We start from the raw sequence: 132,277 nt of genomic DNA, 5'->3' as shown, positions 1-132,277 counted from the left end.
TTAATTTTCCCTTTAAGTCGTGTCGTGATGTGTTAAGGGAGGAGGGGAGCAAAAAATACTTTTTTTTTTCAAATTAGATATAATAATCTTATTTGTCTTAAAAGTATATTTCCTAAAAAAAAAAACTATTTCTTAAATTACAATCTTGTGATTAAATCATGGACTTTACGGAATATTTTAAAAGCAGTTGTGACAGCAACAACAACAACAACAAATTTGATTAAAATCCCAAAATTCCAAATAAAAGTCCAGTCGCACCTTGAACGTGATGTTCCTCCAGCTTTCACTGTCTAGTTTGATGACTTTCGCATTCAGATGACTCGCTGCAGGTGAGAGCCACCCCCCCCCCCCCACCCCCCGGCGTGCGATGCTTAATTCATACCAGCATCTTCCATGGATCTACAGCTTGTGGATAATTGTTCCAGAAGAATACTTTTACTCCCCAGTTTCATCACAAGCACTCAAGTGGACCCCAAGTTTGACTTCTTTTCTCTCTCTCTCTCTCTCTCTCTCTCTTTTAAATAGTTTAGGTGCGTCTTTGAATTTGAGAAACTATGCAGCGCCATCTACAGAAGCAGAGCGGAATTGCAGCATGTAGAGCAGCGTCACCTCTAACCTTCACCGCCACCGCTGGTCCCAGTTTGGACCACTGCAATTATCGCATGGGGGGGGGGGGGGGGGGGGGGGATGGAATAAAAAAAGAAAAGCAAAGGTCATTAATCCGTAGGTGCATATATACATCAGGGAATTAAAGGGAGAATTATAAATGATGACGCCTGCTTAGGTTCAAGTGATGACATAAAGACAGATTAGGAAATACAAAAAAACGTTTTTAAAAAAAATCAAATTAGAATGAAGTTAAAGCGGATTTGTGCAGAAACGTGTGCACATGTATTTATTCTCGGATTCAAACAGTTGTAAAAAAAAAATAATAATAATTTAGAGAGAAAAAAAACAACAACCAACATTTATTGTAAACTTCAAGTTAGTAACTATCATTCACACATGTCCGATGGACTCATATTTGTAAATCCCTTCCTTATTTAGGTTGTCTCCCTCCCCTTCCTGTCAGTGTGTCAGACCCAGAGACCTCCTCATCTGGACCCCCGGTTTCTGCGCTGGCGAATCACAAAGTGTTGGCATCTATTGCCTTTGTCTGACAAGTCATCCATATAAGCAAAAAGGGGGGGTCTGCAGAGGGGAAGGAGGGGAGGAAGACGAGGGGAGGGTTGCAGCTTTTAGATCTACAGACACACACAGAGGCTTCATTCTCAGCCCAAAGATCCAGCCTAACGCATCCGACGCGAGAGAGAGAAAAAAAAAAGAGAACCCCGATGTGTGTGCATGTGTCTCCGCGGCTTTGACGCGTGAATCCCGGCCACCAGGATTGAGGAGATACCGGGGGCCCCCCTCCCTTCCCAACTGCACGCTGGACCTTCATTGCGTTAAAAAGAAAACGCGGTGTGCTCGTTGACATGCTGTGAGAATTACCTCTGGTCACTCCAGGCTTTAAAACAAAATACCGATAAACACAGGTCGTATTACTGAAAGAAAGCTCCGGTCATGCTGCGCACCTGCCAGACCTCCGCTGCCGGACTGGACTGTTAAAAGACAAGAAAGGCAACTTTTGGGGAAGAAGTTGCCGTCAGATCTGGTGTTGAAGCGGAGGTGGAGGGGGGCACACCGAGTCCCTCCATCTAGTAGAGCCGGCTTGTTGTGTTTTTTTTTTCTTCACATTTTTTATCCTCGATAGGAAGGCGAAACGGCGACTTCGGTTGATTATCTCTCTTTCCTTTGCTATCCAATGGATATTCACTGCAAAGCAGACCCCTTTACAGCGATGCACCGTAAGTAGCACAACCCGAGTTCTACTGCCACTGCAGCTTTTCCACGAATGCGGATGAAAAATCTATGTAGTTCTGCACATTACAAAGGCCCGAAGGTGTGATTTGTTGCACGTTAATAGCGTTTTAGCACAGCTACAACACAAAAGAGAAGAATTCGAAGTAAATATAGACTCAAAATATGGAAGGACAGAGGAGAATAAACCTCTTCGGGTTTACACTTCAGCATATTTGTGCACATTTCAGACATAAATAATCTTTAGACTATCATAAATGACCAGCGTGCTCCGGTGCAGCGCAGTGATGTGCGGAAAATAAACTTCATCATAGTAAACAAAGAACATGCGTTGGCAGGTAATTTACGCGCAGCTTCCCGCGCAGTGTGTGTACGTGAGTGTGTGAGTGTGTGTGTGTGTGTGTGTTTATGTGTGCTTGTGTTCAGGCCCAATAAGTCAGGATACATTAAGTTACATCTATAATTCAAATTGTACAAATAACAATAAACATTGTAAATCAAGCCTCAGCCCTCATACGTGGAGGCGTATTTGTAATTTGGTGGATGTTTTTTTCAATAATTGATGACCTCTTCGTTTACCAAATAATGTGTAATATGAGTTATCAACGCTTGTTCAATTATTTAAAATTACCGTGCGGCTAAAATGAAGCTGGAGCTTGCAACTTAATAGCCGACACGAGCTGTGGAAAATTTCAGCTTTGTTAGAACTTTTAATAAATTGAACCTCAAATGAATTAATATTTTTTTTAATTATATTCTGGAATTAAATAGCAGTTATGGCACAGGCCCTCGATGTAGGTTTAATTAAATTAGTAAATTGCTGTGCAAGCTGCATATAGTAACAGTGAAGCAGACCATTTCACAGCATAATTAATAGTTCAAGATGAGAATGGCGCCTGATATTTGATGTTATACAGATGGAATACCATTACAATAATTCATATTTGGAAATGGAAAGGTATATTTCCAAAACACAAATTAAGAAATTGGAGAAAATACATTAAAAGAATACAAAAAAAACCCAAACTTGAATGGACGTGACGTTATTAGAGATAACGGTTGTTTAGTTTTATTGAAAACTGTCATTATATAAAATAATAATCATCAGAGGAGCTGGGTTGCAGTGTTGTGATCATCTCCACTGTTTCTTCCCTCTATGTGCAAAAACTTGAACATCCTTTTTATCCCCAGCATATCTGGATCAGTATGCTTCAGAAAATATTATCTATATCTATTGTTGGTGATTATGTGTTATTAAAACATTTCAAAAGGGAACATCAATCAGATTATATTCATCATATAAATTCAACCGCTTTATTCAAATCTATATTTTTCCAAAATGCTTGACTCCACAATCAAGGGGGGTGGAACTCTCACCTGTGCGACCTTATGTAATGTTACGGTTGTGTGTGTGCTGCTGTTGTATCCCACGTAGGGCACGGAGGTGTGAACCAGCTCGGCGGGGTGTTTGTGAACGGCAGACCCCTCCCGGACGTGGTCAGGCAGCGGATAGTGGAGTTGGCCCATCAAGGTGTCCGACCCTGCGACATCTCCAGGCAACTGCGGGTCAGTCACGGCTGCGTCAGCAAGATCCTGGGCAGGTAAGCGCCGCGCCCCGCCCTGCAGCCAGGTGCACCTGCTGGATGGAGTCCGGTGGTGGAGGGGAGAGAGAGAGGAACCTCCAATAATCATCTCCTTAAAATAGCAATAATAATTATAATAACGATAATCGAGAATGACAGCATGCTAAAGCTGGGGGGGGGGGGGCTTTACATGTGGTTTTTGAGTGGTGACGTTGGAGGAAAATACAAAATTGCTTCTCGATTTGAGATATGGCGACGTCAGTTGTGCTTTCAAAAAAGACAAATATATGATTTCATCCTCTCTTAGTTCTCATAAGACACCATTTTATTGCTCTTGATTTAGTAATTTAAAAAAATTATTTACATACAACAAGCCTTCATTTTATTCTATTTATTTCAGATACTACGAAACTGGAAGTATCAAACCAGGCGTAATCGGTGGCTCTAAACCTAAAGTGGCCACTCCAAAGGTGGTGGAAAAAATAGCGGACTACAAGAGGCAGAACCCCACCATGTTCGCCTGGGAGATCAGAGACAGGCTGCTGGCAGAGGGCATCTGCGACAACGACACCGTCCCCAGCGTCTCCTCCATTAACAGGTAGGACATATTTCATTATAATACTGCAAATTAGCATGAAGGGAAAAAATACAGGTATTTGTCAGTCGGGTTAAGCAGGTTTGCGGGGTGTAAACAATGCACTATGAAAAAAAAAATGGTGCGCAAATTGGAAAATCATGCATTTGAGTGAAGCGCACCGTCACCACTGCACAAATAGTGTTTGACCAACTTTGTGCTGCACCACCAACGCCGAGCTTCCTGCCTTCCTGACTGCACGCCTGGTCTCAGAGGTGCAATTCAATCTTTCAGACCGAACTCCCTCAACAATCAGCAGTACATCCAGGACTGAGTGAATCTGTCGAGATGAAAACCGATCAATATTCGGCGACCAGATCCCGTGGCGCTATAAAGCAGGCCAATTTTCTTTAGCACATCTAATGTGTGGAGCTGAACAGGCTGCAGGGGAGACAGAGCAACACTGGCGTCTGAGCTTCACCTTATTTCTTTTGAGAAAAAAAATGTTTTAATGGCAAATTAAAGGGAATTAAATTGTCAGTAATTTTTTTTTTGTAAGAACTGCTGAAATAAAGCCATCATAAAACACCAAAACTAGGATCTTTTTCTTATTAAATGAGGGGTCTATTAATTATTAAATCCGTTTTTTAAGCTCATATTTAATGTTTACTGCTGATGCATAAAATGTCAATATTCAAATTCTTATTTATTTATCTTTTTAAATGGCAAAATATCTTAATATTTGTCAAAATTTTTTTCCCCCGCTACATGTCTTGATTTTTCCATTGAGAAATTAGCTTGAGAATAGTCGCTATTCACAGACAGGCCCAGGGACACCCCCCACCCTCGCCACCACCACCACTACCAGCACCACCAGAGATCCCTGGTGATGAACTTTGTTTAAGAGGCACTGTTCCATAGAGGCAGCATCAGCATTACATTTTAATGAGCTGATGGGAGAGCATGGACAGCTCCACACAAGACATCTTTTAAATAGAGAAAAGGCTGAAGAAAATTCATTTCATGCTTCGTGGTTGCTTAAAAAGCCCCATTTAAGGAGGCTCAGACACATGTATGTGATAAATTCAAAATGTACATTAATGTCATGAAAAGAGCCCTATGAAGTTTTTCTCAATTCCAATTAAAGCTTTGTATTTTGTACCGGCGAGAGCTCTCTTTGCGTCTTTGTTTATGTGGGAAATTGAATTGAGAATACAAAGAGCTGTAATTCTATCAGCCAAATATGAGAGCTACTTTGAATTTCTATTATGGTTGGATATTTCCCTTTTTAGCAAAAGAAACGGAAAATTTCATTGTGGGGTTTTTTGCTCCACACGGGCATGCACATACACACACACACATACACACACACACACACACACACACACAGCAACGTTTATTATGATATGGCTCCGTCTAAATATTTCAATACTGGGAATTCCTAAAGGAGCAGCACGCAGAAATCAATCGTTCAGTCACAATCAAGTAGTTTGAAGAAATACTTGAAAAAGTGAGTTCTTTGTAAGAGAAAGTTCTAATCCAAAGACCCCCCCCCCCCCCCCCCAGGTGCTTAAATGGGGTTTTCCCCAGTTAAGACAATTGAGGGAGAAAAACATTAAGACTGGAGCCACAGTTTTTTCCAGATGAATGCTCCTGACTGGGGCCAGTTGTGGGTTTCTGTTGCAGACAGTCTGACCTCAGGACTGTTGACAAAAGAGGATGCTCTATTTAAACACCTTTCTACCCCCCCCCCAACACACACACACACACACACACACACACACACACACCCTCCTGCATGCATTATTAAATACTACAGAGATAGTGTTGTTCTACTACGAGTCTGGGCCACCACTGCCACAACCAACTGCTGCTGGTAGACATTTCAACAAAAAAAAAAGAAGAAGAAGAAAAAAAAAAAACACTCCTCAATGGGCATTCAATATTATTGATTCAGAAGTAAAGCAATTTTAATATTTCTTCAGGGGATTTTCAGCAACAGCCAGGTCATTAATTCATTCTCCTAAATTGCTTATTCAATAGCAGGAACATGGATACCGAATAAAGTCTGTGAATTTATGTAGCACACACAAGTCAAGGGGTCGAATAACTGTTATGGGGAGAAGTGAAAAAAATTAAAACATCAATATTCACTCTCTGGAAAGTCTTGTTGTTAGGTAGCTTTGCCTCAAGGGGAGGTTTTGTTTTTTTTTTGACATTGTTGGATTTATTCCTCTAAAGCCTTCTGGTAACATCAATATCTAAATCATTGAGATAATGTGAAGGACAAAGGAGTATCAAAATGTGTTTGCGTGACTGATATAGTTTTATTATCTTAAAATAGAAGAAAGAAATACAGCTGAAATAATCTATCCGTGGTCCTCAATTGACCTCGTTTTGCTTGGGTTCTAAAATAGCCCTGGTGGCATACATGATGAATAGTTTTAAAGTTTACAAACGGTTGTGACAGCTCCCTTTCTCCCCGAGTGCCATTCAGATTAAATGAATCTAATGCTGGCGTAAGCTTGTGCAAGGCAATAAGGAACTATTGCTTTCCTGTCACATATAATTTATAGCTTTCTATTTGCATCTCTTTGCCCATGTGACTAATCCCCAACTTTTTCTCCCCAAGCCCCGATCAATACAACCTCATCCGCATTGGCACATGGGGGCTGGTTCTACAGAGATGTTTGATCGAGGTGGAAGCAAAGGGCTACTCGGGCTGTGCGATGGGCCTGTGAAAGCGCCTCCACAGTGGGGGAGAGAGAGCTGATTAGTGAGGGCCAGGTAGAGGCAGTGAAGCTGATCATTGAGGTGAATTGATGTGATTTCATGCTTTGTTTGCAAGATCACTCAGACCAAAAGTGTAACGAAGACTTTTCTGCACCTTTACGGTAGAAGCACTGACCAGATCCCTGCTTGCGTACGAGTCGTATTTGATATCTTAATCACACAGTGTCTCTATAATAAGCGCACGGAGAGGTGGAGGTAGTCGCCATTCCTGTGCAAAAAAAATGAAGAGCTTTTCCTTTGTTCCTCAGGATCATCCGAACAAAAGTGCAGCAGCCGTTCCATCCATCTCCTGATGGGACATCCCTGTCGACGCCGGGCCATACAATAGGTAATACTTAGCATCGGCGGGCGCGTATACAGCTATTTAGCTTACAAGCTGGCTAAGTTTTTCCCAAATCTTTCTTAGTACCAAGCACAGCCTCTCCACCTGTAACCAGCGCCTCCAATGACCCTGCAGGATCCTACTCCATCAATGGGATTCTGGGTATTCCACGATCCAACGGTGAAAAGAGGAAAAGAGATGAAGGTAAGAGAGTTTTTCTTTTCTAGAGTTCTATTTGTTGTTGTTGTTGTTGTTGTTGTTTTTAAAACAAAAACAAAACAACAACCTGCGTGCGAGGAGTGTCCACCCCTTTTAAAAAAAAAAAAAGCTAAAAAGTGAGTGATTCTTTGCAGCTGTGAAATGCATTTTGCTGAACTTGCAATTACAGCATTAGAACCTGCTTCTGTTCCAGTAGATGACCCTTATAAAACACCTAAGTCTGAACTCTGTTACACCGCTGTGTCAATCTGCCAAGGAGTCTTTTGATTTGAAGACACGACCTCCACTGTTGTCTCCTGCAATTAATCTTTATGGAAGTGATTAAAGGGCTTTAGATAATTACATGTCAAGATGATGTAGCCGACCACCCAGGTCAGTGAAGAAAGCTGCTGTAGCTCTATGCTCTTTTTTTTTTTTCCTTTTTTTTTTTTTTGAACAAAAGTGCCTCTACTTGTGCTGCTGAAATAGTAGGTTAGTGGATATGAGGGGGGCCTGAGGCGATATAGATTATTGGTTCTGTAAGCAATAGGCTGCCTTAATGTCACTACATAAGTAGCTGATGAGAATAGCTAAACAGATGCACTGTTACGAGGTGTGTGTGGGTATGCAGGGATGATGTGGCTGCTGGAAAAGAAAAAAGGGGGGGGGCAGTTATCTCAAACAGGGTGGGCAATGAGAGCCTTATTTCTGCAGTGCTCCGGAATGAGAGCTAATCAGAGCGCGGCAGCCGTTTACATACCGTCTTCTTTGTTCTGGCGTTTGTTGAGAAGCACGGGGGTTTGCGGGATATTGAGTGGAATTGATGTTTTATGTGCTTGCGGGGAAGGAGGGATGACTAATGACCTGTCAGAGGTAGATTTCCTGGCAAAGATATAAAAACCAGCATGACGTGGACATGGCAAATGACATAATCAAGTCTTCCCCTGTAAGAGATGCAATCGTGAAGGCATAATGCAAACGTCTGGTATTTTCCAAGGGTTCATTTTCAGTCATTCGAGGACCTCTCATATTAGCTGGGGTGTAATGTCTAGTCACTGAATGATGGAATGCACACATTTTTATGCAGATTGCTACTGAAGGGCAAAGAGATATTAAAGGGCATGGAGAGGAATAATAAGGTGTGTGTGTGTGTGTGTGTGTGTGTGTGTGTGTGTCTCTGAGAGAGAGAGAGAGAGAGAGTGTGAGAGAGAGCGAGAGAGAGGAGACCTGGCCTGTTTTGTGGAGGGCTTCCAGGTGACAGCACCATGTTTCTATGGCTATTCAGTCTCAAATGATTCCCATGATGTGCTGCCATTTCTGTGATTTAGGTGCCTGGCCAACATTACGAGGAAAGAGAAGGAAGCTCACGGTGTGTGTGTGTGTGTGTGTGTGTGTGTGTGTGTGTGTGTGTGTGTGTGTGTGTGTGTGTGTGTGTGTGTGTGTGTGTGTGTGTGTGTTAGATGTATGCATTCACGTGTGTTTGTGGAGGGGTAGAAGAAAGACTGACGAGTGGGAGATGTGGTTCTTCTCTGAACCTTCTCCACAGGGGTCAGTGTGGGGGGTTCTTTAGCTGTTCAAAACATCAACTCGAAAAAAGAACAACTGATGTTTTTTTTAATGTTCTCTGATTTTTTGAGGTGTGTATGAAATTTGCGACCACACTTCCCACCTGGGTAGAAATTTAACAATGACAAATATGGTGTGTACTTTTATTTTGAAATTTCAACCAACCCACGGTGCATTTTGATCTTTATTATAGTTTATTGGTTTTTGTTTTTGTGGTGTATTATTAATAGAAAAGCATCCCAAATTTTGGATTTGACAAAAAAAAAGTTTAAAACCATCCTCTGTTTGAAGGGGCCTTCTTTTCATATAATATTTGAATTAAAAATAATAAATCTTTCAGTATTTTTGAAGAATCGTGTCTGACAATTATTGGATATCACTTCATGATCATTGTTTTAATCCATTTAGAGCTAAAAACTACTTGAAAATGCCTTTATCCTCCTAAAATTGTTCACTAAAACCTTTCATTCTCAGCCTCTATAGCCGATAGAAACGAGAATGCTTAGAATTTTTGGCTTCTTTTTAAAATCATTGTCTCTTTGCCTCGATATTCATTCTTTTTTTTTAACATCAAAAAAAAAAAAGGGAGCTGAAAAGATGTGGATGTTGCATCATCAATTCTAAATGGGTTAAACCCGGTAAACAAAATGTTCTTGTGCAACAACCCCTCCCAAATCAAACCTTTTCAAAGTAAGGCACACGCTTGTGCTGCTCATGTTTGTCTCAAATTGTTTTAGCTGAAGTTGCTTCTCTCAGTCGGCAATAGTCAGTTAATGCCTGGATTAAATTTCCTCACAGCACAGGCCCCCCACCCCCCACCCCCCTTCCCCCCCATTTAACTTGGTAAGCCTCATGATGATTATGGCAACAGCAGTCATTACCAAAGGGTTGAAAACAGGAACAAAAATGAGCGAACGAAAGGAGGGGAAAGAGGTTAGTGAGAGGAGGAGGAGGAGGAGTGCAGCACGAGTCCTGGTGAAATGGATTGGCTGTGTAGTTTCGGCAGCAATGGTGGCTCCCTGCCAAGCTAGCAGACAAGCTCCTAAGTTTCCAAGTCAGCAGTGCCCTTAAAAAAAGGTCCCCATTACAGGAGGGATGTAGAGATAATGTAGTGTGACACACGTTATGTACACTGGGTCTCGGCAAGAGGAGCTTCAGGGACACAGGTGTCATAAGACCCATTAATCTGCTATTGTCACGTGTTATTGCAAATTAAAAGTAGCATGTTACACTTGGCAGCCATTGTTGCGGACGGACTGAGCTGCTGGGAGATTGGGGTTGGGGTTGGGGGGTGGGGGTGGGGTGGGCTGTAGATGGTGTCTTCAATGACCACGGCTGCTGTCCACTCATTCTACAAAGTGACATATATTAGAATTTGCAATTCTGCAGAGAAAAGCTATTACCTAACAGATTAACATCAAGCGCCCGTCTCACTCCCCCTCCGTAACCACCACCACCATGCTGCTGCTGCTGCTGCTGCTGAACCTGCAGGCCTCAGAATAGACAAAGAAGAAGCTGCTGCTACTACAGTATCTAAGGATTCTGGTTATTAGAGCTTTGACCCGAGCTGGACAGCGCAGTTCTTCTGTGTCCCATCTTTCACAAGTCCAAATTGCATCCTTAACACCAGCATCCTTTCCTGCTTTGAGTCTTGATTTATGAGCAAAATAGCAGAGCGAATTTTCATGTTTAGGTGATCATCATATTTCAAAAGTCAACAACAATGGCCGACGGCAGTCAAAATGGAAGTGATTCTGTGCTTCGGTAGCTGTTGAATGAATTATTTCTCATCTCTGAGCGTCATCAGGAGTGTAGTGTGTGCTTGTGCTAGTGTGTGTGTGTGTGTGTGTGTGTGTGTGTGTGTGTGTGTGTGTGTGTGTGTGTGTGTGTGTGTGTGTGTGTGTGTGTGTGGAGATGAGTGATGGAGAGAGCAGGCGTCACATCCTGCCATGAGTCCTAGCATCTGTTTTCAAAACCTCATGTAACCTTGAATATTAGATCAATAAAGCTTGAGAATTTGTGCAAAAATGATAGTTTTCTTCAAATTGCTCATCATTAACCCAAGTTTATACAATTACGCAAAATAAAAAGAATATCTAGAGGAAAAAGCAAATTATCAAGTGAGACAATCAGCAATTTTTGAGAAGTGACAAAAATTTTAATTTCCTAACTTCTCATTTCATCGATTTCTTCTCTAATGAATTCTACAGAAATCACACGCATTTGTTGATGCAGAACCAACATTATATCACAAAGACAATATTTCATTTATGTTTGCATAATCAAAACATTCAATTAGAAAAACAAAAACCAGCTGAGTTCATCCAATTTGATGCAAAACGAATTTTAATTTGATTTAATTTAGCCGGGGATTGAATCAGACGCGGGGAATTATGGAGGTGTATTATAGTGAAATACATAACAACGTGTGATGGGAACAAGAGCATATATGTGTTGACATGTGGTTTAAACAAGGAGCAGACTGTTGGGGATAAGCTCATTCATCTGAGGGGGGCATTCATGACCCCGAGGTGCCAGATCACCTCTGTGTGCCTCTAACAAGAACTTCATATTTCCCCCTGCAATGAAGATTTTAAACTTTTATTCTGAAATCGCTCTTTTTTTTACACTGTTGAACCTTCAGCAAAGTATTTGTTTACTCTCATTTCACACACGGCAACTGTTTTAGTTGTGTTTGGCGGCCTGTCTATCAAACTCACTTTCAGTCTCAGGCTTGTGTTGTTTAAAACCTCCTGCTGGGGGTCGTGACCTTTGGGTGCCAAACCCGCAGAGAGGAGTCTGCTTTCTAGAGCTGGTTATCTGATCTGATCGAGGCGATTCCCTCGTTACCGGAGAGTTAATACAGACTGATGTCAAGATGAATACACTCAACTCCTGCGATGATCAATAAAGCCCCACAGAGGAGACAAGCATGTAACACACCCACAAAGCCACTGTGGTCATAGATTAGTATCAGTAATGATCGCATGGGGATGTTTATTCATGGATTCCTACAAAACATTTCCAAATCTTGAGAGTTTCTCCAACATTAAATACGTATTATTTGAGAAAAAAATTGGAAGAAAAGCTACAAGTTATAAATTGATAAGAGCAGTCTGGGACTACCAAGGCTTGAAAAACCCTCGAAAACCAAATGTGTTGCAGCATAATGTGTCTTGGTCTCATGTTTAAAACCAAGACTGTTAATTCACTCGTCCGACTATTTATTCATAAGAATAAAAACAGCAACCCCAAAAAGGGACACTTCACGTCAAGGGCATTCATTTTTGCAGAAATCTGAAATCCGCCATGATTCTACACTGTCTAATAATTCAGCAGTGGTTGGAAGTCTCTATTATAAAGTCCCCTGGATCCTGAAAAATATCTTAATTAATTTCCTTGAAATAATTGAGATCATTTTTGAATTATTCATTTTTCTTTGCCATTTTAAAATTGATATGTATTTGTAAAGATATGACGCAAGATCCAGATTTGGGGCTCAGTATTTAATGGGTTCCTTAAGCTAAAATGCATCCAGAAAGAAAGAAAGAAAGAAAGAGAAACTTCCCCTTCACTTCTATATGATGCTGCCAACAACAAACTACCATATAACATGAGTTCAGAACTTTGCATGTGAAATCACCTGGCAAACATGAAATATATCTCCCTTTTTGTTGTTGTTGTTGACTTTAAGGATAAACCAAACCTTGTTAAACATCCCACTCTCTCTCATATTCTAACTCTGTCAGTGCTTTCATGTAGGACCCCCACCACTGGGTGAGGGTGCATAAAATGGATTTATGCGCCCTGATGATGTAAGATTACACGGCTATATAAAGTGTCAGTGACATCATCTTCATCACCAAACTGTGGTTGTTATGGACTTGTCAGATGGGACTCGGTGTAAACACGGTGGGCAGATGGGCCGGTGTGAATAGAAGAGGAGTGTTTAGATGGACCCAGGACGGTTCGCCTTGTGCGTGGGAAGTGTGTTCCACAGTGGTGAAACACAAATATGGGGGTGGGGGTGGGGGGTGGGAGGATGGGGGGGGGGGGGGGGGTATTGATCAGGTGTTGTGGCTCAGGCCAGCTGATGGAAAGTAATTAATAACTCTATTTGCTTTGGAACAAAAGAGAACAACTGAATGTGATAAAGTGACAAGCGGCAGCTGTAGGTGAGGGCCGTCAGTGTGGCTGTGCGGAAAACGCTAAATATTAACCACCGAGCTCTACACACGAGCAAGAAAATACTATTTCTGGGTTTTTTTCCTTGTGTTGCCGTTGCAAACATCTGAAATGCACTTTGCTTCCTTCCCGCAGTGTTAAACCAGTCATATTTGTTCCTTAAATATAAATCTAGAGCCAGTATACTGTTGGTTTGATGTAATGAGTACATCAGTATTTCGACATATTGTCATGACACATTTTTATTTCTTCTAAAACGGTACGTGCAATTGTTTTGTTCATAATCCTGCAGATGTCCAGCAACACGGGTGGTCTTTGGCAGAACCCTGCAGCTGGAACCTCGTGCAAAAAAAACAAACAAAAAACAAGCAGATGTTCCTTTTATTCTGCGTGTTAAATGCATCAGTAGAAGACTGCACTGTGGTTACGGTCTTGCTAGCTTTAGGCACAAAAAAACATCTGGTAAGAACGATTAGGCCTCGAAATAAATACGGCTCGAGCAACCTTTACCAAGTCTGCTGTCAAATGGACCAACAGACAAACACCAGCGAACACTCGGACTCCTCGGTGGAGGTCAGAAAAATGGCTGCAGATATCGCATAAATCACCCAGTTTTTGTCGTTAGAAAAACAGCTGATGCCTCACTCTTGGATCAAGATCACATACTTCTATGAAAATAATCAAACCTGACTTCTTGTAGGTATAACTACAAACGTTGAATGACAACTGCTAGCTGCTTTATGCTAAGCTAAGACTCATATTCACCTCCTGCCATCTTAAGTTTGACATTCTTCCACCTGCTACTGCGTAGTTTTTGATTAAGTGATTGTTTAAATGCACAAAAATAGTTCCAAATCTAGAGAATCCAAATGTTTTACCAAGTCTCTCGGCAACAATGCGGTTTCCATTACGGTTTGAGGGTAAAGCTGTAAAAGTGTGAGAGGAGGTACAGACATTTTCTCAAGCATATAACGCTTATCTTTAATAATAGAAAAAAAACAAAGTCCCAGAAATCTAAAGGCTAACATTGGTTAAATGCACATCTATTTCAGTAAAAAGGAATAAATACTTAAGATATTGTTAGCAAACCCACACGTTATTTATTACCTGACATTTCAGTGACTGTCAGCACAATTTGAGGTTACACACTAGCACATGGACACCCACACACGCGCTCACACTCTTTTATAGCTCCTTCAGCACGTCAGGCAGGAGTCGGGTTCATCCTCCGGCCTCAGTCTGTGAAAAAAGGTCAAGCAGCAGAATAGAAGGGCAATAACCCTCCCAAATGGTACTATCACACAGACATGATTGATCAATTGAATTCTATGGCAGAGAAAAATGTGGGATTAAGTAGAGTATTATACGCACAATGAGTTGAGGCATGATGTTCATTTCAAGTTCATTTCAGCTCCCTCTTGCCACCAGATCAGGCAATCGATAGGGGCCTTGCATATCATATATCACCACTCTCTCACTGAGGGGAGAACATAATCTGCTGCAAATGTAGAATGACAGATTTGTAAGGGAGCTGAAGCTTTCTGGGATCTGGGGAGGAGGCCGGCATACATGGCAACTGCAGCCACGCAGGAGGAGAGAGGAGAGGAGGAGGGAGGTGTTTAAATTGCACAAGTAACAGCAGGTTAAAAACTAAAGCATCCTTCTCCCCCAAAGGATCGGGTCAGGAGGAAAATTCCTGTGTTTGGAGAGAAGGGGGCTTGAACTGCACTGTAGGATTTTACTCAGCTTCTTGTCCTCCGCTATGAAACTAGCAGATAATGAAAGCAGTATTGAAAAAGGAGGAGAGAGAGAGAGAGAGAGAGAAGAAAATTGGGCCCAACTGACATAACTGGCTGATATTATCTCAAACATATCCGTATCAGGTAGAGCCTGACAGCTATCAATTTTTTATTTAGTGCAGGCCCTGTGCACAGTTGGACAATAAAAGCTGTTAAAAAGTAAAATGTCCTGCCTCCATGACAAATCATCGCCACCGGTTTTTGATCCATATTTGAGGATTCGCTGGAAAAAAAGTCTATTTAGGCATTTCACATATTTTCTCTCTGTCTGTCTGTCTCTCTAAACGATATCAGCCGATAAGTCGGTTTCGTGGATTTTTTTTTAAACTCCCCGTAATCGGCATCGGCCTTAAAAATTCCATGTTGGTCATATAGAAGAAATGCACAATAATGTGTTTATTCTTCTTCTATGCATTCTTGCCATAACATGGATACAGTGTATTTGGAAGTGATCCATTAATCACCAGAGCTTTCAGTTCATATCATGGTGGGTGTGTCAGAAAAAAAACAGCAACACTGTGAGTTGTGCAGGAAAAACCTGCACTTCACCCCTAACTGCTCTCAGAGGTGATCCAGGACACACATGAGGAGAATGTAAAGTGCATATAGGCCACCTTGCCGGGGTCAGTGTCTCGATTGTTGCTCTTTCTTCTTGTAGATGGCTCAGATGGTTCTGGCCCAAACAGTGATTCTCAGGGTAGTGTGGAGAGTTTACGGAAACATCTGAGGGCAGATGCCTTCACCCAGCAGCAGCTGGAAGCATTGGACCGGGTCTTTGAACGCCCCTCGTACCCTGACGTCTTCCCTACATCGGAGCATATCAAACCGGAACAGGTTAGTAGTGCTCGCCACGTGTTTTCTTTTTCAGCATACATCCATGTTTCTTATGTCACAAATATTCCCCAAACAATATCCAGAGCTAATTAAGGAGAGACGGCCAAAACACTGGATTACAACCTAGCACGCATAATGCTGGAGGGATCACCAGGAAAACTCCCACACGTTATTGATTTTGTGAATGAGAAACACATTCCTTGTATCCCTTATAATTGAGATTCGCAATACAGTGATGTGAAATTCATCAATGATTAGATTTTCCTCCTTTTTTTCTTAACTCATACAGATTCAGCTTCTTGTTTTTGTCGTTGAGTCTAGTAGAAGCGACACTGGAAGCTTGCACAAAGATATGTGAAAGGTTGCTGCCACATATCGTCTCCCCCCCCCCCCCCACACACACACACACACATCTTTGTGATATTAAAGCCACACTCCCCATCCATCCTCATTTCAAAAATTAAGAGGCATTTGAGAACCCACCTCCCCCTACCCCCACCTCCACCTCCACCTCCCTCCAAGCCAAAATGACAGCCAGAAACCATTGCTTATTAAAAGCTCTGGGTTTATTACAATGGATAACCTTTATTTACTTTCATTATACTATTAAACAACAAGAGACTATTAATTTCTCCCACGAAACTACAAGTCAGACACATAAAGCAAAAGCAGTCGCCTAATTGAGTTCATTTTAATTTCTCTCCAATCGGGGCGAATTACGCAGGTGATAAATCAGTGGGACAGGCCTCACCTCCAGAAGAGGGCCTAATTTGCAGCTAATTACAAAACTGATTTCTACTGGAAGATCAATACCAAAACGAATTGGAAATGACTTGCAATCACAAAGAGCGTCAGAGAGAGTATTCAGAGGCAGAGGGAAAAGGGTTAGACTAAAACAAAAAAAAAGAAAAAACAGAGGGGGGGGGGGGGTAGGAACAGTCCAGAAAAATCAGCTTTAATTCAATGCAATATTAATCAAAGCACTTTCCCTTTCATGGGCGCTTCACTTTTTTTTCTTTTTTTCCTGTGGAAAATGTTGCCCTATTAGCCAGTGTCTGGGTTCTGTAGTGAGGCATTAAAAACCCATTCTGGAGATGCAAAACTCAATGGATTCACCCCTCCCACACTTCTGCTAGCCATTTGGTCATCCTTTTCAAACCTATCTTTTCACCACCACCCCCCTCCCTCCCTCCTGCCCTTTATCTGCATGATAAAACGTCTGTTTGGCGTCTGAAGCCTCTGAGAATAGAGGAAAACATCCGACATTGTGCCAGTGAACAGTTGTAGCAGACAATTAGAGTTTATCGGTGATAGTGGCAGACAAGAGCAGGGTCACAGGCGTCCCCCCCCCTGTGGGAGTGAGGCCCACTGAGCCGCTCCTGCTCACACTCGGTGATATGCAGACAAACATTGTCAACACTCGGACTCCGGAAGTCTCATCTCATTAACAAAAATTTTAAAAAGCTGCTAACATCTGTTATGAGTGTCGGATTGACAAAAGGCCACATGACAATGATTTGAGGCAAAATCTGAGGCCAAACAAATCAAATAAATCCAAATTCTTAACAAAAACAACAACAACAGAACAACTGTATATTTCTAAAATTAAACACCCACCTGAATTCCAAAGAAGAAATAGAGAGCCATGTTTGCCATTAATGAAGGCTTTTTTTTTTAACAGTCAATTCTCATTTTCCAATTTGTATCTTGATTTAAAAAAAAAGAGTTACAGATAATGAAGTTAAGAGAGCCTTATCTATATTAATTTTGCACGTGTCAGAAAAAAAAGTTCTATAGAATATGAAAGCGACTCAAATTCACCGACTGTCAATATCAGTCAAAGTGAGGATGAGATGTAAGATTTTAGACATCGTGTGAATTCAAGTTGTATGAATTGCTTCATGAAACTGTAAAAATGTGCGTGTGTGTGTGTGTGTGTGTGTGTGTGTGTGTGTGTGTGTGTGTGTGTGTGGGGAGGGGGGGGGTTGATTTGAGTTAACTAGCCCTTTAATCCTGAACGCATACAATACTTAAACTTCAGACAATTACTCCGACACTGAACGTTGTACTGTAGTAAAATGTGTACAAGTGTTCCATTCAGATGTTAAGAAGCAATGAAATTTAAAGGTGATCTAAACTCCAAATTAAAGGCAGAAAAGGTGAATGGCGTCTCACTAAACAGGGCCACATGGCGTGTTGCTAACAAAGCCGAACTGCTTTCTCCCTTGGCTGGTCAGGGCTAAGACTGCAGTCAAGCACAAAGGGCCAGCTGACGCCTTGGCTTTTCATTCATCTCAAAATCCCACTTCCTCTCAGACAATACCGAAAATACATTCATGATATGCTTGAACTACCATCCTGCAGCTTGAACACACACATGCACGCACACATACGTACGCACAATGCTCTCATACAAATTTATAACTGGCACAGGCCCTGTGTGGAGCACTTAATGGAGTAGGAGAAGGGAGGACTTCCATCTAGGTATTGTGTGGTTGTGTAATGATTCAACTGTCCTTTTCCCAGGCTAATGAGTACGCGCTCCCTGCCCTGAATTCCAGCCTGGACGAAGTCAAACCCAGTTTATCCTCTAGCGCCAACCCAGACCTGGGCCCCAGCGTGTCGCAAAGCTACCCTGTAGGTAAGATCAAGTGCCATACAGTACGCCTTTATGCTGCCAAGCCACAGCTTCAGCTGAGGGGGTTTAGCACAATGTAAAACAAGAATCGTGCATTTGAAAAAAAAAAATGAATGTGTGAAAATAAAAGCAAACCAAACATTAAAGTGTGAAGGCTTTTTTAATACCATTTCACTCTGAGCTGAAAAGGTGGTACAATAATGCGATAAAAGCTTTAGCAGCTGTCCTCCGTCTGGTGTTTTGCTGAGCAAGCAGACTGTAAGAGGGGTGACTGTTAAGTCATTGCTGGACAAGGTCCTTTGGGTGTCAGTAGATCAGATTCATCAGAGCAAGGTCTCACAAAAGCGGCCACCATGCAGGACTGACTGCTTGTTGGCTGCCTGCTGCTGCTGCTGCTGCTGCTGCTGTGTTGCTTCTGTGATTTGTTCGCCGAGAGACAGTTTGTGTGTCTCAAAGCACGAGTAATGTGCCTCGGTAAATACGCTCTGGCATTTCTGCCGCCTAACTCTAACACCATGATCATTTATTTCACCCTCCTATCTCTCTCTGTCTCTCTTTCTCTCACTCACTCTCTCTCTCTCTCTCTCTCTCTCTCTCTCTCTCTCTCTCTCTCTCTCCCCCCTCGTTGTCTCCTCTCCTTGTCACAGTTAATGACTGCCTGGCTAATTGAAATATTGTTTCGTTGTTGCCGTGTTATTACCGAGAAGAAGGTTAAGTTTACTGAAAGTTTACGATGACTGTCGGCAGCCAGAGATTAATATACAGATCTTTTATTAAAATTCATATAATTATGCAGCAGCCATCAAAGGTTCTACGTGGGGGAGGACAGGGTGATTGAAAATTGCAGCAGCCCCACCACCACCACCACCACAACACACACACACACACACACACACACACACACACACACACACACACACACACACACACACACACACACACACACACACACTTCTCAAATGATGGCCAAGCACTCTTATGAGGGGGGAAAAAAAGAAAAAGAAAGGGCCCTTTTCTCATTAATATGTGGGAGGTAGATTTCCCCTGTAAGGCAGACCTCCTGAGAGGAAAGGTGTGTGTTCGTCCTTTGTGCACTGATGGCCTCATGAAAGCAAGCCTGTGGTTCTGCAGGTGGCTTTGTTTGCACGCGGGATATTTTAGATGGTCTCAACAGTGAGTGTCTCCTTACTGCGTTACATTTACAAAGAAGAAGAAAGATGGGATTGTATGTATGGCTGTGTCTTGTAGTGCGTGCGTGTGTGAGCGTTTGCATATAAAAAGGCACATTATTTGTTTTGTAACTCAATTTCTTGCCCTTTTCTTTTGGAGGCAGAGATATAAAGCCCTCAGAGGTCAAACTAATGAACAAACTTCACTCTTTTCCACTTGCTAATTAGTATTTATTAGTGGATCCTCTCCTTCCTGCAAAACAGGTGATATTCAGGTGTGTGTGGTCTCCTTATTACATATTACTTGGCAGCGATAAGCCCACCAGAGGAATTTTAAGTCATGCAAAAAGTAGTAAATTATGTGCAGTATTTAGGCAGAGATCCAATTTCAAATTAATTGTGCCTTTACGGGTGGTGGGTGGGGTGGGGTGGGGTGGGGGGCTGGAGATTATCCTTAAAATGTTTTCGAACACCAATTAAAATGCCTGCAGTTATTGATCTTGTTGATTTTATAGCCAGGAATTTGCATAATCTATTAAAAATGAATGATTCATGATGCGCTCATTGGCAGAGATCGGGATCCTCGGTGAACTGAGAGACTAAAGAGATAGAAATCTTTTGTGTCCTCTGCTTATCCTATTAAGGCTCAAAAGTACCTGCAAAGCAGACTCAAATAAGAAAGGGATTTAAGGGCATTGTGCACATCATCGAAATTCAGAGGCAAGAAGCCACTTCCATTAAAACATTTTTTTTCTCTCCCTCTCCCTCTCCTCCACATTAACGCTGTATTACCTGCTAAATAGTCCCCCCTTACCCCATAAAAACACCAAAGGGTTCCATGAATGTGTGGATAGGACAATTGCATATTGTGAGGTAATTTCTATTGTTGATATGGGAAGTAATTTCTTTGATGAATTCCCTTCGAGAGATGGATTTCATCTGAAGTGCTTCTTTTTCTTCTTCATTCAAACTGCTTAAAATTCAAATAGTGTGAGCCTTGGGCGGATTTATGAATAGCACAAGGAGGGGCTTCAAACTTTTTGTGTATTTTGAGAAATAAATGAAGAGATGGCCTCGATATGGCCGATTGTCCACTATTTCTATAGAGGCTCTGTATTTCCTGAAATTAGCCCGAACCCACCTGTTTTCTTGATGATGCCTCAGAGTTAAGAGGCATCTCCAGCGCTGAGCCCATTCCCTTGAGCATTCAGTGGGAGTTTTACACATCTCCACTCAGTGCATGCTGAGGACTCTAACCATATTCCCTGCTGAGCCTGTTAATGGAGGCCTCCAGAGGCTTAAAGCCCCTGTGTCAATGACACTTTTCTTCCTCAAGCAGCTGCTTGTGTGCACTCTTCAAATCCTTCCTGTTATTCTGCTAAACAAACATTTGGCCAGAAAATACAACTATCCTCACTTATGGTGTTCAGCTAGAGGGATGGAGTGTGAGTGCTCTCAGGGTATTCAAGGGCTGCTGTTGTCCAGTGAGCAGCGAGCAAAGATCAGACAGCGAACCTGCCGTCAGTGACGAGAGGCCTCATGACGAACCGCTCGCCTGCCCCTCCACAGGGGCGAAGCTCGAAAATGAATGCTTATTTCATCTTCACAAAAGCAAACTAACCTTTGAGCACACATTTGATAATGAATGACTTTCAGCCGGTGTTTAGGGAATTAAAGCAATTTGGCTCTCCAAACATTCTTTACTTAGTTGTAATTAATTAGCGTGCTGAGATTTTTTGGCTTGTGATAAATTGCCCCATTCTGCATATAGCCTAGAAAATGGAGGTCAAAGATTTTTTGGTTGTTGTTGTAGCAAACATGAAGGTGTCCCTGTCATGCTAAGTTTAATACTCTCGCAAGCAAAACAGCCACAAATGACATTGGTTTTGTGCCAAATAAAGAGAAGGTCACCCGGTTTTGTTGTGTGTTTGAAGAAGCTGATATTCACGCAAAAGCCGTGCGTTGTTTTAGCCGTCAAACTGTGGTCGATGGAGATAAAATGCAGTGTTTCAGTCTTTGAAATCCAACAAGGATAAGTCCTGTTTGTGGGGGGAAACCCATTCAAAATACATGATATTTCATTTAGTTCTCGCTCACCTTTTTTGTAAAATAACTGCAAAAGAACAAGTCAAGTATTTCTACTGCCCTAAAATTAAAAAAAGGAGGAAATACTACTTTCCCAGCTCAGCAGCAGCTGCTACCACCCACTTCTTAAACTGAGGCAGAAATCAACAGGCTTTTGTAACAGCAAACCAAAAAATCTTTGAATTGATTTTTGCAGGGAAAGCAAAAAGGAGGGCAGAGGAAAATAAATAGCTTGATTTGCTGGCATTCAATCTAAGGGGACTGTCAGAGGAAGAAGACAATATAAAGAAGCCCATCCTTTAATGAGAATCTGGACACACATCTCTGTTGTAAAAACAACAAAGGCTAGGAAGCAGCTAATGAGGCTATCATTGCTGTACAGAGAGTTCTCCCAACCGGCGCCTCTCTGAAAGAAAGCTTTAAAGGGGACATAAAGCAACAGTCACAGAGCTGCTGGCGGTAACTGCCAACTGCATCCTGGAATACACATAAACAGGATCCAATAGACGCTGCGATTATTATCATCCGAGTCAACATGCGATGAGAAAAAACAAAACAAAACAGGAGTTAATGGCTAAAAACTCTGATTGCTGTTGCTTGCGTCTTAATATAAACCTTTAGAAAAGCATATTCTCCAGGCCTCCGGTGCTCCACAGTCATATATTTGCATACTGAAATGAGCACTTTAGCTATTTACGAAAATATCACTCCTTTAAATTCAGAGATCAAAATGACCAAATAGGGGATTTATTGCAGCTATTTAAGGTTAAAATGGTGACTGAAGTCTCCAATCAGTGTTAAAGCTCCAATCTAATACACTGGATCAGTATCACGGCTCATATTGATTATTGGTGACCGGCCAAAAGACTGTTTTATTGTCACGGTGTTCTTAAAAAAAAAAAAATGCAATTTTATGAACAAAAATGCATCTACAGCAGGAATCTGAATCAGAAACAGTTAGGGTTTGAGGTGTAATTGCAATATTTATAATAAAGAAGTACACTTTTTTTTTTTAATAAAAACTGGGTAGTCGCAACTTTATCCTGCCATCGAAATTAAAACTGATGGGTCAAAGGTCAGCATGTGTTGCAACAGCAGTGTTTTTCTAACACATATTTGTTGACACGTTATCACCTTTACACTTTTTTTTATTTGAAATTGTACACAAATGCTCCGTCCACATCCATGATTTTTTATGCACAAATTTTCTGTTCTTATTCAAAATTGTACCACGAAGTAAATCATGTGCAGAGATAGCCAGTTTACCATGTCTTTGTTCAATTTTACAATTGCAGCAACGCTAGCACTTCCAAAAAATACTTTGTATTTAATATATGATTCGCTAAAATGAACAATCGTTTCTCCCTTGTTCTGCTGGAACTACATTTAACAACCATTATTTTTTTATGGATAGATTCATACAAGGAAGTTGCATGGAAGCCAGGGATATTACATGTCGGTGTTGGGGAATTATACACTCTTAAGAATAGGAAGTATTGACGCCTGGCAAAAAAAGAAGTCCTGAAATAATTGGAGAGATATGATGACTGGCTTCATGTGCCTTTGCACAATCCAAACAAGTGATAATCACAATATTAGAGAATATTATTCAGCAGGATCACCAACCCATGAGAACTTGGGAGTCATTTACACAGGAGATGATCGTCACGGGTCAGACAACGAGCAAACACAGCCTTCATTTGGATTGAAACATACTTGTAAAGTTTCAGATCTTAAAATCAGTGTGTGCCAGGGCAGACACACACCCTCAACTCCCAGCGCCCTGGCTTAGACCACGCCCATCTCCAACCTCTGCCTTCGTTTTGGGTCTCAACTACACACCAGTTCTGCATCTTCTATGACAAAATCTTTCCATGGCAGAAACAAGAGACAAATTCTCCCTCAAAGTTGTGTCCAGGACCGCATTTTGCCATGATCTCACACACACACACACACACACACACACACACACACACACACACACACACACACACACACACACACACACACACACACACAGGCCACCCTCCCCACTCCCCCCCTCGCTGGACCCCCCACCTACAGTACTCCCAGGGCTCCCTTTGACTTATGTGCACTGGCTTGTGGCTAACTAATTCTTGTTGTAAATGAAAGGTCCGGCATGACCTCACTCCTCTCTGTAAAGCTCCTTCAGTCTGAGCGCTTTAAGCACACGCACGGTGCACAGACTCTCACAGAATACAGCGATTAGTGCTGAGGTTTGCAAATAAGAGAAAGCAGTTATTCAGTGGAACATGAGACTGAAACATTTCTTATTGTACAGTTCATGATCACAAATGGGATCATTCATGATTAAGCAGAGATTTAATCCAAGGACAGATTCCATCCTACCTTTTTTTTTTCCAATATATTTCAGTTTCAGAGTTGAAGTTGTGACTTTGAACCATTATCTTTGATGTGCACATTGTCTGACAGAAGCTGTTTAGCTATAAATCAAGTCATTTTTGTAGTAAATTGCAGAAGTATCACCTGAAGACGGATTTTTTGGTTAAAAGTCAGTTCCTCCAATCTTTTAATCCGTAAACTGTATTTTGATGGTGAAGCAAGGAAAGGAAGACTTTTTTTTTTTTAGCTCAGTTTTGAAGTACACATCATGTATTTTGTATTTGAAATTTTAATTTGCAAAGTAACCCTACTTTTAAAATTGATTGTGTAAAAAAAAAAAAAAGTATTTAAACGCAGTGGTAAATTTGTAATAAAAAAAAAAATACACCGGCACTGTATACTGTGCTTGATTAAATATAGTTTGTAACACTAAAACAAAAAAGCCCATAAACCCTGTTACTCGTTAAATGCACCAACTCCTACCGTGAATGAAAACGAGTTTTGCTACTTTAATTTCAGTCTATTAGCATGATTATAGCTGATTTTACAGCAGAAGGTGAATTCGTTCAACGGGATACTGATACGACTGGAGAGACTGTAAAAAGACACACAAGCTCACTTGTGTCTTCTCGCTTCTTCATGCATCTTTCTGAAAAAGCGACTCAAGCGTCCCCTTCCACTTCCTCCTTGCAGATCATCCCGCTCCTTCACCAGTTGGACCAGTTGTTTCACTCCCCAGTCCCAGTCATGCCAGTATGAGAGCTCCTTTTTTCACCCTCAATTAAACATATAACTTGTGTAATATATACATTGGATTTTGAAGTCAATATTTAAACTTGCCTGTGGTCCCGCTCTCATTAGCAAAGCTAATCGACAGCTCGGTGCAGTTTTAAAGGTGCTGGGTTTTTTTTTTTAATTCTCGAGATGAAGCGTTTGTATCCTGTTACAGATGTCATTAAATGCTTAGCGTGGTTCTAGCTGACAGATCAAGGAATTGTGAAGGAAAAATCGTACAATTTCTCTCTGAAGCTTGAGCTAAAGCAGATTTAAAACTGACTTATACACAGGTCTGAATTAACATCCGTTGAGCAAAAACCTGGACAATGCTCGTTTGTGGCCTTATGCTGCATTTTGTCCACTATTCCTCATTAAAGTTCCAATGGGAGATGGTTTTCCCTTTGAGCCCAAATGACCCTCACGACTACAATATAGCAGGGGATTCTTCTACAATGGCCCATGTGCAGATTGAGGTTACGTGCCGCAGTCCAAACATCCCAGCGGCCAGTGAGGACAACCCAACCGTCACTCTCAATTACAGAACTGAATATCTGCAACCGCGCTAGCGGCGGTCTGCGGAGGCGCCAATGTGCTCGGTCATAAAAGACACAGCAGAGAAGAGAGGAGTGTTGTCGCAGCCGAGGAGAAGAGAAGTTGTGACAGTTTAACGACGAGGCGTTTTTGTGCGACTAGTTTCCTCAAAGCAGCAGCTGTTAGCTCATTTGTTTGTTATTAGAGGCTTACTGATGCATTCTGGGTTTAAGTAACAGGCTTTAATGACACAGCATTTTTCAAAGCAGCAGGTCGAGTTGCTGTAAAGTGACAGTGGAATCTTGCTCACTGACTTGAGGTGGTGGTGGTGATGAGTTATGATGTCAACACTGAGCAGCATGAGAGTTTACAGGAGCTTTTTGGTGTATTTTGAAATCGAATCCTAGAGTGGATTTGGAGCACAAAAAGTGTTAAAAAGTCCATTTTTTTTTACTCCACTTGTGCTTCATTTCAACTGCACTCTTCGTACTCCAATCATTTATTTGACAGGTTTTCTTACTTCTTTTCCAGATTTTAATGATCAAATATTTGATCAGATCGTAACATCAAAAATAAAGAATGAGACATTTTTGAAAAATAATGTATAACATCACAGTATGCTGTAACTGTACACTTCTAAAAGAAATTTTCATTCACATCCCTTAAGATACTGTTCTCTTTCATATACTTGCACGAGGAAAAGACATACTTGTGAAGTTGTATTGTTTCTTTTACATAACTGAATGTTGTGCGAAATTTTACTTTATTCAGTTCCAAACTAGGAAAAAAAAAAACTTGAATCATGATATTAATAATAGCCATTTTGTTCTGCAGCTCCAAGTTTTAAGTTTGGTCACAATCCAGCTCCTGAATTAAAACTAACAGTGGTAATCTTGTATGTTTTTGTTGTACTGTTTTGTCTCCTCAGGTCGGGACATGGCCAACACAACCTTACCTGGGTATCCCCCACACGTCCCCCCTACAGGCCAGGGCAGTTACCCAACCTCCACGCTCGCTGGAATGGTTCCTGGTAAGTGAGACCACGCCACTGCTTCACATTAACAGGTGGTGTTGCCCTCACATCCAACAGCTGTACAAGCAGAGGGAAGAGACTTTAACGCCAATTTACACAAAGAAGCGATGAATATTGACCCGAGGAGTACAAGGCTCCCCCATCCTTATATTATCCGAGTGTGTATGATTGGATTAGACAGGCTGAATAAGTGATCAGAGAGTGTGGAGAGGACAGTCATTCTGCCTTCCTTCCTACGTTCCTGTCAGCCTTATTGGCTCATTATCTCCCCACGTCGCCATTTTCACTGGCCGTCAATAAATAGCACTAGCAGCCCCCCCTCCCCGCCCCTCCTCGTCACTCCAGAGCATATCCTCTTCCCTTCCTCTGCTTAACCTGCAGTTCCGGTTCACAGCGAGCAGTTTAGGGTCAAAAGGCACAAAAATGGGTGCCTGGTAAATATTCAAATCCCTGTTTCTCTGAGGAGGTCAGGCTCTGATTTCACATTAAGGAACAGGGCAGGGATGCAGCTTAAGCATTACACATTTTCACCTAAACACAACCAGAATTTTGCCTTGATGTCATTGAACTACATGCATCATAAACCAGCTTTGTCCCGTGTTAAAATATAATTCACCTATAGTCAACCTGTCACAGGCTTTCGGCCGTTCCTCCCTTCTTCACTGAGAGACATGTTCTGTTATCAACTCAGCCGATGGGATCATATTTACTTCCACATTTGTTCTGTGTGTTGGAGAGCTGATAATCTGAAGATTGCACCATTATTTGTCTGGATTTTTTCCTCCCTCGTCTCATCGAAACTTTGTCCATCACCAGAATTGAAGGACTAAGCTACATTTAAAGATGAACCTCCATCATACGTGAATAACTTTTTAAAATAATTACTCTTTTTTTCACTGTCGATGTTTGTCCAGAAAGCATGTATATTTTTCATTTCCGTCTAGGAGCATACAGTGCAGGAGTATGTACTTTCTAGGTTTTTCATTCTGCTTTTGAGTTTGAAAATCATCTTTAAAAGCATCTCTAGAGGCATCACATTTGCTTGACTTTGGTCAATTTAATAGTTCCCCGTAAAAACAACAAAAATGTGGTAGAACCGTGGTAGCAGGTTTACTTTAGGATTTTGGAGATTGACTAATAAAAGCATTAAGTAATGTGCTGGAAAACCTCAAGTCAAACATATTTTTACTTTCCATTTGTTCTTCTGGCAAAAAGGAAAAGATGAGTGCCTTAATCCCATGGCTTGTGGTTTTGTCTTACAACCCATTCATCCTATCCACAACCACTAAGATTTAGTGACAGGCGCAAAACACTGTTAAAGCAAAGCCATTTCTCACCAGCTTCATATAAAATCTGGCCTTTATTGTCTCATAAAGGACAGAGCCATGTTGAACCAACAGCAGCGCTCACTGACAACCCCAAGTTACTTCCCTTCCAATGAAATTCTGTTGCAGCATACAGCAGCGCTCAGACCAGCGAGGTTGAGATTGGAGATGTTAAAATACCTCCGAGAAAGGCAACAGGATTTATTGCATCATATCTAAAATGCACGCATGAAACAGTTTATTACCACTTGGTATGTATTAGACTGGTTTGGAATATACTGGAGGAAGAAGAATGGGTAGATATCCATAAATGGGACAGGGAAAGCCGCCGTCAGTGTCACATCCTGTATTGTTCAGTGTTGCATAACTTAAGTGAAATGAAAAAGAAATAAATTACTTGCTTGACTGGTCGCACATCGATGACTATCATTTTCCCCCTCAAATTGCATCCTGTTTTGAATGATGAGAAATGACTGCATGTGAAGGGGTAATGGTTTGATGCATTGAAATGCTAATTGGTTTGTTGTTTTGTTTCGCAGGGAGTGAGTTTTCGGGGAACCCCTACAGTCATCCACAGTACACAACCTACAACGAAGCTTGGCGATTCAGCAACCCAGCATTACTAAGTGAGTAGAGGCTGACTACTGTCTGATTCATTTACCCCTCCCCCTTGAACAAAGCTTGTCCAATCATTGCTGGCCAGGCTTTGTTTCAATATACCAAAGTAGTACATGTATTGCTGAAATAACACTTAATATTTCTAAAGTTTGGAGGATGTTAACACATTTTGCGTTTTAGAATTATAATCACGCCCATCAGCATGTTAGTTAGCCTGTCCCTCATAAGAGCACATCTTTAGACACCTTCATCCGGTTAAAACAAATTGAACCTTGCAAAAATCCGGCACAGGTAATTCTAGGTACTAGAGTAAAATCACAGTAAACAGTATTGAAGTTGCTAAAATCAGTTTGTCTAAATCTTATCGGAATCTTGTTTTGTAGTGCTCCGAGTGAAAACACACAGTTTGAAAATAAATATAAGCTAAGCATTCAGTAAAATAATAATTGCTTCCATTTTTTTGGATAATATTTCAGTGACTTAGCTCTGCATTGTTGTTCAAAAATGTCTTCATATTTCACATCAACATTGAATCTGGGGTGAGATCGCGCTCATCTTAACAACGCAGGTTATGCATGTGGGCCGAGGACAGAACCTTGAGTAACACCAGAGTTGAAATGGGCCATACATAGACATTTGCTGGGACAGAGCGCATTCTAGGGAGTTCCCTCGGAAAGGTTTCAACACAATAGTTGCACAGCAGTTCTTTTAAGACCAACCCAGGATTAAAGACAGTGTAGGAAAATTGAAAGATCAAGGGCAACCTTAACTAAGGTGGACAAGGCTTAGCGACCAGTCAATTAACCATGAAATATGTGGTTGTTTGTTCTGTCACAGAGGTTTGTTGCATTTAACAAATAAAATTGAATAAAAGTAGGCCTCGTCATTCGCCTTATCTCATCTTCATAACTTGGCTAAGCAATAACAAGATCCATGACAACAAGGATTACATCTAATAACCATCTATTCTATTTGAAAAGACAGACACAAGTAACTGATTTACGTCTATTTGGTGTGAGACACAGACACTGTGTAACATGGATGATGTCATAATAGCTGAAGTATTTGACATTTTATTGTAATAAGTCATTTGTCAGGCCTAATTACTAATTGATTTTTGTTTCTTTGCAAAGCAGTTGAGGTCGCTTCAGTTTCAAATAAATTGCAGATTTGTTTTGAAATAAAAATATTATTTTTAGTAACTAATGATGATAAATTCAGTAAATGTCAGTTAAAAAAATTGTATTTGTTGTTTCAAATGGTTCATTCTTCTGTTAACTTTCAGGTTCCCCTTATTATTATAGTGCCGCATCGAGAGGCTCCGCCCCTCCCACTGCTGCCACTGCCTATGACCGTCACTAGTTACCATGGAAACCAAATCAACCTGCAGGACCATGGCCTCAGCCTCCATATTGCCCCGGTGTGAGCGGCATGGTCCACTGGACACTGAGCAACTGCGCATAAAATGTTCCCAGCTGGCACAATGAGAAACTTAACGGTTTTTTAGGATTCCAGATGACTTCTTGACTCTCTGCTTTTTTTTTTTTTTTTTTTTTGTCTCCCCCCCCCCCCCTTTTTTCTTTGGACATTAAAAGCCAAAAACAAATCTCCAAGACATCGTCACTGAAAGACACAAGATGAAAACTGTGGGGAATTGCAGTGGTTGCAAAAAAAAAACAAAAAAACAAAAAAAAAAGAATGAAAAAAAAAGAAAAAGACTGATAACAAAGGTATCCAGATTTTTATTTTCGCTGTGTAGCAGTGTCACTGTTTCATCCCATCATGGATCAATACTGTACATTCCTTTTCTTGACAGCCCTCAACAGGGACTGTCCAGAGCAAAAATGTAGCAAAAGCAGCTTTTTTTCTTTTTTTTTTCCCCCCTTTTCCCATTCGTCTCCCTCTCGATTTAAATGGCAACGCAGTGAGATCAGAGGAGATTAGCAGCAGCACATCCAAGGCTGTGGCAGGCCAACGTTTTCATCCATCACCAACCCAAGCATTCATCACGAGTAAATCGATTGCTTTGATGCCATGAGAAGATTAGGACATATTCTCTGTGATACACAATCAAGATGTAAAAATGAAAATGAGATAAATAAAGAAACATCAGTTTGAAAATAGAGGAGGCCATGACAGTATATCACCATGGCCCGCTATTTGGAAGATTTCAAGAAACTAGTCAATATATTCTTAAAATTATTGATTTGATTTTTCTAATTTGTATCTGCTTGGCTAGCGTTTTACTCTTTGTCAGGATTTTTTTTTCTTTTTTCCTTTACATTAATTTTGCACTATTTTTGGAGGTTTGCAACACTGGAGCGGTTATATGCAGAAAATGATTATGCATATTTGCATTACAGCATTTCCTGAAACTGCTGTAAGTCTAATTTGTTTCATACTTAAAATGCACTTACAGTTTCACATGCTGTTATATCAAGGCCCATCATTTCACTGCCTTGACATGCACTACTACCGTATGTTCTCACAGCTTACGTTTCCTTTTATTTAAGTTGATTAAGTCTTTGGCATTCAACAACAACAACAACAACAAAAAAACAGCCGTTTAAAACTTCATTTGCTTAGTTTGATGCCAGAAGCGTCCAAATTCGCTCTTATAGGGTGATTCCAACGACTCCAGTAACATTAAAACAAAATAAAAAGCAGGACGACGATTTCAGCTAAATGCCTTAAACATGTCCCCCTCTCAGCTTCAGCATCCTCACGAGTTCCTTCATCTGTCAAGTGAATGTATTTGCATTTGCCAAAGACTTAGTTCTTATCAGTGTTTATTTACAGGCCGCCTATATGCATCATGAGAGCAGTATTATTATTATTATTATTATTATCATTATTATTATTATTATTATTATTAGGATAAACCCACGGTGTTCATGAGGAAAAGTATATGTATAAATTCTATGCAGTGCAGAGATGGTCATCATATGCATATTCAGCTGTAAACCTAAAGGTAGGTGGAGTTTATTTAATGGTTATGTTATTTACAAATTGTTCATTTGTAGAAGGTTTTTTTTTTGTGTGTGTGTGTGATGTGAAGACACTTCTCTGTAAATACAGTAAGAAAAAATGTCTTTCATGTTCATGGGTATTATCACTTTCATTATGCTGGTCACAGTTGTACAATAATAAAAGTGTCTGAAATCTTTTATGCAAAAGGGTTGCATGGCGTTTGTGATTGTGTAGAGTGTAGCGGACTGGATTCATTACGGCCATTTTGTTTTAGTTTGAAATGGCACGTTTTCAAGTCTGCTCAAATGTGAGCATTTGCTGCTTTACTCTGCTGGTTTTATTGCTTTCTAAAACTACCAAGTTTGAGTTTTGAACCTCTAACCTGAAGGTTTTGGCACTGGAAAAATGTCATGTCGTCTCATATTCTTAGCAATTGACAGTTTCATCAAAATATTTTATCGAAACTGGACGATAATCCCGAGTCGTTGCTCCAATCTGAAGAGACAAAACGGACTCTTACCGTTTCAGGTGGGCCTCAGAAGCTGTCGCTCACATTTTAACCCCGTGTGGTCACGATCGTCTGTTGAAGACAAAAAAAAATTAAGAAGTTAGATTTCGTTTAGAATTGTGTCTTTATTTCAACTCCCTCATTGCAGAAACACACTGTGATGTTCTAAAAAAGTTAAAAAAAGCGCTTATCATTGCTCGATAACATCTATAACGTTACTGTATATTATGATTCCAAAATGTAAAAAAAAAATACATTTTAACATGTTACACATTTAAATCTTAGTTTTACTCTTTTTTTTTAACTTTACACAGCTGCAAACACAAAAACATGGAAAACCAATTAGATCTATACTAACGATTTAAACAACTTTTCAGATATTTCTATATCCTGATATTTATCTAACTTTTATTTCCAATTTATTTCATTGTTTGTCAATATCAAGTAAATTAGGTTAAACCAATACAACATTGTCGTGCACTGAAATCTATGTTATTGTGAGTTATCATGACAGCCATTTTGTTAGCTAAGTAAGCTTTGAATTACTGTTAGCGGTGGACGATACATTAACAAATACCTGAAATGTCTGCTAACAACTAGACTATAGCGTGACATCACATATTGTAAACAAATTATAGTGAGCAGAGGGGTTAAAATAAAGAATGCAAACTGTGCTTAACATTAAATTAAATGCATTTTCTGTGTGTTGGTGGGTAGAGAGAGAAAAACAGTTGAAATGACATCCCACACTTCAATGAATTCAGGCACTTAATGAGACTGTTTGGAGATAAATGTATTTACTTCTCAGGTATCGAGATCACATGGTTCATGTGGGCTGCGGTGAGAATGCCTCTGAATGTTTTCCCCTGATTTGGATCACTGAGCAGCACATAAAGTGTTTAACCTCTCCTCGCTTTGTAAAGCTGAATTAATTTTTCTAGCAGTGTGCCTGAATTCAATTTGTGCTAAGTTGCAGTGAGAGATTTATGCATGAAATCCTTCTTAGAGCTTATTTTCACTCTTTCTTTGGCTTCGTAATCCCTCCGCCACTGCTGCCTTGTATGACTTAGTTATATCATTATTGATTTACAACAAGGGGACACTGGACTGATTAGCACTGTGCAATTTGCAAAGGATTTGGGCAGCGCGCACAGTAAAGTAGCGTGAACGTTTGAAATGTTGTTAGACGGAATGGGGATGTTTAGCTGAGCTTGTACATTCAGACAGATACCTAGGTGTTGCAATTGCATTGATATGGAATTTAATGAAAATATTATGAGGGTTTATGAGTCTAAATGCTCAACTTCATTATTTACGTGTAAAAAAAGAAGCTAAAAACATTTACAAGGATTAACCGTTTTTTTTTTGGGTTGTTGTTTGTAGCAGGAAGCCCCTTGCTTGCTTCGTAATTCAATTTTCTCCGCTGTTATTTATTTCGTGGCTCCCCTTTGACGCATCCCGAGATGATGTTCTGTCAGCTCCTATATGTTTGTCATTCACAGCCCTTGTTAAAGGTGGAAGGCTTCACTCTTCACTCTCTCCACAGCTGAGAATTCCCAAAAGCAGAATTAATTCTATTTAGACAGAAACTTTCCTTTTTTTTTGTCACTTTCCCCTTTTAATTGGCATATCTGGCTCTCTCCTCTGAAAGCACTAAACTGTGAACCTCTATGTATCTGTCAATCATGATGGCAGTATGCCAGATGACATCCTGTGGAATTATTTATATATATATATATATATATATATATATATATAATAGTATATTTGGCTCTAATCAGCACCTGTCACTGTCTTTACTTCGTTTAACATTCATTTAATTCTAACGTTACAAAAAAATAGCTTACTCTAAAGGAAATTAATTTTCTTTTTTTAACTCAGCTGACAAACTAATTGATGCGTGAGTGTTGAATTGTAACTATATGATCAGAGAAACCTTATTTGACCCGCATAGGGCAGCTCAATAAAGATGTACATGTATAGGGAAAAAATAAATAAAACCCAGAGGAAACACTTTAAGACGATATAAACCTTCCACTTTTACACATATATGGATAAAGTTGTACATGATATTGCACCGAAGAAAGAAGACTGTGCATTTTATCTTATAAAACACTACAATCTGTCATTATTTATGAGAAAAATGATCCTTTTTTTAACTTTTGCTTCATGTCTATTTTGGCACTAACCCTGTTATAACAGAAGGGTGAAAAACATAGATTTGGGACACTTTAACATGATTGGATGTGTGCTAAAATTTAGTTGTGACAGTAATGAGAGTGTTCTCTTACAGGTATTGTAACCTCATGAAGCATAACTTCAGACCAGTGTCAGATCTAGCAGATGACCTTTGGAGCTGCTCCTCACTATCACATCCTGACTGAACACACACATTCTCTCTCTGTCTCTCTCTCTCCGTCTCTCTCTCTCTCTCTCTGTGCACAGTGCTTCAATGAATATGCTGCAGCGACGACTGACTTATAATTTGGTTACTGGTGTGTCAAATGTACAATAAATCCTCAGGATGTTATCATTTGCAGCGACACCGCTGAGACAAGTGGGCGCGCGGCTGTGAAAATATGAAAATGCATTTCACGTCTTTATATCTGGTTTAGATGTTATGAAAAGAGGGGAATGGATCTGCTGCTTTATGTGCTGTATCTAATTGGATATGGCAATATATAATACGATTCTCCCGTATCCATCAATTCCTGTGTTAGACCTGTTTGTACGGACATGTCAGTGGGGCAGCCTAGCTTGTTATGATGCCTGAGCAGCAATTATGAGGTAATTCTTGACTCTTGCTGTGCGAGGCCATCTACGGGATACTTGAGGGGAGGTTCCTAATGAGTGAGCATTGATTGATTGGACGCGCTAAGTGCCCTGTTTGACTGGAGAAAAAGTACAAATAAAAAGGTTGGTGGTGGAACATTTGGATGTGTCAGAATGTAAGCATATTTCCAAATGAAGCAAATGATTAGATCTTTTAGGCGAGAGACACTCCTCTGCCAAAGTGTTGTCGCTAGCTGGCTGGCTAAGCCCTCATCCAGACCTCATTTACCCTTCACCAGTAAATAATTACCCTAATGGCTATTGTGTGATACATGATGCAATTAAAGTCTAATGCAATGCACCTCACTTAGTGAATGTGTCAGGTCCCACATAGCAGGCGCTAGTGGTCCTAGGCTAACGGGGCTTGCTACCTGACTGGCCAGTAATGGGGATATCCTCCAAAGCAGACAGAAGGGCTCCCTAATCAGCTGGATCTGTCAGCCGGGCGTGTTTGTTTGCAACTGGGGGAGCTGGGAAATATTCAGAGAAGAGAAATCGGGGAGGTAGGGGGTGGGCAGAATTTGATGCAGGCTATTCCTGTAACTAGAAAGAGGGGATAATAGAAACAGGAAGAAAAAGAGGGCAGAATCATCAACCCCCATTCTTTCAGCCCCCCTGTAACCCCAGCTTCTTTCCTACAGCTCCCTCCCCTTCACCCTCGCCTTCCCTTCACCACCACACTCCCAACACCCCAGTCACTGTCAGGCCAAACACATGATGAATTGCCCTGTCAACAGAATTCATTCAGGGACCAATTAATTCAGCAGAAATGAACTAGAGCCATCAGTCGCTGAAAAACTGAGAGCAAAGAGAGCAAAGTAGCTCTCTTTGGAAGAAAGAGAGACCGTGTGTGTGTGTGTGTCTGTGTGTCTGTGTGAGAGAGACAGAGGGTGGGAGAGAGGGAGAAAGAGAAAGAGGGTGCCAAGGGAGTGCAGTGGAAGTTAGCCTGACAGGAATTGGTCATTTAATGCTTTAGCGCACTGGAGACAGCCCCTGTCATAGAGGAAGCCATGACAGGACTCCCCTGGTACTTTATTTATTAATTATCCAGAGCAGCAAGGGGCATTTAACTGTCTCACTCCAGGCCTGTCAACTCGACTTCTTGTCATTCTGTTTCCTTAAAGGTCCTTTTTAGGGAACAAACCCTGAAGAAAAGCAGAAGATGATGTAATTATTCACAGAGAAAACAAATATTTTTGAGCAATGGCTATTCTGCAAAAAAGTGAGGAAAACAATATCTGGTGTTATATCAGCCGATCAGCAGTGGAAAGACTTCCAAGCACGTCTTTTTCATAGCACAAACTCCTATTTTGAGCACCTAAAGCTACACCCGATAATCAAAAACTCTGAATGCTAAATAATCGATAAAAAAGTTACCTGTTTTTGTATTGTGAGATCATGTAATAACTATAAATCCAAAATGTAGCAGATGCTCAATGAATGTATTGTAAAATTGACTAAAATGAGGCCTGGGTAATATCTGAATATGTTGCTGAGTTCACACTACACAGTCCACCATAGTAACCTCAACTAAAAGAATTCTCTGAACTTTATTGTCCATTTCAGCATCTTTCTTTTCTCATGTCCTCCATTCTTTTTACATAATCTCTTTTACCTTCATGCATACCATTAATTCCTTTGCTATAAGCTGACCCTTTGCAGATTGTAGCACTGTTGCATGAAATGTAAGTCAAGTCCAAATAAAAGATTGTCAGTGAATGACTGACTGAGCGACTGCAGAGCAGCAGTTTCTTCACGTCGGGTTAATTGAATGATATTCTGAATTTTTTTTTTCTTAAAGAATAAGGGAGAAAAAAAAATACAGCATAACTTTTGTCTTCCTACAGCTGATCCGGTGCTGGAAACTGAACGAGTCTTTGGTTGACCTACTAAGTCAAAGGTTTGATCTTTCTCTGTTGTGTCTTGTTGATCAGGTGGTAAATATTTAATGAAACCTTTTCTTAAGCACATTATTCAGCCCTGTGTAACAGGAGCATGAAGCAGCAGCAGCAGCAGCAGCAGCTGGGAGGCTGCTGAAACCATCAGGTGTTCCTTAGCGAGATCACACGCAGCTAAACAGCAACTTCCCCGACAGAATTATGAAATTTCACGAGGGAATATTAAACGATGTGTCGTCCTCATGTGATCCCTCCATCATTAGAAGAGTAACACACACACACACACACACACAAACACACACACACACACACACACACACACACACCTTTTAGCAGTGAGTAGATCAGTCTTAAATCCGCGCCATTCTAAGAGTTGGAAACAAAGGTGAAGAAATCCAAAAGAAGCCAGAAATAAGACGATATGCTGCAGTATTTAATTAATTAAATTTGACTAATTAGGAACATGAGAGCAGGTGCCAGGCTATGAGCTGACAGAACAGACAGCCAGACAACAGGAAAGGAGAAAAAAAAAAACTATGGGTAAGGGGTGTAACGTGACAAGGGGAAGGACAAAGCAACTTTCTGTGTTTTGTCACATGAAACCTCCAAGGAATATATGTGACAGAAACCGTAGACCCAGACGCCATGGGGGTCTCTCCCCTTTGTTTAAGACAGATTTTCATTTTGCCAATTTGATGCAAGCAAGAGATTTTACTCCTCATTATTTCTGTGCATGGGATTTTTTTTTTTTTTTTTTTTTAAAGAGAGCATCCGCATAGAGATGTATAAACAAATTCTAGATAATTTAATTCTGGCCAATAACTGTGATGGGCCATTATGTTACCGAAATATTGTAATATCAGTGAAATACAGGAGGTATAACTCGTATTTTCCCCTCTCTCACCCTCTTTCCCTTTCACACTGATGAGGTTCCAAACGTTATGGAAAGTCCAGCAGCCAGAGATGCTCAGAAGGGGCATCAGCCTATTTTATCACAATTTGCTCACTAACCAGTTACAAATGTGGCATGTGATGATAATAATGAGGCTTGATGTCACTTAGCCTTTGGGCCGTGTGTGTGGAATAGCAAAGCAGGATGTCAGGGTGCCGCAGGTCCTCCACTCTGGCACTGAGAGGCCTCCTGCACGCGAGGTGACAGACACCTCGGTTAGAGAGAGAGCCGCCTCTCTAACAGCATTATAAATTACTGTAGATCCTATTTGTGTCAGTGGAGGCAAGTGAGGGGAAAATTCAACATCAGCCTATTTATTCATTTACTTATTCCCTGGCTCAGTCAGGCTCAGTGCTGCTGGAGACGAGCCCCGCGCTGCTCTGCACCGACTCAGAACAAATGCTGTGTGTTTACAGGGACACATGGCCATTTGATTTTAGAGGCTCTGGTGATATCAGAGTCAATCAGGCCAGAAAAGGGGAAAAGCTTTACAGTGAAGCAGGTCGTTCTTTTTTTTGTTTGTTTTTTTCTCCAGTACTGAATGTAGTCTGATAAACATAAAGTGCAATAAAGCGTAGGCAGTTGTTTAAGTAGTTGTGTTCCATTCATGCTGGGCTCATACTACAATTCGCACAGATTTTGACACATTTCTGACTGACAAACAAGCTTCTTTATCAACGGAAGAGCAATAAAGCATCTGGGATTTCTCAATAAACCACAATGGAGGGTTTAGCATACCAGTAGTTTGGGCTTTTGGTCTTATTGTTTGTCAGTTCTTGAGACACGCAGGTGACTTGTTGCTTGACCAATAAGACGACAGCTCTCTGGTGCACAGTTCAAAACATCATGTGCCTCTTGCTACCGTACTGACACGTCCTCCATGATGGAGTCTAGTAGCAGAGAAGCATCAACCGCTGGTTAGCTGGGCTACGCTAAGCCATCATTCCCATGTAACATTAGCATTCAGCTGCAGTAGCATAGCATTACTGACCTCAATCAGGTCCATGACCTGCATCACAATAACTTCACCCTCCTCAACGATGACCAGAACTTTTTTATAATTGCAATGGGTGTTCTAAAAGTATCCACTGATCTTCCACAGACTGCAAAATTCTGTCTTGTCTTTTCTTTTTGTTTGTATAGTAGCTTGTATGTCAAGTGAACCAGGGACTCCGAATCGGTTCCAGTTATTGGTCAGACTGGAAACACAGAACACATATCTCGTGTCCTTTTTTTTTTTTTTTTAACACTACACTGAAAAATTCAGTGTTTTTTTTTCTTTTTTTTTTCCAATAGCGTCCATGTCAAATGACATAGAGACTCCAAGCAAGGCATCTGACATGCTTAAATCATGGTTTGACTGTGAAAGACAAGTGTTGTGTGGTCTGCCATCATTCTGTTCAGGCTACTTGTTTTACATTTTACCGATTAGCAAAATATAAGAGGGATAATGTGAAGATGAAGAGAAAATGTTGGGTTGCTTTCAGCGTTTCCACAATTGGCTGATTTCTGGTAATGTCTTTTTATTTTAGCTTATATTATTAAAAAGAAGAATGTCTAAAATAAACAGCTGTCCCTTTTGAGATATTGAAAACCATAAAAGGTGTTAAACTATTTTTAAGCAGGTGCGGCACTCGCGGGGTTGAACGTTCCGTACGAGAGCGCCAACGGTTCTTATTTTACGTAATCAATAATAAGTGACAGAGACTGGATTCTGGGGGAAAAAAGTCATTTCCCAGTTAACAATGCCACAAGTGATTTAAATGAACAAAGTGACTGCGGCTCGATATATTTTTGTGTGCACCTGTTAATTCGCAAAAAAAAAAACAAAAAAAAAACACTAATACAAGGGAGAAGATGGAGCTTTCATTTAATTATCGAGGGACGGCTTGGACTGTGCATCATCATTAGTTTGACTAAATAGTGTCGGTCAGTGACTCAAGTGGTGGTAAATGGCACAATTAGCAGGCTGAGCAGGGAGAGGTATATTCAATTTGAAAGCCTTCTTTCTTAATCCATCTCCTGTGATCACCAGAAATGCTGAGCTATGGGCTTTTTACGCTCAGTGACATTAATCAGGTTAATTCCAAGGAAAATGTCAACATTGTAATCAAGAACTAGCACACTGCAGCAAAATATAAATGTCTATGGACTCCAAATTTAAATGCCCCACAGCTTTTATCTTCCTCATCTCCATCTTAATGCCTAGATTCCTCTGTTAGCGCCATTCTTCTTCTTTATCTGGGTATATTTGAATATAGACGAAATTTACACGGCAACAGACAACAATGAATATCTTAAGTACAGACACCAAGGGAGTTGTTGACATGCTTCCTTAACATGAGTCTGTTGTTCCTTGTTCTACGTTCTCCCTGTGCCCCTCTGTCCCGGCGTTTAATCCCTCGGTGCACTTGCTCCGTAACCCCAGCAGGTGCAGTGGGAATCTATAAACACAGCTGGTGCGTCTCAGCGCTGCAGTTCTCTGATCTACCCTCACCCTCATACCTCACCCCACCAAACACTACCCCCTCCTCCCTCCCGGTTTACCCAGAATACCATGCATAACCCAGATTCATGATGCTGGTGGGATTCTTTTATCAGGGCTGCAGGCATAAGGGGGGGGGGGGGGGGTTCATGTAAACCAATTACGTGTACTCACTGGTTTTGTCAGTGTTCCAGAAATAAAAATAAAAATCCAGGGTTAAAAGGCCATGAAAGTTTATAGATGGGACACTAGCAACAAGACTGAAAGCAATCAGAGCAACAAATAGTTTTACAACTCTATCGTCGCTGTATTCCATACATTAAAGTTTTGTTTGGTATCTCTAAGTGACTTGCAGCAAGAGAAAAGATTGAAAAAACAACCAGTTAACAGTAAAAGAGCAGCGTTCAGATGAAAAGATAATAGAGATTAATAAATGTATAAAAGAGTATGAAACCTATTGTACAGTGGATCAGCCTCCAAAGTGTTTTTCAGCAATTGGTGTGTGTATGTGTGTGTGTAAATGTAGAAATAATGCTTTTGCATATCCTGCAAAACCATTTAAACTAAGATGAGTTTCATTTTGCACCACTAATTCCTCCTACTCTTCCCGGAATTCCATGAATTGAATCTGACAACAGCTGCTGCCCCGCCAACATTCTTCAGATTCAAATTTTTCCAAAACTTCACTTTTATTCAAACCTAGTCAACCTTAAGGAAAGACGGCGGTCATTAAAACTCCTAGACATTCTCCCTTAAGCGCCTCGCGACACGATAACGCCGTCAGACTACCTCAGTCTCTTCTTCCGAGCGGGGGGAGCCACCCGCCACACGACCGTGAGTGGATGCTTGTCAGGAATACAGGGAGGGAAGAAAAAGTTATTTTTAAGAATAAATAGCTGATGCTGTTTAATTTTTTTTTTTCAGGTGAGAGCAGTCTCTTCAAAAGACACAAAATGAAATGTAGTTCCATTTGTAAGTGCTCTTATTCTCGACATCCAAGTAAAGTATTGGATTTCGAGGAATTAAAAGGTGCAGTAGAAGCGGAGAGAAAAGCAGACCGAGTCGCAGACTGAGCTGTGAGCCTCATAATAAATGATGGAGAATGTAATACTGTAAACTGCATCCTCTCCCCTCGCTGTCTTCTCTTTTCGAGGCTTGATGACTCGGGGTATCGGTTGTCTCGCTCCCGCTCTGATTTAATGTTCTACTTGCCTTTGCATTTTAACTCGTTAAAGTGTCGTAGTCTATACCTGTCCAGGAACGTTAGTCCTGATTGCTTAGGAAATTCACTGCTCCCTGCCTGTAATGAGAGCGGACAGAGGTTAGAACAGCTCAATAAAAGAGATAACCAGTCTTTGATCCAAACAGCCATGCAGAACATACAGGCAATACCATCAGAAAATGTACTGTCAGGAATTTTGGATTTTAAATTACACCTGATTAACCTGAAGCGAAGTCGGGAGGAAGAGTTTTTGGTGGACAGACAGCAGAGAAACATGTGGTCAGTTGTCAACATAACTTACTACGCTTTGGATAAAGGGGGGGGGGGCGGTTTCCATATGTAAAATATAAAATGCAAAATCTTTGTGTTAAGGGATTTTATTTCACGCACCTGTCATTCACTTTCATCTCCGTCGCTGCAGAAGTGTGAGAACAGCCCTCGCTGATCAAGATCAGTGAACAGTCTCATGCTTGCAGATGTCGCCTTCAGAGAAAACATCTCGACATCAGACTGCTGCCATGAAACATCCATCTAAGGGAGACGTTTGATCCAGCAGCCCTGAAATATAACATCATTCAATGTTTGTAAAAGAAAATGAAACTGGATGTGAATTTTTTTGGTTAATCCTGGGTAGCAACGGACTAACGTTCGAGGGCCCTCTTTGTTAGGAGATGAAGTGTCAACTTCTAGGTGCTGAGCGACTGAACGGATGGATGGCGTCCTCCTCGTTTGTCAGTCAGCCAGCATTAGCTATCAACTGCATTTAAGCCTCTTTGCAGCAATCAGGAACCCGAAGACATTTAACTAGCATGTATGTTCTGTGTTCGCGTGGGATAAAATAACTTTCATACAAGCAGGTGGCGATAGGCTGTAGCCATATTCCCAAAAGGGGTAACAGCGGTTTTAGGACTACAGATTGAGGCGAGAATCTCAGATGAGATGACGACCGAATCCTGAAACGAAAGTCATCTCTGATGTATCTCAGTACGCTGCAGAAAAGCCCCCAACAAGGGTACGAGACGTAAAGATAGACCTACCGCTACATCTCAGTGTTTCAGAAGCTTCAAAAATGACTGCCATTCTTCTATCACTTGACAACTGAGACATTCCACTACAATTACTTAAACAAGTATCAAAGAATGACATTGGTGTCTATTGTTCAGTTCTGTAGCTTCCTTTACTCGTAAGTGCCTAATGGTTACTCCCTGGTTACCTACATATAAGTACATGGTTGCAAAAATATAGCTTTTATACTGAAAGTCAGGACCAGAACTTATAAGACAGTTACCAGAGATATGATAATCGTCAACAGTGTGTCTCCTCTCTCTCTCTCTCTCTCACACACACACACACACACACACACACACACACACACACACACACACACACACACGCATACACACACTCTCTCTATCTCTCTTGCACTCTCTCTCTCTCTCTCTCACACACACACACGTTCCATTAAATGTTGCCCTGATTCTAAGCGCTGCCTCCGATCTCTCAGCTGTTGAATATTCATGGTGGTCAGCTAAAAACATTTTGATCACCTCGGCATGCTGCAGCCACAGCTACTGTGCATTCTAAAACACCTGAGGGGGAAAATGATTTCCTCATCGCCTGGCTAATGGTGTTCATTTCTGCTAATCTATTGCCCGGTGTTTTCCAATTTGGAGGGTGTATCCTCACTCTGCACTGTCTATCATGCTCCAGGGCCGGGGAGAGGCCACTTTCACCCCATCTTGTGGCACTTGAATTAAATGGAAGCAACTGGATTGCTGGGAAGAATGAAGCTAAGCGATCGAGCAATTAAGCAATTAAGACATTTCAATTCTTGGCTAAAGTAGCCGGCCACAACAGCTCAGGAGAGAATTAGTTTGTGTATAATGATAGCCCCTGGTCTTATTGTTCACATTTAGTTTCCTGGCTCTTTTGTTAGTTGGGGGGTGGGGGGTGGGGGGATCCACCGCTCTCTTGGCTTGTCAGAAAGATTAAAACAAATCTGTGGTTAATAGGTCCACAATGGACGGAGAGAGTCATTCAGGAGTGAATGAGAGGACAGAAGAGACCACAGAAAACAAACTAAAGCTCCGACGATAGGCAGCTTCTGCTAGGAGCTCAAACTGGGTTACTTTGAAATCTATAGTCTCTTCCATTGTTGCAGTTTATCATTGTTTAACCGTCTTATCTGTCCTTAAATGTCCTATTTGCTCAGTTTCTCCGTCAAACTCACAAGAACGGAGGTGAACGAAATTTTATTTACGACCATGGCAGGACTGAAAATACAAGACAGTTGAAAAGCAAGATTCAAAGTCCTGTTTGTGGAGATAATCTGAATATCGCAGCGACAGAGTTGCTCGGTTCTTTGAAATGCATTTAAACAGCAGCCTCTTCAAAATGCAACACTAATCTACTTGACAAAGTGCCACTTTTTAAATGAAACTTTGGGGGGTGGGGGGGGGGTTAAAAAAGGAAACGTTTCTAATCACAAGAGCTGCAAAGGGCTCAAACCAAAAAATGGTAACTTAGGCATGATTGAGAACTTTGCAGTCATCTTTTGCATGATACCAAACAACCTTGCAAAAGGAGGAGGAGGATGGATATACTGACAAAGATCTGCCCTAATGTGAGGGCTTCGCAAACATAATCCACATAATCCAAAAATGTCGAACTTCTCTCGAGTGCGTAAGTAAATTAATCGATGCTGCACAGGGTTCAGCCAATCGAACCCAGATACTGAGAAACTTCAACAAATATGAGCAGAGGCATTTGCATCGCTATTTCTTTACATTCGGGTTAACTAACCCTTAATTGATTTGTTTACAACCGGTTTTCTTTGCACAAGGATGCAACCAGTCTGTTGTTTCAGCAAAGAAACAACATAAAGGAGTGACACTCATTTTCTAATCATAAGCGTGATGGCTTATAGACACTAAATGTTTGAGAGCAAACAATTTTCTCTCCAGCTGGCCTCTTTATAGATCGTGAAAATACACTAAGGGAGACATCCCACACACGATGGCAGCCCTGCTGTTCAATGATGGCTTTTGTATTGGAGATAATCTACTAAGGTCATCAATCATGTCAAGCATCCACCACTCTGAAGCATTGGCTGATATAACGAATGGACTACAATAACACAACTCCTTTCTCCGGTTCTCCACTTAAAATATATATATTTAAAATATCTGAAGTGGACTTTTTGCTCTGTTCAAGGGGAAGACTTTACACAAAACACAAAGGGAGTCGATAAGGCAAATTGTTCCAAATTCACTGTCAGGCATGTGGCAACACAGGCATTTTCACAGCTTAAAGACTCCCTGGTTGAGCTGGAAATGTACAATTGACCCTGTCTGCCTCTTCAAAATGGTGCAACATTATAACCTGAGGGAATGTGTTGTCATCCAAATGAGATAAGTTTATTTTCTGCGATCTAGCATTTGTTCCATCAGGCGGGGAGGCTATAAAGCTAGAAGGATCAGTGGGGAGTCGAGCTCGACACATGTGGCGCAAATGAGGAGCCCAACGAAAAGGTTTGGCCAGCGCCCAAATCTCTGCCTCTGCCTTCTGTGCAGGCACAGCCTTGGAAAGCAGGAGGCCACAATATTGGGGAACAAATTTGCTCTAATCTGAGCGTGCTGGTCTGGAGCTCCAGTGGGAAGGCTGCTCTCCTGTGCCCTCCCCGCCTGTCCCACAGATCAGCCCAGTTTACCCTTTGCTGTGCCAACACACTACAAGACGGATGAGGTGTCAGCAGGGGGGGCTGGCGGCGGCGGCGGCGGTGGTGGTGGTGGTGGTGGTGGGGGGGGGGATCTCAGCCCTTGCGTGGACTGCTCATGTGTGCTCTCAGCAGGCCAGCGCTTTGCCCTGGAGAAAGGAGATGAGCGGAGAAGAGCTGGCACTGGATACGCCACCTCCCACAAAGCCAGCACTAGTTCAAACTTTCACAACTTTAAAACGTGACATGCAGAACCCTGTCGCATCAAAAGTTTGGCTCCAAATAAGAAAGAAAAGTATGATTTGGTTTCCAAGCATGAACAATAGTATCAGCATGTCATTTGTACAGAAACATATTGGTCCCATGTCGTATAATTATATCAGAAACAGAAAGCTATATCGGCCCGGTACTGGTCTTGTTGTCGTTGATAGTAGCGGTGACAATATCAGCAACTACATATATATGATTTATAGGCTTTTCCAAATTCACAATGGTCACATGTTTTTCAGTATCTTAATATCTTGTTTTTATGCAGATAGTGTCAGCAAGTACCAGCTATTGGCCAAATCAGCAGAATATCGACGCAGGGGATATCCCAAAAATTCCAATACTGTGCATAACTCCTTTCTAACCAGGAAATAATATAATATCTATCAGTTTTCAAATAAAAACAAAGACATTATATTCAACATTTGAGTCGAGTGACAGCGTTCCTATTTTCAAGGTCTAGATTTAGAATTAAATGTGGGTGCTACGGGCACCGATGAAGACAGGTCACATGCTCTGCTGGGGGACTGTATCCATCAGCTTCTAGTCATTTTATAGCATGCAAGGCTCCTCGGCTCAAGATTGATTGAGACAGGAAAGGAGTGGGAGTGATGAAATGTATAGCAGATAATTATTTATGGAGGATGTTATTGTGAAGCTTCACCGGTAGTTTATTACAGGCAGCTTCTGGAGGAATAAACATTGTTTATATCGGTGTTAAAACTTTAAATTAACAGCTTTAGGGTTGATTTCTAAAAACACACCTTTTTGATTTAGCGATTCAAAGCTCGACTGTCAAATTTGGGCCGTTTATATAATTCTTCCCATGAAATTCTTTTAATTACTCGACCTCCCACTACTGTTTACAACAATTGGGGGTAAAAACTTTTTTTTTTTTAAAAAGGCCTCACTTCATGAAGGCAGAATATGTTAAATGCATGCATTTTCCTTCCTGCAGTTACAGAAGAAGAATCGGCATGAACTGCAGGCATCCGCAGAGCACCGGCGCAATATCTCATGGTACCTTGATTTCTAGGACTCTTTGAGTACACGACCTTTAAAAATAAAAAGCACTACTGTGATGTCTTTAATATATTTTAATCAAAATGATGGAATTAGGACCCTTATTGAGGTCATTACCTTTACTATGACTCCTTATTTTGTGCATGTTGCTGAGACTGTGATTCTCAGCATCTTTGTCGGAGCTATCGGCTTCAGCGAGTTGCAACTTGGGCTCAGAGAAAAATCTCCAGTGATGCGCTGTGCTCTTCTCTAAAGGAAGAAACACTCCCCAGTCCTGCTGCTAACCTCTTCAGGAGCCGCCACTGTTGTTTTGAACACGGCTTCTTCCTGTTGTACGTCTAAACCACGCCCATTCCTCCAAAAAGGATGTTGATTGGTCAAGTTCAGACTCAAATACATAACTGTTTCTCACGTTATGACAGCAGCTTCCTCTTAAATATATTCTAATATTTCTTTTGCCATCATCCTGGTGACAAAAACAAACAAAAAAGACAATATTGTCAGATACAAAAATTAACTCAAAATAAAATGTTGTTTCCCATATGTCCAGTATGCGAATGGGTTAGTAACAATGGCAAATATTAAATCACTCAAGCAAGGTAAAATAGATTAAAGTCTGAATTCTAACTGAGAAAAGCCTATCAGTGACTTGTATAAATTGTTTTTTTTTAGTTGACAGCATCTGCTTGTGTTCAATTTTTATTGTGGTTGTTTAAAAAAAGATAGTCAAGAGACGTAGAGACAAAACATTTCTCCGTCTTCATCTCCAGCCTGCATACTGGAGCCCATTCTAGGAAATTTTCCAGCTGCAAATCCGAGTTGAGCACTGTTAAGCACCTAAGTGCACCCGGAGCCATTTTCCATTTGCAGTAAACCCTGTTTGAAACAGGGCAGAACAACAGAAAAGTTGACTTGTTAACACAGAGGGAAGGAGGAGGACTTGTATGGTCTCAAATGAGCAGTCTGGGGCATTTTCATGCACTTGGGTGGGTGGGTGGGTGGGGGGGGGGGTGTGGGGGTGGAGGAGGAGGAGGAGGAAGAGGAGGAGGAGGAAGAGGAGGAGGAGGGGGGTTGATTTCCATAGCAACAGCCTAGTCCCCAGCTGTCATGTTTGGGCTGAGATAGGTGCTGTGAGCAAAGGGACCACTTAACCCCAGCCACACTTCAACTTAGGAAGTTAAGATGCTGCTGAGTGTCTATGCTATGCATCACTTAAAATGCAAACTCTATACCCCTGGGAAGATAAGGGAATGCTTTTGAATTAACCCGGGGAATAAGGACCAAGCCAAAAAGCCTCCACAGAAATAATTAAGCATCAATGTTTTTGGATGTCAATGAATGAGGTGTCAAAGAAAAGAAAAAAAAAACTAAACAACAGTAGGCAGCATCAACACAGGGCTTGGGTCTATTGTTCACATGTGAATTTTTGCTTTCCCCCAGCTGAAAAAAATCCACTATGACGACTACTGAGGCTGGTTGAAATAGTACTTTTTTCTTTTTTTAAGAGGGAAAGCAAGTGAGAGAGCGCAAGAGATGCTATTATATGCTAAATTTGGCACTCAGTTCTTGTTCTCTGCCAATGTCCAGGTTTCATGCAGTGTCTTAAGAATCCAGAATAGGGAAATATATATATATATATATATATATATATATATATATATATATATATATATATATATATATATACAGCTACAAGTTTTATATTACACTAAGAACATGGTATAATGTCAGAGTGTAAAATGAGGTGTTTAAGCTTCACTTAACGCGTCTTGATAAAGGCATAAGTTTATTTAAAAAAGGGCCAATATGGCATATGTGGATTGTCATTTAGTCATTTGATATAGAGGGAAAAAACACAGGTCACAAAGTTTATAATATATCTTATTAAGCAAGCAATGACCATAAATGCATGTAATGTTCAGGTTTAGTTCAGGATTGATGGTAACGTCTGCAATTCCCGATCAAAATAATCCAAAAAGGGTTTTGTTTGTTTTTTTGCTTCAAAAATTCAAAAACTTTTTGAGCCACAAATATTTCATCCCCGATCCTTTCCTGGACTAACTTTTTTTTTTGTACATTTAGAAACTTTATTTTTAATGTTTCAGTTGTACATTCTTCCATGTATTGTACCTGGAATATTTTTTGATGAGGTCATTCTTTTACAGGTACTGGATTTGCTTGTACTGCAGTTCACGTGATATGTAAACTTTGGATCGTGTGAGATTCATGCATGTGGAACAGGAGGCGGTAAAGGTTGGATAAATGGCAGCACAGCTTACCGAGACATATAATATGCACTAGAGTTACACTAACTTTTGGATTAGATATAACCACAAACTCGTGTCATCTACTGATGATTTCTCACAGATCCATGCTGTCATCGTACTGATATTTGAGATAGCAGTAATTGGGATTGATTTAGGGAATGTGGAGAACGAGCGTCTTCCAATTCCACTAAACAGGCAAATTCTTGTTCAAACAGAAGCAGTGCGAGCCCCCGCGTGCCTCCTCGTCCCCTCGCTGGATGCTTTCTAAATAACAGATATTGCTCACGACATCCCAGACAAAATGTTGATTTGCAAAAAAAAAAAAGGGATATGTGGCATTGTCCCACCATGGCTGTCCCCTTCTGGATGTGAATCGCCATCTAATCAAGCTCTCACTTTCACTGCAGCTGGTTTACAGCGAGCAGCGGGGCTGACCTCTGAGGGGCCCGCCTCCCACCACCCCCCTTACACCCCCCCCCCCTTCCCCATCCTCTGGGACCCTTCAACAAGCTTTGGAGGCCAAATGAGGTGTAAGTCTATTAAAAGGGAGTTTGTGTGTAGATCACAGTCCCTCTGGGAGTGGGAGCCTTTGCCTTGTCATTCAGGTGCGGCTAATTTCCTGCTGCTCCACACGCAGACATGAGGCCTGCCCGTGCTCCTCATCACCGTCAGACCAGACCCGCTGCTAGAAATTCAAATGACAGGAGCTTACAACGGCAGCAGGTGATTTATTAAGAGAACAGTGAAACAAAGAGACATACGGATGATATTCACAGCGGCTGCAATACGGTAGAGCCCATTTATTTACAAGGCTAAGAACTAAACATCATTGAATGCAAATGAGGAGAAAAAAATAAGAATTTTACATGATAAGAAAATCCTTCCGGGTGGAATTCTGCTGCGGGAATGTGACTAATATTTGATCCTTTCGATTGCTGCTTTTTGAACTGAGAGAGGAAGAGAGAAGCTGGAGTAACTGACAAAAAGAGGAACAAGGCCACAGGTGATGCTTGAGCGAATGCAAGTGAGATTCTCTAGCATGAATAGATAAGAAGTGCTCCTGTGTGTACATGTGTTTGTGTGTGTGTGTGTGTGTGTGTGTGTGTGTGTTGTCAGTATAACATGATGTTGTGCCAATAAGCGTTCCTATAAAGAGATCTGCTCCTCACGAGGAGTCTTGTTGCTCCTCAGCACTGTCACTTAGTTCCTGACAGTTATAGTGCAGCCCAGACAGTGATGGGGTGTTTTTTATCGTGTTGCCTCTGCACTCCCACTCATTGGATTTGAAAAGAAATACATGCCAGCGTTGTGGAAATTATCACTCGAAACAATGAATCATGTGAGGGTGCTAACACAGGCGCAGAGATCAGGACTACGGGTTTAGATTCGGTAACAAAATCCTCATGTCCAGGTGGTTAGTGGATGATTTCTCAGCAAAACGTGATTTATTTTACATTCTTGTTAACATTTCTACTTTCTTTCCTCTGACACTTGTGAGTGATACTTTGCTAGTGAACAAAAACTACTGTATTTGGCAGCTGCTCTTGTTGCTAATGTTAGCTAGCTTAGCTTCTTCAGTTCCGGCTCGTTGCTCCTCCTTCTTGGAGTCTCTGGCTGTTAAAGTTATGACAAACTTCCCTTTATATTCTTTTTCCCTATTTTTTACTTGAAAATCCACTTTGAAAATTCTTAATGGGAACAAAAATGTGTGATTATTTTTGATTTCAAGTGTGTAGATACCACACCCCAAACTGTGATTAATGGAATCAAAACTCGTTACATTTTTTTTTATTGGGTTTTTTTGGGGGGTGGTGGGAAAGAAAATTCCTGAGGCTCTTTAGTGGACGAGCCCCCAAGTCATCCCCTGTCCTGACGCGTGGTAAGACCACTTATGTGGACCAACTTGATATTAGGCTGAGGAAGAGCGTTCCTGAATCAAGCATTCACAGTGTTTGTCAGGAGGGACCAGGGTCAGGGGAGCGGCATTAACCTCTGGGAGGCCATCTTTGAGCAGTGCATTAGTCACATTGGAGAGGAGGAGGGATGTCCTGTAATAGATTATTGACTAGCGGGCAGTGGCCTGCACCACACCATGTGGTCTTAGCCCGCCACTGACCTCTTCATCACAGATGGAAGAGCCCACCTGCAGTCCAGAACAAGGCTAGAGGACACACACACACACGCACACACACACAATATTCCCACAGCAGCATAACCCCGGTAACTAATGACAAACGCACAAGTGACATTCTCTGTTTGGTTGCAAGACAGTTAGCGGGACAAGGAACCTGAGGGGTATGAAACCATATTCATTCATGGCTATAAAATGGGAGTCCTGGGCTCATCAAATTGAAAGTGCAGGGGAAACAACAATTTGCCTCCATGAACTTAGACTACCTAATTAAAGGAAGGCAATTTCTCTCCGACAGTCACACTCAGGATCTTTAATTGAAATTAAAATGAATATCGCTGAAACACAGAGAGGGGAGGGTGAGGAGCGAGTGGAGGCTGGGGAAGGACACATATTTGTCATTTTACCGGGCTCATCATCAGCTTTAGTTTTCCTTTCTTCAAGCTTTACACAACTCACGACCGTAGACTGTGTAAGAGCGGATGTGAAGCTACCAGGTCAGAAAGTGAAGAAAATACTGAAGAGCCTTACATCTGAATTCTCACTGGTAGCCAGCAGGGGACGAGTGCAGGTCAGAGTGGCAAAGTCAATGAGAAAATTATCCTAATTCTGGATTAATCTAATACATCAAACCTTTTTTTCTAACAGCTTTGTGTTCTCACTCGCTCAAAGTGCCGAAGCATTCAAGAGTCCAGAGGTTGGCAATTCTGCAACGTGTAGCAGTTGTGTGCCAGTAAAAAAAAAAAAGTCCCCCAGCAACATAAATATTGCAGGATGGATGCGCAGAAAACTCGTGTTTGCAGCAAAAAGGTATTTATCAGTTCAAAACTAGTTGATGGGACATCCTTTTTTATATTATAAACATTCTGAAAGCCTTCAACATGTTACAAAGGGATTTGTGTGTTTCTTTGGGGGTGATTATCATTTCTGATGAGGCGTCATTGAATTTTTTTTCTTCTCTCTAGCTCCATCCTCTTGCCCAAATATAGTCACTTCCTAAAAAAAAAAAAATTTTTTTTAAAAATTGGATAGAGATGCCCCAGATTCCCAATTTGAGGCTTCAAAATCACAGTTCACACCATGGGTGGCGTCACAGTGACTGCACAAAATTCTTTTATACAGTCTTTGCTCATGATATGCTACATTACAGGAGTAAAATGACAAACAAAAAAGAAAAATACAAATTAGTAGACACACTGACTTAAATCCGTTGCCAATATCGTCTGTGCTCTGTTTCCCTTTGGCTCAGCCTTGTTGTTGTTGGGTTTTTTTTGTGTTTTTTTTTTTTAATTGTTTGATCATTCATCTCCAAGCTCTAATTTACCCCCCATCGTCAGCCCTGTATGTTCGACCATTGTGTGAAACATTCCACTGCATTTCAAATGAGCTCGTAGCATATAAAGTCTTTCTTCCGGGGAAAGCACCTATTTTTGGACATGTTTGTTTGTTTTTCATCAACATTAACCCTTTGGGCAAGGAACGTCCGTATGCCGTCTTTTCAAGAGCGGTCCCAGGAACGTCCTTGGGCAGGGAGTCACACTGTTTTAGTCAGGCTGTTTTCTCAATGACTCCTAGGATGAAAATAAAAGATCATTAATTTTGTTCTCAGCATCATAACATAACCTATAGGATTTCATTTTTAAGCACTCTTCTGCTGGATTTCTATTCCGATAAAAAAAAAGTCTTAAAAGCTTTTTTTAAAAATAACTACAATTACATTTGTATGGGACATGTGAGTGTAACTTGTGGAAACGGGAACTTAACCGCACTTTTAAAGCAACGCCTTACCCAAAAAGTGTAGTTTGCCTTTCAAGTACCCACAAATGAGGCTTTTATTTCAATGCTGCATCAGTTCTTTGGGACTCCAGAACACAGAAAGAGCCAGCCACGTAAGCTGATGGCGCGTTGGGACCACCAACTACAAACGATAGCAAAAAACATCCGTTTACAAGCTCTCAAGCGCATCACGATGTACAATCCATGTCCTCCGTACGCAGAGGTATGCTCAGTAATCCACAAACACTTTGATTTGAGCAAAAAACAACCTAAACGTAATTATTACGGCAGGCCGTGAATGCACGTTAATTAGCACAAGTGAACAAATTCAACTTAATGCACCAGCTAATTGCCCTTGGCACTACGGTGAACAAGCACCAAACCAGAAAGTTTCTTTAGACAGTTTTCCTATTAATTTTAAACAATTAGCTTCAAGTTTTATATACGTAGCTGGTTCTTTCTGCATTCTGGAGTTAGAAAGACATGATGCAGCTTATATGTGAGCTCAACACCTACTTGTGAGCACTTGAAATGAAAAATACACTTTTTGCGGGGTGTCACTTTGACATAACATTGACACTTCATAAAACCTATATCTCTCTCTATATCAGAGAGCTGCAACAAACGACTCCTATAGATGTTTATGTCAGAGGGTTGGTCATTAGTTTTATATCAAGAACCCCGAACTCACAAATTCTTAAAATCCAGACAAAACCTTTTGTTGTATCTAATCTTTCTACGTCGTTAGAGGCCAAATGTTAACAACCTTTAAATACGTGGAGTGGAACACTGCAAAAAAACATATGTCAAGTGTGCCACAAACGCACACGAACAAACACCCACGCACTCAAAGGATTGAGAATATGAGGCTATCAGAGCCGTGCACATTACATTGACTGGTGGAGGTCTTCACTGTTTAAGTGGAGCTGCCTGCTGAGGTTTTCCTCGCCGGCAGCAGGCCTATAAGAGTGGTAAGTGGCAGTGATGAGACACTGTCCCTTGTGCCTCCTTCAGCTGCCATTCCCTTTAAATTGAAACAGAGTCCTGCAAATAAATGCCACATTCGAAGCAGGGGGAACGGCTGAAAGTTGCATTTCATATAAGCACCCGTTGGGGAATTGGCTTCAGCACAGTCTGCTTTACTCGGTCTGCTTTTTTGTTATTTATATGATGCAGGAACAGAGCTACATCAGGGTCAGTCAGTGTTCATTTATCTTTTTATATTCCCAGGCAAGCTCCTATAGCCGGGCTGCCTGCAGTGCCAAACTCTGCAACATGACTTCTCTTCTACGCATCTGAATATTACAATCTTCCTGTGATGCTTTCACCTCTGTGTATCAATATGCATTAGTTTTACTCCCTGTTCATTAGCTTTAAATGGTATCTCTCTTTAAGATTAATTGAAGCTGGAATAAAAGAAGATGGCTCCCAAGTGTGTCCTACTGTTTGTTATTCATGTTGGCCTGAAAACGGCAACAGTAAATCCTCTAAGTTGTTGTTAAACTGGCTGTATTACCATATGTGTGCCATTTCCATGGAGTGACAGACCCCCCTGGATCAAATGGGGACTATTGATCCTGCAGCACTCCATTTCAAGTTAATTGTGCTTGAAATGAGGTGCACACACTCAAGCATACCTGCATTGGGAAGGTTTTATTTATTTATATTTGTCAGGGAACCCGTGTCAGATAAACAGAAGATATTCAATTCACGTCTTACTCAATTTTGCTCAAAAAAGCCAGTTTTGCTGAAGTATGCTCCGTCAACGGTTGAACCAGATTGGATCAGACTTTGATCCCCTCTAAGGCTGAAACACTCAAGACTACAGACAGGAAAAATATAATGTGGGAGACTGCTCAGAATGAAACAATTATCTAACCTTTTCATCATCTTCTCACTAGCTCCTGATTAGTTTTTTTTTTTTATTTACTTTTAAGTCTTTCACACCTTCTCAGCTTCAAAGTCTCTTTCCTGGGATCAGGTGCATTCCGATCTGGGAGCCATCGGCTATGTCTGACAACTTAGCCACTGGGAACGCGGGCCAGTATTTCATGGTTCCAGCGTAGCCTGGGGATATTCAGTCCAAGACTTGCTTGTTCTGTCTGCCGTTCCTTGTATACGGACACATTTGCATGGAGTTGAGAGACAATGAATCTGAGCAGAGTGAGTCAAAATTAGTCAGTATACACACTGTTGCTTTTCAATATCACTTCCCATCTCACTGGCACTCCACACCAACCCGCTCAAACATGACTGGTCAAAGCTACTCAAACAGAAAACCAGTAGCTTCTCAGTCCCAATATTTTCTCTCTTGCCTACAGATTCTGTATTTATACGTAGAATCTATTTATTAAGAGATTAGGTCAAATCCGGCCTGCCCCTGACCCCCATAACCAGGCACGAAGAGCCAGTGAGAACCAAAGAAGCTGGCAGCTCCTCAGCAGACATCCCGCTCAGCCTTCAGCATTATCAGATTATGACTCCTAATGCGCCGCAGCTTCCAAATGAATGATCTCCCTGCTGCGCAGTGGACTGACAGTGGTTAAACTGAGGTGAAACCCAGGAACGGAAGGTGAAATTATAATCTAACTGATGTTAATCAATCAAAATAAAAGCAAATCTCACAGTAAACATAGCGATGGATGACGAAACCTTCATGTCCCGCAGTGTAAAACTGGTAACCCTAGCATGAAAATCCACTGGAAGATGAAATAATGAGTGAAGGTTGAATGCTCATCCATAGTTATCCATTTTCTACAACACAGGCATCACCAGCGCCTGGCGGTGAGCGACAGTGAATAGCACGGCTCCCTCCTCTAGCCCCGGGGCCACTGCACAGGGAGGGAGGACCAGTACAGCACCATCTAAAGAACAGACCCCTCCCTGTGTTTGTTTATAAGCCTATTCTTTTTATAATAGTATATATAAATAAGTGAAAGTGTGTAATGGATCGCATTAAAGAGGCAGGCATATTGAGGCAGGATTTAATTTGCATGCCAGATTAGCTTGCTATTGGTCGGGGTAGTGCCTGAGGGCAGACTATTCATTAATAGGATCTAGTCTCTTCAAATCCATTAAGTCAATTGAACCCATACATAATCTGATTTTAGCAACACTGTGTAAATGTACTGGTGCGCCTGCTCTAGGAGAGGACTTACTCCCCAAAGTGCAGTAGGAAGGTGATATTATTTGAAGTGATGAAGAAGTATATCTAAGCACCCAATAAATAAATAAATCTAATTATATAGGAGGCTTCTGTTTCTGTAAATGCCCTCAAATAAAAAGTCCAAGCATTTTGATTTCTTTTGGCATGAACCTCCTCTTTTAACACAGATTATGCCGGATTTACCTCATTTTTAGGAGAGAAAAAACATAGGGAATAATAGCAAAGAGAGAAACATTAGCAAAGAGAAAACATTAGCAAAGAGAAAACATTAGCCTAATTTTGTCATTCACAACATATAATTCGATAAAAGCGTGATGCATGCAAGTATAAATGAGGTGACACTTCTCGGCATAATGGCGTCCAGTTCCTCACCACTGCCGACTACAACCTCACAATTTAAAATGTAGATATGTTACAGTCAAGTCATTCAAAACTTCACATTATTACCTTCGCGAAAGAAAAATATATGCTGAGGTGGGCGGAGTGATAGCTGAGGCTGCACCTATCTGGCTGTCTACCTCACACAACAGCTTACCTATGAACAAGGCTGTGCTGAGTTAGCGCTTTATTGTTGTTATATGATAAGAATGGATACCTCAACTTTTCATTTAGTTACTTTAAGGCGCTAGCTTGTTTTCAAAATCACAAAGTGTACCTTTAAAGACAGCCTTATTTTTTATTTCAGCATCTGGAAAATACAGTGGCACTTTAATAAGTTGTTTTTATTTCTATAAGTGAAAAAAATCAGGTTTGGTACAAACAGATCTTGTAAACATCATAAACTCGGTGACACCTAACCACGTTAACAACAACCTCGTGGGTGATGGGGGGGGGGGGGGGGGGGTTTGACCTAAATCCTTGTTTGTGAGGCTGGCCAGTCAAATCTAAGGAGGGGAACACTGCTGGAGGCACTCAGTAGACAAGGCCCGACATAGTCCAGGTCATGCCTGAGCAACCCGACCAGCCCCAGATTTACACTGTACACACCCCAGCATCTGGGCCAACAGGGAGCCACACACACACACACACACACACACTCACACACACACACAGAAGCAGCTCAGTGATAAAAACATGCACAGAGTAGATCTGAAGGGAGGACAGGGACTCACCATGGGGAAATCTATACAGCTTATAATTGGTGGAGGCTGCAGAAGGAAGAAGGGAACCATAACAAATCTACACAAGGGTGCATGAGGCTAAATGGGCCTGAATGTCTAAGAGGAGACTCCAAAAAATGGGTCGATTTCTGCAGAAGAGGTACTATAAATTCATTTAGAACATCACCATTAACAGCCGAAATATATCTTGATGCAAACTCAAAGAAAGATGTAAATAAACTTAATTTTCCAGTTATAGAACAGAAATCTTTTTTGTTAACAACTTGATGTGATTTAATTTTAGAAATGATTTTATTTTCCATAAACTGTTACCTTTTTGAATGTTGTCACACATAAATAAGAAAACGATTCATTTTCTGTTTGTTGAATATGGAAGGGGAAAAAAAAAAAGACCACTGGTGATCATTTTCTTCCCTTCACCTCAAAATCCAGAGGCTTCACTTTCACTAACCGTCCCAGAATGATTTATATGTCAGAGGATTTGTCACCTCTGCTGTGAGGTCTTCCTGCTTTTCAAAACACACAAAGGGGGAAAAAAATTAAATCCTCAGAGGAGGATTTAGATACTTATATAACTTCCCAATTATATTTTTTCTCCCTCAAGAAGCCTTAGTGCCCTCCCTTCTGTTTATATGACTCACAAATATCTAATACTGAACTGTGTATAATGCCAGTGTGCCCACATGACTGCAGAAAAGGCTCTTTTGCTTTCTGCCCGACTGAGCCAGGCATAATGGAAGGCTTGAAAAGCTGCAAGCTTAAACCAGTGCAGTCTTGACAAAGCCTTGGTGGCTTGCTGGGTCGAGTGTGCATCCCAGGAAGTTGCCAAAAAACTAATTTTCAAGAGCACTCAGCATGGTCATAAAGCTATCTAATGGAAGTAGACCCAGGCTGGACATTAAATACCTCACTCGTGTTTAGGTAATTTGCTGACAATGATGATTGGAATTACTGCATCGGCTACTATAACCTCTCATACAAGTCAAGTGCAAAAAATAATCCAAAAACTCTAACTATGTAAAAAATTGGGAATAATACCATTTGCCATTGGAAGATTTAAGATTCAGTCATTAACTGCCACATCAGCGAGTCAGCTGTAAGGATTGTGTTTCATGAATTCATAAGAAAATGCAATGTGATTGACAAAGCACAATCATGGTGGGCGGTCTGTCTCGAAGCCAGATCCGCCCCTCGCTCCTCTCCAGGCTCCAATGTCCTGTCCAAATATGGTAATATGCAAAAAGCGGATAACGGGATGGCCAGAACTCAAGGCTTCACCGGAGGAGTCCACAAACCCTATGAGTGACATCCCACCTGCCACTTTTAGATGCACCATTAATATTTACTACTCTCTGTCAACCGAGCATTCATAACCCTGCTCTGTGCACTGTGATTTCATCTGTAAATACTAGCTGCGAGCGCTATCTGGATGCTAGCCCTCTGATTTAGCTTTAGCTATGATGAATTGAGTGATTGAGGTACAATAGCAGAGCACCAGCTGACCTGGGAGCAGCCAACCACCTGCCTCTTAATGTAATGTGCATGAATGCAGTTCAGTCAGAGCCCATGTACTGCACTGTCAAAGTATATCATTTTGAGCGGGCTGATTCACACTTGCTTTGGAGGAAGCAACTACTCACTGGTGAGAAAGATGGGATATAGACTATGAATACCAACAGAAAAGGTGTGCTCCCCCCCCCCCCCCAAAAAGTCTTCAATGTGATTCTTCCATGAATGAACATTGTCCCCCATAGAGGCCAACAGTCAGCTGTTGTCCTCCCGCATCGAAAACTGACAGGACCGATCATTGCTTCTCCTTCCTGAGTCCTTTGATGGTTAGCAAGATCTTCTTTAAGGCCAATAGAAGGTCAAAAGGTCACTCCAATTCCTCCCGTTCCTGAATTTTTGCTTCAGCAACCAATAGCCACCACATTTCTAGACCTGCGATACCTTTCCGGGGCTTCAGAACACCACTGAACACCACATCTGTGGTAAATGGGGGGCATATTTATGGCGCCTCTGACTGGAGAAATAACAGGTTCACTCTTTATCTCAAGAAACTTCAAGATGTTCTTTACAGCAGAAGAACCAACAACCTTCCAACTAATAGGCGGTCACTGCATCCTGTGGCATGCCATCCCATCTCAAGTGTTCTAGCGCACAATTGCAGGAGGACAGAAGTCCAGAAACAGAGTTCCACTCAGGTTTGGATCACACAGACCATTCAGCATCATTATCTACATGGGCAGTGACGTGTCCTTGCAAAACTTTGAATTCTCCAGGCAGTACTGAGGAGCCCAGCCAGCCAGAGAATGCTGGACACTCCAATCTGCAATTTGACTTATACAAGCAGGTTAGAGAGATCCAAAGAGGTGACTCCATGTCACTAATGCCAACTTGCGTAGTAGAAGATGTTGATCGCTTTACCTCGGATGCATGTTGATGCCAGGTGACACGCAAACTTTATCATGCTTCATGTCATACTACCACTCAAGCAAGGAGCATGCGAGTGTCCCCACCCCCTTCCCAGGTTCACAGCTGACAAAGGTAGGTCCAGCTGTCTCCAGGAATTTAGTTCAGGAGATGTTACTGAGCAACTCGGGAGCCCAGCTGTACAATACCTTATTCTGACCATTTCTACCGCTTACGTTAGTTCCTTCCCCTCCAGGGAGGTGACATTCCGTACCCATAGACCCCTTCTATCATGTCAGAATACATCAGAGATATGTGAGTGAGGCATATTCAGTAAGGAATACCTCAAATTTTTCCTTTAGCCTTCTTCTCCCCTTTTGCTTTTAATGCTAAAACACAACACAATGTCAGGTCTTTAACAAGCCTCTGTCCCTTTTGACCCCCTAACCACCTGCTAGCCTTGAACCTCCCTCTTCTACTTATATTTCAACCCACCTTGATATACCTACTTACCTGTGGGTGGTCCGGCCTATACTAAAGAAAATTCCCAACACCCCCCCCCCCCTTTTACCTGTTTATCCGATTTCAGAAAAAAAGGCTAAACCTGCATCTTTTACAGTTTACGTCATTGCTATGAAAAAAAGTAGAAAAGGCTCAAGGGTGGGCACATGGGAAGAGGGGATCATTCAACAAAACTCCCCCAGCATGGCCTCAGGACCACCTAACCTGTGGCTTCTATTCCTGACCCAATAATGCTTGTGTGGGGGGGGGGGGGGGGGGGGGTATTTCTTTTGCTGACAGTGCTTCCCCATATTCCCTGACCCCACAGAGACTTTACAGTGGGCACATATAAAGCGGGGCTTCATGAAGTCTGAGCTTATCTGGGCTCTGAAAGTATGTGAGACATGCCTGGGAACAAAAGGCCGTCTCTCAGTCTGGGAGCAGGCCAAGAGGATCTCTTTCAGCAGCCACAGATTGCCCTGTGTTTTCTTAATTGACAGACCCTGGCCACATTTGATAGAAATGACAAGCAGCTGGCAGGGAGCCGCGGCCTTCCAGGTAGACCACCTTTTAGCAAGAAGATTGTCCTCCATGAAGTTCATAAAGAGTTCTATGGAGGTCTGCCTCATAAACATACTGTGCTGCGGAGGGTTCATCTTATTTCAGATTACACCTGCATATGGGAAAAGAAGGTTATTCCACAGTGTGGGGTCAACCTTGCAAAATCCTCCTCCACTGAAGGAATCGGTGGTATTTTGCATTATTTTTAAATACAATATCAACGTTTGTTGAAACTGGATTGATTCATATTTAGTAAAACACCAATATTAAACAATAAATACTTATTACTGTGACAAAGCTTTACGTTCCCTTTTCCCAGTCTGAGGAAAGCATGTCCTCAGCTGGTCAGATACAGTAGTGCACCTTTTTCTCTCTTCTTTTTTGCAGCCCTGTCAATCCAACCCGAGAGATGGACCCATTCTTCATCCTGGAAGCTATTTTAATTGAGAGAATTTGCACGTCATGCTATTCTTGCATCAAAGATATGCTTAAAGATACAATTTTTTGTTTTAAATTGTGAAATTGCAAAATGAAGCCAGTGAGGCACTAGTGATAGCAAACAACAACATAAACTGCCAAAATGGCAGTTGTCACGGCACATATTGTTAAAATCCCACGTGTACATTTAGATTCTAGGCATGAAGTCCACAGAGAGTAGCGCAGGGACATATGGCACCAATGTGTCCAGCCCCTGTGATCCACTCAGGCTGATCTCCCAGCCGGTGTTGGTGAAAAAGGTTTCAGGGTGCCAAACGCTGTTGGTCCCCTGTGTATATTAGCGGGCCATGAAGGATAAGGAAGTTGCTACTCCAGACTGCCAGTTTCATCAGCAGATAAGAGCTGGAGCCTGAACCTGAACCAACACTGAACCACTTCAGGACTAATGGGGTGTAACTTTCAGCTTCCAATACCAGAATTTGTTTACTTTGGTACTTTATTACTTTTGTTCATATGTTTGGTAAAAAAAAAAAAAAAGAAGAAGAAGAAGACATTTCATTTGATAAGGCTATATGTGATAACTTTGAATAAAGTATGATTTATATACAGTACATGCGTATTGTATCATTCCTTCTGTCACTTCTATCTTATTGCGGATTTTTTTCCCCCCGCATCTAACAGTTACAGCTCATTACTAGCAGTATAAAACAATCCTTAAAGTCAGGCTCAGCTTTTAGATATAGCCTTAAAAATTAAAGGTCAGATTACTGTGTGTTCCGGTACCTTACAAGGCCCAGTTCAGACCAGTGAATCACAACGCAACCAACCAGTTTCAGAACGTTGCAGAGGGAAAACTGCAGCAGTGTGAAGTGGAAGTTGCAAGCAGTTGCATGAAGAAGAATCACCATGTCAAATATCCAAGTTAAAATGTTTTCAAGACGTTATGGAATGTTGCCAGTTGCATCCAGTCTGGTTGTGAATCATTGGTCTGAACTGGGCCTAATACTTTGAAAGTAAAACTTTTTAATTGACGTGTATAGAAGAGCCAAATCTGACGCTGTGAAGGACACTGGGGTGAGTTTCCCTTTCTAGAATTTAGAGAAGATTTTAGGCGTCAACCAACCCTCACAAACGGCGCGAGATATGCGTCTTGTGCTGATAATTGAACTGAAACTGAAACATTTGGAGAAGCGCATGAATTATATATTTAAGGCATTGTTTCCTCATCATAAACACCAGATAAAAAGCGAGGGCAGGCACAAGCTCATATTAGGCATCAGGCCGATATGTTTTTTTAAATGATCTGCAGATACGGATAATGCGCCAATATCATCCCGCAACCTCGCCAACGTTTTCTTGCTAAGCTAACGTTAAAAACGGAAACATTTACGTCAGCAAAAACGCTTGAGTTTATTTTAAAGTATATTTGTGCACACAGTGTCACAGACGTGCGGTCTGAAATGGTTTCGGGATACTGTAACATACGAGTCCATCTTGTGTGATAGTCCAAGGGCAAAGATACGAAAACTACCACCGGCTAAATGCGAGACAATGAATTGCTCAACGAAAAGTATCAGTACTGAGTTTAAGGAATGGCTGTGACAGATAACCATGCAATAGATACATTTTATTCTTTTATTTCCTGCTCAGAATTAATCACCATACCAAGCTCTTCCTGCTGCAGCACAAAAACATTCCCCAGATGACTCTGAATCCAGAACCAGATGAAACTCTTCTAGTGCACAACGCTGCCTGACGGAGCTCTTATCTCTCTGGTATTGTGCCAAACTTCTCCTTCTCCCAGCTGCTGTTCCACACAGGGAGCTTTTTTTTTTTTTTTTTTTTTTTTGCTGTTGCTGTCATCGTTTTTCTTTTCAGAGGCACAGTAAAAGCAGTGCGTGGAATTTTTTAGGCAAAATATGGGTCGCAACTTCCCTCCCCTGCTTTACAGATGCCGGTCGGTTAATGAAGTAACAACAAATTGGGCCGCAGGCTAATTTGGAGTGGCGTTTCCTGGCCCCTCTTGGCCCATAGAGATGTTTCATTTTCTCTTATCAGTGATTCAGTCATGTGGATTTCCGCATGGACGCCTCTGTCTCCCCGATCGCCGCGCTAATGGAAACTTCGTTAATGTCATTAATCTACAGGCACAGACATGTACTAAACACATATTTCAGTGTTTGTGCTCCATTTGTGCCATCATACCGAGAGCCTCTTTTACATCCGAGTCTCTAAAGAAGCAGGAGACAACTACTGACAGGCGCGTTTAAGGGTTTTTTGTTTTTTTTGTGTTTTTTATTCTTTTTAAAAACACTGATTAATTCGAACTGCCTATGTCAGAAGTTTCTCCAGACAATTCACAGTTCTTTGTGTCCCTCTAAGGTGATTGATGAGACAGCCTCCAGCATCTCTCAGTGTCCACGAAGTATAACAAGGTTTGATCTGCGATTATGGCTGAACACTGAACTCTGATCTCTGTTGGCTGGAGGACACAGGTTCAACATAGTTACTCAGAATTTAGCAACCCAGATGAGTCAGGGGGCAAAACGTTCCTGCCAGGACAAATCCGTGTCCAGCTTATCCGTTTAAATAGTTCGCAGTTAGACGAATCGAGATGTTTCTATTGAAGGGAAATTGAGGATGAACAAATTGAATGTTCAGAATTTGGAAGAGTGGTGTGGCAGAGGGCTCAACGTGACAGCGTAGAGTGGGCGGGGGCCGGAAAGAGGAAGGTCACAGCTAAAGTAACTGCAGGCAGGAAGGCACCTGGCTAAATCACAAGGGGATTATTTAAGTCTGAACAAGCTAACGGCAGCCGTCTATGTACCTCAAGAGACGAGAGAGAGTCACTGTTGCGCGAAAGAGCCACGGTTCTCCTGCCATCTCTCTCCAGAGAGATAAGTGAGTCATGTTTCCATCAACATAGTCTGAATTTGAAGTGTGGCATTCAAAAAAGGTTGATGGAAACTGCAAAATTCTAAAAGAGACCCCTCCCTTTCTCTATGTTTACACTTGCTTTTGACTTTTTGTTAAAAACACTACGTTGAAATTGCTTCTTTTTTTTTTCCTTTTAATTTTTTAGTAAACTCTGACACAACAAATCTTTAACTCACGTGACTGACCAGCTGCATATTCCCAAACTTGGTCTCCAGACAGCACGCAACATGGCCGACACTCTCTACAGCTCCTCACCTGGCAACAGGTGAGTCACGGTAGCACCCAAGGAGAGTGAGACATGGTTGTATTACAAGAGATAATCCACCCAACAGGGGAAAGGGATTTTGTATGAGCAAACTTATTATTACCCAAAGCTTGTGACGAGAGTATAAATCAATTGGTACAATTGAGACTTTCACCCTCAGCTCAGGCTAAGGAAGTGAGCGTCTCTTGTGTCTTACAATCGTGGTGGAAAGCCAGACTCTCTGGTAATATGCTGCCCCCTGCTGTTGTGGAGTGTGAAATATGGATCTCTTGCCTCTTTTGATTACTCACCTTTAAAAGACAGAGTGTCATAATTAGAAAATTAAAGAGGAGAATCATCTTGAATATTCAAAAGTGTCCTAACTAGCTGGTATAGCCCTTCCTGTCCGTTACCGGCTGTGAAGAACGTCTTTCCTGTGACTTTTTCAGTGTAAGTCACAGACAAAATCCACAATCCTCTGTGTAAAATTGCGTTTCAAATTTAGCCGAGGAAAACACGTGTCAGCCAGATCAACTGGGCAAAAGTTGCAGACTTTTTAGGGACAATTTGTGTTGAGGAAAACACACATTTTCTTATCTTTTATTATCGCAGTAACAACTACACTTTTCAAAGTAGTGAGGAGCCTTTTAGTGATATTTGGAGATAGACTATCAATTTCAACCCTTTGCAATCTTACGCTGCTGTGAAAAATGGAACACTACTGATGCATGCCGTGCCAGTCAATGCTCTAACTATGTTTCTACGATGAAATACGACTGTTGGAGTGTCAGCTTACATGATGTGTAGAGGTGAATACACAGATACGGTACCACTGTAAATTACCAGTTGTGTTGCAGAGTGTGCAGAGCTGACACCGAATGCTATTTGATAAGAGTGCCTTATTGCATAAGCTGCTCTTTAAAGTGAGAGTGAAAGTAAGAGTCCTGACAATCATAGCCATGGTTTTAGTTTACGTGTTTCATATTTCTAAACAATGGATTTACTCTCAAACAATTTGCAGATTGCCATTATGGAAAATGAATTAACAAATACAAGGAAATGTATATATTGTTTTGTTACAGAAATAAAATAGGTGAGTCTTTAGCATTTCTGCCTATAAATGTGGACAATTAAAATGATTCTCTGATTAAAGTAATTTTTGATCCATAGTGTGATTTGTCCGCAAATCAAGTAGGAAATAAAAATTAAAGTAGATGAACACATCAGGAGGGTAATACTGCTTCAGAATACACAGGAAGTACTTCATTTAAATGGGAAATCTTAAAAAATTCCCCTCGAATAAAAGTACATTTTGCTCATAGCCAAAGAGTAATTCAAAGTGTTACAGTGCGCTGACGATGAAGACAGCATGTGGGCTCCTCCTAACGAGAACTGGGCCAACACTTCCTCCAACCACCCAGTGACTAATTGTGAGTCAGGCTGGCCAGGATGCTCTATTCATTCAAAGCAAATGAGAAAAACGTCTTAATGAAGAGCTAATGAGTGCTAACCAGCAGGGCCAGAGCTAGCTGACCATGTGTGTCCTGTCCAGTCTGGGGCTTACAAACACACTAATAATGGGTTTGACGGTTGTGAGTCTTTGGAAAGCTTCAAATGTCGCTTCAGTTAGACGTCACCCTGAAGACATCGTGTGCGGCATTGGGGGTAAATCAGCTTGTTGTGTGGTACACAGTACTAATACCAAATACTTCTTCCAAGTTGTACTTCAAATTGTCTCCCAAGTTTGAGGGACCGGATACCTACATGTTTATTCATACCGATTTTTTAAAAATGCGCCATTTTTTTCTCGCTTGGTTGATCGACATTCTGATGATCGGCACTCGCAAAGCTACTTGAATGTTGTCATTAGTTATGTTTCCGTGGTGGTCTAAAGATGGATCCTTAAGTCCCAGGATCCAATAAGGTGGCGTATGAATGGTTGGAGGAGATAAAACTAAATCACGTAAATGAAAGGAAGACTCATTCACTGATGGAAGACGGGGAGGAAAAAGTCTGTTAATTAAAAATATGAAAATGAACAAAATCTCTGACAGTTTTAAGCTCATATCTGTAGCTCCTTGAACTGCTAGGCTCTATATGTAAACATCATTTAGTTAGCAAGAAGCTGAAAAGTAGCAGTTTTTTTTTTTTTTAACCTGATTACTTCCATTTGGCGGATCTGTTTCTTTCTTTTTTTTTTCTTTTTTTTTAAGCTGGAAGTGGTGAAAATAATATAACAAATATTGAAGTCATTTTTATATTTTATTTCCCGGCTTATGTGTTCATTTCTTTTTGGATTTTTAAAACAAAATATTGTTTTATTTTCTTTGCATTATTATGAATTAAATGAAAACAACAAGACATGACAGATAATGGACCAAATTCCATTTTCTTCTTTTTTTTAAAAACCTTATGGCGCTTCATTTTAATATAAAATCAAATGGCATTGACCGATATAGTGGTGTTAGTATTAGATATAGTACTTTTAAATCAATAAGGACTTAATAAAATGCAAATTGAAAATAAATACAATATTAAGTGTAATTAAATGTTCTCATTTACGATTGTTTTAAGTCATGGTTCATGTATTTTATCTGTTTTTGCAAATGACCACTGTTAAAGAAACTCTTTATTCGGTCTTCCTCAGTTTGATAGACCTCAAACACAAGAGAGCTGGTCAATCATTTTTCTACAATACAGTTATTTTATGTGTTTAGTTTTGGACTTCCCCCTTAAAGGATGAACCTTTCTCATCAATCCAAATGCTTCAGGGAAAAAAAAAGAGAAATGCTTTACGCCGATTTTGACGACACGAATGCCATCTGTGATAACGACTCCTGTGTCTCCATGTAGCAGATATTCTTAACAAGTCACATAAAAGCGCAGGTGTGAATAATAAAGTGAATATCATCTTTACTTCAGCTGAATAGAACTGTCGTGCCATTAAAAACCATCTTTATTATCTGCTTTGTTTTTCTTTTCTCCCGGTAAAACAGCGCTCCCAACACACGTGAGAGAAACTGATGAGCATTTCACCAACATCACTAAACAGACTTTGAAAGCAGCGAGAGATTAAAATCTGATTTATTCTGAGTTTGATCAAATACAGTAAATTATACTGCCAGAGGCTTTGGAACTGCATGCTGAATAAAATTACCCAGCTTCATTGTTGGTATGAAATGATCAGTCGCTATTGATCAATAATTTAGAAAAGTGCCAGATTATTGACAGGAAGACAAAATATGTGAGGCCAGCTATGTTTGAGAAATCCCCCTGTACACTCAATCACCGGAACAGAAATTGCTCGGTGGTATATAATAACACAGCAATGTTTCTTTCCCCCTGCAGATCAATGCTAATTGAGGTGCTATATGATGAATGTAGTCTGAAACGTTTTTAACCCTCTGACTCCTGAGAAGCAGCACAACAACAGCAGGTGGCCCGCTGGGATGCAATCATTGTAGTTGCAAAAATTGTTGTTGTTGTTGTTGTTGTTGTTCCAGTAAACTAGAATTCTTTGTAAAACAGAGATAAATATAAATGTATTTGAAATACTTTCGCTGACAGAAATCCCATTTTTGCTTCAAAAGTAGAACAAATGACCTCATTTCGGTTAAATGTTCTCCATACGTTTTTGCATCAATTGAAATTTCAGGATGTACTTGATAACTACTGACGCCGTGATGTCTCCGCGGAGGCCTGGCGGTACAATATAATGATCAGCACAGCTAACAGAATGATGCGGGTCGATCCCTGAAGCCCCTCCGTATACAATTCTCTGTTGGTGCAAATTCAGCTGGTGGACAGCACACAGCAGATGGGCCAAACCATCAAGTGGAAAATAGACCTGTTGTGTTGTCACTGAGACATGTTTTACTAGTATAAGCTGTCAATTGTGCCACCAGAGGAAAGCATAAGAGGGATTTTAGCACGTAGCTGTAACAACAAGGGGAAGACATTTATTCTTATTGTGCATTCACTGCATCAAGCATCAACAAGAGTATAAAACCATTGTTTTTTTTCTTTCTGTCAAACCAAATGTTTGTTCTCTAGTGGAAGATCTGAACGTTTATACACTCCTGTAGCGTTAACTTTAAAAATTACAACTAAATGGTTCATATAGTAGTTTAAAACTGGTGCAGCCTCCCTGAAGGATTATGACAAATATTCTGACTCACTGCTGCCACCTTGTGTCCGATTGTTACCATTACGATGAACATGAATACGTCACAGTGACAAGCAGTGATTTAGAACAATTTCATTCACCAGGATGATTAATAGGAATAAAGTTGTTGTTTTTTTCAACATATGTGTTTATTTATTTATTTTCTTTGGCTTGGAACAATGTAGCACCTATTACAAATATCCCAAATACCGGTTGACATTACACCACTTTTTTTTTTTTGACTTTGTATGTCGCCAAGAGACGAGATACAGTCATATGTGGTGTTGTGTTCGGAGGACTTGAAGTACAAATCATGAATACAAATAGAAAAAAAAAAAAAACATGACAAAAAAACCCCAAACAAGACAGTGGTAAATGGCAAATAACAACCAAACATCTCCTAAGTAAATTAACAAAAGGGAAAACACGACAAATCAGAAATCAAGAGAAAACGCAATTGACAATCAAGCAGAAAACACGACATAAACTGCCATTGTGCATCCAATCAGCGACAACCAGCAGAAGATGACTCGTCATTTTCCTATTTGTCACTGCAGATGCTACATCAGGGCCTCCGTAGTTCCTGTACGGTCAGATTCTGAATCATTCATTTACTGCTCAGGCTTAAATGAAATATAAAAAGATATTTGCTTGCAAGATTGCAATTAACAAGATGAACTTGAGGGTTTCAGGGTGTCAGCTGGTACGCCACTATCTTTTTTTTTTACTTGTTAAAACACTCTAAACAGTGTGTAGAGTCTGTGCTTGCCCGGACTTTATTTCTGGAAGACACAGTCAGCAGACCGGCTTTATTTTGCTGTGGTGGCAGCAGAAGTTACAGTAGAGGAGATAATAAAAGCCAACGTCAACTTGTGAGGAGTGAGAGAATATTTATGCGATTATACCCTTTAAATTGGTGCATTCTGTATACATGCAAAATGAAATGTTTAATTAAACTCAAACATTTTGAATGTTTCTAAATGAAACATAATATGATGGCTTCTTAAAAATGTAATATACACAAGTACTTTGTTTAAAAAAAACATCAACAAAACAATACAATTGTCTCACTAAAAATCCACAAATGACAGCACCAGAATAATTACAAATAGTTCAGTGACATCTTTTTTTTTCTGGATATGAAGCAGCAATTTTTAAAAGTACATGGCTTTTTTTTTTCTTTTTCTTTTTTTCTAAGAGTAGAATTATGTTCAGTTGCATCTTAAATAAGTGTCTTTGTTTCGGTCAGGTTTTTTGTTGTTTTTTTGTTTTGTGTTTTTTTTTGGGGTGTGGGGGGGGGGGTGCCCAGATTGTTTTGCCGCACCATCTTAACATCCATGTCATCTTGGAGTTTCTTGATGTTTCTCCAGAGAGTCCACACGGTCAGCGAATGCAGCAGAGAGCGATCGACTCTGTCGAGGAGATTTCACTAAGACAGGAAGGAGAAACAAGTGGTGAGTCCTCAATAGATTCGAATATGCAACAAGCTGCCGACAACAACAACATACTGCTGATATTACCAACCTGCTTGAACGCCTCCAACACTTCTATATCTGGAGGTTAATAAAGGGAGCAAAACCTAACACATCCTGAAGAAGCACCAGCGCCCTCTGCAGAGGTGGCTCAACGTCAATCGCTACATTGCGCTTCCGTAGAGGATCGAGACTCGATTCAGTCACGTTGTGGCAGTGATTCACCTTCAGGGACTGCAGCTTGGGGCAGTACTCTGCGAGAGTCCTGTGAGCACAGCATGCATTAGGTCTTATAGAAGCGTGCGCAGGCTGCTCAAAGCTAGTCAAACAATTTGAAAAGAAGTACCTGATGGACTGGTTCCTGACCCGCAGGCAACCTGTCAGGTCCAGCTGCTCCAAACCCCTGCAGTTTTTGGCTACCTCCTCCACCGACTCATCAGTGACATTGGCATTAACTGCCAACGACAGAGACTTCAACTTCAAACATTTCTTAGCCAGGTAGCAGATGGCGTCATCCTTGAGCTGGCGGCAGGCGGTGAGGTCAATCGATTGCAGTCCCCTGCAGTGGTCCGCCAGGCTGCGCAGGGACAGGCTGTCCACCCACTCGCAGTGAGCCAGGCCGAGGTGCTGGAGGTGGATGCAGCTCAAGGACACAGCCACAAGGGAATGGCGAGTGAGCCAAACACAGCCGCTCATGTCCACTTTCAGCAGATGCTGGTTCTGGCTGATAACTGGCAGCAGCTCTTTGTCGGTCAACCAGTCGGAGCAGTTCTGAAGTGACAAGTGCTGAAGAACTTTGTTGTCCTTTAACATGGAGCAAAACGCCTCCATAGGAATAGATGGTCCGACCTGCACCAGAGAGCAGACTTGATTACAACCCTGTATTACTGTAAGCAGTGTTTCTCAAAATATATTTTGGAAAAATTAAATAATACTAACATGTTTTCCAGTCCCTCTCTCACTTACCGGAGAGAGGTCAAAGGTCCTGCAGTTGGCCAGGTACACCTGGATGAGGCTGTGGAACTGCTTGCTCACCCTTTGCAATCTGACAAGGTGTTGCAAAGGCAAGTGGCATAAAATATGTGGAACTAGCACATCCTCCCAGGGCAAATCCAAAAACTGGCATCTGCTGAAGAAAAAAAACACGTTGTTTTACTCCTGCACTTTAATTTTTCCACACGAGGAATCGTAAATTTACAATTTAAGGGGCAATAATAAATGTAGCATTAAGGTAATAATAGTGTGTGATACATCAGCCTTGTCACAATGAAATACAGCGAAGTTAGCGCCCATAAATAAATGGGAGCGACAGCAGCGGGGTAATGTCAGTGGTTGTTGATGTTGTTGCCTGCTAGCTTGTAGCTAGCTCGCCGGCCGCCGCTCCAGCTGCATTTAAAACACTAAATTCAATATTTTTACACGCTCTTACGGTCGGGCTTTCGTCTCTTCATCCATGTTGAGCTTTCTTAATTATATGCAGCTTTTGACGACGCGTTGTTCTACAAACAGATGCCAAAATAAGACATTTTCTTTTAACATGTTGCGATGAGCGCAACCCAACCCAATGATGCCTTAACGGACTGCCACAATAATTAGATTTTACAGAACGGCCCTTCAAAATACGCTGGACAGCTGACAAAATGTTGCGTTACATTGAAAATGGGCCAGTGTTTTGAATTAAATATTATGACATAAATATCAACTGTGTATAAAACTATATTTCATAGCTTCTTTGAGGGCTGTTATCTCAAATTAATTGCCTTAATCAAACATCGAGTTCTTCAACTTTACCAAAGTAAAACCTGTAATAATCTTATCAAAGATGACTTTTTTCTATGTAAAATTAGAACAAAATATAGTTTTTGAATAGTAACGACACCGTGTTTGGGGGATTTACATCCCAAGGTGAAGATGAATTTACGTATTTACTCATGACAATGAATGCAGCCGTTTCATTCTTCCGGTTATACGTAATAACGCTTCACGTTATTTTCATTCTGGTAAGTAATAAATTCTTAAATTGTTTTGTAGACCTCAGTTGTTTTCCAGTCATAAAAATGACGGAATTCTTTAACTACAGTAAAATAAAATAAAAAAAATAGCACACGAGGAACCTATAACACAACAACGAAAACAAAAATAATAATACAATTTAAAAAATTTAAAAAAAACAGCTATCGGTGTATTTCTGGGGAGAAAAAAAGGTATTATGCACTAACTTGTTTATTATTTAGAATCCAAAACAGGTGCCATTGTCTCAACAACCAGTCTTCCTGTGATACATGTGCTGAACAAACCCCATCCTGCCAGCTCACCTCTGCCCACAAGAACAATGAAGTCAGTCATGCCGAACAATTGCTGACCCATGAGTTATGTTTCACTGAATGAGATGAGCCAACAGGATAGGCGAGTGAATACTCACTCTTGACTGACTACAATCCTATATACAAGCTAAAGCACAAGTATGGTGAATAAATCAATCTATGATTTCTCTGCTGAGACCCTGGATGGACAGTCTGTTCCACTCAGTAACTTCAGGGGTAAGGTGCTTCTCATCGTCAACGTTGCCACCTTCTGAGGGTCAACGATCGAGGAGGTAATTTTCTGCAGGGGCGCTGATTGATTATAGTCAGTTTACATGATCTCATCACACTGTCGTTTTCATATATATATATATATATATATATATATATATATATATATATATATATATATATATATTAAAGAAAGGTGATTTTGTGTCCTGTTGTTCCCTCACTTCTTCTTTAGTACCACCGACTGAATGCACTGATGGAAATGTTTGGTGACCTCAACTTCACCGTCTTAGGCTTCTCCTGCAACCAGTTTGGTCTTCAGTCGCCTGGTAGGTGCACTAATGCTGTTTAATGGTGACAGAAGTAGCACGATATTGGATGCTGGATTTAGCTCTCAGGCTATTTATTACAGTAGTAACTGCTTTAAAAATACCAAAAAATAAAAAATACTAAGTTGTAAGTCCCGCATTCTACATTTGAATGAGTAACTGACATTTTAGAGCAAAGTCTAAGTAGATGTACTTATTATGTGAAACTGTTTTTTTTTACTGATTGTTCATCAACATTTGAGAGGCACTTTGATGTTGTTGCCCAGATGTAAAGGTGAAGCTAATATGAGCTCGCTGCTGAGCTCAATGCGTCATATTTATTCACCTGAAGATATGTTTTTGTCCAAAAAATCTTCAACTAAAGGATAGCAATATTGCCCATGAATATTTCATCAAGTGCGATTGTAAATTTTCAAAATTGCACATAAGTAGACCTACACTACCTCAGCAAAACACCACTATTTTAAAGGAAGTTTTGAATGAATGCATCATGGTAAATCAAGCAGACAAATATGGAGTAACTATTTGTGTTTTTTCAGAGGTGAATCATGAAACCCTTGATATTCTGAAGTATGTGAGACCTGGAGGGGGGTTTGAGCCAAAGTTTCCTGTCTTTGGCAAGGTGGAGGTGAATGGATTAAACGAGGAGCCGCTGTTCACCTATCTTAAGGTAGTACACTTTGCAGAAGATTTGAATGAGTGGCTGACAACAATAATTATTGTGTGCTATATGGCGATTTGGACACGTGATATAATAAACAAAGCATTATCATGTTTCTGCTTGGTTAGTTAGTGGTTGGTTTTTCATGGTTACTTAATGTTCAAATTGACTAAATGAATAAGGGATCACTGATAAAAAAAAAAATTTCAACTCAAACACACAAAAAGCATTAAAATGTACAGAAAGAAATAAAAGTGCTATAACAATGTTTAACCTCACTAAATGTATAAGCAATGTCATAAATATATTATGAAATAAAGCCCTTTTTGCAACATTTGTGCAGTAATGTTCAATTGTTTGCAGTTATAGAATTACACGGTTTGATTAGGATTAGTGTCTAATTTAAACACAGATGTTTGATATGTGAATGGCACAACATTAGTTTTAAACGTGTTTCTGCTAACACTGCAGGGTCTTGCTCTCAAAATAAAGTTCAGTTGTAAAGGGACCCTGTCATTGTATCGCAGGAATCGCTGCCATTTGTGAACCCCGTTATCGGAGATCTAAAGAAATTCTACTGGTCGCCAATCAATGTTAATGATATCCGATGGAATTTTGAGAAGTTCCTGATTACCGCGGATGGCCGGCCCTTCAAAAGGTACAGCGAGAGATCATAGACCCTCAAACCTCTTTATTAACGTATGAGCAATTTAACGGTGGTGTTGTCGTTCCTCGTTGCTGCAGGTATGAACTTCACTGTCCCATTGAGAAAGTTGAGAAAGAAATTGCAGAACTTCTCTGACGGACTTTCTTCAGTTTACCAGTGGTGGCAGCGTGACGATCCCCCAGTAAATGCACATGTGCCCCTGAGCTGGATCTGATGAGGAAGAGGAATGACAATCAGAGCTTCAGTGCATTCACTCTGAGAACAAGTTCCCTTCAGCCACTGAAGAAGTTTTCATGTCGCTGTCACACTTTTCACTGATGTGATGGTATGTGCACCTGAAAATAAATTTGAATTAAAATCTTTTAAACCCTAAAGTGTATATGTTTCTTTTGTTGTCATTCATGGAAAGACTATCCATCCATCCTTTTTCTATACCGCTTGTCTGTTAAGGGTCGAGGGTGGGGTGGGGCTGGAGCCAATCCCAGCTGACATTGGGCGAGAGACAGGGTTCACTCTGGATGGGTCAGGATACTTCAACATGGTTACTGGGGGAGTTGAACCAGCAACTCTTCTGTTGCTAGACAGCCACTCTACCACTGAGCCAGGCGGCCCTGAAAAGACTGAATTATCAATAAAATGAGTCAGTTGTAACATTAATGCATTGTGGAATAATTTAGCACGTGTTTTAGTTCAATAAGTGTGTGTGTCTGTGGGTTTATGCTATTAGTAGTAGCAGTAGTAGGAGTGCTAGTATTAGATGCATTAGCTTCTAATGTTTGGTCCCAATGTGTACCCATACTTCCAATGTGACGCATGCGCACTTGTGTCCTAGAATGCCAAACATCAGCTGCCAGTAAATATGGCTGGCGTTGGTTTCCGACGGTGGGCCCAGGCTCTCTCTAAAAGCAAAGGGTCTAGAATTCCAGCCCTGCTGTCGGGATGCAGAGCAGGTCAGTCATGTGTCAACATTTAACTATTCATCTCGATAAAGGCACCAAACTATATGTGGCATTATTTTGAAAGTTTGAAGCCCAGCTCGACATAACCTTGACATGCTAACGTTAGCACATCTTAGCTATATGTTAGCCTCTCCGCTCAATGAGACTGAAGGCGGAGATAATAAACATTGTTGTCTCTCTCCCTCAAAATGCTGTATTTGACCCGTTTTATTTGATTTATTGTCGCATCAGCCTCAAACGTGTCTAAGGGTTCCCTACCTGGACCCCACCCGAAGACCCCCGACGAGAGAGCTGCTGCTGCGAAGAAGTATAATATCAGGGTTGAAGACTATGAACCGCATCACGATAAAGGAGAGGGGTGAGGTTTGATTTGAGTCTGTAAGATCTGAAATCAGTGTTGAATATTATTCAATGATTTTAAATTCCTAAGTGGCAAAGACTACTTATTATCTTATTGAAATATAATCGTTATGTGAATCACCAGACACAGACAAGTAATCAAGTCCATCCTATAGAAGAGTAAAAGTGTGTGTGTGTGTGTGTGTGTGTGTGTGTGTTTCGGTCATAGCTTTGGTGATTATCCAAAGCTTCCAGACATATCTCAGCAAGAGAGAGACCCCTGGTATAAATGGGACTACCCTGACTTGAGGAGGAACTGGGGAGAGCCGGTAAGAGAAAACTGTCATTTCAGACATAAACATTTTGTGACTGTCTTTTATTAGATTAGTCACAGTGGAGTTTGTTGTGGGGCACAGGAGAGCAGTGGCCAAACTCATCTCTCCCTTGGTCTTAAAGTTGATGTTGACAGAAATGCAAAACAGCAATACAATCGGCTGCATGAGTTATGGTTTGTTCGGTCGCATGACAGACAAATTAGATTAAGGATCACATATGAAAGTATGAAAATAGCCCAAATCTGATGTGATAAGATCAGATTCTATGTGGTTTGTATTCCTCACAATCTCATGGAAGAAGCATCAGAATTGAGACACATTTGCGTGCAGTGTAACTGGGTCCCCATCACATACTGTAATTTGGCAATTATAGTGCATTAAAAAGTTTATTTTCAATTGTAATTTAACCCTTTCAGTCCAAATTAAGGTCAAAGCTTTCACAAAAGTAATGATTTGTTTTATCATAATTTTTTCATTAAAGTAATTTGTATTTCTCAGATATCAGTCCCTGACAACAAGTCTTTATTTGAGCCGTTGTTTTTTGTTTTCGTTACCTGTCTTCAACATATAGGGTTTGGTGATATATACAATTTTTATACTGGATTACAAGCTGATTGAAAATAACATTATTTGACTTGGGGTTCAACTCAATTAAGATTATTGCTACAGTACCGTTTCCTCCCACAAGGTGGCTATAGTGCACTTTGACTCTGATATTAGGGAGGAAAATGTGAATGTGATTTGTTCTCAACCACTACTTGGCTAAGATGACATCATGTTTCTGTGTTTAGATCCACTGGAACTTTGACATGTTCATCAGGAACCGCGTGGATACATCTTCCAGTCCTGTGTCCTGGTCCACAATGTGCAAACAACTGTTTGGTTTTATGGGGTTCATGTTGTTTATGTTCTACATGGGGGAGAAATTCCGGTGTTACCAACCAGTGGTGAGTGAAGACGGAGGCCTGAAATCGCTGCTCATGTGGTTTCCCTGTTTGTTTGTTTTTTTATGTGTGAAATAGCAACAAAATGCCAGAAGAGTGTAGCACTCTGATATTTTTTAAAAATGTATTTTATGAAGTCCTTGTCTAACCACGGAGCTAGCCGAGCTAAATCCCCAGTCATGGATGGACAACAAATTGATGAGATGTAATTTTTTGTAATTATCGCTAATTTGATATCAAAAATTAATATATGTTTTTTTAGTGGAATTCCAAAGTCTTAGAACTCATCATAGAACAGTTGCTATATTTTACAGCCCTACAACCAACAACTATGACTTACTTATACCTAACATTTCAGGACATTTTATTTTATTATGCTGTCAGTGTAGCTGTCCTACCTTTGGTTTTGTAATAAATCAGTGAATGTTATTAATCATTCAAATGATAATACTGCTAATTTGGTATTCTGTTTGTGTTCCAGGCACCGAAACAATATCCCTACAACAACCTCTATTTGGAGAAAGGTGGAGATCCTGACAAACAGCCTGAGGAAGTCCATCATTATGAAATCTAAATGCAACAATCTGCTTCTCCCTGTGTATGTACATTGCTGTCAAGAATAAAGACTTATGTTAACAATTCATTCCTATCTGTGTTGTTTCTGTATTTATGTGTTCAAGAAATGTCAATCTGCCAAAGATGCTTGTTGTAATACAAAAATTGAAGTTAAATGGTGTAATCAAAACTCAAGCCAATTCAGAAAAACCGTACCGTTTTGCTGGGGTCGTTAAAAGTCATTCAACTGGTTTCGGGGTTATATTTACATCAAGCGTGGCTCGGCCACTAAAATTGTCCGTGTGCGTTGCCGTAGAGTTGTGACAACACGGCATAGCACTTTGGTCGGAATCAAGCGGCTAAGCTATTAGCTTGGGAGATAAGTCGCTATCGCTAGTTGTCCAGGTTGTGGATGCGGACTGTGGTTGGGATAAAGGCAGCTGACGTAAGTGACATTCAAGCAAATGTGTTTCTGGCTGCATTTAAAGGTATTGTAAACACGGCTTGTCTGGTTTAAACGAGACAACATGGGTGGTGGCTGCTTGTTACTAGCGTCAACATCGGCTCGGATTAAACACTGGAATGGCCAGGCAGTGGTAAAATGATCTGTCAACGCTTGCTCATGACTTCTTGTGTAATGGTATGCACACGATATTAACATACCTTCTACAGCTTACGCAGGTATTGCTTTCATTTAATCATGACCAAAGGTTGTGAGCAGATTTTAGGCGTCCAGCCAAGGCTAGCAATAATTGTGTGGAATGCTATCGTTAAGTGTTGGGTGTTAGCCACTCCTAAGCTACTTTAAAATTACTGTCCAAGTGACTTGGTAACAATTTGATCTCATCAGCAGGTTAATTAATTTCCCTTCTATTACATCTAATTTTCATGTTAGATGAGTGTGCAATTTGTGGGTGGCAGGGAAAAGGATTTGGCAAACTCGTAAGCTAGCAATGTCAGGATTTAGTCCGAGGCCGTCTGTCAGTAGGGGTGGCACCGTGTTTCATGATATTATGGCAGATTTATGCACCGCATATTATATTTCTAATTCACAGTTACTCAATCCACATTAATCATTTTACTAAGTGATCTAGTAATTAATTTATCGAATTGAGTTCTCTCTCTGTCCAGTATTTGCGAGGTGTGTCTTAGTCCAGGAAGATGAGGCTGAAGGAGATCCAGAGGACTGCCCAGCAGGCGTGGAGTCCTGCAGGACACCACCCAATCTACCTGGCATTAGGTATTTGTGATGAACCACTGGGTAGCTGGTTGTTTACAGACCGTATTGTCCTAGATGTATGTAAGGATCTGTTCTCGGTTTCTTTGGAAGATTGGCGATATGTCATTGTGTGATTGTTCTGCTCAAAGGCACGTCGGCACAGCAGCTTGATGCCTCTTTCAACACCACAGCTGCCCTAGAGATATTTGAGATGGATTTTTCAGATCCCTCTCTGGACATGCACTTGAAAGGATCGTTGCCCACCTCAAACAGGTAGATTGTGTGACTCATTTTTAACTTACCTGTGAAATTTGACACTACAGTTTTGTGATATTCTTGTATTCAATCCTCCTATGTGGCGTGTACTTGAACTCTCCTTACACTTCATATTTCCCAGGTTGCACAGTATCGTGTGGGTGAATTTTGGAGTGGGACCTGACGGTACAGGAGGGAGGCTGGTCAGTGGTAGTGAAAATGGCACTTTAACTGTATATAACCCAGAAGCCATAATGAGTTCTGGAGCTGAGGCGATAGTGGGCCAGTCTGACAAGCATACAGGACCGGTCCGAGCTCTTGACTTCAACCCCTTTCAGGTAAACTTCTAATCTCTGCTTCGCAGCTAAAGCAGTGGTTCTCCTCCTTCAAAAGCAAAACAGTAAATTCCTCCCACCTCACATATCCAGTAGTGTCTCTACCCCCCCACCCCACCCCACCAATCCCCAGTTTGAGAACCAATAAACAGGAGACTGTTCTTTTAGAAGTGCACCTCTTTGAATTCTTTTTAGAGTGTTTCATATCATTTTTCCTTTTTTTTCTCCTCATCTCTCAGAGTAATCTCCTCGCATCGGGAGCGAATGATTCAGAGATCTATATCTGGGATCTAAACAACTTCAGCAGTCCAATGACTCCAGGAGCAAAGGCACAGGTAGGCACGTGTGTGATGTGGATGTTTGAATTAGAAACAAGTACTCTTGGTGTCGCAAAGACCTTCACTTATCACAGACCCACGACCACCAACTGCCTCTTCCTCTCTTCTCAGCCCGCGGAAGACGTCAGCGTTGTGTCCTGGAACCGGCAGGTTCAGCATATTCTGGCTTCTGCCAACCCCAGTGGGAAAGCTGTCGTGTGGGACCTGAGAAAGAACGAACCCATCATCAAGATCAGTGACCACAGCAACAGGGTTTGTCGCTTGAAAACATTTCTGTTTTAATAGTTATTGTGAGAATTAGAAAGTCTACAGCTAAAATGGGGAAATAGAAAATCATAAAAGTAAATCTAACTGGAAACTGGAAAAAAAATGTGGCCTGATGTGATTGTGGCTACTTGGATACAACAATTATACTTCATACTAAAGTAGATTCTTTAAAAAATGCATAGGAAAATAAGAGACAAGAATGAAATAAACCAAAACCGTGTCACAGCTTTGGGATACTCATTTGTGAAATGTGTCCAGATGCACTGCTCAGGGATGCTCTGGCACCCTGATGTGGCCACTCAGTTGGTTTTGGCCTCTGAGGATGATCGTCTGCCTGTCATCCAGATGTGGGACCTCCGCTTTGCCACATCCCCCCTTAAGGTCCTGGAGAATCACACAAGGTATGACTTCAGTGGAGTGTGTGTGTGTGTGTGTGTGTGTGTGTGTGTGTGTGTGTGTGTGTGTGTGTGTGTGTGTGTGTCATTTGTCATTTTGCGGAAAAGACTGTATGCACATTTGTTGTTCCCCGAAAAGGGGAATCCTGTCCATATCATGGAGCCAAGCTGACCCTGAGCTCCTACTGAGCAGCGCTAAGGACAACCGGATCCTCTGCTGGAATCCAAACACCGGAGAGGTATGAGATTACTCCGCTTGACCGATGTCACTAGATTACCACGCTTTCTCATTACAATTTATAATCTCACTGGCACTCTCCTTCATTGCAGGTCATTTATGAGCTTCCGACAACAAACCAGTGGTGTTTCGATGTCCAGTGGTGTCCCAGGAATCCAGCTCTGCTTTCAACCGCCTCGTTTGATGGGAGAATCACGGTTTACTCTGTGATGGGAGGAAGCTTGAAGGCTCAGCAGCAAAGCACTGCTGATAAGGTAGTCTAGATAGTGGTGTGGCTGCACTGTTTGTCCACTAGATGGTGCAAGTGTGAAGGGATTGACAAATGAAGAATTACACTTGAAGTGTCATGTCGTAACTGCATGGGATTCCAGTGAGTGGCGCTTGTTTTAACATTTAGCGTTTTATTCAACAGATATCCTCCTCATTTGATACAATGGATCCCTTTGGTACAGGGCAGGTGCTCCCTCCCCTGCAGGTTCCTCAGCCCACAGTGCAGGACACCATAGTTCCCCCTCTGAAGAAGCCACCAAAGTGGGTGCGCAGGCCAGTCGGGGCTTCCTTTGCTGTAAGTACAAGATAAACTTTGTCTAGAATGGAAAGGACATTGTGAGGATTTCCCACCTCTGACCAGTTCTGTCTTGTGTCTCAGTTTGGTGGGAAGCTGATAACCTTTGAAAATCCTAAACTGCCACCAGTGCAGAGTCCCCAGCCTATCCCCAGGCAAGTATTCATGAGCCAGGTTACCACGGAAACGGAGTTCCTCCAGCGCTCTAGGGAGCTGCAGCTGGCGCTGCAGTCAGGTTCCTTCAGCAACTATTGTCAGGCCAAGATTCAGAACGCAAAATCAGATGCAGAGCAGGACATATGGAAGTTCCTCCTGGTATGTCCACGACTCCTTTTGCAACATTACACAACATTAGCTTCTAACAAGCTAACAGATTTAATTCCCTCTGCTTACAGGTCAACTTTGAAGATGAAGCTCGGATTAAGTTCCTCCGACTTTTAGGTTTCAGTAAAGATGATCTGGAAAAGAAGGTATTCTCCCTCTGATTGTAAACTGCAGTCACTGTTGCTTTAAACGCAGTTCTGCAATTCGCAGCATGGTCTTGTTTTGTTTTGGGGTTTTTTCAGATTTCAAAATGCCTTGGGAAGAATTTCCAACCAAACGGACATGCCGTAGATGCTGAAGACTTGGCTAAAAAGATGCTACAGCTCACCACTGAGGTTTAGAACTAATTGCTCAAATAGTTGTTTTTGTTTTTTTCTTGTTTTTTTTTTCTCTGTAAATCTTCTTGCTTATTTGGTTTTCATCTCCCGTATGTCGTCAACTCCATCATTGTTTTGTTTTCATTCCAGAGGTCTGATGAAGCAGGTGAGGTAGGCGACGGTAGAACATCAGGTTCAGTTTCACCTGCAGACTTTTTCAACCAAACTCCAAAAGAAAACTCCAACTTCCAGATCCCCGTATCATGTGGTAAAATCCCACCAGCACATTTACGTTTCTGATTGTTCCACGTTTGCATGGATGTAATTATGCGTTTTATGAATAATCTTTGTCTTTTTTTTCTTTTCTTTTTTTTTAAAGACACTGATGGCTTGATCAGCCAGGCGCTGCTGGTCGGTAACTTCGAGGGAGCTGTGGATTTGTGTCTGAACGACGGCCGTTACGCTGAAGCCATCCTGTTGGCGATCAGCGGTGGAGAGGAGCTGCTCAAGAAGACGCAGCAAAAATACTTAAGCAAGCAAAAAAACAGTATTTCAATGGTGAGAAAACTGCAGATAATGTTTGCTTAGATATTTCACGGAGGGGAAGATGTTGCTGTGTTGCATTCATTTCATTCCTCCTCAATTGCAGCTCATTTCATCAGTGGTGACCCAGAACTGGAGAGATATTGTGCAAAGCTGCGAGCTGGACAACTGGAAGGAGGCTCTGGCTGCCCTCCTGACCTACGCTCACCCTGAAGACTTTGCTCGTCTATGCGGTAAGCATAGATTGTATTATAATGTATTGCTACATTTACTCTGTAGGAATTGTGTAATATTGTCAGTACTTGTTTGACTCACTGATTTACAATTTTTTCATAACATAACTTCATTTCATCACGCTACTCTGGATAGACACTCTGGGAGGTCGCTTGGAGTGTGAGGGGACGGAGAAACGCTGCCTGCAGGCCTGTCTGTGTTATATCTGCTCTGGGAACATAGAGAAGCTTGTGGAGTGCTGGGCTTTGCATCGAGACTGCTCCTCTCCTCTTGGTCTAGAGGTAGATGTATTGTGGCTTACGTGTTTTGTTTTGTTTTGTAGAAGCATAAGAAGAATGGTTACCTTGAAGGAATTGATTTACAAAGGCTTTACAAAGACATCTCCAAGTGTGCGTTTGCCAGAACGCAGCAGAGAACTGACATGTTCTTTTGTGTTTCATTCACAGGATCTCGTTGAAAAAGTCATGATGCTCCGCAAGTCCATCGAACGCCTTCGCAACAGCGAGGTGGCGGTACAGAGCCCCATCCTCGCTGAGAAGCTTACTTGCTATGCAGGCATCCTGGCAGCAGAGGGTAGCTTGGCTACCGCCATGACCTACCTGCCTGAGAACTCTGATCAAGTGAGGGATACGGTTCCAACCACATTTCCATACTGAATGCAAAGTTATGTTTCTGAATAAGTATAATAACTTTTGCTTTTTTAAACAACACATGCTATTTGTCACTGTTTCTATCTGTCCAGCCTGGGATCATGATGCTGAGGAGCAGACTGTTCCATGCTCAGGGAGAGGCTGCGGTCGGACAGCAGCCTTCGAACCCTGTCAGCAGGGTTAGTTTGTCTGCAGGCAAACCTGCTCCTGCAGCTCAGACTCCTGCACAAAAAGCACAAATCATGGTACGATTCTGATGGCATTAGTAATAAAAATGTTCAGCAGATGTTGGAGCGCTCGTTTTTCAAACCTGATGATAATTGAACTGATTGATTGCTGTTGTGTAGAGTCAGTACCAGCCTTCTGCTCCCTCCCCGGTGGCTGCTCAGCCGCAACCTCCTATGCCGTCAGTTTTCAACCCTCAAGCTGCCCCAGCAAACACCGGGCCTGGTCTGCCTCCTCCTGCTCATGTACTGCCGCCCAGCGTGACCCGCCCAGCCCTGAGGCCTTCCTTCACCCAACATGCTGCTCCTGCTCCAGGTTTAACTTCGACGACTTGGATCATACTTTTGAGTGTTTGCTATGATTCATGTAATTATTTATGTTTGTCCTCTTCCAGGTTTCCTTCCTCATCAGCCATTCCAGCCTCAGCCCATGCCCATGGGCGGGCCCTCAGGCTTCCCTCCTCCAGGCTCCTCTGTGCCAGCTGCTAACTTGTGTGGACCTCCACTACAGCCTTCGTCGTCGACCCCCGGAGGCCTACCCCCCATGCCCAGCCCCGGGGTTCCGCCGACAAGCTTCATGCCATCTACCTCTTTACCATCAGGTCCCATGCCACCCAGCTCCCAGCCTGGAGCTCCTGTCCCCATGTACCCGGGGGGCCTCCACAACCAGGGGCCTGCTGCCCCCATGACATCCGGTCCTTATGCCCCTCTTGGATCAGGGTATCCTCAGGGAGGCCCTGGAGCTCCTGCTGTGAAGCCCTTCACGGCTTCTGCTCCTCCTCCTCCTACAGGTAGATGATTTACAGTAAAAGTATCCCAATTACAGTCTGATAGTTCAGTTTCACACCTGTTTTCTGAAGGAAGTCCTGGTCTACACAGACAGTAGCAGCCATCTGTCGGTCACTGACTTCTATTCAGCTCTCCCCCTCATTTGACTTGCAGGATTCTTTCCTTGGCTGAATTCCCATTGTGACCATCAAGGTGACAGGGTGTTAGGGGGTGCATAGGGAATAAGGCTTCACTCAGTAACCATAAAAAAACAAAACATATAAGGCAGCTGCACTTTTTTTTCTTTTTTTTTTTACATATTTTCGCTATTTTCTGCACTAATCTTATAGGGAATCTGCTGAGTGTGAAGTGTACTTTGATTTTATTTTGCCATGGTGACTAACTTGGCTCATAGATTGCCTGATGTAGACAATCTTTGACTGCTTGAGTGTGACAAGGACTAGGAATGAGTCGCTAGTCATTCGCGTTGACCCTCTTTGCTGTTGGATTTAGGACAACAAGAAGGATGGAATGACCCACCAGCAGTGCGGGGTGGACCCCGGAAGAAGAAGGTATGAAACAGTTCGTCCATCCCTGACTTCCTCTTAGTGGCGCAGGAACGGGTCTTAAAACGTGCAAAAAATTCAGAATTGTTCAACATACGGTCCCCCGTCTCAAAGTTAAGTGCTTTTATTTTAATAAAGTTTTCAGTGAAATGAGGGCGATAATACACAAGCTGAGCACATTTCGGTTATTTCTGTTCTACGGCATTAAACGACATCAGTAAATCCCACGTTACTGCGTTTCAAAGCTTTTTAGCTTTCTTTTAAAAGCAGGATGCGAACAAGTGGCTAAACGCGGCTGCAGAAATTGTCATAGACATTTAAAAGTCATCACGCCATCAGAGGAAGCGCGAAGCTTGTTGGGGCGACTGCGCCGTTCATTCGTAGCCCAGCGTTGGCACTGTACTTTTAACGATTGGATTTACGCTTCCCAGTTCAGAAAAGCTGCGTTCATAGTGAGGGTTATCTCACTGAACAAAGCATGCAAATCTAATCAAACATTTGTTTGACACAGTTTTGTTTTGTTTTGTTTTTAGTAATAACCTGGGTAGGTTAACGAATCACATCACTCTCTAATTTGACAATTTAACCTGATCAACTGAATGTGTTGGTAGATGTCAGCCATCAGCTGAGGTCAAATATTTTGTTTTTCTTCCTCCTAATTGGCTAACGTGTATCTGAGAAGCTTCCTCTCGCTAACGTCTGACTGCTGTGTGCTCACAGGTCCCTGAAAACTTCACCCCACCAGCCCCCATCACTGCCCCGGTGATGGGATTCCCAGTGGAGGCTCCCCAGCCGCATGACCACGCCCAAGTCCCCCCCGGAGCCCCTCAGGAGCCCAGTGTGCAGGTCTGTGTTTGACAGGGTGTCCTCAGCTGCATCCTCAGCGCACGTGGAGCGGTGGAGCAGAAGGGCCAAAGCTTGCTTGATCTTGATTTTCAGTATGAATCCAGGGTTGGGCTTTAAGAAGGAGGTCTCAGAAAAGTTACCGAGCACACGGGAAAAACACGTGAACGCTTGTTTACTTGCTCTCCTCAGCTCCTCCAGCAGCTGCCAGCAGAGAGGGTGGAGCAGAAGGAAATCCCAGCTGAGCACATGGTCCTGAAATCCACCTTTGACAGCCTGGTTCAGCGCTGCCAGCTCGCAGCGGGAGACCCGGTAAGTGTCAGGAGTTGCAGTACAACTTTTTGTCATTGATTTAATAATAAGTTTAATTTTATTAAATATGAAATGACCTGATGTCCTTTTTATTTTATTTTTTTAGCAAACAAAAAGGAAACTTGATGATGCAGCTAAACGTTTGGGATACCTGTATGACAAGCTGAGAGAGCAGTCGGTAAGAAGATACTGCACGCTAGCAAGGAAAGACCCAGAGAAACAGGCGTCTCTGTTTAGGGATGCACAATAGTACTGGCAGATATCAGCCATCTTTTAAAAAATGTCCCTCTACTGGCTGACATCTCCACAGGGCCTCTTTGTGCCCATCATCTGCTGTTCAGGATGGGGAAACAACGCAGCTAGTGAGGGTGATGATTGATGCTGGCTGAACTCTGTGGTTTATTAGCCACCTGCTAACTTTAAGCTTGATGAATAATTTACACACACACACACACATAGTGCCCCCCCCACACACACACACACCCAAAAAAGCCAGTTCATCCACTGCATGTTTACAAAATGCAAGTCTGCAGGAAAAATAATGTGTGGCTGTGTGCATGATGATGGGGGAGGGGCATAAAAACCAGACAGCTGACTTTTTTTTTTTTTAAATTCTGGTTTCTCTGCTCGTATTTTATTTTCACCTTCTTCTTTTTTTTCAGCTTTCTCACAACATCCTGAACGGCCTCCACGAGATCGGCCGCTGCGTGGCGAGTCAGAACTACCAGCGGGGTCTGGAGGTCCACACCCAGGTGGTCAGCAGCAGCAACTTCAGCGAGATCTCGGCCTTCATGCCCATCCTTAAAGTCGTCATGACCATCGCCAACAAGCTGGGCGTCTAACCACCTCTGGACTCGCCAGCGAGACAGTGTTATCATATTATTATATGTGTATTTATTTTCTTCTATAATTTTTTTTCTTTGTTTGACTTGCTTTGATGATGAGAGTGATTAAATGATATTGCAGGTCGTAGTCTTCATCACTCCGTTCCTTCTTTAAGGACTCGCGGGGCAGCGAACGGTGATTGTGGTGGTCGTTGTTGCTGTGGTAATTTTATGGTAAAAGATGAATGTATTATGAAGTCCGTGTAAATTGTACAGTAATATACAAAGCAGCTGGTGCAATGTTGGATTCAAGGTTGTGCGGTTATCGGTGCGTTTTTGTTTTGTCGTCAACATCGACTTCCGTGAGGATTTTTGTTTCTTAAAAAGCGCACAAAAAACAAAAAAAAGCATTCTTACAGACGGCGCTCCAACAAAATATCTGGGAGCAGCAGCCCACAACTGTGGGAATAAACATGAGGTTGCACTCAGCATTTAATGGGCTGTACTTTGTATTAGGGGGACACTGATTCTGTTCTTTTTACCGCTTGTGTATCGCTCCGCAAGCGTTAGGAACACCTGAAACACTGTAAAATACTGTAAGATTGTGTACCTTGATTGTGTCCAGTCAATTGTGCCATAAGGGGTTTTTCTTTTTGGGCCAAAGCACTATACAGAAGAATGTCACACAGCGATTGTTTTGATTTGTTTTCACCCTCATCTTCTGTCAACCAAACCCGATAAGCACTGTTATTTCTTTGACGAACGACTGACTCTTTCTGTTTCGCTTCCGTGTGCATGTTTACCGTGTGAAGTCTTTTCACACAAAAAAAAAACAACAAAACTAAATGCCGGGTTCACGCGGCGGCTCATAAAATAACGACATAATATTTCCTCATATTGCTCCTGAAAAGATTTGCTGCAACTGTTTTTTTTTGTTGTTGTTGTTTTATTTCTCCTCTAATCTCCTACCCCGGCTGTATCCTCTCCTTTTGTAACTGCTTTTTTTAAGAATCATAGATAGATTAGATCATAAAAGGAAAAAATCAAAACAAAAACAATTTTGATGAACCGGTAAATGTAAAAATAGAATCTGATCTGAGGTTCTTAGCGGGATGTAAAGCAGGATAGTTTGGTGTATCATGGCAGCAGAAGGCAGTAAAGTGCCTCAGTGTGCTCTTTTTGTTTGCACAGATATTTATACAATCCATGTTGCTTTCTTTGCTCATATCAGTATCTCTTTTTTTTCCAATAAAAAATAACCAAGTTTCAAGGCTTTATGGGTTATTCAAAATGATGGAAACCTCATGTGTACACAATTTGTACTTTTTTCCAAATACGCATTTGCGCATAAGTCAGCTCATAGTATTCTATTTTTGCTGCACATTTGAGGCCACGGTGCGGTTGATTTTTATTTCATATGAATATTTTGTGTACCTCATACATACTTGGATTTTCTACCGTAGGAAATGTGCATTTCACAGCTTTTTTTGGTAAGAATACAGTTTTGTGTTTACTATTAGCTAATATGTGTCCATAAGGATCCCACCCAGCCATTTCAGCTCATGTGCTTAGCACACATTTTAAGATTCAAAGTAAATCATATCCCGTTTTTGTCTGCTATTCCCATAATGGGATTATATTTGAGTCTAGTGGACTGAATAGAAAATAAATTGAGGCCAATAGGAAGGGGGAGACAGGGATAATTGCATGTTTTGCATAATGAAACATTGAGAGAGGGTCACATGCACAATGGATATTCATATATTCTGGACTTTCTGGAGAAGTAGAGGAGGCAGGTGGTAATTTAAGGGCTTTAATTATTCTGCACACTGACACAACACATCCAATATTAAAAGGTAACATTATGCATCCAACGTGTAAGACTTGTGTTAATACATTCTTACTAAGCAGTACCCACTTATGACCAGTAGGTGGCGTAAGCTGTGCACGCATTTTCTCTGCCTCTCCACGGACGCTCAACTCCAAAATAAAAGCTGCAACCGTCACTTCTACTAAGGTTTTATATCAAACTCGCACTATTATAATGGTTTGCAGCCCTCTTATTGCGCCGTGCGTGCTCACCAAACGCTCCTGAACGCACCAATACGTGCAGACAATTTCTGTCACAGAAGATTGATACTCATTCAGTGACTTCACTTTCAGTTCCGAGTTTTGCGGACTGGCACAGGTGGTTCACCCGCGCCTCCCCTATTGGTCCAGGACGATCATAAGTCAGGGCCTCGGTCGATGCTGATTGGCCGGTTTGAGTCAGACGCTATGTGCTGCGTGACGCGATTATTTTGGGGGTTTGAACTGCAGTAACCCCGGTCATGCCAGCCTGGTGTGATGGTAATGTCATGCAACTTTACCAAACATCACACCACGGGGTTCAGAGCCTGAGTTATGCTCCACTCATAGCTGGAGGACATGGAGGAGGCTGCAGCTGCTGGAGGCGCTCCTGCCAGTGACAAATACAATCAAGACCTGGAAACACCAAGCAGATGAACCTGTGGAGCGCTGACGTGGAGACAAATATATTTGAGGTCATCTTAGGTATTTGTGGCCACAAGCTATAACTCGTTCTCTCAATTTATTTTGTGGCTAGGCTCTAACTTGTTCCCTCAATGTAGTTATCTTGTGGCCAAAAGATATACTTGTTCCCTTAATTTAATTACTTTATATATATCACATTACAATACTTTTATCGATATATAGTCAGGCTCTATGTTGTGGCCAAGATATAACTTGTGTCCTCAATTTAGTGATTTTGTGGCTATGAGATAAAACTTGTCCCCCCCCCCCCCCCCTCAATAAAAATCAAACGGGCAAGGGGGACCATGCCCTCCTCATATATTGTAGCCACAAATTAATAGAATTGTCCAAATAGGATATATTTAGTGGCTATGATCTAATTTAGGGAGCATTTGAGCGAACATGTTATCACATCGTCACAAAATTAAGAAATTCAGCTAAAAAGTTGCATCTTATGGCCACAAATCAAAGTTATATCTTGTGACTGAAAGCTAACCTAATTTAGGTGATAAATTCCATACTGTGGCCATAAAAAATTCAGCATTTGCTCTCTGTGGGAACCTCAGGGCTCTGTAGGAAACTAGGGAATATGTGGCTTTTGTTTTCTTTTTTACTGAAAGGACTAAGCGTTTCACCTTTAGGGAGTGTCACTCAGTGGTGTTCATCATATGCTAACTATAAGGTCCCTTCAAACAAATAAAGAGTGATGTCGTAGCACAGCCTTCCTACATTCCTCTCTGCCTTGTGTACAGGCGTTTTTAAAGTTATCTGTTGGCAGGCGCTAATAACTGCAGTATCAAACAGACGTGATATATTTGACTCACACGCTTATGTCAGCAGAAATCTGGACTTGTCCCTGTCTTAACTGCAAAAAATGCAAAGCAGCATAGCGAGGGGACAGAAAAGGCCTCCTGACCTGTTGGATTTCTTCCAGAAAACTACAGATTCTGTCTCAGCTGTGAATGTTGGACATGTTGGTTATGTTAACTGGTGCTTTTTCTGGCATTTTACAGAAAACAGAGGCAGAGCGCCTCCTTTTTCTAGGGCTCTCGTATGATTTAGTTACATAATTGGAGGGCGCACACCACGTGAGCAACCTTTTACATGTAACACTAGCAGCTGTAGCAGGTCTGGTCACTCATAAATGGTCCCAAAATATGAATCGGTCATACATTTTGAATGGAATTTCAAACGGGTTTATTAACCGTAGCGTTCAAATAAATGCAGTACATTTCCCTCTCAGATGTTGAGGAAGTGGGTTCTTTCAGTGGCGCTCCTACATGCAGATATTTCTGAAGCAAATTTCAAGTTTACTGGTTTCTGCTTCCAGGTTGCATATTAAGTTACCTTAAAACTGGTCTGGTCTACATGTCCTTGCTACCCTACCCCCCACACGTAACAGAGTCCTTCTACTTGTATCAAATCCATTAAACTTCCTGGTTTTGTGTCATTTTTGGCACAAATGTGTCCTCCAGTATCAGGACATGCAGCCCAGTTCAGCCAGTCAAGGACTTCCTCCACAAGCTGTGTCTCTGCAGACTTAATTCACAAAATAACTGTTAGCTGGATTATGTTTCGCATCCGTAAAAACCTCAGAATCGAGGAATAACAACTCACATTTAAAAAAAGAAGAGAGAGAGAAAGAGATTACAGACATGGTCCTGATGGTATAAATGTGTTTATTTGATTTAAACCAGTCTCCAGTTAAGCCAAACACACCAAAAAGCAGCTACAGGGAGAAACAACACCGCTGTGTGTAAACCAAGGCCTCTTATAGAACCACAAAAAATTCAAACTGAACAATCTGGCAAAAACCGTGAGATAAATATAAGAGAGCCAGAAGAAGGAGGACCCAAGGACTGGGCTTGAAAAACAAATGTATGGACTTACAAGCGTACTGAAAATAATCACCGTTTCAGAATTCCTGTACTTCAAAGCTGATCCTCTGGGTGCTCTGAGCAGTTGGACTTGTTTGCATGGCCCGTCATATTGTTGGGATTAAATGCTCTGATGATGCTTTGATGTGACATCACCTTTGTTTTACACCGAGACAGGTTGAAACTAGTTGGCACATCCATCCCGGCCAATGCTTTGCAAGTTAAATCTCACTAATGAACATTAGCACCAGGTGAGAAGTTTGGATCTGATTCTCCCACATGAACCTCTGCTAATATTTACAGTATCTGGGTGCTGTCATGCCACCTCCTACAGAAGAGGATTAGGGACATGCGAAACAAAGGAAAAGGGAAATTTTAAACACAGACTTGACTCCTCCCCCCCCCCCCCCCCCTCAGATTACAACTTTCTCAGAATTATTTTGTTGTCATAATCGACTCCCCCCTCCCTCCCATAATTCTTAATTTTCTTCTCAACATCCCAACTTTTTTCCTCCCCCCCCCTCTAAATATGACTTTTTTTTAAACTCACAATTACACTCACAATTCAAATAAAATCTTTATTTTTCAACAAAATAAAAATCACATGGCCCTAATGCCCCCCCCCCACCTTTTTTTTTTTAAATGCATATGTAAATCGACAATAAAAACAATGTTCCACCTGGTGCTTCAGTCTGTAAACATGGACCTCAGTTCGATTTCAACCTTTTTGTCTGCACTGTGAAGATCAGGAATGGATGCAAGTCATAAGGCATTAGGTAGAATCCTGACTCTTGGGAAAATAGATGCTCCAGTTTGAAAGGAGACTCAACTCTTGGAATGCAGAAAAAAAGAAAAAAAAGAAAACTGGTTCTGGTTTGAGCAATATTATTTAGTCGATAAACAAAATAAATACATAAATAATGTAAGCATTCTGCAAACCAGGATTGAAGATGATGCACCTGAATTTTTTTTTTTTTAAACTCCACTGACAATCAGCTTTGTAGGACATCAAAGGGAAACCAGACCCCGTCTCACCACGGCAACAGTTGTGACGATGCAAGAGACGCAGCACCGTTACAAAAATAGACGCAGCTCTGCCGACAGAACACCTCACTACAACACCTACAGTGTATCATCATGCATGGATGGCATGTTGTTTTGTAACACCAGAACTGTCACATGACTGCTACATCCACCAATGAGATGACAAACGGTGGTCTCTGCAGCTGTCTCAGGACAAAAAAAAAAAAGGGGGGGGGTGTGTGTGTTGCATAAAATCTCAAAAGGAACGCGAAGCCGTTTCTGTTTTAAAAACTTCCACAATCACAATGGAGCGATATAGTGTGCTCTAGTGGGTCACGGAGTCGGTTATAAAAATGTTTTGGCACTAAATAATGATTAAAAATCAAACCTAGCTTCCGAGTTAGCGTGACATTTATCATTTCCTGTGAGTATTGACTGGCAGTTTTGATTGAATGATAAACGCGTCCCCTTACGTTGTCCTGAGAGAGCTCGTTCCCATCACTACAAACACTTATGGGTTGTTTTTTTTTCTCTACATATTTTTGCAGAAGTTACACACAAGTTGCAGTAAACTTACAGGTCTGTCTGTATGATCAGCCAATAACAGGAGGAAGGTCTGGGTTCCCCCGCTCCTCCATGTGCCATATGTCATTAAAGCCAGCATCGTTCTAACGTGATTCATTCCAGCTACTTTACATTAGAACTTCCTGTAAACTGCGAAACGGACAAGCAACAGTCAGTACCTAACCACACATCTCCGTTTGAGTGCTCCACTTTTTTTTGTAGATTAATAATTGAGTTACATAAAAATGATTGGCTACATGACTGCATGAAGAATGCACACTGAAAGTGCCAAAAACAGCAGAGAATGAAGTTTTAAGATGAGTTCTACTTCATATCTAAAACATCGTCGCGAGACCTTAGCCGGACTGAACAATAAAACCCAAGGCCAAGAGCTTAGCTTTTTTTTTCTTCTTCTTTTTTCCCCCTTAACAAATTTCTTTAGTTACAGCTACAAAAACCACAAAAAACAAGCAAAATGTGGTCAAGGCCCTCATGAAGCGGACTTTTATCCTCAGAGGATGAGAAATGTATAGCTGTCAAAGGACTGTGAGGCGTTTGCTTTTCCATTTGGTTTTTGCCGCGAAGCCGATCACAGTTCAGCACTCTTAGCCACTCCGGTGGCTACCATCTCCGGTGCGCTGCATCCGGGCCAGGACCAGCTCGTGGGACACTCTCTTACGGTCCTTGGCCAGGCCCAAGAAGCACATGAAGTCGATGAAGCAAGTGGTAAGGTTCAACTTGCAGCCAAACTCGCTGGTTGCATAGTCATAGGGGAAGGTGTGGTGGTAATTGTGAAATCCCTCACCTGAAAGTCACAGGGAAAAATGGTTGACATTTCACCGTCAAGACAGGAAGCCAGTCAGAGAAATCATGACACTTTGTAGGAGGCTCCTTATTTTCTGCCAGAATGTTACAATGCTGGAAGATAAGCTTTCAATTAAGTATGAAAAAGTTGCAAACAGTTCGTGCTCATCTGCTCCGAGCACAGCACACCCACAATGTACAGGGGTGCTGCCCCTTTGAGGGCTTCCACTAGACGGCCAATCTGAGGAAAGTGGGCAAGAGACAGGAGCTGGAAGGAGCTAAAAATAGATGGGGATTTTATCAAAAAAGGTGAAAAACATGCAAAACTACTCCAGTATGCCACTACTTCCAGTCAGAACTGGAAAAGCGTTGACAAATTTGGAATGACAAGTGGCTCAGTGGGTTTTCCCGCTCACTCGCAGTGGAGCGCCACATATTTGGACTACTGTCGTTGTTCCAGTGTTCCAGGGCCGTCACCACGACACCAGGTGGCGGTATACAATCAGACTCTCTTCTGAATCATCAAATACTCAACGATGTAGCAAGCGGAGTCCCCGTCAAATGACAGACTTGAACACAAAGGTTATTTATGAAAAATGGACGACTCACTAACGTGAGACAGTGTAATGTCTCCTTGTTTGTCCAGCAATGCCTTATTTTTGCCATAAATTTGCTCGGCGTGATGACACCGTAGCAAGGCCTGCTGAACAAGTGCAGGTTACGTGTTCTTAAAACAACTTAAATTTTGGGCTGCGCAGTACCTTGTGGTTCAACATTTCTGTGTGTATCCCCTCCAACATCTTTTAAGTCATCAAACTTTCCCAAGTTCATACCTATGGCACTGAGCGTGACAAACTTGTTCTCCCGGGGATTGATGTTCTTGTCATAGGGCCTGTTTCCCCACATGTGAGCGGCGCTGTTGACCAGCCAGGTGGCGTTCAGCACCAGGGCGTACCTCAGCAGAGCCGGGATGAAGTAGGCCACCCACAGAGACTCACCCCACAAGTACCAAGGCACAAACATGGGGACAAAGAAGCACATAAGCAGTACGGACAGCTTGTAATACCTGTTGAGGACACAAAAGAATGAGACGGTTTACTCAAGACACACAGCTCCTCACATTTTCCTCAGCTTGACACAGTTTTTCAAACAATTTTTCAAACTCAACACACTGACATGTTAGGAACTGTCACCTTGCTAAACCAGATTTACCAACACAATTGGCACTGCAGGTATAAATCTGCAGCAAGCAGCTTCACTGGATGAATCGAGGCGGCAGTTTATTTTTGGATTTCTAAGTTCTGAACATTAAAAAAAGCGTTTTCCTTACCATTTTCAGTCAACGCGCATCATTATGTTACACATTGTTAATTTGACAGCTAATTTGTAACCAAAACCACGTCAACCTTCATATGAAGCAGAGCATCACGCCATCTAACTGACAACAAAATGGTTGTGCGGTTACAGACCCTTGGAAGCTATGCATCTGTCATGATTTCTACTTGACGCTGAAAGAGAAATATTAATATCTATTCAGTGTGTTTGCTATATTGTTTGTTGTATCTTGTCTGCTGTTTCAAAGACTCGCACTGTTGTGTTGCATCATATAACATGACAGGGCTGTATTATTGACTTTTAAAATGTAAACCCCTGAAACTAGAAAAGAGGAGTAGACAAATATTTTTAGATTGTCTTTTGTTGACATAACATGTACAAGACAGAAAGCAAACATTTTTAGATTGTTTTTTGTTGACAAAGCCTGACAAGGGTGATAAACAAACATATTTATACATGTTTAAGTCAACAAAAACAGATAAAGGATACTGAACAAACATTTAGTCAAGTTTTTGTCAACAGAACCCGAAAAAAAGGAGTTAACAAGTATTTTTTACTTGACAAAAACGCACAAAGGATGGGGAGAAATATTTTAAGGCTACTTTTGTCGATGTAATCTTGAGAGAGGAAAAAAAAGCGTTTGTAAGTTAACATTTTTCATCTCGTTTTCTTGACTGAAACGAACACTGCGATCACATAGCGCAGAAACTTACCTCCTTTGAAACATTACAACTTTGTCAGCCGACAGGTCGCTGAGTTCCAGCTTGCGTCCCTTCTCGATAACATCAGGGTGTTTGCGCACCAACAGCCAGCCAATGTGAGCGAAGAAGAAGCCCCGGACAGCATTGTGAGGGTCGGCATCCGTCTCTGAGTATTTGTGGTGAACCCTGTGGTCTCGAGCCCACTCAAAGATATCATTCTGCAGGTTGATGTTAAGACAGAGATTACATACGCCGTAGACTCAACACGGTACTTAGACGTAATGAAAACAGCTATCTTCTTGACTCTGGCTGGAAGTGTGTGCAGATCTGTGAGATGATTTTATGCACCTGGAACGCCATCGAGTTAGCAACTCCCAGAAAGATCCTTAGAGGTAACGTAGCTTTGTAGGATCTGTGACTCCACAAGCGATGAGCTCCCGCAGTGACTCCTAAAGCACTTACCACAACACAAAGACTGGCTGTGGAAGAGAGATGCATCGAGAAATTAGTTGAACCACCAGGTATTCATCCTATCATACGCACATTCTCTTCTTAACAGTACAATTAGTCATATAACATACAAGATCTCCTGCTCATAAAAGAAAATTGCTCTAGAGAGATTAAATAACTGAACAAAGCCAGGGATGTAACCTGGTCTGGTGGGTAATGTATTTACGTCATATCAGATGATGACGGGATGCATTTGGTGATTGCGCGTACTAAAAGACTGACTGCATTAGAATCAATTCATGTGCATCCACTGAGGTTTAGGATAGAACAATAGGAACTGTACATCTATTCCAGTAAATAAAATGAAAAATAAAATAAGATTATGTAGTGGAGAACTGGTACAGATTATGCAATCACGCCGCCTAAATTTGCAAAGTAGAGGGGGGGGGGGGGGGGGGAGTCTAACTTCATTTCTCTCCAGCAAGCAGTTCATAGCTTGACAAGGTATTAAATCTCTAATGACACATAGACTGATTTATAATCCCTCTCTATGCGGGATACTGGAAGGATCATGTACAAATCTATGCAATTGCATCCACCACTACAGCAAGCAGGCAAGCTTGCTGATGTAACAGCTGTAGGGTGAATTATAGATTTATTTCACAAACTAAAAATAAAACAAAAAAAAAGAAAGGAAAAACAAATATGAACACCCCTGCATGTGGAGAATGATTTTGTAATTGTACTTACACCAAAGCAAGGTCAAAAGAGATGCTGACGGGATGAGGAACACGCCGTAAACGGCACCTATATGCAAGAGGGACATCAATATGACGTTTTTCCACACGATGGTCCTTGGAGGTTTAGGGCCCTCTTTCTCTTTGTACGTGTGATCAAACGCATCTTCTCTGCTGGCCTCTGGAAGAACATTCCCGTTAGTGGACTTGTGCTGCTGCGGTTCCTTCTTCTCCAACGCCTCCGCCATGGTGGCTGCGGTTTGGTGGTGATGCTCTGAACGGCAGTAAGAAGAAGAAAAAGAAATGACAATTAGGGCTAAAATGTCGAGCTAACGTCACGGTCATAAAAAAAAAAACGCTCACGCGGTGAATTGTGTTGTAATTATTAATTTTATTTATTTGTTGTTGTTGCGCTAGCTAGCCCGGTAAGCTAGCTGGCGCTCGTGAGAGGATGGTTTTAGAATAACGATGATGCTGACTTCTAGCTGACATAAGACATTTCGTAACGTTGCGTAACTGATGTAACATCTGCTGGGGAAAAAAAACAAAAGCAAGAGTAAACTAATATCTTACCTTACAGGGTCAAGACGAATAGAAATGAAAGAATTAAACTGAGCTGCAGCCGGTGTGCTTGTGCCAAAACTACAGAATGAAAGAGTTGATCTGCTGCGGACGCATCAATGAGAGCTGGAACTCGAGGTATCTCGGAAGATACTGACCAATCAGCGTCCAGATACCGCCTCCGGTTCGGGCTCTGATTGGCTGCCTGTTTATCTGCTGTTCACCTTTTATTCATTCTCCTGCCAGATGTATATTTACCTCCCCTGGAGAGCAGCTGCAGCTGTCTAGACATGTATCAAATTAAACACTCTCGTTATTTTTCATTTAGGCGTGGATTAAATGAATCAGACAAAAAAAAAAAAAAGGGGGTGGGGTGTTAGCTTGTCAATATGCATCACTGAGGGACCCCACCACCCAAACAGAGGCTAGTCCTTTTTCTGTGACACCCACATCCACTTAAATCATCGGGAATCTAAAATTTCCCTTAAAGTAAGGTTACGACATAATTATTGAAGAAATTCAGAGTGCATCACTTCTTGTGTAACGCATTCATGAAGGCATGTAAAGGTCTGTGTGGTTTATCTAAATCAAATACATGACTCATTGCATCGTAGTGGGGTGATGTTACGTGTAAAACTTGCAGACACCCTTCACATGGCACAAATAAAAGAGATGAACAACCCTGTGGAGTTCCTCCCTCCTCACCAGTCTTGACCTATATTTACTAATAAATGTGATTTGTCTCCATCTAGTGGTGTGTTTAAGTAGTGCAGGGAGCCGACACATCTGCTAACAGCTATTTCTCGAAGTCTGCAGCTCATACCGGCACCAAAAAAAAAAAATAGTCAAGACTGACGTAGTTGTCACCACATAACTCCGAGGATCCTCCACATGACGTCACAAGGCGTCTTTATTAACTTCTGGTCACGCTCACTGCAATGGAGGTAAACAGGGACGAAGCGGAGCGCTGCATTGACATCGCAACTGCGGCGTTGACCGACGACCAGCCGGAGAAGGCACAGAGGTTCTTAGAGAAGGCCCAGAAACTGTTTCCGACGGAGAAAGCGAGGGGTGAGTTTTGAGATGGCCTGTAAGTGAAGCAGAGAGATGTTTCACGTAGCAGCATCACCCGCAGCATCACCCGCAACATCACCTGCATCCCGGACGAGCTTCTGCAGCTGCAGCGCACGTAGCCAGGGCCTTAGATAGCACACAAGCTAGCAGGCTTGTTGACATTCACAAATTGTTAGGTTAGGCTGTTATTTCAAGGCAGATAAATCTAATAATCCTGCTTTGATATTTAACCTGTCCTGCTCAACTCAAAACACACCAGGTAAGCAAGGTGTTGGTCATTCCACGCAAGATGGAAAAGTGGAATAAAAAAGGAATATTAAAAACAACTATTGAAGAAGATGTTTTAAAGCCAAAGTATAAAGTATCTTATATACAGTTAAATAGAGTATAATGGCTTTTTGTCATCTATAGTGTGTGAAATATATTCCAAACAGGTGTATTAGACTATTGATCATGAGATTTTGGCTCTTATGGTACAGGTCAGTGGAATGTGTTACTCATCATCCAGTACACAATCTGAATGACCTCAGGAATGCATTGGAAGACTAACAGCGTCTCTAAAGTACTGGCATTTCTTACACCATTTTCTTTCTTTATTTTTTTTTATGAGAGTCAAACATATAAATACATTAGCCGGGGAGTTTTATCAGTTCATGTCACAGATATATTGTGTCAGTGCGTATGATAATGCGGAGGAAGCATTTCAAAATGGTGTTATTGCATGGTGTTATTGCATAGTTTTGTCCAGCAGGTTTTAGCTCGTCCCTTAAACTGAAAAACTCAAGTTGAACGGTTTTCTCATGACTCAGCAGCAGCAGCAAACCATCTCTTGCTTCCTATCTGCGTTGACAAAGTATTAAAGTTGAGTTTATGAGCAAGAAAATAAAAGAGAGAAAAACAAGTTTCTGATTGGAGTTCAGTGAACTGAAAAACTTACTGCGGTACAGGTGTGCCTCTGTGAACTTTGACCCGAGGGCACAGATGAAAGTTACATCAGAGCAATTTCTGGTTCTGTGCTTTGATCCTATCAAATAAACAAATAATGACAGAGAACAGAGTTGTAGGAATCTGACAGCCTGCTTGATAGAGTAGTGGTTTAGCTGAAATGGCATCTGACATTTTGAAAACTGACATCCCCATCCATCCATTTTCTACCACTTATCCTGGTAACAGTTGCTGGGGGGTGGAGCCTATCCCAGCAGCCTTGGGGAGAGCGGCAGGGTTCACCCTGGACAGGTCACCAGTCCATCACAGGGCCAACACATAGAGACAGACAACCATTCACACTCACAGTCACACCTACGGTCAATTTAGAGTATCAATGTAAATTGTTCTCTAATACTGCTGTCTACACTGTCTCCAGTAATCCAGTGTCCGGCTCTCTTTATTAGCATGTGAGATTTTTGTTCCTCATTTAGGTATTAAAGGTGGTGAAATATTGCAGGAATTCCAATCGTCTCATATCTTATGACCAAAAATGCAACCATCAGCCTTCACCTTCGTCGCCCGACGCTTGCATGAATATCCTGCAATGCTTGCAATTCTGTTGTTGTTTATCCTCATAGTTCTGCTGGAGCTAATAGCAAAGAATGGATTCACACCCAGACAGAGTAGACAGTCAGACTTTGGCGGGGTCTCGGGGCCACGACATCGACAGACCACCGGTGAGGACACCGCCAGAGCTGAGGAGAAGCCCTCCGACACCTCAAAGTCCTACTCTGGTGATCAGCTCGACGCTGTGAGAAGGTACGTGTAAATCCTGCCGGTTAGTCTTATGGTAGCTTCAGATGACATCACTCACGGTTAATGTTCTGTATTCCTCACAGGATAAAACAATGTAAAGATTTCTATGAAATTCTCGGGGTACAGAAAGACGCCTCTGAGGATGAACTCAAAAGATCGTATAGAAAACTTGCTTTGAAATTCCATCCGGATAAGAATCACGCTCCGGGTGCAACAGAGGCGTTTAAAGGTAACCTGCATGAACTTCAGACCGCCATCATTATTATTATGACACACAACAGGTCCCAGATGAACACTTTAATGATACTTAAACATAGTTTGCCGCGTCCTACAGCTATTGGAAATGCGTACGCTGTTCTGAGTAACACCAACAAAAGACGACAGTACGATCAGTGCGGGGAGGAGAGGAGGCATCCGTCCAGACACGGCCCGGACGACGCCAACTTTGAGCCTGACATTTCACCTGAAGATCTCTTCAATATGTTCTTCGGAGGAGGTTACCCAGCAAGTTGGTGTCACTGGTTTATCTTAGCTTGTGAGATGCAGTATCTTGACTCTAATCGCGGGTATGAGCTACCTATTAAGTCCTGCATGTGGTTTAGGTAACGCTAACGTGTATGCTAACGGGAGGATGCGTTACCAACGCAGAGAGAGACGAGAGCGACAGAGAGACGTATGTTTAGTCATCTTTTTTTTATTCAGCTGCAGTCAGGAAATTTGTGGTGGATGCTGACAGATTGTTCTTTGTTGTTGTTTTTTTTGTTTTTTTCATCCGTAGGGAGGTCTTGCTCTCTTTGTGCAGGTCATGCCCATCCTCATCCTGGTGATTGTGTCAGCGCTTAGTCAGATAATGGTCAACAGCCCCCCCTACAGCCTCAGCTTCAGGCCGTGAGTGTCACCTCATGATGTCATGATCGCCCGTTTAACAGGGATGGAAAATAACACAATGGCAGAAGCAGTTCTTTGCAAATTTTGCACTGCAATTATCCAACATTTTGTTTTGATTTTCAGTAGCTTCCATGTCACATGATCCAGGGACTCAGAATCAGTACGTCACACTGGAAATATAGGACTCACCTCATTTTATGGCATTTTATTACCTCCTATATTGCAGATGTTTGTTTTTTTTTAGTGCAAAATCAATTGATTTTCATGTACTGCATAATTGAAGTTTTATTATTATTCCAATCCAATCGTTTCCATGTCAAGCGTCCGAGGAACTCCAAATCAGTACTGGCTGAAATACTTGAGCACGTTTTGCTCAAACCTGTTGAGGACGTGATCAACATTAGGCTCTCTGAGATGATCTTGTGCTGGATTGCTGATCATGAGGACTCGGGGGGGGGGGGGGGGGGGACTTTATTCAGAATTTGATACTGTGTTGCTACTCAGTATTCAGTGGAACCTCCTTGGCTGAAGTATGACCTCTTTGAGTGCTTTCTTGTTGTGTATGAAACTGCACGGCTTCATAGATTAACAAGTAGTTTTACTGCTCCCCTGAGTCGGACCCATCATGACCTTTTCATTCTATTGTCTGAGTTCCAAAACATCTTTATTCTGCCACTGTTAGTATCATATCATCACAAGTTTGAAGTATTCCTGGCTCCATGTGTCTCGCCATGTTGCCCGCTTCAGGATTTTTTTTTAGATACACTCTGCCGCTTCTGGCTGGCCTGCGAATCATAATCAGTCATGAGTCACTTTAGCAGAGACAGACGGTGCCAGATATGTCATCCGTGTGCCGCGTCCTGTCATATGATATCTCTCTCACGCTCACTCCTATCTCCTCACAGGTCAGCAGGTTATACACAGAAGAGGCTGACGGAGAATCTGAAGGTGCCATATTATGTGGGGGAACAGTTTCCCAAAGAGTACACAGGAGTTAACCTGAAGCATTTGGAGCGGACAGTGGAGGACGATTATATATCTAACCTTCGCAACAACTGCTGGAAGGAGAAACAACAAAGTATATTTACAAAGAGGACAAATGATCCACATATGAACACTGAGTTCGGCATATTCTGATATCAAAAGCCCTTTATATACACTTTTATCTACATAAATATATATGTATGTATATATGAATATTTCATGAAGTGCGTGTGTTGTGTCTTGCAGAGGAAGGCATGCTGTACAGAGCTCGCTATTTTGGAGACACTGATCTTTACCAAAGAGCACAGAGGGCTCGCACCCCGAGCTGCGCCAAGCTGTCTGAGATCACAGCTTCATTACACGGCTGAGGCTGCTCCCACTATTAAAAGCAAGTTCTTCTGAAAAAAAAAAAAATTCTTGGGCCTCATTCATGAGATGTTCTTACACATGAATTTGTTCTTACATACTTTAGGACTAGTCTTACAGAGAGGAAGCAAGGCCTCGTTGGTGTTTGTATCTCCGTACTGCTGACCTCTATCGTGTACCTCTTTTTAGCTCATGTAGAAAATGTCATGTTACAAGTGATACACTATAGATGTCAGGAGCGAGGAGTTATTGACATCCGGAAGGCGTTACTTCCCCCCTGTGTGACTAAACAGTCCTACACTGACTAGAACAAATTTTTGCATACAAAGCTTTCACGAATGAGGGCTAAAACACATTTTAAAAAGCTCCACTTATATGTGTAGTAGAATTTCATGAATTTTAAATGCTTTTTTTGTTTGTTTGTTTGTTTGTTTGTATGTGTTTGTGTGTGTCTCCAGGTTTTCAGAAGCACCAGAAAACAATACTGGCTGTAAATAGATGAGCTTTAACAATCTGAAACCAAGTCAAGAAGACTCAAGAAACAATACGTGACCGCACAATTTGATTGAAATCATTTCAGCGGGGGATACAATGTGAATATCAAGTTCTAAATGAGCCACTGGAAATAACTTGCCCTTGAGGCTAACCTCTCAGCCCCAAGTTTTGACTGGGGGACGTGAAGCTGGCGGAGATCTCTGCATGCGAGAACGCAGGATGAAACCAGAACAGTAGTCAGGTTAGATATAGTCGTACGAATGTTATTCATGTAGCAGTTGATTAGAAAAAGCGCAGTTAGCCCTTCGTTTTTCATTTGAAGCTGTCAGATCGGTTTGGTTTGACCTCATTTGCACATCCTAACCTTTTGAAACTATGCAGGAATAATGTGAATATACTCTCATGTCTAGAGTTTTGTCAAACACTTGAACACCTGAGATTTGTCTCTCTTTGTTGACGTAAAATGGTTTGTCCCGTTTTCCTTTGCCTCCTTCCAAGGTAGAATCCTCACTCTGTAACTTGATGGCTCCTCACAATTAATGCCAAGGGAACGGGAGACGCTGCAGTCTGAAAACTTCGTTCCAAGTTTCGGAGTGTGACGTCTCTCATAAATATCAGTTGCACTTTAGTCACACTTCTGAGTTTATAGTTCGATATTTATTGTTAATTTATTTGTATTTTTTTGTTTAAGAAATGGATTATGAGCCAAGGCAAGAAACAAAACAAAAAAAAAGAATTGCTCTCTTTTCTTTCCACTGTGTTTTTACTCCCTGATGAAAATAAAAATGGATGCTTAAAGGTGGTGGCAGTGACTCATCGCTCAGAGCAGAACAAATACAGAATGTACTGTCAAAAACTCGCACTCAGCTGGTAAAAGACTCAGTGCCAGTCAACAGAGCGGAGACATGGCTCTCTGCACGTTCACTTTTTCTTTTTCTTTTTTACAGACGTGCTTTGTGAGGCTGGCAGGATATGCAGCGTCACGTTCTTTTCCTCAGAAATTCTCAGCTGATCAGCAACTATTTTCGATTGCATCTTAACAGTTTAAGCATCTTTTTTTTTTTGCTGAGAAAGGCTGTACTTGCGGTTGCTTCATAACGTTGTGATCCTGTGATAACTTATCTCGAGTTAAGTACCCTCGTCGTCATATGATTGCGGCATTAAAAGCAATTACAAGTACGCCGTTTCTCGCTTTTCATTTTTAAGTTTTTTTTTTTCAAAACTCTGCTAATATAGCCGAATGTGATGTCAATGCACAATGGTCGTGCTTTACTTTCTTGAAGTACCTTCAAACTTACCTTATAGCTGGATTATTCCTTGCACAAAATAACAACCTCATTGTGAATCAGAAAATAATAATTATGAGACCAAAATAAATTGACGACAGGAAATGAGACTTGTTAAAAAAATAATTTATTTGCAATCATGAAAATACAAAAAACAGTGCAATGTTATGTGTATTTGAATATCAAATAAATAAAGCTGAGAGCAGGACTGGTCTACACAAGTATGGAATGATATTACATTTGACTCGTTAGCTTGCACACGACTGCACAAGGCAAGCGTTGGTAGGCCTTCGCTCTTGAATCTTTGCCTGGTGTAAAATTCTGTTTAACTTCCACGTATATAAAAACAATAACTGGTCTTCAACGACTAACCACACGTCATCGCTAGCTGCCGTATTTATGGTTTCAATAGAAACTGAGGTACGCACTTAAATACTAGCAAAATGCCTATTTATCATATAAAGGATGATGGTTACGAGTGATAATCTGCATGTCAGTGAGGGACAAGTATTGAAGCACCACTTGCTTCAAGTACCATAAACTGCTGCCCTCTTTACATCCTGACAGTCCTTCAGAAGGCATCATACACATACAGTAACAAGGCTTAAACAAATGTCTTAAAAATGCAAACAGTAAAATGTTTACTGTCCCTCAACGAGAGCCTGTTTGCATCTCTTAACACTCCTCAATGAGGAGCTCTTCAGAACAATACAGTTTTTTCTTGATCACGCGGAAACCAGTGCTAAGTTTAATAGCTTGTCTCACCACTGGAGTGGAGGGAGACTTGGTGCTGAATAGTCCTTGAATTTTAGGCCACAGTCCACCGGATTCTAGCCTCAAGACTAGAGTCAGCTGAAAAGTGGGGACAAGGTAGGGGTCCACAGATAGCTGCGCCATACTCTCAAAGGCGGTCCCTTGCTCCACACAAAGGTCAATGAGAGCCCCTCTTAAACCGCAGGGCTCACTGGCTGCCAGGTGGAGGAGTTCCTGTCCGATGTGCTCCAGGAGTTTCTCAGGAATGAGAAGTTTGGAGCATCTCAAGGCACAGTCTGAGTCTTTGGCTTCCCTCAGGCTTCCTGCAATAAGGTCCACGACTTCTTTCAGGATTGTTTCCTCCATTGGATCGTAAAAAAGGTCTTCATTAGAGGGAGACAGGTCACCGGAGACATCGGACACTGTTGAAGAAACACAGTGAGTCAGAGCGGCAGGGAACGTGTATTACACAGACAATAAAATGAGATTTTGAAAATGATTGTTGTTTGTAGTCTTGTTTACCTGAATCTGAGAGATCACTCCTGCTGCTGTTGTTGGATCTGGACTCAATACTGCTGCTGTTGCCAGATGTGCTAAAATCAGCCAGTCTTTGCACCAGTTTGCCCCAGGACAACCTCCTTGGACTGCTGTCCATTGGAGACGGAGGTGAGCTGCTGCTGATGATATCAATGGGTGCAGAGACAGCAGGCATGTTTGTCCTCTTTGCAGTATTCATTTGGGTCAGCTGCTCCTGTGGTCAGCTGTTTATGAAGAAAAAAAAAACACAGAGAGCTCAGAAGCTTGATAAAAGACTATTTCTCAAGGAAAAGTATGCATCTAAGCACTTTAAGTAGTAGGAAATGTATGAACACAACAACTTTACATAGACAACAAATACGTCCGAAGGTAGCTAGCAGCCAGCAGCTTTTTATCTGTAAAATAGATATTCAAGCTATCAAAAACAGCACTTTCAATGTCGTACTTACTGTTAATTCGATTACAGCGCTGTGGACGCCAGTTGTCGCGGTTAAAGATGAATTTTTGGGAGGTTATTGTCTGCAAAACAACTATCTAGCAACTTCTCTTTCAGTGTGCTTCTTCACTCAGCTACCAGCTGTCGACCTCTGCGGTTATGCTGCAACAATGTATATATAGTGGTCTCTATAACCACGCCTACTCTTCTTTCCACAGCCAATCAAAAAGAGAGGCACGCCATCGGCGATGTATCTTGCCTGGTAACATGCCAAAAGAAGAGAAAAAAAGGGGGTGGTGATGAATAACAGACCCCACTGTCATGGAAATGTACAGAAGACTCGCCTGGGCTTGTAAGGGACATGTTATATGTCTTTGTTTAACGTTCGCCATCGATGAACAAGCACCGAAAACCATACAGCGGCATGACACCGCTCAATAGACGGGGAGGCTCCGCTGGTTTAGCGTTGCAGTGAACATTACGTCACCTGTTTTGCTGAGCAGTTCAACCATTACATAAGAATTTTTCATCCTCCACACAGAGATGTAAACAGCACTATGGTCATTTGCAATATGGTCCACCATAAAATGTGCGTGTGTGCGTGCGTGCGCGCGCGCGCGCGTGTGTGAGACACCGACCTTGCACAGTGAAAACATGCAGCAATCATAACATCTATTGCATCATGTTAAATTGTACTGATGTTTATAAAATGCCACTGAATGTGTTCTCTCAATCTTTTAAAAACACTGCAAGGGATGGGCGTGGGGGGGGGGGTCATGTCAACACTGCTTTATGTGCATAAAAGTAATGAAAAACTGCAAGAAAACCCAGAGCACAAATGAGGAACCTCTGCTGTGCTTCAACCACAAACATTTTGGAGAGCAGCCAGATGTACAGTAGGCTGTTGCTGTGACTACACGTGAGTGGGCGTGAGGAGGACAGTACTATGGCAGGGAGTAACACTGTGTTCTGCGGGGGATACTGCAATTTAATTGTCCTGTGGGAGAAAAACATTCATTGTTATGCGCAAAAGATGCGAACACAACAACACGATCAACACCTGTAACAAAACTCAGAGAATTGAGGGCAAAGAACATGATAATTGAATTCCTAGAAAGTGTTTTGTTTTGAGAGACAAACTTTTGAACTCAGGATAGAGGCGTGTCCTGTCTTTTTCAGGGCCGTCCTTCCTTAGATACTCATGCTGGGTGCAGGACATTCTGTACGTTCCAACCCCCCTCTGTATGAAAACACTCACAGAAAAAAAAAAATGTCAAGAACTTCATGTTTTGCTCGTAGCAGAAAACTTACATCATTGCGTTTTGGACTTATGTAAATCAACTCTGAGTGAGTAAAAACAACAGCAAGAGACTAAAGGAATGTCTAAGAACGACTTTATTCACAAGCTCTCTTTGTTTCGCCCCGAGCGCTGTTAAGAACGAGCAGCGGCAATAGGGAAAGTCAGAAAGAGTTTGAGAGAGTGAGGAAGGCAGCAGGTTATCAGATTTAGAGTTCAGCCATGTGGAAACACAATGCCTCACTTGAAGAGATTTGTTGTGTTAGCACAGATATCCAGGTTAAGAGCAGATTGAACAGGCAAAACAACTTTATTAGCTTAAATCTATTACAAAAGAAATGTGAATTGTATATGACAACAAGATGTGTGTATCAAATGTTTATTTCAGTATGTTGGGTCAAGCATTACAAAAGAAGCAAAGCATTCTTACACAATAGTTAAAGTGATATAGTAAATAAATCTGCAGATAATATGTCAATCTCAGGTTATAGAATAAAACCGTAGTGACATTTATAAACCATTTTCTCTCCTTTTTTCTTGTATTTGGCTGATGTATTAACCAAAGGCATCTTGATATTTATGACGGCGTGAATCCTAATAGCTGTTCTATCGGTTTGTAGCGCCACTCGTCTGCTTCCAGCTCCTCCACCAAGCTCGCGAGCTTTTCCATTCGGGACACTTGTTGGTCTGGAAGAATAAAAAGATGTTAATTCATCATCAGGGTGCAGCCTTGTCGAGTAAAATAAAGTATTAGCATAAAGACTGTGAGTCTCACCATGTTTGACCTGTTTCAGTGTCGAGGCAACTTGGTAGCTGAATACGGACTCACATAAAAATCTGTCAGAGCCATCTAGAAGGTAACACACAAACGTAACAAAGTTAAATACAGGAGGGGACATTTCTTTCAGAAACATCCCTAAAGGCAAAATGTTCTCTCCTAGATCAGGGCTGGTCATAGTAAATGTATTAGAATCTTATTGACCCACCTTAAGGCTCAATTCGGCTTGTCAGATGCAAAATAACATGCCTCATAATAAAAAAAAAAAACATGAAAAAATAGACAGAGAAAAGAAAATACAGTGGCAAAGAGAAAAAATGCATTTTAATCAAATAAAATGTGTTTGTTTTGGCCCACAAAACATTTTATGTTTCATTTTTGGCTTGCTGAAGGAAAAGGGTAGAGGGCTCCTATTCTAGGCTAGCAGAAAGTATAGAAATTAATTCTTTAACTACTTCAGAATGAAAACATGGGCTTAAGTGTGCTGCAGTTTCACCATCACACAAATGGTAATGTTTGACTGTTGTGCGAATAAAAACAGAAGCTTAACAGAGATTATTATAATTGAAAGCGGCTTCAAAAGAGATTGAAAAAGAGATGTGTAAAAAGTCTCCCAAAATCAGGACCAAGGAGGAAAGAGAGGTGCATCATATGATTATCTAACTGCTTATCATTAAATAATTTCAAACTGGATCACTAAGAAATCAAAAGGAGTTTGTTCCAGCTGTATAAGTGCATAAAGGAACTTAAAAATGTCTTAGAGTTGTCAATATCTGTAAGAATTGAAAAAGTGTGTGTGTGTGTGTGTGTGTGTGTGTGTGTGTGTGTGTGTGTGTGTGTGTGTGTGTGTGTGTGTTTTTACCTTCCATCATTTCACCGGCGCCTTTAGGATATGTATAGAGAACCTTTCTGGGGGGTATGAGCTCTGAGGCACTAAAACCGGAGCCAGTCACCGAGCTGCCGCTAACACCTCCCGCAGAGGAGGACGAGGAAGACGCTGCCATTGCCTGAGACAACTTGAAAACACAAAAACGCAGACAAAAATGACCAAACTGCTCACACCCCGATATGAGCCTGAGGAAATCTCAGGTAGCACGCACTCACACGAGTTGTTAATGTTAGCCAAACGAGCCTGCTGCAACGTTAACCTAGTAACAGCTTGTGCTGCCACAAGCTATCAAATGCTAGCTAGCAATCAGAAGCAAAGTAACACATCCAGAATAAGGTAATAAACGGTCATTGTTAACCTCACGGGAGATTTACGACAGTATCTGTTATTTTTGCAGCAATACAACTTACCGTCAATGCCCATGTAAAGCTAAATTTTCTTAAAAATCCACGAAGCCAGTGATAGTATTTGTTTTGATATTTTCCCTCAGGTTTTCGACAACGACACCATTTTACGTTTGAGGCAAAGGCATTTTTAAAAACAGATCTACCCTATTGTGGATGACTCGCCTCGATGGATATTCACACTGTGGCCCTTCACTTCCGTTTGTAGATCTACGAAAAGGTCGTACGTGCTGCTTCGTGTCGTAAACCAGGAAAAATTGATACGTTAAGGTCGTACACATAGCAAGTCAACTAGCGTAGATGTTAAAAAGCTGGGTAAGCTAATTCACACAGGAACACTTTGGTTACCTTTTTTTTGTACTTTCGTAATCTTGTCAGGCAAGCCTTGGTTTAGCCAGTTCAACTAACTTTTCCTGGTCACACTATGGACGTCCTACGCCCACCGGTTATCAACATAAATGGAAGAATATATCGAAAGAACATTGTTAAAGAAGAACACTATGAGGAAGAGGAGGATTTTACCTACATGGGGCCACCAGGTAAACGGAAAAAAATGGCAGTGTTAGCAGGTTCAGTTGGTGTTAGTATGACATGTTTCTTTGAAGCAACAGACTGTGTTGCCAGGCTGGAGCTACAGTTTTCTTCATGAAATACATGATAATACAGTGTGTTGTTTACCATGTTTAGAGAGCGAAGAGTTTGAAGTAGATGAAGGCTGTGATACTCACCTCATTGAACAGACTGATAAAGGATTCCGTTGTGCAATTGATGTCCCAAGTGTCCTTTACAAGTGAGTAATCAGAAAAAAGATGCACATTTTGATCATTCTGTATTTTCCATATTTTGAAAAGTGGAGGTTTTGGTTCATAATGTATGTTGTTGTATTTTTTGTATACTTAAATCAACAGGTACATCATTGGGAAAAAAGGAGAAACACGCAGACGTCTGGAGTTTGACACAAAGACTTCTATCAGCATCCCAAAACAAGGGGTGGAAGGACAGATAGGTGAGGATTAAAGAACAAATCATCATACAAGATCATGGACGTCACTCGTATAAAAGCTGTTCTCTTAACTTTCTCTCTACTTTTCCTAGTTATCACGGGCTCCCACAAAGCTGCAGTCTCGTCTGCACTCACGAGGATTGAATTATTAATCGAGAGTTTCCGGAAAAAGCAGCCTTTTACGCATTTCCTGTCATTTCCTCTGAATGATCCCAAAGTCCAAGAGGGATTCCTGAAATTTAAAGATGAGGTCTTGCAGCAGTGCTCACAGGTAGTGCATAGGGAAATAAAGATTTTTTTTTTTTTAAGGAAGGCCCATAGAAGCCATGTATTGCTTGTTTGTTAATTTTTAACCTTTAAATAGTACTTCCACTCAAATGACCTGATATGTGGGCGATGTGGCTCAAAAGTAGAGTGGCCATCTAGCAACTGAAGGGTCGCTGGTTGGATCCTCACCCCCGGTGACCATGTCGAAGTGTGCTTTGAACAAGATACTGAACCCCTAATTGCTCCTGATGAGTAGGTTGGCTCCTTGTATGGCAGCCTTCACCATCAGTGTGTGTCTGTGTGAATGAGATGACACTGTAAAGCACTTTGAGTTCCAATTAAGTAGAAAAGCACAATATAAACTGAGTCCATTTACCATTTACCATATGCAGGACTACGGAGTAGAGGCAAGCATCTTCCAGACTCCTGCAAAGCTTCACTTGACGATTGGTACCCTGGCTCTGTTAAATGAAGCAGAAGTGAGAAAAGCATGTGAGCACCTTCAGGATTGTCAGAACTTTGTTAGGTAAATAAGGTTTTATACCATTAAATGCTTTATTTTTATTTTTTTGAACTGGGTCCTGCTCTGAATGCCCTCTAGTTTTGTGAATTGCTCTGTTTATCAAGACAGAAGAAACCCCCACTGGAATCTGTAAAAAAAACGGTATATTCTACGAAGCAAATAATACATTCATTTGTTCAATATTTACTGCTGTCCAAAGACATACATGGGTAAATCATATTGCACTACTGGTAAACCGTTCTTTTTTAACTGTATTATTACCATTCACATGGGCTGTGCAGTTTTGGGGGGTTTTAGCCCGGAAATATACAAGAGTCCTCTTGCTGGCGTCGATAAAGTATCAAAGCAGTCACAAAAATGAGACCCCAAACAATTCACATTTAGCTGTTGTGGTAATGTTTAGGAAGTGATATACTGTTCCTTTTTTAAAATGAACATTTTAACATGTTACATTTAGTGGAGGTTCATGGTCCAGTGTATCTTCACAATCTGTGAATGAAGCTGTGAATCTAACGTCATCGCGGTTTACAAGTTCTATATACTCAGTAGAAAATGGACATAAAACAGAAGTTGTAGAATTTTTGCTTGACAGCTCAATGTTATTAACGGGCAGCTGCAGTAAATTCTGTTTTACTGCTTATTGTCAAACATGAAAAAACAGAAAACTAACTCTTAGCACTGTATTTCCCCTGTCAGAGTGTGTTTTTAATATTCCTGCCTCGTCTTCTTGTAGGGACACCACAGAAGGACAACCTCTCTCTTTGGAGGTGACAGGTATTGAGTATATGAATGATGACCCAGCCATGGTGGATGTCTTGTATGCCAAAGTCAATGTGAAGGATGGATCTGATAAGTGGGTGGAGAAAAATAATACAAAGAAATTTACAGGATGAAGAGAACGTTTTTAAAGTCAGATCATCCTGCCTGAGATTCTGTTGATGTATTTTTCAGGTTGCAGGTGATTGCAGACCGGCTGGTAGAGCATTTTGTCTCAGCGGGGCAGATGGTCCGAGAGTGGGACCGAGTCAAGCTGCATGGCACTGTGATGAATACTCTGTACAGAAAAGACTCCGCAGGTAAAAGAAATTACACACAGACTTTGGAGCAGCTGGCATGAAAACAAAGTTATTTACCTGCTGCCCTGTGCCTATTGGCCAATGTTCCCCGAGCTCGAGTGATGACGTAACTGAAGCTCCCAACAACTGCAAAACATTCCTGAAGACAGACATCTGGCAGCTCTGGGCTCTGTTTGGCTGCATCGCTGTTTACGTGCACCAAGCAGCATGTTTTCCAAGTACCCTGACAATGGCTTCATTCATTTTGGCTGTGCATCAAGTCCAGCCCCAGTTCTCAAATTTGTACTGGGCTGACCAACAACAACACAACACAAGAGACGACCGCCGCCGAGCGTGTTTACCAGCGTGTGGATAACTCCTGTTAGAGCATTAGCGTCATAAAATAAACATGACCTGAATTTCACAACCTCAACTACCTTGATTCTCACCTTGCCATTGCAGCAAGTAAACATTTGCTTTAGAGATAACACCTGTTGTTTTTTTTCTTCTGTGTTACATTGTTATAGCTTGTCTTTTTTTGTGTTTTTCCAGTTGAAGACACAGGCGGAGCAGGAAGACAAACAACGAGTGAAAGAGAAGCTTTTGACGCTCGAAATATATTAAAGGTTAGAGGAAATTTACCTTTACCAAAAGTGACAAAATCACAAGTCGAACAATGGAGGAACTGATGGAAAAATACAAAAATGATCTGGAAAAGAGGACATATTTGGATTTGTTTCTACATTTTCATGAAAAGGACTTCTTGGGAGGGGTATTTATTCATGCATGTTTCTGTTTGTTTATGTCAATATTTCTGAAATTTTCTTAATGCATTTCCAGATTCATTTATTTTTGTTTTTCCGTCCCATTTATTAATATAATTCTGCATCAGTATAGAGCTTAACATCAGTCTATTTCCAATTACATAAAAGATACCTCACATACCCACATATTCACATGTCTCCCTTATGTTTGAAATTACTCTTGCTTGAGGACATGAACAAAAATACACCATAGCTGAAGGAGTTCTCATTGATTTTTTTTATTTTTTTTTATTTAAATTTTTCATTTCTAAAGAAACGCTTCTCTGAGCCAGGCGGTGAAATCTTTTGGGAACAGCTCCTTTTGTTAGTATCAACTGAAATGTGACACCAAATTGACACTGCAGATAAAAAAGCTCTGAAATCCATCTCCCTTCCCATTCTGGCGCAGAGTCAGTTTGTGTTTGAGCAACAACATCCTTGATTTTCTTCTCTCTGAACGTGACACAAGCATGTCTACCAAACACCGACTAGCCTGTAACCATGTTTTATGAGTGACAGCTTATTTTCTGTCTTTCTTATTCATTTAAATAAATTGTTTCATCTCAATGCTGACTTCTTGAAAGCACTCACTGGTTAGACTACTTAAGTTCTTGAAATGTAAACAAATATTAGCTAAAAACAATTTATTTTGATGTTTATTATTCTGTTTGTTTCGGTCACAGACGTTTGGTGCTTATCATTTCGGGGAGTTTGAGCTGAACACCGTCCTGCTGTCCCAGAGATATTCAACAGACTGTACGGGCTACTACACCTCAGCTGGAAGCATCAAGCTCTCTTGAGGTATCTCAGGGCCGAATACGTTTCCGACCTGGAACGTAACAAAGCGGAATAATATTTTCTTGTGTCACAGACTGCAACTGTAGTCATTGTCCAGTAGGTGGCAGCGTGGTTTTTCTTCTAACATGCACACACCTGATCCCAGTTGAAAAACCAAATGATCTTTCTGCAAAATGATTGAAATGTCTGACTAAAGCTGGTTCAAAATATTCATCTTTTGGGCAATTAGTTGTCTTAAAGGATTTAGGAATACCATCAAAGTAAAGTAGGAAACACGGTTGCTGGAGAAAATGCTGCATGATTGTGAAAGCTTTTGCAGCTTCTAAAGCAGGAGTAAGAGAGAGTTTGACAGGGCTGAGACTAAAATCTAAACTGTGAAATTTAGTCTGGCTAGAGAAAAATCTTTGCGGCAGTTTAGATTTTATTCTCAGATTTTATTCTCAGTTATGTAGACCATGTCTTAAGCTGCAGGTGGACATGTAAGATCACCAAAACATTTTTAGAACCTTTTTTTTTGGTGTACAAAATTGAAACCTAAACTTTTTTTTTTCTTCTTGCAAACCCGCAAGAGATTGTAAAAGTTTTCAAACCATGTTTCTTGCTCCAAGTGTGTGACACTTGTAATTTGTCAAAAGAAATCTTGGAAGACTAAAGATAACAGTGCAAATACTGACACAGATGATAGCGAGCTATCGCAAGAAAATCTGCTCTCTGTGCAGGAAGTGAGATAGTTGGATATCTAAACAGAAATCTTGATGGAATCTTATCTGTCTAAATGTAATAAATACATGGAAAGGTCAGTGACATTTACGGCTGATATGTTAAGCATTTTCTTCTTCTCGTGGAGTTTAGTGTGAGGTGATTCTCAGGAGCATTTCATAACTGTTCAGGCTGGTCATCCAGGCAGTAAACCGGCATGTTCTGAATAATTGAACGATTCCTCCTGCACCGTCCTACCTGTCAGCCATGATAGCAAATGAAATAGCTGATCAAAATTTCACTCGTCCCTTCTCAGCTAATTCCGGCAGCTCAATTTTTAGAACCTCCAACAGATTGTGTAACTCAGGATAAGTCATGTGAAAATGTTCGAAGACCCTACTGGAAGTCAAGTATTACCCGTGTCCTTTCATCTCACCTTCTCATGAATGTGTTAATGCGTCACGGACATGATCTATTACACCAGCCTGCTTTTTTCATCTTTCTTGTCCATCCCACACGGACCACAACCTTGTTCCCACTCTCCCTTCTGTCGAGTGTGTCAGTGAATACAGACATCGGACACAGAGCCTGGTCACTCGCCGTCAGAGCTTTTTTTCTTTTCTTTTCTTTTTTTTTCTGTCTGGATCCCTCAACCCCCCCCCCCCCCCCAGCTCTGTTTGGAATGCAGAATCACAAAGCAGCCAAAAGTTACATTGATGGAAACTGAGGCCACTTTCTGTTTGTCAGCTCTGCTATCCTGTCCTGTCTACCCTCCCGTCTCAGCAGTGGTATGATTCCTTTTTCCTCCTGTGCTGGAGCATTATCATCAACAGACACTGTTAGAAGACAGGGACATGCAAATTTAGTTTGCGGACAGCAGCCATCCAATCGAGCTGTCCTTGCATTGACTGTGGCACCGTCTGGGTATAAAGTATATCATTTCAGACCTAGGCAAGGGCCTTATTATCCAGTCCCTGTCTCCTGAGAGAACGCTTGTTAGTGGGTCAGGAACGCACAACCTCTGCAACACTACTCTCAGGTAAGAGATGCATCGAGGAGTGTGGGACTTGCCAGTACTATTGCTCATAAGCATATTTATTTGGAGAGAGAGGATGATTCATTGAGATGGTGGATTGTGATGTCTGACTGGGACATGATTAAGGATGCGCTCAGCAGATGTTCTCAGTAATGATGGTACTGAAAACACATGCAAAGGAACATTTGTCATCCACAGAGAGACTCAGATGGGTTTAATTTGTCAGTAGATCAGTATGGGATGTAGAAGCGCAAGTTTATTTCCAAATGTTGTTTTTTTTGCACGATGAACAAAAAAAATACGACCATCTGACAATAAAATCATTTCATATTTTGTAACGAATCCTCAGCCTGATAACTTGATTCTTAATAATGTCAATATTGTCCGGGATGTGAGCGCCCTCTGAAATTCTCTGAGGCTAAACCTCACATTTTGAGAGAGAAATTGATATTTAGTTAAGTCGAATATAAATTTCCAAATACAGTAGTACAATAGTTTGGGTTTTTCCATTTTCTCTGGAATTTTGATTTGTGAATAAACATCTTATTCCATTTTTTTTTAGACAATGAATTTGGTGTATTTGATACATTTTTCTATACACCGTGGCAGAAAGGGTTAAAAATGTCTTAAGCTTGTGTGAACCACAGACCTTATTTCAAGCATTTAACCAGAAACCCTTTCAACAATTCCACTGACTTTGAAACAAGGGAACCGGTTGTTAAAAAAAAACAACAACAAAAAAAACTAAACTATCCAGCGCCACTATGAACATCAGAAAACAAGCCTTTGTGGAACTGATTAAAGCCAGTAGAAACAAACTTTCATACATTTGCTTTTTCTCAGCTTTCAAAAGCTTCTTTGATTTTAAAGGAGGGTCCTTTAACTTGCATGAAACCCTTCGTTAATTATAAATTGTATCATGTGCTGTGAAGTCTTGTTATCTCAAAAAAGTATTGTTTAGGCTTCTATCCAATTTGCATATTTATTTTCACGTCAGTTTTCAAAGTAGCACTTTTTATGCAAAGGCTGTTTGGTATAGGTCTTACTTGATCAATGTCAATTTGTTTTAGCACATTTGGGGTTTTGATATTCAAAACCTCACCGTGCAATTTTTCATAGCATAATTAGAAATGAGGCTTTCATTTTAAGACTGGGCAGGTGACAAGGCTCACGTTAACATCTGCTGGTATAAAAAGATGATGTTTTCAAGGGACTTGACCTTTTAATAAATCCGATATGTTTGATTTTCATGCTATGAGTAACTAATAGTACATGTGAAATTGATGAACCACCTAATTACTTTTTAAGGTCACGCATAGTTTTACCCATGGGCGCCTTAATTCCAGAATGTTGAGAGGGTTCATTTAACAGAGTGATGCTTTGAATATTTTAAACCAAATTCAGTTAAGTGATAAATGGAGAAAGGATGAACTTGACAGCAAGGAGGATGACATTTCACTCGGTGGCTTCATAGATCTGGTGTCATGTCTTATGTCTTAACAAGCTTAAATCTTAAAATGGTTTTTAAGAAAGGTCTTTAATAGATCAAACAAGAACAAGGGAATGATCATCTTTAATGCTGATGAATCTTTCAAATTGGATCTCATTAGCAGTGAAATATGACAGCGTGCCTTGTTCTCTTATGTTAGATGTGTGACTCTCCAGTTGAGTGTCATGGCTGTTTGAATTTCACACACTTATCACTCTGTCACTAATGGGCACAAGCGGCCTTGACGGACAGCCAAGGCTAGAGTATTTGAATTGTCTAATGTGTGTCTCCAGCCAGGCGGCAGGTGATCCCTGCAGCAGCTTTTTATCATTCACTGTGTTCGGTCTGGAGGCCGCCTGCTGCTGTCCAGGTCTGTTTACTGCTGGAGGTGTTTACACAGAGGGGAGAGCGTGTTTGAACAGCAGGTTGTCATTCAAAGTTGCTGCTGATATCATGCACACCGTGTAAAATAAGCGCTGTGGCCAATTTATATCAAAAAACAAAACTAAACACTGTCCACTCTAATATGAAAGGTGCATTGGAGAATGGTTTAAACTTGTAAACAATGAAAGTGAATCATTCAAGAAATCTCTTAAAATGTCAGACAATCATGAAACATTCAATCTGTTTGTCTTGTCTGCATGACACACACCCCAACCCTAGCTCCAACAATGTGTTTTACTACCTAGTCGGGCCTTCTTTGTTAGTTACAGTAGTTAGTTAAATTTCATGTGTTTAGGAAATCTCATCAAGGTCTCTTTTGCAACAGAACAGATCACATGTGCACATCATTATAAAGTATTCATCAAACAGAGTCACACACTTCTTACAACACAATTTAGCTTGAACTGACTTGATCTTTTAGTTTGTCATTCCATGTAATGCAGTGACAAGTATGAAACTGCTCCTATATAATGGACTGCATTGTGGTAGATGGTGTCCAGTGCTTTAAGGTCAGGGGAAAAGCTTTTGTGTGCCTTTCTTGAGGTGATCAAAAGTCAAAATTTTTCGACTAAATTTAAAAATAAATGTCTGAAGTCCCGATGTTGATCCTTGGGGGACACCATCTTTAACGGTTTCGAGGCTGAAACCACCCACATCAACAGTTTCCCCACTATAAAAGATGACTAGAGTCATTCACTCAATCAAATGTAAGCAGAAACACAAAAAAATCAGATTATGTAAGAAAGTGTCATGAGCAGTAAAGACTGAAACACAGGGTTTTAACAAGCAAGTCAATAATGGAATCATTCACATCAGCAGATGTGGCCGTTATTGTTGTATGACCAGATCCAAAGCCAAAATTTTGTGGCTGAAAGACACAATTGTCCTCCAGGAAACTACATAGTTGACCAGTGGCTGTAGGAATTTGAGAAGACAAAGCCAAAGGTGGTAAAAATGTGAATGTGATGCAGTACTATCAAGAACACTGTTGGGCATATAACAGGATGATCCTGTCTATTATATTTTTTATGATCATAAATGTAATTTTGAGTATTCACCATGGCTACATTTTTTTTTTATAGTCGGTTGTTGTGAGAAGGATTGAAGTGTTGCTGCAGGTCTGATGAAAGCAGAGACTCATCCAAAACTGTAAAGAGACCGAGAGATCCCCAGTGCTGCTTCAGAGGAGAAAACCGTCAAACTCTTGACTTTTTGCTGCTTATTATTGCCAGAATGTACAGAGAAACTGAAGATGATTCATATCAAGTATTAGCTTGATGACACTGAAAAAAAATCCATCATCTGTTGAGACTGAGCATGTCTCAAGTGCAGAACATTAGCCATCTCCTCTCTATTGTGAACGTTTAATTGAAAAAGGTGCTGCGCTCACTTCAACTCCTGCAGTACTTTCCTGCAGTACAGAGAACAGCATCTCCAGTACTTAACATGCCAAGGCAAACTGCTGTCAGACTACACTCAACTAACTTTGCACTTTTAATAGCTGTGTGACCCAGTTGGAATCCAATTGAATTAAATCTATACTCATTTATAGCAGCTCCACTTACAGCTGTAAGTCGCTAGAGATTACTTATTAAATGCCTCCCGATGTGGTTTGTCCTCCCCTTAACATTCAAAATAATTTCCTACGATGGTTCACAGCTGCATTTTCTTTTCATGTTCACTTCACCATGTCTGAGCTCGTATCATAGGCAGTAACCTTCACACAAGTGAGCAACAGCAGAGGCTGGGATTATAAATATATGATATATAATATCCAGACTACATAAGTAACGGTTACAACTATGTAGGGCATTACTTAGCATTTGTCTGTCCTTTATTTGGCATTCTCAGGGTCTTTAAATACCATTATTGTGGTTTAGGTCCATCAGCAATAAGTTAGGCGATCTTTCAGTCTTCCCACAGAAATAAAAGAGGAGAAAAAATGGGTCAAAACCTTTTTATTTCTTTATTTATTGACATGGTACTCGCCAAGACTGAGCTTTCTCTAAGTTAACCTTTTGTTCTTAATTTAATGATTTTGATTATTTAGGGGTTGATATTTTTACTTCATTTGACAAAAATTCTGAAGGCTATTATTCAGTATTCCCTGATATTTTAGTTATGTTTAAACCGATCACAAAAAAATTCATTCATTCATTCATTCATTTACATAAAATTCGTAATGAAAAATGATAATTAGTTGTAGTGTTATGTTGCCTTTGAAGTGTAACCGATGATCAACGATTATGTGTTGCAGATCCCTGGTGATTTACAGCTCCAGGATGAAAGGCAGTCTACCAGGATGTGGACACGTTGAACCTGAACGGACTCCCAACATGTTTACTGGCTCATTCGCAGAAATAAACAGAAAAATGTACTTTTCCTTCAGTTGTGATGTTGCCCGTGGTGACAGGTGGTGCAGAATGGGTAAAGCAGTCACCCATTACCAATTAATTCTTGTACTGCAGCAGGAACTCCTGAAGCCATACACTCAGTGTTGAGATATCGTGCACAATATGTGCAGCCATGATAAGCAGCAGTTTTAGGCTTCATGAGCTGTTTTATTTGTGTAAAACAGAAAATGGATGTGCTGTGTTTACATTTGAAGAAAACAAATGACGAGCAAGCCTTTAATATGTTGTCTTGTCTGATATTCAAATAAAGCCTCTCTCCCCTTTAAGTTGTGTAAACTGATAAGGTGCGATGAGCAGGGGAGATAAGTTTGACCAACGTGTGCCTGAAGTGGAACGGAGAAAACCAATGATATCAGGTAATCTGCTTCACAATTAAAGGCACTCTTCCATACTGTGGTTCTTTAAGAGTCACAGAGTACAAGAGTATGTTGGAAAAATGGAAAAGTAACAGGCTGTACCTTGCATTTATTTCTTAGATGTGTGTAATTATAGAAGTTTACCTCAGAACTGTCAATCACTTGACTGCGTGAGGCCGCAAAAACAAAAGCGAGCATCATTCGGTGTGCTTTCTCCGTTGCTAGTGATGGTTTTAATCTACACTACAAAAGATATGGACCAGCTTGACAATAATTCTTGTATATCAAAGGAGTCAAATGCTGTGAAGCCTCAACAAACATCAGAAAATTGGGCTGATGTCTGGAAGGTCGCCATGGAGATCAGCAAGCGAAAGGCAGAAAGGAGTCCATGGTGTCCCCACTTAGTCTTTGAGAACACTAAAATCACTCTTAAAGATCAAAGGGTGAGTGTGGATAATATAATACATGCACATTCAAGTGTTTTGTGGGAGGTTTATCCTGATATCTGCAAGTAGAGATCATGGGATGCTGAATATATTAGATTTAAATCTGTTGGGATTTTTTTTTTTTTTTGGTTAATTCACAAGTTACAGGTAGAGCTTCAACAGTGAAATCATGATCAAAGTAATCACGTGTGCATTCTCTAATTGTATTGAAGTTCTTGCAAATGAAATAATGGTGAAATTTCACAATTCATCATTTTGCGGTGGACCCTGGGAACCCCCCTTAAATTGGTCCCCAGACCCTATGTTGACCACTTATCTAAAGGACAAGACTATTTGAGAAGAAAGTGTCATTGGCTGTTGAAGATATTTAGTGTTAGCAATATGTATAAGCCGCAGTTTAAGGTGAAATTAGCGAGTTATTACGTTGGTGGGATTAGTAAATTAAAAGCTGCAGATTTGTTTTATGTTTGTGGGGAATTACATTTGTTAGAAGTTATTTATTTTGCCAGGCTCACGGCACAATTACAAGTGATTATTATAACTTTTATCTCCTAATTATAACTTCTTATCTCCTAATTATGACTTCCCTATGTCATATTTTCTATGTTAAACTCATAACATGACTCGTGACTTTTTTCTCATAATGATCTTCTCTATATCTCATACTTACTTACTTTTTAAATCATGTAATACTGTCCCTTTCTCTAATTATGGACTTCTTATCATAAGTAGGACTTCCATAGCTCGTAATTTCTCAATGATCCGATAATTTCTCAAATATTTATTATTATAATTGATTTATCATGGGATTATTTCTATTACCAAGGCTGTGTTTTTTTCCTCCTCCTTGGCAGAAATGGGTTTCCATAGTGATAGACTTTATGGAATTCATACAGCTTGCATCTGTATGTCAAAATGCGTGTTAACCATGTCTAACATCTGCCTCAGTTTTTAATACATATATTTTGTCAGGTTTTTTTTTTGTATTGCTGGTGCGTGTCATCTGTAAATATTAAAATATGAGGCTGTGATGTCCAGCTTCCTTCAGGACTCTTAAGCTCTTTTACTCTGCAAATAGAAACATCCTTTGTGTTTTCACATCCCCCAAAACTTGTCTGAAATTTTGAGCAAATCACAAACATGTTTTCCATTTGCTGTTGTCCCTATTGCACATGTACTGTAACGTGTTCTCCCTGGAGACGTCCTCTGTAACAGTCCAGAGAGAGGCAAATAACAAATAATCTCAGCCTTACATCGTCTGTAAATGCTCCCGACTGACCAATTTCAGCTGTGTGACCACTGTCTTCAGCACATTCATCCAGTTCATGACATGACTGATGACGACCTCTTGATTAACTCATCATGTCCGGCGCTGCTACTGGAGATGTGCACAGCTGGCTGACACCGCAGGACATTTCTCTTCTTGCCCTTCAATCCGGGAGCTGTGCACATTCAGGGAAGCCTGTATCTGCCCCATCAACTATTTTGATGCAAGGTGTCAGTGTAAGTTCAGCCAGCTAAGCAGCATGACAGAAATGTGATGCTGCCCTTGGGTGCTCAGCCTTGGCCAATATTGGTGACCCTAAACTCAAATGACTGAGCAGAAGACTGGATTATGTTTATCTTTGCAGGGATGAAGTATAGAGCAGAGGGAGCGAGGGCATAGAGAGTTTAGGGAGCAGCAGGAATCGTGTCGCTAGACTTAAAATGATGTGCAGGTACAGCAACATTCTGCAGATCAAACTGTTGAAGAAACAGTAGTCTAGTATCACTGCAGCAACTCACATTTGTCACAAACATTTAACCTATTCAATACCACAATTCTTTAAACAGACTCATCCGTATCTTTATACAAACCAAAGACAAATGTAGACTACAGTTAGATGTGTGTGTTAAGAGTTTTCTATTTTCATTTAGCGATGCATAATTTGCATAACCCATAATTTACCTCCAATATTAAATACAGCAAAACAAAATATAGTGGAGCAACAAAATTGTCATAAGTTATTTAGACCTATTTTTGTGGTAGGGGAATAAAAACAATGAGTGAAATTCGATGTTAAAATCTTCATATTCAACATTACAAAGCCTCCTTGGCAGAGGTACATGCTCTGTAAGTGCTTTCCAGGTTTTTGTCCCAAAAATGTTATTAGAATATTACCATGCAACGTTCTAGTAATGTTTTTTTGTTTCCGGAATGTTCCTGTGGTTGCATGGTATGAACTCCATTTGGCTATTGGGTTTATCCATATGCTAATCATTCTTTTCAGCGAAAAGTTTATGTTCCCAGTGGTAGTGTATTAGAATGCTGTAAAAATACTACCCAAATGTTTGTGGTAAATTTTATTAACATTTTGGCATCACTAGAACCGAATGCCACAACATTCCTGCAATTCCATGACTCAACTAAGTTTGAACGACTGGAGCATGTAGGATTGTAGCTAATGTTACTTACTATTTATAATATTGTTTTAAAGGAAAGTTTTTTATCTCAAACTTAAAGATAATTTGAAAAAAACATTTGTTAAACAACATTTAATCAACAAGGAGCATTTTTTTGGACACGGTTACAATACTTTAAATATTCTTTTAACTTTAAAAATCGTGCAGCTAACTTGCAGCTACCGTTAGCCACTGTTGGGCTAGCAACTAGCTAGCTTTAGGAAGGATGCTGGCATGGCATTAGCACAGGTTGTATAAAACACTACCTTAAATAACTCGCTTTATTAAGCCACTCATTGATAAAGTTTTTACCACAGAGACACATTTCTGCCTAATTCTCTCACACTGCTGCTAATGAACAAATCTGGGGAGAAATTGAGCTCATTTTAAGCTAAACTGAATCTCATTTGCTCTCAGGTCCCTCTGGAGTCTTTCAGTGCAATCTTTGGGGTGCATTTTGGGCTCCATCTCTTTAAAGTATTTAGCTAAGTAGCAACAATTATCCTCGTGTTTCTTCTAAACTAAACTGTTTAATTGAGTCACCAGTTGTCATAGCTCAATTGCATAACTGGACTTCAGCCAATAACAACAAAAACTCATCAGTGTACCAAGGAACATCTGCTCCATTTGTATGATTCCTGTTTTTTTTTTTTTTCAAGTGTGTGGGCTTAAAGAGAAAAGTGTAAAAAAAAACAGTGAATCAATGACAGCAAGTAAGCAGAAATAAATGATTAGTGCGGGATCCGATGCTTACCTCCCTCCTCCCCCTTGCCCCCCACCCTCTCTCCGTCTCTCTCTCTCTCTCCCTCTCTCTCTCTCTCTCTCTCTACTTCCCAATCAGTCTTGTGAGGCAGCAGCAGCAGCAGCAGCAGCAGTCTTGTCCGTGGATTCCTGGCTGGCTGAAGGACACCAGCGGCAGCAGCAGCAGCAGCAGCAGCATCAGGATACATCCCAAGACCCAACTCTCTCAGTAACATGGTGGCTTTGAGAACCGTCGCTTGCCTGTGCCTGCTGGCGGGCGTCTCGCTGCAGGTGGACGTGAAAAGTGGTACAGAAGCAGGAAAAGCTGGGAATTTCATGGAAGACGAGCAATGGCTGTCAACCATCTCCCAGTACAGCCGTAAGATCAAGCATTGGAACCGCTTCAGAGACGTGAGTACTGGGTTTGGTGTCATGATAGAAGCGTGTTATCTTTTCATCGGTGCTGCTGGTGTGTGAGAGTCACCCTGGGTTGTGGATCTCAGGTGATGTAGCGCACATTTAAGTGCACATCCAGAATAGGGCAACATTTATTATTGCTGTGGGTCCGAATGAGGCACGATCGGTAACTTCACATTGTCTTTAATTTCACTTCATTTTCTTCTTTAAGCCTGATTTACTCACACTGTTCCAGACAGTCCCAACAAACCAGTCTTTTGCTTTAATTTGTTACACTTTTATCTACAAATGTACCATATCGGAAATATCGAAGTACGATCAAAAGTAAATATATATGATACGAAACGCCAGAGTAGTCAGTGAGAGAGAAAAACGTGGCCACAAGATAAAACTTGTTCCCTCAATTTGATTAATTTGAAGTCACAAGATCTAATATTCCCCGCACTATAATTAATTTGTGGCCAGAAGATGCAAATTATTCCACCATTTGATCAATTTGTGAGCACAGGACATAACTTATTCCTTCAATTTGATTTATGTGGGGCCATGAGATGTAACATCTGCATTCCATTTTACAACCTGCAATCAAGTGGTCCCCTTTTTGATAATATCTGATTAATTCCTAGATTATGACTTGTTGTCACAATGTGATTCATTCAAGGCCACCAGATATAACTTCTTTGCGCAATTCAATTTAGTAGTAGTCATAATGTACTTGGCCTGCAATCGGATTTGTCTGTGGCCACTGTGGGATATGACGACGAGGCCTGACTTGATCCCACAAGTGAGGGAAATCATGGGAACAAGTTATCTTGTGGTTTTTATGATCAGATGTCTGATGAACATATCCTCTGGATTCTTTTTCCTTCCTCTCTCATATGGCCGCTCAAGGGCTCTGTACTATGACATTAGCTTAAGTCTCAATAGCCGTTTCCAAGGCGGACAACAGTGTCTGTATTCCTGGATCGATACCCATTGATCCACAATAGTGCACATAAAATGTAGGCTCTCAGTTAGAGGGCTGCAAGAGCTTTCACACTGAAAAGCCTCACAGCAGGAGACCAGTTTAGTATTAGAAATCCCAAATACAAATATTCATCAATCACATGTGCATCTGATTGATCATATTTCAATGTTGTGATTTTTTTTTTCTGCTCAGCCATGCCGACAGGATCATTATTTCCCGTATCAATATTAAATTGATAGATGTTACATATTCAAGCTCCTTAAACTACAGCTTGATAGCAGTACAAAATGTGCCATAGTAAGAAAATTCAAATCAGTTATTCGGTACAATACCCTGAAATATGATTCAGCATTCAATAACCTGATGGGGATGTCTGTTTATAGCCTTCATTTTTTACACATCACCATATATATGAAAGGAAGACGCACTTAAATCCATCATGTTAAGGATCGCAACTCCTATCTGAGCTGAAATTACAGTTTCAACTTAAAGCAGCAAAAATCTGTCTCTGATATTGCTCTGTTTGTTGTCCTGCGTTTGGAAAGAATGTAACATGAGAATCCTAAGATTTTTTTTTTTTTTACCCTTGACAATGAAGAGGTACACCCTTGGTTTATATCGTCATATCAACCCCCGCTGCGGTGCAAAAAGTCTGGAATCTTCCCCTTATCATATCAGAAACGAACCGAAAAAAAATTCTGCTTTCTGTCAAACACGACAGCCTTGAAATGATTCCTGCCCTCACTTTGGTAATACTTTCTTGTGAAGTCATTGCAGTCCCACACTGATTCACCCTCACAGTCATTTTGGAGGTTTTGGTTTTGGTTGAAATATACAAGGTGAAAGATTGTTTGTGTTTGGAGGTCAAGAGGCCATGATGACGCTGGGAGTGCCAGTGGTGATGGTTCCATGAAGCCAGAACTTAGAAGAGGTGGCACCAGGTTGTGTGAGCTCTCTCGGTAGGAGTCAGCTAACTCAGATCCAAGGCTCCATCGTGACAACCGGAAAGTTGTTTGATCTTGTTGCTGAGAAATACAACCTCTGACAGGTAGTCTTATCAGAGTTGGTCAGACAGAGACTGTGATATCTTTTGCCGTGTTTGATATTTTACAGAAGTGTGTCCCAAATCCTTAAGGAACCCCTCCTGGAGGGCTCCAAAGACCCTTTTGGAAAATTGGTAGCTGAAATGTGAAATGCTGGGCAGGAATGCAAATATTATTTTGACTGGTGATTAGACTGTATGAATTGTCTGTACGATGCTTGATGAACTAATGGATTGAAGTTCCAGCATGTTTGGGAGCATGTACACCCATGTTGTCCTGAGAAGATGTGCTTAGTTTAGAGTGTGGTTATGAATTTCCACAGTCTACTGATTCAAATAGAAATCAGATTGTAAGAAATGCTGGTCAAGTTTTTGGCGAACACCACAAACATCAGAGAAATGGCCTAATCAACTGAGAGTCCAACCGCAGGTTGAGGTTGCCATGGTGACGCTAACTGCTGGGTTCTTACTGAATGAGGCAATGATGCTTCTGATCTGTATTTGTCTATATATCAGAACAGGTCAATGAATAAGAAAGAAATCCTCAGGAAAATCTTTGACATTATAGCTTTATAAATGACAATGTATTGATCAGAATGATAATATTAATTGATTGATTGAATTTTCATTCAAAATACAATCAATTAATTGTCTTTTGATGTGTGTAAAATGTCTCTAGGCCTTTTTTCCTCCTTGAGATTGTCTTGATTTGTTGTTTCACAACTGAGGATCCCAGTGGATTAATTAAGCTTTGCTGCAGTTGATGATTAGAGGGAAAACTCTTGCATGTCAAAGTGAAAGCAAATCTGTTGATGAAAAAGTCATGTGGATGTGAAGTCAAATTTGTGGGATTTAACTACCAAAAGTTGTCATGGGCATTTAGATGCTAAATTAAGGTAAATACATAATTAAAGCAAAGTAATTACACCATCATTTTGAGGCTTTTGGGGGGGGGGGGATATGAATCAGACAGCAGTGCTCACACTTACATTCCTTGTGCCTGCCGGCTCCAGTTACATTTTTGCTGCTTAGTCATATTGTATATACCATTAGAGTTAGTAAAAAAAAGCACGATTCACAGAAATATCGTGATTTGATTTAAAAAAAACAAAAAAACAAACTTGAAATGATGTAGCACAACTAAATTGAAACAAATACTCAATTACTGGATGCTGTCCAGGTTTTGGGGTCAAATTCATTTAAAAAGGTGATTATAAGTTTTTAACCTGGTTTAAGATTTATCAAATTTAGATGTGGTCCAGGATTTTGTAAGGACAGACTCTAAATTCGAGTTTATGCGAAGAAATGTTCTTTGACCTAACAACTAATCGTCAAGAATGATTCAGTGCATGATTCATTTTGGTTTCATAATTCTTGTACAATTGAAACCCAAGTATGGGGATAAATGTATCGTCCCAGTCCATATTGTCATGTAACATGCATGGAAAGCATTCCCAAAAATGTGGGAAACGTGTTGGAGTTCACTGTTTTTCATGTTTCCATTTTTTAGCGTTTCTTTTTTTTTTTCCTCACTTTTTCTGTGTGGTTTGAAAAAAGAGGGGGACACAACATGATCTTGAGTGGCTGTTGGTTCGGTGCATTATGAGTCAAGTTTGTTTTGATAGAGGTTCACTGGAGAGAGGTAAAGATGGTACCCTTGCTTATTCTTATCACACCATGTGAATAAATATACAGGCTCCTCATCAAAAAACTCAAGGTGAATGTCGAACCACAGCACAGTAGGGAGACAGACTGCCGAGCTGGCTTGGCTCTGCACAGATAATCTGATGTAGTGTGCAGGAAATGTGAAGAGAGCGTATTTGTTTACTAGTTGCCTTAGCAGGTGGTGAGAAAACAGCACGTGGGACATTTGTATCTAAGTAAATCGAGAAAAAATATACAATACTGCTGCGGTGACTACTGCTTAAACTGGACCAGTGTACATATGATTATCAATGATGAGGAAACAGCTGCAAAAGCAGGAGGTGTGTGTAATCCACAGCAGGTTATAGGGTGTTATAAAAGCTCCAGAAGCTCTAATGATATCATACTGCAAATGTCAAGACTGCAAATCTCCCAGTGAAGGTTGCTCTGCATCCATGTTTGCTCAGAAATCACCCCCACCCACACAAGAATAATCCACAAATTAAACCCAGTATTAATTAGCTGGTTGCATTGTTCTTTGTTTGCAAACCTCCTTTAAAGTACTTGATATACGTATGTAGTTTCATCCTAACACACGCTCCACTTTTCATTCTGGTGTGTTTGCGTGGATCTGCTCAGTTGCAGCTCAGGCCACCGCTCGTGTGAACAATACTGTGCTGTTCATTCACGGCCAGTTTCTCCCATCTCGCAGAGAGGGAACTCATTAAGGAGCTGGGCAGCTTTAGAGCCAACCACAGAGCGCCGTTTAACGTGTGCACCTGCTCTACTGCCAGTTACATTTTTAATGAGGGAAAATTGTTACATCCTTTTCAGGTAAATGAGTTCTACTGCTCCTTTGTTAAGATTAGTACAGATAGAGGCACAAATACAAGGAATCTTTTGCCTTTTAGATGCACATTTATTTGATTGTGGAGTGTGATAAATGTAATAATTAGTTAACGATAAAAGGCTCTTCCAGTTTTGCCCCCGCCTCTCACTGTGCTTAAATCCACGTCCTTAAATATTCACGAAGGAAGGCAAAAGGGAGAAAAAGAAGCATAACTGAGATCTGTTACAGTCACTCTGCATAAGCTGCAACCAGCCTTTTCAATGTCATCTGTATCAGCAGAAACTGGTCATCTTTTTAATGTATCAGTCCATTTATAGCACCAAACCAGAAGGGTGTTGGTTATGGATTGCTGAGAATACAACTGGATAAAGTAGATGTGAATTATACCATTCGATGCCAAGGAGGATTTGTAAACAGGCATTTTTGTACAATTTTACTGTTGGCGGTTATTTGGGGCATTAGCTTCAAGCTGGTATATACATGGCTTGCTTTTACTGCATTCTGAAGTAAAAAAGGAAGTTGCACAGCAAGGAAAAATGTCTTTATGAGCTCAGGATATATATATATATTTTATATGTACTTGCAAGGAAAAATGATCTTTTTGGGAGGGGTATCGCTTTAAATGTTTTTTAAAGCAAGTACTCAACGACTTTAACTCAAGTACAAATTTGACTGGCGTTCATTTGCAGCAGAATAATTGCTGACCTGGAGTACCTATAATTTGACTGTCCAACCAATGATTTTGCATTTCCTCTGTGAGAAAATGATCCATTTGTCCAGGATCCTTCATCTGTGCAGTTTTAACATCATGTTTAAATTTCTATAAGATCAAGTTGGTCATCCATCAACTTGCCTAAATCCCAAAAACCAAAGCAAAGCTAAAAATATTCAATTCAAGAAGTCTGCTCATTTCAAAAGTTGTAACCAGAGAATTTGCCATTTTTTTCACAGCTTTGATAACCATCAAAACATCTTGTGAAATATCAAATGATTTAAACAATCTTTTCGTGTCTCGCAGTCTGGAAATGTCAAAGACAGAAAATGATTAATGAACAAACATTTCAGCTCGAATAAGTTACCTGATACATCATCCAGCTATGGGCCAGAGATACGTGTGCGGCTGCTGTCAATGAGATGATGGCGATGGCCCGGTCGGTCACTGATCCTACGTCAACACTGCTCCTTTGTGAGAGCTCTTTGATGAATGTATGACCAGGGTTCACTCTGGTTTCCTTCAGATGAAGAGCGAACACGATGCTGTTACATCCTAGGTGACACTGAGCTCCTTTATTTAGCTCAAAGACTCAAGCCAGCTGTGGGTTTCTCTGCTCCTGTCATCAACTTCAGCCATTTATTAGCCTCCCACTGGATTTAAGCTCCACTGCGAACAACCAGTGTAATTATGAATATAAAAAATGAGAGAAAATTAGAGCAAGAGGACAGTATGCAGTTGCAAAAAAATATCATAATGAGGCCATTTTCCAATTAAATTTGAATGGCAGTGCAGGATTTGGAAATTACAAGACACCATAACTGTTAAATCAGCTAATATGTGTGTTTTCAGCCTATTAAACCAACTATATGTGGAATTTTGCTTGTTGCACATGAATGAAATCAAAATAGCAGAAGGGGGTACTGCAGTGTTTGGTCTACTCAGATAGGATTCACAGCAGCAACAGGGAAGAAAGGAGATCCTTTTGGCTTCCCAATACGAGTGTGGGTGACTCTTAATTGAGTGGGGAGGCTGTGTTGTGTTTGTTGCTCCAGCGGAAAACGTCTTTCTGCTGGATAGAAATGAGAGAGGCTCAGCGCCTGTCTTGAACAGCAGGAAAGCTTTGTCAAAGCAGAGTCATGTTCCACATCCCCCAGATTGTCAAAATATACAAAATTGTTCCCCTTGTTCCACCATTGCTGAGCATCGGCAAGCTTTTTCTGACATGAATGTGTTTTTGGCTGCACCTACATCATCTGTGTATTAACACACCAGCAGTAATGACAGACGAGAGCTCTGTCTTTTTTTAGTGGTTAACTTCTCTGTGAGTTGGTGAAATGTCGGGCTGAATAATTAGCCTTTCCAAGGTTCGTCTTCTAGCTCTATTGTTCATGCATTATTTATAGTGGCATCTGCCTGAGAGTTGTGTCTGTACTGGTGAAGCTACTCCATGCATGTCTGAATGCAGAGCCTCGAATGCTGCCACTCTCAGTCTGAGGCAGACCCAAGTAGACTTAATTAATGATCCAGCTTTTATTAAACTAACAAACTGACTTTGCCATTATTTCCTATGAGTCATAAATGGCAACTGATGGAAAATGGGCTTTATTGTTTGTTGTTACCTCCATAAGAGAGGTTTTTGGTTGCATTTCTTCTGCCAATTTTCATCCAACCTGGTGGAAGGGTGTAGAATGAGTCAAGGAAGAATCCATCAGAAGCCTTGGTTGGACAGGATGGAGTGAAGTCCTGAGACTAGACCCCTGGATCTAGTGACAGCAGTGTGAAATGGATATGCACCTCGTGGACTATTCCAGAGGACCCCAAAAGTACACTTAGAACATAGAAAAAGAAAGAGGTACTTGGTAAATGAATGTGTCTCTGATCGTCTCAGAATGAGAAGAGATCCTTTGACCCAAATAAATCAGAAAATGTGTGAACTTCATTCTTACTCTTTTAGGAAATTAAATTGGACGTCCTACCAACTGAAACATAGTTTTATGAAATATGGGTAAATGGCAGTACCAGTAGGGGAAACTTGGCATAACTTTTTCCGCACAACACCTGAATTAATAAATGAATGAGTGTTTTCTAGTTTACAGTGTTTTAGGTGTTTAACTGAAAACCCATTCAGAATATATAGAATTATGCATGAGCGATCTGGACATTCAACAATTCTAATTCAATTCTTGTTTATTTAGAAGTCATTCCTGCACCACTGGTTTGGTCAGATATCTCATGTTTGTGCAGTATTTTTTTTTTCTTTTTTCTTTTTCCAGCGGTTTCTTTTAGCCTGTCTCTGTGCATGTATTTGCCAAGTGGAAATATACTGTGGCTTCAGAGTGGCGCTGTCCTGAAGTCTTGATTTTTTTTTTTTAAACTGATGTGTATTTCAGGCCACCGTTATTGCTGTGAATTTTCTTGGACCAAGCTGCACTTGATCTGTAGTCCGAGCAAACATGGCCGCATTGCTCATGCTGAGTAACAATAGTTGTAATAATGCAAGGTGCCCAGGTTCAACCTGGCATTGATAGATTCATTGCTGCCGGCCATGAAGCGATGAATCGCTCACTGTTCAAACAGCGGGGCAAGTACTGTACAATTAGGCCAGGCAGCTATGAAAACTTTGAGGACATGCTCTTGCCTGGGGAGAATCAGCCATTTCTGTTTGATTTTCACTTTCGACAAGACAGAGTGTCTGGCCTCCTTGAGCTCGGCTGTCCCAGAGCTGGGGGGAGCGGGAAGAACTCAGTCTCCTCTCAGAATAAGGTGTGAAGGACATGCTTGGAGAGGATTATGATCCTTTTGTATCAGCTGTATTTAGTATGTGTGGCATGTGGTGGATATATTTGTTTGTGTGTAAGACGGACTGTTAATTTGTTGAGTTGGCAGGGTAATGGATACACACTACAAAGTCATATTGAGATGACCTTAATCAAGAAAATAATTTAACAGTGATAGACCACAGAGCTAAAGCACTAATGGCTTTTTTCTCAGTTGAAAAAACCTGACAGAATCTCATTTATGTATGATGTAGTTCTTCCTAAAGCCATAACGTGACATCTCAAAGTACCTCCCTGTTTTACTTTAATATCCCACTGCCACAACAACCTAATTTGTTCTCATGGCCTTGGCAGATGCGGGGAATTAAATGTAATCAGCCAGCTAGCATATTTAACTTAGCTACCCCTGCCCAGATCCCTGCGGCATTTCAACTGGGATGGTTATCATCATTATCTTCTCGTAGCCATGCCTTTAGTTTCTAAACTCAGTGTGTCTCACAGTTGTAAAAGAGCTCAGTAGCTTCAATGGATATATCATTGGAGCCTAATTAATTTAAACAGCAGGCAAAGCTGGTTAAAAATTTGGAAATGTCAAATAAAGTAATAATCACAGGCACAGTTGGACAGCAGTAAAATGAATTTGTAATCACAGCACACTCAAATGGCTGCAGAGTTGCTCAGTACAACCGAAGGTTTTCAGCCTCTGAAAAATTTGCTGTCCAGTAGTGTAATGGCATTGTTGTTATTCCTTATATTTTTTCTGTCAATAAGTACTGTGAAAATATTTTAAAAAAATCAAACACACAGTAGTTTGCAATAATCCAAATGTCAAACTTTCTCAGACAGTGTTATGTGTTAAAAACTTGACTCCAACAGGAGTAAGTATATTCACGCATATTTGAATATCTGCCTGCATCTTTGATTTGTTCTGAATTTGTTCTAAATTGCTGTAATGCACTCATCAAGGGTTGTTCATTT

The 132,277-nt window shown here is 41.1% G+C and overlaps 10 protein-coding genes across 23 annotated transcripts; 6 read left to right on the top strand and 4 right to left on the bottom strand.

Annotated features, from left to right (window-relative positions):
* Positions 1 to 1,302: 1,302 nt before the first annotated feature.
* pax2b (paired box 2b) lies at positions 1,303 to 29,706 on the top strand. 4 transcript variants are annotated; one of them, XM_086194533.1, is made up of 10 exons: positions 1,303 to 1,847; positions 3,296 to 3,461; positions 3,844 to 4,041; positions 7,059 to 7,138; positions 7,217 to 7,336; positions 15,539 to 15,714; positions 18,241 to 18,355; positions 26,207 to 26,308; positions 28,176 to 28,262; positions 29,559 to 29,706. In XM_086194533.1, the coding sequence occupies exons 1-10, from the start codon at positions 1,805 to 1,807 to the stop codon at positions 29,678 to 29,680; spliced, it is 1,209 nt and encodes a 402-aa protein (XP_086050659.1). In that variant the 5' UTR covers positions 1,303 to 1,804; the 3' UTR covers positions 29,681 to 29,706. The 4 variants fall into 4 exon arrangements, with proteins under 4 accessions (XP_086050659.1, XP_086050661.1, XP_086050660.1 ...); XM_086194535.1 differs by having other exon boundaries at positions 18,241 to 18,351; positions 29,540 to 29,639; XM_086194534.1 differs by having other exon boundaries at positions 29,540 to 29,639.
* A 38,032-nt stretch (positions 29,707 to 67,738) lies between these two features.
* On the bottom strand, positions 67,739 to 70,914 carry fbxl15 (F-box and leucine-rich repeat protein 15). 5 transcript variants are annotated; one of them, XM_086195242.1, is made up of 5 exons: positions 70,747 to 70,914; positions 70,257 to 70,446; positions 69,664 to 70,166; positions 69,370 to 69,582; positions 67,739 to 69,274 (listed from the first exon to the last, which is right to left on the bottom strand). In XM_086195242.1, the coding sequence occupies exons 1-4, from the start codon at positions 70,770 to 70,772 to the stop codon at positions 69,393 to 69,395; spliced, it is 909 nt and encodes a 302-aa protein (XP_086051368.1). In that variant the 5' UTR covers positions 70,773 to 70,914; the 3' UTR covers positions 67,739 to 69,274; positions 69,370 to 69,392. The 5 variants fall into 5 exon arrangements, with proteins under 5 accessions (XP_086051368.1, XP_086051369.1, XP_086051371.1 ...); XM_086195243.1 differs by having other exon boundaries at positions 67,739 to 69,257; XM_086195245.1 differs by having other exon boundaries at positions 70,284 to 70,446.
* A 644-nt stretch (positions 70,915 to 71,558) lies between these two features.
* Positions 71,559 to 73,871, top strand: gpx9 (glutathione peroxidase 9). The gene is made up of 5 exons (XM_086195248.1): positions 71,559 to 71,913; positions 72,087 to 72,180; positions 72,720 to 72,850; positions 73,369 to 73,499; positions 73,586 to 73,871. The coding sequence occupies exons 1-5, from the start codon at positions 71,782 to 71,784 to the stop codon at positions 73,641 to 73,643; spliced, it is 546 nt and encodes a 181-aa protein (XP_086051374.1). The 5' UTR covers positions 71,559 to 71,781; the 3' UTR covers positions 73,644 to 73,871.
* A 444-nt stretch (positions 73,872 to 74,315) lies between these two features.
* Positions 74,316 to 76,733, top strand: ndufb8 (NADH:ubiquinone oxidoreductase subunit B8). Its single transcript, XM_086195247.1, has 5 exons — positions 74,316 to 74,458; positions 74,699 to 74,825; positions 75,036 to 75,135; positions 75,933 to 76,088; positions 76,567 to 76,733. Exons 1-5 carry the CDS (start codon positions 74,368 to 74,370, stop codon positions 76,657 to 76,659), a joined length of 567 nt encoding a protein of 188 aa, XP_086051373.1. The 5' UTR covers positions 74,316 to 74,367; the 3' UTR covers positions 76,660 to 76,733.
* A 213-nt stretch (positions 76,734 to 76,946) lies between these two features.
* Positions 76,947 to 87,127, top strand: sec31b (SEC31 homolog B, COPII coat complex component). 3 transcript variants are annotated; one of them, XM_086195843.1, is made up of 27 exons: positions 76,947 to 77,085; positions 77,772 to 77,880; positions 78,009 to 78,132; positions 78,257 to 78,452; positions 78,689 to 78,784; positions 78,899 to 79,039; positions 79,313 to 79,455; positions 79,589 to 79,688; positions 79,780 to 79,941; positions 80,100 to 80,252; positions 80,337 to 80,567; positions 80,648 to 80,722; positions 80,819 to 80,911; positions 81,044 to 81,161; positions 81,273 to 81,451; positions 81,543 to 81,669; positions 81,806 to 81,951; positions 82,117 to 82,290; positions 82,413 to 82,565; positions 82,668 to 82,860; positions 82,940 to 83,335; positions 83,487 to 83,525; positions 83,826 to 83,884; positions 84,599 to 84,724; positions 84,914 to 85,033; positions 85,140 to 85,211; positions 85,696 to 87,127. In XM_086195843.1, the coding sequence occupies exons 2-27, from the start codon at positions 77,802 to 77,804 to the stop codon at positions 85,873 to 85,875; spliced, it is 3,675 nt and encodes a 1,224-aa protein (XP_086051969.1). In that variant the 5' UTR covers positions 76,947 to 77,085; positions 77,772 to 77,801; the 3' UTR covers positions 85,876 to 87,127. The 3 variants fall into 3 exon arrangements, with proteins under 3 accessions (XP_086051969.1, XP_086051967.1, XP_086051968.1); XM_086195841.1 differs by lacking the exon at positions 83,487 to 83,525; XM_086195842.1 differs by lacking the exons at positions 76,947 to 77,085; positions 83,487 to 83,525 and adding an exon at positions 77,200 to 77,280.
* Positions 87,128 to 90,880: 3,753 nt separating this feature from the next.
* scd (stearoyl-CoA desaturase (delta-9-desaturase)) lies at positions 90,881 to 96,598 on the bottom strand. Its single transcript, XM_086194496.1, has 6 exons — positions 96,454 to 96,598; positions 95,894 to 96,154; positions 95,042 to 95,172; positions 94,706 to 94,911; positions 93,491 to 93,723; positions 90,881 to 92,658 (listed from the first exon to the last, which is right to left on the bottom strand). The coding sequence occupies exons 2-6, from the start codon at positions 96,126 to 96,128 to the stop codon at positions 92,459 to 92,461; spliced, it is 1,005 nt and encodes a 334-aa protein (XP_086050622.1). The 5' UTR covers positions 96,129 to 96,154; positions 96,454 to 96,598; the 3' UTR covers positions 90,881 to 92,458.
* Positions 96,599 to 97,083: 485 nt separating this feature from the next.
* Positions 97,084 to 103,145, top strand: dnajb12b (DnaJ heat shock protein family (Hsp40) member B12b). The gene is made up of 9 exons (XM_086194495.1): positions 97,084 to 97,512; positions 99,081 to 99,261; positions 99,342 to 99,487; positions 99,593 to 99,766; positions 99,861 to 99,931; positions 100,037 to 100,146; positions 101,052 to 101,224; positions 101,377 to 101,518; positions 101,955 to 103,145. The coding sequence occupies exons 1-8, from the start codon at positions 97,380 to 97,382 to the stop codon at positions 101,496 to 101,498; spliced, it is 1,110 nt and encodes a 369-aa protein (XP_086050621.1). The 5' UTR covers positions 97,084 to 97,379; the 3' UTR covers positions 101,499 to 101,518; positions 101,955 to 103,145.
* A 243-nt stretch (positions 103,146 to 103,388) lies between these two features.
* Positions 103,389 to 105,152, bottom strand: ddit4 (DNA-damage-inducible transcript 4). Its single transcript, XM_086194498.1, has 3 exons — positions 105,017 to 105,152; positions 104,553 to 104,791; positions 103,389 to 104,452 (listed from the first exon to the last, which is right to left on the bottom strand). The coding sequence occupies exons 2-3, from the start codon at positions 104,764 to 104,766 to the stop codon at positions 103,953 to 103,955; spliced, it is 714 nt and encodes a 237-aa protein (XP_086050624.1). The 5' UTR covers positions 104,767 to 104,791; positions 105,017 to 105,152; the 3' UTR covers positions 103,389 to 103,952.
* A 1,248-nt stretch (positions 105,153 to 106,400) lies between these two features.
* Positions 106,401 to 108,633, bottom strand: anapc16 (anaphase promoting complex subunit 16). The gene is made up of 4 exons (XM_086195368.1): positions 108,378 to 108,633; positions 107,941 to 108,094; positions 107,076 to 107,150; positions 106,401 to 106,987 (listed from the first exon to the last, which is right to left on the bottom strand). Exons 2-4 carry the CDS (start codon positions 108,080 to 108,082, stop codon positions 106,878 to 106,880), a joined length of 327 nt encoding a protein of 108 aa, XP_086051494.1. The 5' UTR covers positions 108,083 to 108,094; positions 108,378 to 108,633; the 3' UTR covers positions 106,401 to 106,877.
* ascc1 (activating signal cointegrator 1 complex subunit 1) lies at positions 108,040 to 120,752 on the top strand. 5 transcript variants are annotated; one of them, XM_086195366.1, is made up of 11 exons: positions 108,040 to 108,167; positions 108,750 to 108,910; positions 109,059 to 109,161; positions 109,280 to 109,377; positions 109,467 to 109,645; positions 110,034 to 110,167; positions 110,898 to 111,017; positions 111,116 to 111,240; positions 111,772 to 111,845; positions 112,706 to 112,823; positions 118,746 to 120,752. In XM_086195366.1, the coding sequence occupies exons 2-10, from the start codon at positions 108,796 to 108,798 to the stop codon at positions 112,820 to 112,822; spliced, it is 1,065 nt and encodes a 354-aa protein (XP_086051492.1). In that variant the 5' UTR covers positions 108,040 to 108,167; positions 108,750 to 108,795; the 3' UTR covers position 112,823; positions 118,746 to 120,752. The 5 variants fall into 5 exon arrangements, with proteins under 5 accessions (XP_086051492.1, XP_086051491.1, XP_086051490.1 ...); XM_086195365.1 differs by lacking the exon at positions 108,040 to 108,167 and adding an exon at positions 108,430 to 108,591; XM_086195364.1 differs by lacking the exon at positions 108,040 to 108,167 and adding an exon at positions 108,430 to 108,594.
* The last annotated feature ends 11,525 nt before the right edge of the window (positions 120,753 to 132,277 follow it).

Source organism: Aulostomus chinensis, chromosome 23, assembly GCF_037954235.1.
Source record: "Aulostomus chinensis isolate RoL2024-O1b breed Wild chromosome 23, RoL_Achi_v1.0, whole genome shotgun sequence".
Classification (NCBI taxonomy): Eukaryota; Metazoa; Chordata; class Actinopteri; order Syngnathiformes; family Aulostomidae; genus Aulostomus; species Aulostomus chinensis.
Note: the sequence above shows the minus strand (reverse complement) of the source record. Positions and strands in the feature narration are given on the sequence as shown.

What these genes read in the sequence shown, in the direction of transcription:
- ascc1 (XM_086195366.1), top strand. Translation starts at nt 108,796, where the DNA reads ATGGACGTCCTACGCCCACCGGTTATCAACATAAATGGAAGAATATAT. An exon ending in AGGGGTGGAAGGACAGATAG is followed by an intron (nt 109,378 to 109,466) that starts GTGAGGATTAAA and finishes TACTTTTCCTAG; the next exon opens with TTATCACGGGCTCCCACAAA. An exon ending in GTACAGAAAAGACTCCGCAG is followed by an intron (nt 111,241 to 111,771) that starts GTAAAAGAAATT and finishes GTGTTTTTCCAG; the next exon opens with TTGAAGACACAGGCGGAGCA.
- ndufb8 (XM_086195247.1), top strand. Translation starts at nt 74,368, where the DNA reads ATGGCTGGCGTTGGTTTCCGACGGTGGGCCCAGGCTCTCTCTAAAAGC. An exon ending in GCTGTCGGGATGCAGAGCAG is followed by an intron (nt 74,459 to 74,698) that starts GTCAGTCATGTG and finishes TTGTCGCATCAG; the next exon opens with CCTCAAACGTGTCTAAGGGT. An exon ending in CATCACGATAAAGGAGAGGG is followed by an intron (nt 74,826 to 75,035) that starts GTGAGGTTTGAT and finishes TTTCGGTCATAG; the next exon opens with CTTTGGTGATTATCCAAAGC.
- pax2b (XM_086194533.1), top strand. Translation starts at nt 1,805, where the DNA reads ATGGATATTCACTGCAAAGCAGACCCCTTTACAGCGATGCACC. An exon ending in CCCCTTTACAGCGATGCACC is followed by an intron (nt 1,848 to 3,295) that starts GTAAGTAGCACA and finishes TATCCCACGTAG; the next exon opens with GGCACGGAGGTGTGAACCAG. An exon ending in CAGCAACCCAGCATTACTAA is followed by an intron (nt 28,263 to 29,558) that starts GTGAGTAGAGGC and finishes TTATTATTATAG; the next exon opens with TGCCGCATCGAGAGGCTCCG.
- fbxl15 (XM_086195242.1), bottom strand. Translation starts at nt 70,772, where the DNA reads ATGGATGAAGAGACGAAAGCCCGACC. An exon ending in GAAGAGACGAAAGCCCGACC is followed by an intron (nt 70,447 to 70,746) that starts GTAAGAGCGTGT and finishes TTTTTTCTTCAG; the next exon opens with CAGATGCCAGTTTTTGGATT. An exon ending in AGAGAGGGACTGGAAAACAT is followed by an intron (nt 70,167 to 70,256) that starts GTTAGTATTATT and finishes TCTCTGGTGCAG; the next exon opens with GTCGGACCATCTATTCCTAT.
- sec31b (XM_086195843.1), top strand. Translation starts at nt 77,802, where the DNA reads ATGAGGCTGAAGGAGATCCAGAGGACTGCCCAGCAGGCGTGGAGTCCT. An exon ending in TCGTTGCCCACCTCAAACAG is followed by an intron (nt 78,133 to 78,256) that starts GTAGATTGTGTG and finishes CATATTTCCCAG; the next exon opens with GTTGCACAGTATCGTGTGGG. An exon ending in ACAAGCTGAGAGAGCAGTCG is followed by an intron (nt 85,212 to 85,695) that starts GTAAGAAGATAC and finishes CTTTTTTTTCAG; the next exon opens with CTTTCTCACAACATCCTGAA.
- dnajb12b (XM_086194495.1), top strand. Translation starts at nt 97,380, where the DNA reads ATGGAGGTAAACAGGGACGAAGCGGAGCGCTGCATTGACATCGCAACT. An exon ending in TGCAACAGAGGCGTTTAAAG is followed by an intron (nt 99,488 to 99,592) that starts GTAACCTGCATG and finishes CGCGTCCTACAG; the next exon opens with CTATTGGAAATGCGTACGCT. An exon ending in TACAGCCTCAGCTTCAGGCC is followed by an intron (nt 100,147 to 101,051) that starts GTGAGTGTCACC and finishes ATCTCCTCACAG; the next exon opens with GTCAGCAGGTTATACACAGA.
- scd (XM_086194496.1), bottom strand. Translation starts at nt 96,128, where the DNA reads ATGGCGGAGGCGTTGGAGAAGAAGGAACCGCAGCAGCACAAGTCCACT. An exon ending in TCTTTTGACCTTGCTTTGGT is followed by an intron (nt 95,173 to 95,893) that starts GTAAGTACAATT and finishes TCTCTTCCACAG; the next exon opens with CCAGTCTTTGTGTTGTGGTA. An exon ending in TGTCACGCTCAGTGCCATAG is followed by an intron (nt 92,659 to 93,490) that starts GTATGAACTTGG and finishes TGTGACTTTCAG; the next exon opens with GTGAGGGATTTCACAATTAC.
- anapc16 (XM_086195368.1), bottom strand. Translation starts at nt 108,082, where the DNA reads ATGGCAGCGTCTTCCTCGTCCTCCTCTGCGGGAGGTGTTAGCGGCAGC. An exon ending in CGCCGGTGAAATGATGGAAG is followed by an intron (nt 107,151 to 107,940) that starts GTAAAAACACAC and finishes GTTACCTTCTAG; the next exon opens with ATGGCTCTGACAGATTTTTA. An exon ending in ACTGAAACAGGTCAAACATG is followed by an intron (nt 106,988 to 107,075) that starts GTGAGACTCACA and finishes TTATTCTTCCAG; the next exon opens with ACCAACAAGTGTCCCGAATG.
- ddit4 (XM_086194498.1), bottom strand. Translation starts at nt 104,766, where the DNA reads ATGAATACTGCAAAGAGGACAAACATGCCTGCTGTCTCTGCACCCATT. An exon ending in GAGTGATCTCTCAGATTCAG is followed by an intron (nt 104,453 to 104,552) that starts GTAAACAAGACT and finishes TTTCTTCAACAG; the next exon opens with TGTCCGATGTCTCCGGTGAC.